General features: G+C 38.3%; 1 protein-coding gene across 2 annotated transcripts; it reads right to left on the minus strand.

The window, feature by feature from the left end:
• Positions 1 to 16,622: 16,622 nt before the first annotated feature.
• On the minus strand, positions 16,623 to 100,400 carry FAM83B (family with sequence similarity 83 member B). 2 transcript variants are annotated; one of them, XM_084966903.1, is made up of 5 exons: positions 100,211 to 100,400; positions 80,752 to 81,255; positions 27,657 to 27,821; positions 26,818 to 26,942; positions 16,623 to 23,035 (listed from the first exon to the last, which is right to left on the minus strand). In XM_084966903.1, the coding sequence occupies exons 2-5, from the start codon at positions 81,193 to 81,195 to the stop codon at positions 20,734 to 20,736; spliced, it is 3,036 nt and encodes a 1,011-aa protein (XP_084823029.1). In that variant the 5' UTR covers positions 81,196 to 81,255; positions 100,211 to 100,400; the 3' UTR covers positions 16,623 to 20,733. The 2 variants fall into 2 exon arrangements, with proteins under 2 accessions (XP_084823029.1, XP_001927596.3); XM_001927561.6 differs by lacking the exon at positions 100,211 to 100,400 and adding an exon at positions 99,828 to 99,907.
• Positions 100,401 to 144,179: the final 43,779 nt, after the last annotated feature.

The raw sequence follows: 144,179 nt of genomic DNA on the forward strand, positions 1-144,179 counted from the left end.
AATCTAAGATGTGATCTGGGTCTGATTGAGCCAAGAGGTCATACCTTAAGAACTCTACACTGTTGGAGTTGTGATTGCTGCAGAATTCAGTGAATCTCACACATAGAAAGGAAATCACGTTTTAATGACTCTGTAGTCATATTTTTTATCTTGACCATTGCAGATAGGCTTGGCAGGTGATTGCTACCACTTCTGTAAAATGATGTGCAGCTGAATTTTAAGGTGAGCATTTTGCCTTGTTGACATCTGCATGGCACAGTGAAGTTCTGGTCCTACTTCAAGTGGAATGATTGCCAATCCCCATATTATAAACACTTCTACTTCTAACCTAACTTCAAAAGCACAGCACATATGCTAGGCTTTTGGAATTGGATGAAAGGTATGGGACCATGCCCAAGAAATAATTACAAATGATTATTCAAAATTATACATTCAGTTAATTGCCAGTAAAGAGAAAAAATACTCCCTTCCTGGTTTCTGAAGCCAGAAATAGTGACAAAAGACTCAATCCATTAAACAAATGGAAAAAAAAAATCATCAGAATCATTTCTCAGAGCAACATTTTATCAATACCCAACATTTATTTTAAGATCAACTTTATAATTTTATCTTATTTACATGTTAACCATTGTTAAATTTTAGATATCATGATTTAAAAATAATTGTACCATCTGTTTTTGTTTTTTTCACCGTAGTGGCAGATAATACTAATTTCCAAGAATGCCATTTTGTATATGTTAGAATGTACAATGAAGGGCATGAGGAATGATTAAAGGGGCACTGCTTTTATATCTTTGCAGAGATGCATAGACTATATTGCTCCATAGATTGGGGCATAGTAGCAAACTGATATTTAGTATTGTGATGATGCAGAGTTATGAATGAACACATTCATAATCAGCATCACATACTATTATCATTGTCAATGGTATTAAGAACTTGGGACAGAAACATTTAATCTGTATTTGTATGGATTCCTATTCTAGAAGACTTCATCCTCCAATGATTGTGCTGGATCTTCGGATATCAATTTTTGTGACTTGGCTGTAAAAGTAAATGGCACATCTGGAAGAGCACAGCTTTTAAGAGACTAGGGTTTACCTTAATTGGGGAAGTGAAAAAGACAAGGCTTTTGGTTTGGTTTGGTTTGGTTTGGTTTGGTTTGGTAAGAAGAAAAGATATATGTATTACAAATTATGAAGGGTAGTGTAACTTGGTAATAATTAGAGCTGTGCATCAAGTTTCACTTGCAAGGAGCTTAAAAGTTGCCTCTCCCTTCTCATAAAGAGGTAAATCGGTAAAAAGTTTTATCGTCTGAAAAATCACAAACCCTCTTTAATCCATAAGAGGGGGGAAGACACTGGAAAAACCACGGCCCCTGAGGTTGGAGGTACATGCAGGTGAGCACAGGAAGTCATGCCTTACTGGAACAAAGACTCAGGAGCAGAAGTCCTCATGGGAACCAGGGCCTGAACAGGACAACCTGAATTGGAAGTGAAGGCTTGCTGGAGGTCAGTGTGAACATTTGCAAATGTTGAAAACTCCAGGGGGACCCAGTCACAGGGGAAACTCAACAGTCCTGGGAGGTTTACCTAAAGGAACTGAGCCAGATTCCCACAGAGTGAGTGGAAAAGGAACCATTTCCAAATAACTCAAGCCCTCTGTTCTTGTTAACAAGGATGCCCTCGGGGCAAAGGAGGACCCCAGAGCCTAGTCTGCTGGGGTATTATCAGAGCCTAAAAATCTTGGGTAAGGGGTTTACCCAAATCCAGCCCTCTTTGTCACCTTAGGGGGAGAAAACAACTGAGAATCCCTTGCAAAGTTCACAGTCTGGAGGCACAGGCTCACCCAAACAGTCAAACCTGATCACGGGACTGCAGGACGCTTCCCCTCCCCCACACCTTAACACCATGTCACAAAAGGCCTATTTACAGCAGTTCCTTTTACCACTACCTCATGTCCCTCATCAAGAAAAAAAATTCAAGGCACATGAAAGACAAAAAACACAGTTTGAAAAAATTGAGCAAGTATCATCAGCAGACATGACAGAGATATTAGAACTATCAGATTGAGCAATTAAAACAGCTCTGATTAATATGCTAAGAGCTCCAACTGATAAAGTACACAGCATGCAGGAACCGACGGGCCACGTAAACTGGGAGATAGAAATCCTAAAAATGAATCAAAAAGAAATGCTAGCGGTAAATAATAATAATAATAACAACAACAACCACCACCACAACAACAACATTGTAACAGAAGTGAAGAATGCCTCTGATGGACTTATTAGCAAACTGGACCCTCTGAGCTAGAGGGTCTATCAACAGAATCCTAGAAAACTGAAAAGCCAAGGAAAATAAAGACCATAAACAATGAAACAGAATATCCAAGGATTTTAGGGGAACTACAAAATGTATAATGTATGCATAAGGAGACTACCAGAAGAATAATGAAAGAACAGCAGAAATATTTGAAACAATAATTACTGAGAATTTGCCAAAATTAATGTCAGAAGCCCAACCATAGGTCCAGGAATCTCAGAAATCACCACGCAAGAGAAACGCCAATAAAACTACACCTCAGCCTATAATTTTTAAATTAGAGAAAGTCAAAGTTGCAGAAAAGATCCTGGAAAAAATAAAAAGCCAGAGGAATAGAAATAAGAATTATATCCAGTCTCTCTACAGAGGGCTAGAAATAAGAATTATATCCAGTTTCTCCTCAGAAACAAGCAAGGAAAGTGGACTGAAATTAAGTGCTGAGGGGATAAACCTCACGAACCCAGAACTCCATTCTCTGTGAAAGTATTCTTCCAAAGTGAAAAGGAAATAAAGACTTCTTCAGACAAACAAACTTGAGAGAATTTGTTACCAGTAGTTCTGCCCCTGCCTTGCAAATGTGGAAAGAAGTTCTTCAGAGAGAGGAAAAATTTAAGTCAGAAACTTCAGTCTACATAAAAAAGGCAGAGTATCAAAGAAGGAATAAGTAAATGTGCAATAAAACTTTTGTTTTTCTTAGCCTTAATTGATCCAACAGACAATAGTTTGTTCAAAATAATAATAGCAATAATGTATTCAGGAGTTCCCATTGTGGTGCAGCAGAAACAAATCCAACTAGGAACCATGAGGATGTAGGTTCGATCCCTGGCCTCACTCAGTGGGTTAAGGATCCGGTGTTGCCATGAGCTGTGGTATAGGTCACAGACATGCCTCAGATCTTAAGTTGCTGTGGCTATGGTGTAGGCTGGCAGCTGTAGCTCCAATTCGACCCCTAACCTGGGAACCTCCATATGCCGTGGGTACGGCCCTAAAAAGCCAAATAATAATAATAATAATAATAATTTATTCAGTTACTGATGCACATGTTTATAATATGGTGTGTGAAATGAATGACAGCAATGGTACGAAGGAGAAGAGGAAGGAATTAGAATTATTTTGTTATTATAAGGGATTTGCACTATATGTGAAGTGATATAATGTTATTTGAAAGTGAATTTGGACAAGTCGTAAATACATTTTGTAAACTATGGGGCAACCACCGGAAAAAAGGGGAAAGAAGTATAATTGATATGCTAAGAAATAAGATAAAATGGAATAATATAAAATGCTAAATTAAGACCACAGGAAGGAAAATGGAGTGAAAGACAAAAATAGGAACAAATAATAAGGGCAATAAGAAAATAGAAGCAAATATGGTGGATATTAATCCAACTATCTCAATAACCACTTTGAATATAAATGGTCTAAGTGAATCAATTAAGAGAGAGATTTTCAGAGTGAATCGAAAAACATGACCCCATCGCTTCTAGGCCTTTTGGCTAAGATCATGTGTAAAAAACATGACCCAACTATATGTTATCTACCAGAAGTTCCCTTTAAGTATAAAGAAACAAATAGATTATACATGCACAGAGAGAAATATACCATGTCAACACTAATAAAAGAAAGTAGGAGTAGCTATATTAATTTTAAGACAGGACAGACTTCAAAGTAAGGGAAGTGATCATTGATCAAGAAAGGCATTACACGATGCTAAATAATTTGGTTCTCAAAGAAAACAGTAATTCTTAATACGTAATAATAATATGTACCTTATAATAGAGACTCAAAATACATGAAGCAGAAACTGAAAAAAGAAAAAAATGCAAGGAGAAATAGATGAATCCACTACCATAATCTGAGACTTCAACACCTCTCCATCAGAAACAGACAAAGCCTTCAGGCAGAAAGTCAGTAAGGACATAGGTGAACTCAACAACTCCCTTGATTAACTGTATATAATTGACATAGATTCCTTCACCCAGCAGCAGGATACACATTTTTATCATGCTCACATGGAACATTCACCAAAGTAGACCACATTCTGGGCTGTAAAGAACACCTTAAATTTAAAAGAAGAGAAATTATATAATGTCTATTCTCAGATCACAGTGGGACTAAACTAGAAATCATTAGCAGAAAGATAATTGGAAAAGTCCCCAAATATTTCAAGATTAAATAATACACTTCTAAATAACACATGCATCAGAGGAGAAATTTTAAAATACTTAAACTAAGATAAAATGAACACAGAACTTATCAAAATTAGTAGGATGCAGCAAAAACAGTGCTTAGAGGGAAATTTGTAGCATTGAACTCATATATTATTAGAAAAGAATAAAGATCAAAAGTCAATCATCTAGTTTCCACCATTGGAAAAATTAAATGCAAAGTAAGCAGAAGATAAGACATCATAAGAATCAGAGCAGAAATCAATAAATTGAAAACATGGGAGTTCCCATCGTGGCACAGTGGAAACGAATCCAACTAGGAACCATGAGGTTGTGGGTTCGATCCCTGGCCTCACTCAGTGGGTAAGGATCCAGTGTTGCTGTGAGCTGTGGTATATGTCACAGACATGGCTTGGATATGGTGTTGCTGTGGTTCTGGCATGGGCCAGGAGCAACAGCTCTGATTAGACCCCTAGCCTGGGAAACTCCATATGTCATGGGTGTGGCCCTAAAAAGACAAAAGACGAAAACGTAAAATAAAATAAATAACAATAAAATTGAAAACAGGAAATCAATAAAAACAAAGCCAAAGCTGGTTCTGATAGGCTAATTAAAACAAAATGCTGTATCACTACTCTCCTATTAGAATGGCCAAAATCCAGATCACTGGCAAAACCAAATATTGGTGAGGATGTAGAGCAATAAATGAGAATGCAAGATGGGCCCATCTCTTTGGAAGACTGTTAGGCATTTTCTTACAAAACTAAACATACTTTTTCCATACAATACAACCTTGCACTCTTTGGTATTTATCCAAAAGAGTTGAAAACTTATGTCCACACAGACACTTGCACATGAATGTTTATAGGAGCTTGATTCATAGTTGCCAAGACTTGGAGGCTACTCAGATGTCCTTCAATAGGTGAATGGTTAAATAAAATACCATACATCCAAGCACTGGAATTTTACTTAGCACTAAAATGAAATGAACTATGAAGCCATGAAAAGACATGGCAGAAGCTTAAATGCATATTATTAAGTGAAAGAAGCCAATCTGAAAATGCTACACACTGTACAATTCCAACCGCATGTCATTCTGAGAAAGACAAGACTATGGAGACAGTAAAAAAGATGAGTGGTTGCAGGGGTGAGGATGAGACAGTAGAGGTGAATAGGCAGAGGATAGAGGATATTTAGGGCAATACATACTCTGATGATATTACAGTGATTGATACATATCACTGTATTTTTATAGCATCCCATAAAGTGTGCAACATCGAGTGAACCCTATTGTGAACTATGGACTTTGGATGGATTGTGACCTGTCAGTGTAGGTTCATCCTTGGTAGAAAGACAGACAGACAGACAGACGGAAACTGTATTATCCTGGTGAGTGCTGGTGATACTGGAGTATGGGGGGGAGGATATGCACTGTGCAGGGAGGGAGTATGTGAGAAAACTGCACTTTTCAATTTTGTTGTAAACCTGAAGCTACTCTAAAAATAGTGTTTAGATAAGAAATATTAAAACAGATATTCCTCTAGTGTCTGTCTGTCTGTTTACTTTTAGTGTCTCATTTTCTGGACAAATCTTTTTCAAAAGTCAGCTATTTTCACACAGTCAGAAAAGCATGTGAATCGCCACATCTTTATACCCCACCCCCATCCCCACCCCCCGCCACCTAGTCTCTTAGGGCTTTGCTTGCTTCTTGTTGCACTTTGGGTTTTCTTAGTAATGCCTGCGGTTCATTCATTTGAGTCATTCTGCTGGTTCCATATACTCTTTGAAGTCAAGAACTGAATCTTAAAAATGTATTTTCATTTTCTGCGATGAGAGATGAATGAAAAAATCACGGACTTAAATTGAAGAAAACATTTACTTGTGGAGATGTAGCTTATAAGGAAAGATGCATGCTTTTGTTTGACAGGCATAGAGGGACTTCGGTGTGCTACATGGTCTCTTGTGTTAAACTAATGAAAACCCATTCACTTTTCATTTCTGATTTGCTTTCACCATTTGCAAAGACAAAGATTAGATAAATATGCAGTGGAGAGAATTTGCTTTTTTTCAGAGAGGGTAGATTAAGGAGAAGGGGAACTTCAGAGAGAAGAAGATTAGACCTGACAAGAACTTGCAATTCCCAGGGCAAAGAAGGTACGAGATATTAGGAGCAATGGAGCGAGAGTTCAATCTGAACAGAATTTTCAATAGTATCCTCTAGGTCCAATCACAGCACCCAAGCATGCTCCTCTCTTTCTGTCCTCTCTATAATACTTACTAAGCATTTAGGATAGGCAGAACACTGTTCTAGAAGCCATAATGCTTTGTATACTAAGCGCCTCAAATTAATTTTGCTCAAGCAGATAGAGATGTATGATTCTTTATTCTAATTTATGACACTAAATCTGGCCTGAACAGACTTTGTGGTTAAGATATGAATGGGCATGCAATGAGTTTTGAACCATAATCAATTAATCTAATGATAGATGAATAAGTCCCAAAACACAGTATTTTTTTTCTTCAGAGGCTATGAAAACTAATGGTTTCAGTTCAAATTCTGATTCCACCACTTACTAGCTTCTTGTCCTTTAAGACCATTAAGAAAGTTCTATAAGCTTCAGTTCCTTGTTGTTGCTATATAGGGATGATAGTAGAATTTAGCCACTAAAATTTCTGTGAGAGTCAGTGGAAATAATGCACCTAAAATCCCTGCATATTACAAGGATTCAATACATATTCCTCACAAAAAAGGAGAAATTTGACATATGTGCCAAGAATTTTGGAGCAAACACATGTCATTAGCTCAGGTAGAATGTTTGCCATTGATGCCTTTTCTAGACGCCTTCAGGTCCTGTCTAGTTATGTTACTCTTTTCACTAAATTAGAGAAGAGTTTATACACTGCCAGATCTGATCCATGTTCTCTCTTTAACAAGGTCAAGCTCAGCTTCATTTTGGTTTTCGATCCTAGACAAGGATACTCAAGTAACTCCAGGTCAACCTCTTGAGGTCTGTGGACAAGACACATGTTGACAACCTGACTCACCATGTTGGCTAGTTCTACTTTATCTAGTTATCAAATCAAGTCCCTATTTCTGGCAAACAGGTAAACATTTATGCTCCCCTTCTTATAGTTCCACCTCTTATCACAGAGGACAGAAGGTCCACCAAAGCCTGTGCTTCTGACCACCCTCCTTACTCACTGCTCTGCAAGTCTGTATTGATTAGTAAGAAGATTAGTTGGCGATGAAGCCCATAAAGAGACCACTTTTCACAGCATGAAAAAAATCTGTGCATTTGTAAGAAGATGAAACATGGTGGGGCAGGAAAGGGGGGCACATAGACACAGGAATACGTAGAAAGCATCCATCATCCCCCAGGTGTAAGCACTAGCACTACTTTATGACCAAGCCCTGAGCTTGGTACCGAAAGATGTCAGCATCACAGGTGCTTCCTTATCACAGAAGCCTAGAAGGCACAAGGAATAAAATGTAGAATTCAAATGCTAAAATCTCACTCCCTCAAAACTTAATTTCTCAGGTCCAGTCTCTGTATTCTTGCTTTGTTCTCTGAGTCCAGATTTTTGTCTGGATACCCATCAAAGAGTTCCAGTTTTAGAGAAACTTAGTTGCTTTAATAAGTCCCAACGTTAATTGGAATTTGTACCTGAAACCTTGTCAGGAGTGGGCGCCTTAGCCAGCCTAACTCGCTATGCCAACTACTCTCGGATAAATTAGCAGTTTATATGTTTCACATACCAACCTTTGGGGCCCTCTTCATCTTTCTTGTTAGTACTTTGAAACATTGGATTCTGTGTTGGACTATCTCCTGTGGTCCTTTGTTTTACTTCGATTAGTCTAAGTTCTAGTTTCCCCTCATCTTTCCAGGTGGAGTAGTTGCATTCCCCCCATGCCTCATTAGAACTGATTCTGGTTTCTAGCTCTAGGTCTTAAATCTTTCTTTACAATTCTACCATAGTTACTCTGTCCTAGTCTGGTCTTATTTTGAAATCTAATGATTTTACTTGGAAAATACTATCAGGACAGAAGAAATTCTTTGTGAAAATACTTTACCACTGAATGTGTGTTTCCATCATGGAAAACCATCTGGTTAAAGAGAAGTTTAAGAGATGACATACTTGGGAAGTTATCGAAAACATCCTTGGTTGTTGTATTTAGCCTAAGGTAGTTTTCTGGTTGCTACCATCTTGAAATTTGGGTGTATATTATTCAAATTTATATCACATCATAAATGTTGAAGAAGTATTTAAGATGACATACGTAGGAAGTTATCAAAAGTTTCTTTGGTTATTGCTTTAGCCTAAGGTAGTTTTCTGGTTGCTACCATCTTGAGAAATTTGGGTATATATTATACAGTTTATATAGCCATTACAAATGTGGAGGAAAAATTTAGGATACACAGCCAGCATCTTGGATTTAAATCAGGGGTTTCCAGGAAAGTTCTCAAGAAAATTTTCATCAACTATTCTTTGTCATTATTTTTTGGTTGCTCCGGCAGGGCAGCATGTGGAAATTTCTGGGCCAGGGATTGAACCCATGCCACAGCAATGACAATGCCCAATCCTTAACCCACTGCGCCATCCAGGGAACTCCTCTTATTGACTATTTAAAATATGCAATAAACAGCAAAATAAACATATTTTCAGCAAGGGAGATTCATTTATTTTGTGGTCACTGGTGAAAATAATAAGGCTAAAATCACTGCCATTTGGCTCTTCTTTCTCTTCTCTCCTCATTTCTTTTCTCTCCTCTTTCTATCTCTCCCTGGACAATCTTACTCAGTGTAATTATCCACTGCAATTATCCACTTCAATGCAGATTACTTCCACATCTATTTCACTCTTCTCCCCTGAGCCCCAGATACACACCATTAATGACTGCCTACAACCGAATGTCTCACAGGCATCTGAAACATAACACAACTACAAATGACTCAACGTCATTCTCCTCCCACACACAAATGTGCACCAAGCCAGCCTTTTCTTCTAAACACGTTCTCTCAGATGAAGAGACTATGCAGTCTTCAAAGTTAAAAAACTTACATTATCAAAACTCATCCCTTTACTTTAAGAAAAAAACATGTATTTGGTTTTCAATTTTTACTCGAATTCCAAAATATTTATCAATTTTATTTCTTCTCCTTCATCCCCTAATGCCTCTGCCTTTGTTAAACAGCCATTGAAAATTTCTTAAATTATTACCATAGCTTCCTAGTTGAACTCATGTTTTCTGCCAATCAGTTTTTAGTTTTGCTTCTTAAGATTAATTTTTACAAAAAAATCTTTAAAGGTCACTCAAAACTGAAGAGCCTTCAAAGATTTCTCATTGCCTCCAAGAAACCATCTAAACTTTAGCTTGGCACAAGGAAAGCCTTACAGTTTGACTCTAAAGCATCTTTCCTAACTTTTACTGCTCTTTGCACCCCCATAAACACTAAGATCAAACCGAAACAATCTTTCCAGTTTTAGAAATGCACCATACCTTTCTATACGTTTATTTCCTAGTATATATGTTTCCTCTGCCTAGAGTAGACTCAGATTGTTCATTTGTGGCTCTTGGCTCACCAAATTGTGCTCCTGGAGGGAGAGGATTATGTGCACACTGTTGGTATCTAGCAAATAGTAGACATTTCAGTGAATAAACACGTAAATGAATCCAAGGCAACATGCATAGTAGTCGTATTGATATAAAAGGATCTCATTGATGGTAGGCTAAGGTTGACAAAGCATGAGTATTAAATTCTTCAAAAGGTACACATTTGAGGAGGTAAGAAAAATCTGGAAAGATACCATGTTCTCTTCTCCTTGCAGAATGAAGGAAAATTTGGCTCGGCATTTAAAGCAGCCCATAGAGTTCTTCTTTACATCCCCATTGAACATGAATTCAGAAATGATGTCATAAATTTCCCACATTTAATATTGACTCAATTCCCCATGTGGAGTGTCAGGAACATTACTTCTTCTGAACGACATGTAGATGGTGACCATAAATGACGCAACGAGACACACTCCAGATCTTTGATGATATTAAGGAATAATTGATTTAATTGATAATGATATTGTAGTTCCTCTAGAAAAGCATTCTTAGATTTTAGGGGTACATAATGAAAACACAGATGTGACATCTTGTATGGCTTCGAAATAACATGAAAGGGGGAAATAGTTAAAGGTATGTATGAGGCACATTTATCTATGTGTTGATGGGCATTCAGGACAGGTGATGAATTATGGGCATTCATTAAAATATCTAAGTGTGTGTTATGTTTGAAATTCTCTCAGGAAGTTAAGAATACATTTTCAGTTGTGATCAATGCCTCCACAATTGTCAACAATTAAAGTAACATCAAATATTTGTTCTTACTCTTTGGGAGGCACTCTGGTATTACTAAATTTATTTGCTTTAATAGTATGTAATGGCAAACACTGTTCTACACAATGGAAAAATTTTTGTGTTGTTCTTCCCCTGTCTGATGCTCCCTCTGAGTTTTCTATATTCTCTTTTAGATACAAACATTCTCATAAGGCTCTCAGCCTCTTAAATGTCTTATCTTCCTGTTGTTGCTCTAATTTTGACACATGGCCCTTGCCACAAAGTCTGCTGTAGAAAAATATCCAGAATTGGTTTAAACAGATGATTAAGGCCAGCCATGGACAAGCTACAGCAACCTAGGAAGGACAATACATGACATCATAAAATCATTTTCCTGACTCAGAACAGGCTCACCTCATTTTACTGTTCTTCTCTTTATTGCTCTTTGATGATACTGCCCTTTTTTAAACTAATTGATGTTTTGTGGCAACCCTGCCTTGTGCAAGTCTATCAGCGCCATTTTTCTAACAGCATTTGTTCACTTCATGTCTCTGTGTAACATTCTAGTAGTTCTTCCCATATTTCAACTTTTTTCATTATTATTATATTTATTGTGGTTATCTGTGATCATCGATCTTCAGTGATTTTTTAAATTTTATTTATTTATTTTGCTTTTTAGGGCCGACTGTGCAGCAAATGGAAGATCCCAGGCTAGGGGTTGAATAAGAGCTACAGCGGCTGGCCTACGCTACAGCCACAGCAAAGCCGGATCCAAGGTGCATGTGTGACCTACACCACAGCTCACAGCAATGCCAAATCCTCAACCCACTGAGCGGGGCCAGGAATTGAACCCACATCCTCATGGACACTAGTCGGGTTCATAACTCACTAAGCCACAAAAGGGAACTCCCAGGATTAGTGATTTTGATGATATCATTATAATTGTCTGGAGGTGCCAAGAATGACATACATATAAGGTGGTGAACTTAAAACAATAAATGTGTGTGTGTTCTGACTGATTCATCTACTGGCTGTTCCCATCTCTCTCCCTCTCCTCAGGCCTCCCTGTTCCCTGAGACACAATGTTGAAATTATGCCAGATAATAACCCTACAATGGCCTCTAAGTTTTCAAGTGAAAGGAAAGGTCAAATGATGTAGCAAACTTCATTGTTGCTTTATTTTAGGAAATTTCCACCCCAACCTTCAGCAAGCACCAGCCTCATCAGTCAGCAGCTATTAATACTGAGATAAGACCACCAGCCAGCAAAAAGATTATGACTCACTGAAGGCTCAGACGACAATTAGAATTTTTTAGCAATAAAGTATGTTTTAATTAAGACAGGCACATTGTCTTTTGGACAAAATGCTATTGCACTTGTAATAAACCATGGTAGAGTATAAACATAACTGATATGCACTGGGAAACAAAAAACATCTCGTGAGTCACTTTACTGCATTTTTGCTTTATTGTGGTGATCTGAACCCTCAACATCTCTGAAACGTGCTTATATATTTGAACAGAAACCTTACTTTGAATAAAGCATTGTTGTTCCAGGTGACTAAGACATATCCTTCATTCAAACTTGACTTCAGTGTAGAAAAAGAATCCTCCTGAATATACGCTCTTCCCTGTGCACCACTCTGAGCGTAACATCTGTGCTCTCCTTGTTTTATTGGTCTCTCTAGCATTACATTCTGATTATTCTTTAGCTTTGCAACCACAAAGAAATGCCCACTTCATAGGCATTCCAGGCCTCCAAAGTCACTCTTGGACTTGTATTTGTACAGCCTATTTTCTTATTTTTAGAAATCGAATGTCATTCTCTGTTTCAAAAAGCGTTTTCACTTGCCAGGGTCATGTTCAGTCTTATTTTCTATGACGCAAGATGCGCCTCATGGGGAGGTGTCATCTACAAAAATACTTTCTGTATTGCAATATTCAGCTTAATGATATTGTTCAATAGTATGGGTCCCACCATACCTCTTTTCTTACTGTCATTTCCAGTGTAGTGATACTTTATTTCAAGCCTTGAACCTGTTTTAATTCATCAAGTAATGTATTAAATAATGAACAGTTGATTGCCACTAAGTTTTTGATATTAACAAGCCATACAGACGTCTGAAAAGTGATAATGTAACAGTTTCAGGATAACTTAATAGATATTCATTTATGGCACAACATTTAAGAACCAAAAGGGCTGATACAGATGAATACATCAATTTATACATTCAGTTACAGTCTCTAACCTTTGGTAAGTGTTCTCGTGTGTTTACATAATTTCCATCAATGAGTCTATAATCCTTGAGGCTCGTACTTCATCATGTGGAAGACAGTGCTTGATGTATGTCAGGTAATTTAATATTATGCAGATTGAATTAAGGTCATAACTCATTCTATCTCTTTTTATTTCTCTGACTGAGGGAAATAGAAAGACAAATAATTTCCAGGTGTAGAAAAGAAAATGATTTATTAAGCACTTGGAAAAATGGACCCATAAATGGCTTTTGGTGATTACATATTGATTCATATTGTGGAGAAAAAAACTGGCATGAATTCAGGAAGTCAATATGGCACCCAATGTAGAAAAGTCTGTAACTAATCTAAAAATCTAAAATTTAGAGATTAATGAAAAGAAAGACAGGTCACCAACTTGAAACACAGGTTTTGCCATTGCCCAAAGTGAGATCTGTTGCTATGGTCGTAGGTGGTCTGCTGGAACCCCAATGTTCTCAGGATTCCCTGATATGAGGTAAAGATAAAACTAACTCCCCAGTTTCATCAAACATCTAGGAATCTTACAAACTTTTAAACATTTAGGATTCCAGTAAGAGTAAATGATATGCTGTCGTTTTGTCTGCTGGAACAGTTGTCTCTCCACGCACATCATAGAAAGGATGCGCCTGATTGGGAGAAAACAAGATGGCGCCAGGGCAGCCCCTCCTGCTGATCTGCTCTGCCTCCAAGTCCCTCTATCCTCAATCTTTGACCTCTGGTTTCATAATTTTTGGAACTCACACAACAAAATGTAATGCTAGATTTCTTTTCAAAGTATATTTTACTCTCACATACTTTGTTATAATTCTCAGTGTCTGGAAATCAACCTCTTTGTCAAACTTTGGGTTCACTGGAGAGAATGACTAAGATTTTCAAAGTTACTACAGACTTCAGCTAAGTAAAGAGTATTCGAAGCAAGGCAAGAGAAATGGTGATCCTACTCTGCTCTTTGTTCAAGGGGACTCAAATTACCAAGTGGATGTGTTTAATATTGACGTACTCCTATTAGATAAAAATTGAAGGAAGAGCAGAGAGCAAGTGGAAAGTTGAATGTTACTCCTATTTGGTGACAAATCATTTTTGGACACTGATATTCTTTGTGCTTGATTTCCTTCATATTAAATGCAAAGGTAACATTTTGTACTTCATGGAATGATGCAGAGAGGCTGCTGTCGAACACAGGAGACAGTGTGCAGGGGCCATGGGGAGGGTGCCCATGGCTGTAGCCCCTCATGCTTACTGTCTCCAGCACCATCCATGGAGACCTCACAGGAGCCATGCTTCCTTGTGGTCCCATGCAGCTAACCTCTGTGGGTTGAACATCTCACCGACTAACACAATCACCACTTCCTTCCCTTGGGTGCCAGTTATGTCTGAACTGAATTTCAGCAGCCCTACTCGCTTCCTTTAGCATTCATTCTTCATAGGGAGTTTTCTTTCCTTCAAAAACAAATGTCCTCAGAAGACAAGCTCTGCTGCATCTCTAAAGATGCTGATTCTAAGGTCAGTGTGGCTGAAATTGAAACTAGGACCCCTGCTGCATGAACCCATCCATGTCTTTTAACACAAATGGCTCTTCGGATAGTTATAAAATGCACATTTTAATGTATGGATTTAAGTGGAATACATATTTACCTACTACAGTTAAGGAAATGAGTGGATTCATACACAGAATATTTATGAGGCAGTCTTTCCTGAGCACTAGGAGTACATCAAGACAAATAGACTTCATATTGCAAAAAATTCTGCTGTTAGTTTGAGCAATTCTTTTTTTTTTTTTTTTTGGTCTTTTTAGGGCCGCACCCTCAGCATATGCAAGTTCCCAGGATATGGATGGAATCGGAGCTTCGGCTGCCAGCCTACACCACAGCCACAGCAACGTGGGATCCAAGCCTTGTCTGCAACCTATACCACAGCTCATGGCAATACCGGATACTTAATCCACTGAGTGAGGCCAGAGATTGAATCTGCATCCTCATGGATACCAGTCAGATTCGTTTCTGCTGAGCCATGGGGGGAACTCCTTAAAATGATTCTTAAAACACTTATGAAAAATGGTTGTAGCTTCTGATTATCCATTCTTTTTTCTTACATCCAGTAACCTACATACCTGGAACAAAGTAGGTTCCCTGTATGAGTGTTAAATAAGTGAATGAGCCAGATTGTTGAAAAAGAGTATTATGGGAGAAATGCCCAATTAGACCTGTTATACTTTTTTTTTCTTTTTTTTTGTTAACTCAAGAGTGTTCTATGTTTATCTTTTCTGTTTTTAATGTTTTCAGCTCAGGGAATTCTACCTCATGTAATTCTTTCCCCAGGCAGGATACTTACTCCTTTTAATGCCCTTCTATTTTTTTCTAGTTCACTTACCTCAGGATGATCTTTGACTCCTCAAATCAACTGAGCCTATTCATAAGTTTCCTTTAGGATAGCCACAAAAGTAAAACCTTATCTCTGTTGCATAGAATGAGAACATTCATAAAAATATTGACATTTATGATGAATGTAAAAAAAGTGAAAATTTGATCTTTATTTAGTATTATACTTATTTAAAAATCACATTTCCCTTAAAAGGTCACTATTTAGGAGTTCCCATTGTGGCTCAGTGGGTTAAGGACCTGATGTTGTTTCCATGAAGATGCAGGTTAAATCCCTGGCCTTGCTCAGAGCGTCAAGGATCCTGTGTTGCTGCAAGCTGCAGTGTAGTTCCCAGAGGCGTCTCAGATCTGGTGTTGCCATGAAAATGGCATAGGCCTGCACCTGCAGCTCTGATTCAACCCCTAGCTCAGAAACCCCCATATGCTGTGGATGTGGCAGAAAGAAAGAAAGGCAGAAAGAAAGAAGAAAAGAAAGAGTCATTATTTAATTTCCCATACACAATTTTTAACTTCATCTTAATCTCTAATATTAGGGACTTTTTTTTCCTAAGGAAAATGTATTTTGAGTTTTAAGTAAACTTCAGACTCTAGGTTGATTAATGTCATTAATTGATGTAGTACAAATGCATTTTTAGAATATTTTGCTCAAACTAAATGGTATAAAATTCTACCAAGGTCAGCTATCAATATTTTAACAAAACATTTTCTATTTTTCAAAGTCACTATTTATTTATTTAACATGTATTTGTTTACTGGCTGTGCCTGTGGCATGCAGAAGTTCCTGGGCCAGTGATCAAATCTGAGCCACAGAAGTGACAATGCCAGATCCTTAAACACTAGGCCACCAAGGGACTCCTCAAAGCCTCAAGTTATTTAAAATAACAACTATATTCTAGTAGAAATAGAAATAAAGAGAATGTGTAATGATATTGTAAAGAGAAGAGTTTTGTCATTGGATATCAAAATGGATAAATTATTATATGAAATAGAATTGTTAAAATAAAAGATTTTGTTTAAGAGATTTCAAAATTCTTTGAGAAATATTTTAAAATGTGTAAAAATCTAAATTCATGACATAATAAGTGAAAAACGGCTTCCGTAGAGAAATCCAGGGTATAAGGATAAAAAATAAACAACTTATGACATACTGATTTTGTACAAAATTATTTAATATCCATTTATCAGATTTAACAAAAGTTAATTTGGAAGTATATTTATTTGCTAGCATTGCTTATGTATAAAAAGTTGACTCTCTTTGGTGTATAATTTCATCTTTTTCTTTTTGAAATATTCTAGAACCAAAATGAACATTTTGATAAACTTTTTTTTTTTTTAACAGCATCACATGTATGTCACACATTACACGAGACAATGATTCTACTTTTACACCCTTCAACCTTAGGCACATTAAGAATCCACAGATATTCACAGAAGACAAACATCTGCGGAATAGTAATAGACAAGCACCAGTGGAATAACTGGATGGTCTTGAGGAAGGTTTTCGTTGAGGACAGCCATAGTTCAACTTTCCTCCTTGTCCTCTGGATCACACTAGACGCCCTCTTGATTAAATAATTTGCTTCCACAAATGTAGAGGGCCATCATATACTCAGACCTCAATACAAGTCGGGATTTTGGCTAATCCCAGTCCTTGAAACAGAAGGATACCAATGTATTCAGGATACAGCCACTTAAACTATTCTGAAATGATCTGCCAAGAGCTACTTTCATTTCAGATTGTACCTAATTTCTTGAGTTTCTGCTTACAAACCAATATGCTATGTAGAGGGAAAAAATGGCCTAACCAAACTTTAATACGAAAGTATCTCTAAGTGACATTATCTTTCCACTGATATTAACATGGGGAGTAAAAGAAAATATAGTGCTTGAAATTATTATATCCACGAAGTCTGGGAGTATTTTTGGAAAACTCAAAACTCCAAGTAGATTATCTGAAGCATTCAGTGCTTGCTCATGGGGTGCTTGCCTGGGGAGTTTTTCAGCCTCAGAAACTTTGGAAAGTTACTGCATATATGTACTGACATACGGATATTTTTTGAGAAAAAAACAGAAGGAAAATAATCAAAGAAAAAAGGCAGAGGGGACTAAATCTTCTGTGAAAAAGCCCAAGCTACCCATCACAGGTGGGTGAAATGAAGGCCTGTGCTTCCAACTCTACCAGGGAGAGGAGGAACTCAGGAACTACTTAAAAGCTATCTGTGTTTCCAGAAATGATGGCAGCTGTTGTACAAAAAGGGAACAGGCTTTTGCATATAATTAAACATGATTAAAACTCTAGTCTTTATGTAATTTCAGCTTTATGCAATTTCAGTTGCACTGCTGTAAATTTCAGAACTTCCAATTTCAGAGCTGTCTAATGACAATTAGCCCATTATCCCCTAAGCTCTGAAAGATGCCCCATCTAACAGTAACAAAGGATGGGTAATATTAAAGTCAGTCTGCTTTGGTTAACTCCAGGTTCTGCCTTAAACGGATAAAGGACTATGGCGCAGAATCACAGATATGACTTTTCCTAAGAGCAAAGTGAAAAATCTCTCTCACTTATTAGACCTCAATTCTAATGCTTTTGAATAATCTGGTACTAATCTATGAAGATCATACAATTTCCAGGTGACTCTAAAATTTAACACACTAACAATCAGAAACATTTTCTTAGTGCAACTGAATTCCTTATTTGATTATAAGGTAATATTCATTCCAAAGGACATTTTTTAAAAAATCAAGGTTTTTTGTACATCTTCTTGACTACCTTTCTCATGACAAATGACTTTTCCCTCTTATTTTGTATTTTTATGTTATCACAGTTTTAGGAAATTTGTAAATTTTCCAAACTGTTAACACTCAGTAATAGTTAATCCCATGCTGTAATACTTGGAAAATCCCAGGCTGTAGTACTTGGAAATTCCCTATGTTACAATGGGAGTTTACAACTCACTTTTATGAATTACATGACACTGAGTACTCTAGTCTGGATTTAGGTGTATAAAATGTTGTTGCTCTAGTTATTTATACATTTCTACAACTGTTAACAAGATAGCAAAAGAAAAAGATAACTACTTTCAAAGAAGATTCTTCAAGCATAGTGGAGTAGAAGGCAGCAAGGTATGGGGTGGTAAAGTATTAAAAATACAGGCTTTGTGTTTAAATCCCAGTTCTACCAATTAGGAGCCGTGTAGATCTTGGAAAGCAATATAACTTCTCTGAGGCTTAGTTATCTCATTTGCCAAAAGGAGGTACTAATGGCAGGGGTGATGATGAATATTTATTGAGACAATGAATTTAACATTTGGTTCCACTCCCTGCCTAGTTTCTGACCTAGCCGAAGACTTTCTCTACCCTGAAGGCAGGTTACAGGCAGGTTCACTTCCCGTTTCTTTCCCCTTCCTCTCATCATCAGTGGTCAACCGGAAGGAGATCAAAATAGCTGCCTAGGAATTAAAACTGGCCTCCCAGGTTACATTCAGAGAGTAAACTCACCTACTAAGATTATTTTAACCTCTGCCTGTCCTTTGTTGTCTGGTAGAATTCAACTAAACCTTTTGGGTTGATTGGTGTTGACTCAGGAAATATAAATATTCTCTCATTTAATTCTCAGCAGTGTGGGTGAGACAAGTGTTGAACACATTTTGGAGGTAATATGATGGAACAGTGTTACAGACACTTTAGTACCATTACTTATTGGTTGTGTGGATTGGAGCATTACCTCTCTGAGTCCCAGTTTCTCAATTATCACCTATAGATAAGGAAGACAATGGTACTTAAAATATTGTACTCAAAATATTGTTGTGGGGACTTCAGATTCTAGCTCCGAATGTTAGTTTTTCTTTTTTGCTGGCATGTTTCATCCTGTCACATTTCTTACTATGATTTTAAAATACTATGGGAAATTATTTTAATGATACAGATATTTTAATGTCATTATTTTAATTATTTCAGAATGACAAAGATAATATTTGACTGAATCCTGACTTTTTAAAACAACATGCTGCCCCATATGGCAACTTAGAAGGTGTTAAATAATATATTTAAAGTGCCATAGAAATACTTTCCACTTTGCAAATGATGCACTGTTTCTTGAATTTTGTTCTTTGCGGATGAAGCAAAGCCAAGTTAGTCTCTGTAATGGATTTGGAGTTTTTAATTTCATTACTCTAAGAAAGGCAGAAAGTATCTTATGAATTGTATATCATCATCAAATTCAGATACAGAAAGATGTAAAACTTTCAACCATGCCCAAGGTCATGGAAGAGCTAGGCCAGGTACCAGTTCTCTTCAGTTTTATCAAGGTACTCTCAAGAAAACACTAGGCAGTCACAGTATAAAAAAGAGCAAAGACTTTTGCAAGCAAAACACCTAAGCATTGTCATACTAATCCAAGATAAAAATTTACACAGAGATTTATGTTTCTAAAAGCTTCCTTATATTAGAAAAAGAAGAGAAATAATTCAGGTTTTCCGAATTCCTGTTGACTTGCCATAAGTTTGAAGGAAGGAATGACTATAAAAGATCAGCAGCTGATGGGTGAGTGGAGTACAGGTTCCCTTGGTCCAGAGTGAAAATAAGCACAACCTGAAAATAAATTTCTATGGTGTACTTGAACTACCCGAGGCTGGTATTAAGTACCTGAGGCTGATATTTTGTGTCTGCCTCTGGAAAAATAAAAAATGTGCTGAGCTATGTGGTTTAAATTGCACTGTTGTTGCCCAACCAGTTCCAAAGAAAAATTAATAAAACGTTAATAAAATACAAGTTATCCTGTAGAATTTTAATGTAATTAAAAACCACAAAGGCTTTGTCCTATTTTCTCATAATTGGAAGATATGAAAACCTCATAAAGACATAAAGGACCACTGAGAATGTTATGATCCTTTTTAATAAAGAAAGAGTGTGTGATGAATGGTTAAAATCCATATACCATCTCTCCACTAAAATTTCCATTTAAGACTTAAGAAGATCTTCAGTCTGAAGAAAACAATTTCATTACATCTGTATTACCACCACAATTTAAAAATCATGTACTTATAGATATTCCATCTACAGTGTAATTAAGCACAAATAACTTTATCACTCAGAATAATAACTTTACTGTACATCAGTAAGCTGGCATATACATCATACCCAAAATTCTGCCCTCATTGAAATCTATTAGCATTTTAAAAAAACCATCCACAAGGTTTTTGGACAAATATTTATAGTCACATTCATTTTGTACTTTAACATCTATTTCATAATTACAGTATTTCATTTATTTTTGTGTATGAAGTTTCCAAACTTTTGCATAAATCCTCGAAACTTGTTTTCATTTGGCTGATATGAGTGGTAAACACCAGTGTTGTAATTAAGCATCGGGCTGGACCTCCCATAACTATTGCCCACAGTTGTGGATTTTATTTCTGGGCGGTGTGTACTGGTATTTGGCTTACTGCTGGTTGGCTGAATAGAACTTTCAATCTTACAAAATGGCTCAAAACGACTATAAACGCGCCGATCAATTGAATGAGTTCTTAGAAGCTCATCATTGGGCTTTCGTCTTGGAGAAGCTGGTTTTCTTTCAGGGACGACGGCTTGAATTTCCTTTGAATCTTGGTATTGGATCTGCTCGGTGTTGAATCTTGGTGCAGAAGCATCTCCTGCTCTTTCTAAGAATTTGCTTTCAACTGGACTGGAAGAAGGCATGACTTGGCTATTTTCATCAGATGGCGATTGCACCCCCTGAGATGAAGGAACTGCTACATCTTCCTTACTCTTGTGGATGCTGCCTTGAGAGTTGGATGAAGAAGAACACTTTCTTCTAGGAGATGAATCAATTTTAGGTTCTGATTTCTTTTGTTTTTGATTCTCTTCGGCCTCAGAGACTAAAGTGTCAGAACTACTACACATTCTATAGAAGGCAGGTGCTTTATTTTTGGACAGATTTTCTTTCTTTTCTGGGGCAAGGCTAAGTAATGACCTTAACTTCTGAGATCCCTTTTTCAAAAAGCTTGGGGAACCCTTCACTTCCTTCTTGGGAGTGAGTTCCCTGTTGGGTTCTTCTTTATTCACATCAAGCAAAGCAGCAATGGAAATGGACTTAGTAGTAGTTGCACTTGGAGGTTCTCTCTTAACAACGTCCTCTTCTTCCTCTTCCACACCACGGGTCACATTGTGCATACTTTTAGAACTTTTTAGCAAGTCCTCTTTGGGTTTTTCTGGTTGTCTACCTCGATTCCTGGTAAGTGTACTGTACACATAATGTTTACTATTTCCATGATCTAAATTGGCTTTTGAGTGGTCAAAGAACGGGAAACTTCGCCTTTTCAGCAGATTTTCATTTTGTTGATTCTTTAGGTTTTCTGTCTGCTTATTTACACATAAGGTTGTATATAAATAGTTGTTTGACTCTGTAGGACCATTTGTATTTGGGTGCAAGGCTGCTGGGTGGCTTTCTGGAATCTGCAAGGTATGCATTTTTGGTGCCTCTGACTGCAACGGCACTCTGGGAGTCAACTCCTGCGAGGGTTTGTCTGTCTGATGCTGCGCCCCTGTTGGGGCATCTATGACCTTTTTAGGCGTGTCGCTTCCCTGGGAACCAATGACAGTTGAGTTTGAGGAATCAGTTGTACAACTATTTACTTCCTGCTGCTCAGGTAAAGTCGGTTTAAACACAAGAGAGGAACGAAGCCGAGAGTGATTATAAAGAGCACTGGCTTTCACATTCTCAGGCCCATCGTAGCCCTCGAACCGGTCACCCAGGGCTGATCCGTTCGAATCAGGTGCAGCTTCTGAATGATCATTTAAGTAGGATTCAATTCTCCAGTTACGCAAGAACGACTTTGTGGTGTGTTCAAGGGTTGGCATGCGTTGTTGCAAAAAGCGGATGTGATTATCTGTCCCGTTAAAAGACCTCCGCACGTTGGAATTCCTTTCTGCAAGATTCGTTGTTTTCCTCTGGGCAAGTCGGTCGGCAAAACTCTGGGCAGGTGTGTTCTGGCGGCCCGCGTAGCCTCCCCGTGACGAGGACGTCACACTGAGACTATCCGAAGGCCTTTTCCAATGACCAGGAGCATTGACGGTTCGATTCAGGGCTCGGTTGAGCAGCAGGTACGGTGCTGTTTCTGGCTGTTCCCCAGCATAGCTGTGCCTCTTCCAGTTTGCATTCATCTGGCTGGGGTGAAGCGGACGGACTGGATTCGGCCCGTTAAAGTTGGGAACAAAATGAGGCTTGTAGCCAAGATTTCTTATGTTATACTTGTCGTGTTCGTTGAGAGGATACATCCCTCTGTTTTTGAAGTAACTAGACTCTAGGTGATGAATTTTGTCTTGTCTACCGAAAAGGTTTCTTTGGCTGGAAACGGAAGCGAAGGAAGACACGGAACGCTGGTACGTGCCGTTCTCCCAGAAGGCTTTGCCGCGCTTCACCCGCGCTGCCTCCTCCTGAGCGAAGGAGCTGGGGACACAGGACCTGGCATAGAGCGTCCTAAATTCTTCATCAAAGGACTCGACAAGTTGTCCTGTGATTAGCTGGACCATGCTGAGGTGAGCTTTTTCAAATGACCACATGTAGCTGGAAAGAAAGAAATCAAAATTGGCAAACTGCAATTTTGCTGACCACACATAGCTCGACTAAGGAAAAAAAAAAAGTGCTGTTTAATGTTGATAAGAGAGTATTTGTGGTTTTTTCCTTAGCTACCATCATTTAGAACGTCTTCAATCATGGTATGCTTGCAATGCATGTCCCTTTGCCATATTCCTATTTTAAATAATAAAGCAACTCAAGTCCTAGCTGTGAATCCAGCCATAATTTCCAGAAGTACAAAGAAAAGCCTGGTATGCATTTTGCATCTCTGTCTACTAAGAGATTGTGGAGTAAAATATGACATTGTATTTCATATACAGCACCCTGGCAGGGTGCAGTCATGCTGGTGCCAGAGGAAAAGTTGAGAGGCCTGGCCTCCACTGAGCTGTCTACTCCACAGGAGCTTGGACTTCCGTTTCCTCCCGGCCAGAGTGAGGAGACAGATGCACACTCACTACCATTCCTTATGGTCCTAATATGTCATGATGCAAGTTTGTGCTACCGCAGGTATTTCATCTCTGTGGCTTACAGGTGAATGAAGTTTAGGGTGCCAGGGGCTGTAAACAGAGACAGAATTTTGGGGCAGCAGTCTCCAGCCCCTAAAAGGCATCCGAAACTTAACTCAGTGTACACAGTAAATTCCTCCAATCCGTGCCAGTCAGATTGCCAATTAAGATCTTTTCACAGAGAATACAACTACTAGGAAACTGAAGTTTGTAACTACTTTATCGTAATTTATGGAACTTCGAATCTCTAGTTTAGAGGTGACAGTTATCTTGAGGTTTCAAATATCATTTAAAATTTTCTTTTAGAAAATGTTATATACAAAGTTACTAGGTTGAAAACGCCACTGCTAAATTGCTATGTCTCAAAAATTGCCCATGATATAATGCGGGCTAATACAAAAGAAAAGGGAGACAAAGACATTCTCCAGGGCAAAGGAGCTTACTGTTTACACAGGGAAGACAATAATAAAAGCAAACGGAACTCATAAAAGAATGTGCAGAGCAATAATCTAACTACATAAAATGTTTTAAACAGGGTAGGACTTAACCTTTTTATTCTGATTAATGTTATCTGGTATGCTGCCTCAATGCACAGTATGAGAAATTCCTAAGTTCTCTTCATGTACAGATGTGTGGGCCACCAGGACAACTTAAAAGAAATGGTACAAGCATGAATCATTAGGGGAATTTTCTATCCAACCGAAGACAGGAATATAAAACTTGTTAGAAACAGCAAGTAAGGAATGAATAATCAGCTGTCAAATGTGAGAAAATCCTCAGTGACAGTAAGAATTAAGCAGTATTTTGACAGAGATTAGATGCCCAGAAGTTCAGACTTGAAAAGTGTGGGAGAACAATTTGTGTGGGAGAAGAAACTTATGTAAAAAGGAAGGAAGCAATAATGGCCATGCTTCGGCTGAGCAGAGAAAACAAATTATATTAAGTTGATGTCAGAAACTATATAACAGATTGATGAACTAGTGGAAATCTTGCAGACAAAGCAGCGATCACAAGATCAAAAAAACCCATAAAATTCTCTCTTAGTCCAATGCGTGGATGATACTTTACTAAATATCTTCCTGGTTTTCATATGACAATTTCAAAGGAGGGTATCCAATTCAAAATGTGATTTACACACATTGATCAGAAAAAGTATATATGTTTTTTTATCTCCTCATTGTCAGTTACCATGATGTGGCAAAACACCTGTTGGTGTTTCCTGATAAAACTGCCCTCATGATGTAAGTACATATGCCAGATCTCTCTAGAAATGCTGGGACTTTAGAATGCAAAGACATTTTATGGCAAAGAAATTTGAATTAAAGAAGGTGGCATTCTGGATTTGCCTAACAAGGAACCCAATGGCAATACCAGGATATGAGAGACAAAGGCTGTTTTTAATCAAAAGGAAGTAACATTTTAACCAGTTTCTACAAATACTGGTTCATAACTGTTCTACCAGATCCTATTATGATATTTGTTAACAATAAAAAGGTCCATGATGATTAGTCAGAAAAAAACAAAAATGACAAGAGCTGATGCTCATCAATTATTTTAAAGAAGTATATTTAAAATTAATATGAAATAATAGTCATTAAATAATAATTTTGATGAATCTTAATAATCTGTGGTCCTAGGCATTCCATAGTCACCTCCAGAAATAGTAACTTAAATTTTGCCTCTGGCTTATGATATAGATAGAAAGATAAAATTTCTGTTACATGTATAGATGTGTGGGCTGTTTGTTTTTCCCAACATCAGTTAAAGTAGCTCAGCTATAGTCATCTCAACAGATAGCACTTATTAATACCTAGTAAGACAAAGCTGACATTAATTTATTGTTGAAGGTAATTTCAAAGCTGAGTTAAATAATAAAAATAGAAAGCACTCATTATGATGAGACTAAACACCATTCTTTAAGCCAAGTGAACTCACATTTTAATTAAAATTTCAATTAAAATCCCTCTAAAATCAAGTGGGTCTGAACAAATAGATACCCATATAATGACTCTTTAAAAGAATTCATTAATTTTAAGCATTAGCTGTAATTTCTGCTCTTAACAAGTTTTCCTTTAAAGTTCCAAAGAGGATTTTCAAAAAAAGGGTCCCTGAGCCTTAAAAAAGGAAAAGTTAGTAGATATTCACAGTTATAACAGGCCTAAAATAATAGTTCACATTAGGGGCTTTGGATGCATTAACTCATTGAATTGTCACAACAGCACAAGGTAGGTTCTATGATTATCATCCTTTTATGCAGGAAGAAACTAAAGTGCAACCAAGTTCAGTAGCTTGTCCATGTCCATCCCTTCAACATGCTGCCTCCTTTTCTTGGACCTTTTAAGTTCTTAAGAGGAAAGGCAAAATTTCCCTTCACATTGTCTTGTTGAGATGCACAGCTCTTCTGGCTTCTTCTCGAGGTCTTTAATTGTGAGACATATGCTCTGGTGACCTAGCACTTCGCATGTGTGTGGGTGTTTTTATCTGCCTGCTGATACAGCCTTACTATGGACTCCATTCAGGACTTATGCCCCGAAATGATGAAAGTTTTAGAGCAGCACTTATATTCTGGACGTTGCCGGTCCTGAATCGCCTTTTAGCCCTTAGCTCTGAAGTTTTAGACAAGCTACTGAACCTTCTGGAACTTCAGTTTCATCATTTATAAAATGTAGATAAGAACAACTGCCTTGCAGATAAGTTGTAAGGCCCAGGAATGCAACTTAAAAGCCAAGCTAGAACAGAGTAGATGCGTTCCACCAGTGAAAGCCTAGAAAGACGCCAGATAGCACATCTGGGGCTGAATAGCCTTGTTTACTGTCTACCATGGCATTTTTAGTAGCCAGACTCAAATGATTTTTTTCAGTAGTCTTATGATGACATTATGATATTCATCAAATTCTTAATAGTACTAAAATAAGAGCAATCCTTTAGACAGATTCTCCGAGGTGTCAACAGTTTCTATTTTTTATGAGCAATTAAGATGGTTCATACTGTTTTTGTAAGGAACAAAAATGCTTTTAGCCTTATAGAGCTGTAGGAAATCTGAGATATTAGTCAGCTCCCTCATTTTGAAGCCCGTGGATGCTAGGTGATTTGCCCAACGACTTCTTTAGAGGCACAACCAGAACTGAAACTCAAGTCTCCAAGCTTCCATGCAAGGGTTCTTCTTTTATTTTTAAGAAATGACCAAGCAGATTGCGTTAAAATTTGAAACTAATAAATTATATAAATGATTGATAATGCTGAAGGTAAATACAATGATCTTACCTGTAGGAACCATACATAACTTTCTGGCAGTCAATTAACAGAAATTTCTGTTCCAATTTTCCATGAAATTTTGCTCCTGTTTTGGAAAGATAATCTTGGCCTTTTACTGTCCGCACTCGAATATTCTAGAATCATATGTAAATAATAAAGTAAAAATTACGGCTAGAAGGGGAATATTTTGCAAAGTAAAATATATGACTACATAAAAGCTTAGTAACCGAAAAAGTATACGTGAAATTATTTTTAAAAAAAGCGCATAACAACAACCAAAACAGTGAAAAGTATATATCAAAACACCACCCAAAGGAGAAATACTCAAAGAAAATAGCCTCTTAAAATACATATTTTAAGATAAACAGGTGATATTACTTACATTTACAGAGAGTGATTGCATAAATCACTTGGGGTCTTATTCTAAAAGACTCTTTCGGGTTATAGTAACATGATGCCAAAATAACTAAGATTAGAACCCACCCTTCTTGTAATAAACATGACTGAAAATACTATGCCAACAGATTGTGATACGCAACATCCACTGAATGAAGAAAATCACTCAAGCCAGGGCTTTCAAGGTTGCGCATGCACAACGAAAGCATTAATTATGACTGGCAGCAAAGTTAACTCAGAAGCTTAAGTGCCTCAGCATCAAGAAAAGCATCATATAAAACTATCATGAAGATGGTTGTGGAGTCACATTTGGAAAAGTATAAGGGGACCCTTCTGTGATTACCGCCTTCAATACATGGTATATATTTGGAGCAATATAGCTTACTATGCCTGAAATTTGACTGAAATAAAATACTTGGGAAAAAAAAGATAACAAAACATAGAATTCTTACTCTAAGACGTTGAACTTGACAGCCCTGTTTCTCAGTCATAGTTAGGAAATGATTAAAGTTGGATTCATCAAGCAGAATGTATACAGATATCCCTCGAGTTGATGCCTCCACTATTTCTTTGAAAATGTCCACATCTGTAAATATATCCATCACTAAAGCGATGACCTGTTAAAGATAAGAATATGAAACAATTAGATACTCAATAGAGAAAAACCTAGTAATTGCTTACTTTTAGTAAAAATAGGATACAACAGAAAATAGTGAAATACATCATATATAAATGTATACACAAATATTTATGCATTTTTCTAAAATAGAAGATATAAAAGTATATTGAAAATAAACAGGAGTTCCACTCGTGGCTCAGTGGTTAACAAATCTGACTATGAACCATGAGGTTGCGGGTTCGATCCCTGGCCTCACTCAGTGGGTTAAGGATCCGGTGTTGCTGCGAGCTGTGGTGTAGGTCACAGACACAGCTCGGATCCGGCGTTGCTGTGACTGTGGTGTAGGCTGGCAGCTACAACTCCGATTAGACCCCAACCTGGGAACCTCCATATGCTGTGGGTGTGGCCCTAGAAAAGACAAAATAAATAAATAGATAAATAAATAAATAAAATAAACAAATGACTATACACAGATTTGTAGCACTAAGTAATTTAGAGCATTTCAGCAGACCATTGAGTGCAGGGCAAATCTAAATCACAGTGCTCAAGGTTCCCTGAAGGATGGATGGAGGTGACAGGTAGACGGAGGGTAGAAATCAGTGCTCCAGATTTTTTGTGGGAAACATTTCCAGGGAAAAGCAAGACTTCTGGAACTTGTGAAGAATAAAGTCTCGGAAAACTAGGACAGAAAAAAAAATTTTCTAGAAATAGAAATACAGCTCAGAAAGGACCAAAGATAAGAAAGGGTATGAGAAGACTTGAAGACCAGAAAATTAAATATATCTGCCTAAAATTAGCCTAGCAGACAGAACAGGTAAAAGAAAAAAAAAAAAGGACAAAAAAGGAGATATGATTATAAAGGTAAATGCCGAGAGACAAATTCTAACAAACAGGCTCCTAAGACGGCAAGAGTCCAAGTTAACTGTTGGAAACAGAATCATTACTGACTCTGAGAAGCAATGGGAGTGAAACGATGCTGAAAGAAGGGAAAATCATTCAATTGACCACCTACTATGTGCCAGACAAGAAGGACAGAATCCCTGCCCTTTGTGAAGCTTCCATGCTAATGGGGGAAGAAACCACAAACAATACATAGAAGAGGTAAATTATGCGATAAGCTAAAAGATGATGTTTATTGGAGGGAAATTCGAGCAGGATAAGGAGGAGCACAGGTCCCTGGAAATTGAGAAATGGGGGTTTGGGGCTTGCAGGGTAGGTGTCTTTGAGAAAATGTCATTTGAACAATGCCTTAAAAGTAGTTGAGGAGATCAAGATATTGAGGAAGTCATAAAAATGGCTATCCTGAAGAAGTGCATCCCGAGCAGAGGAAACCAGCCAAGCAAAGGCCCTACATCAGATTCAAGAAACAGCAGGGATAGGAGTTCCCATTGTGGCTCAGCAGTAAGGAACCCAACTAGTATCCATGAGGAGATAGGTTCCATTCCTGGCCACTCAGTGGGCTAAGGATCCAGCATGGCCATGAGCTGTGGTGTAGGATCCTGTGCTGCTGTGGCTGTGCAGCTGCAACTCTGATTCAATCCCTAGCCTGGGAACCTCCATATCCCACAGGTGCAGCCCTTTTTTTTAAAAAAAAAAAAAAAAGAACAGACTTTAAGGCTCAGAGGCAGGGTTGAAACAGAGAGGCCAGTCAGAACTATTGGAACAATTCTAGTGGGAGGTGAAGTGAGGGTAGCTAGGACCAGAATGGCCCTGGTACCAGTCACCATCAATGTTGAAGAAAAATGGTCAGCACTGGATATTATGAACCAAAAGGACTTCTGGATGGGCTGAATGTGGGATGTGAGAGAAAGAGGGGGAAAAAGGGTGACTCTGAAGGACCAAGTTTTCACCAAGAGATAGGAGAGGGTGCAGCTGCATAGAGTTTTAGGTAGAAGATTAAAAAGGCAAGTTAAGTTTGAGGGGCTGAGATATCCAAGTGGAATTAGTAGGGAGGTCTAGGCCAGAGGTGTCAACTGGGTTACCATGGTGTAGAGATGACAACAAAATCCAAGTCATCCAGGGACCCTGGATGAATAGGAGGTGTGATACAAGAGGGGGTGCCAGCAAGGGAAGACTAAAAGAAGGTGACATCCGGAGAGCCAAGTTAAGACAAGGTATCAAGAAGAAAGATGTCCTCAAGAATGTCATATCCTACTGGAAAGCCAGTAACACGAGGATTAAGCATTCATCAGATTTAATGATAGGTTATTGATGACTTCACGTTGTCATTTTAGCAGAGTGATGAGAGCAAAAGCTCTATTGGGAGGAGTTTAAGAGGAACTGAAAGGGCAAGCACTAAAATAGCAGGTGTATGTAACTCTTTTTTTTAAATTTTATTATGAAAGTATCGTTGATTTACGATGCATTGCTCCAGTAAAGAGTGAAAGTTAGGTCCACAAGGGAGGGTGGGAGGTGGGATGGGGATATAGGGAATTTCTGAGAGAAGGTCTTTGAATGGGCCGTAAAAGATAGGATCTGCAAAAATAAAGTAATTAGAGCACAGGGAACAAAGACCATAAAAGATCCTTGTACTGCCAAGCCAGAAGGCCAGGTCTAAGTGCTCGTGGGAAGACAGATGTGGTGGTAGGGCTATGGAAGTTATTCTCCTAGAAATGCTTCCATTTTCTCAGTGAAACAGCAGGCAAGGTGTTCAAAGGAGAAGACCTGGGATTATGGAAGGCCTGTGAGAGGTACGAGCAAAGGGGCATCGAGCAGTCATCGAGGATGGTAGAGGAGGGAACAGACTAAAGCACATGACTGCGGGGCAGCATCAAGGATGCACTGGGTCATCAGTTTAAAATGAGGGTAGTCATTGTGGTTGTGAGCTAGTCTCCATGCCTGCAGGGGTGAGAGAAGGAAGTAGAATTGAGGGTGTATATAAGGTGGAGTGGCTATAAGGACTGACCCTGGGGTTTAAACTAATGAGAGGGGAGGGGATGCCATGGACGTGAGGAACGCGAGGTCTTGCTGGGACTAAGGGACAGTCAAATATTAAGGAACTGCTAATTTTTCACATTGACTGATATTATAATAAAAAAGATAACATATATCCTATCTTTTAAATATATGTATATATTAATATAATTTTAGATGAAATTATATTTGGCTTGTATTTCCTTCAAATCATAAAAGATGAACCAAAACACTGGGCAGTGAATTGATAACTGAAACCAGTTGATGGTACTTGAGTGTTCTATAGACTATTCTCCCTCCTTTTGCAAACTTTCACAGCACAAAGTTAAAAATAAGTAAATAAATAAAGGGACACTGAATACCAGCAGGGGCCAGACATATAAGTAGAGTGGTGGTCAGATGAGAATGCATGAATTAGGTTCTCCATGATTTGACGTTACAGACTGTGATGCTATCGAGGATATGATTGGGACTCAGTGGCTGAGAAATGTGTAGGGCAAAATCATAGGAGGAGAGAAGGGAAAGGCATTAGTCTTTAGAAGGATCTCTTATTTGTATGTTGAAATTGCCAGGAGTAGTGTTGGAAAGAGTGACAGACACCAAAGAACATGAGAAGGAATGGAATGCCTGGGAATAGACACATGGCAGCAAGAGCTAGGATAATGTACTGGATGCACTGCACATATGTGAGAAGATGAAAAAAAAAAAAAAAAACGATGTAAAGAAAATACTGAGCCATGCTGAAATTATATAAGATGGTGACATTTTTTATACTACCAGTGAAACATAAGTCAATCAAATTTTCTTTGGGAAGAACAATTTCTTTTTTTTTGTTTTTGTCTTTTTAGGTGCACACCCATGACATATGGAGGTTCCCAGGCTAGGTAGGGGTTGAATTGGAGCTGTAGCTGCCTGCCTATACCACAGCCACAGCAACACAGGATCCAAGCCATGTCTGCGACCTACACCACAGCTCACGGCAACATCGGATCCCTACCCTGCTGAACAAGGTCAGGGATTGAACCCAAGTCCTCATGGGTACTAATCAGGTTCGTTAACCACTGAGCCACAACAGGAACTCCAGGAAAAACAATTTCCATCATTCTAATGACCTCCTGTGATCCTTTCCTTACTTGTAAATGGCATGAGGTGCCAGGAGAAGGGAGAAGCTAGTGATAACAGCCTCACCTATGTCTTGTACATATTCTTTATAAAATCAAACACATAGAAAATCTTCAGTCACATCCATAATTATTAAATAATGCATTTACTATGCAATAATGAGCAGTGTGATGATGTTTGGACATTGAGATAAAGAAATGAAAATGTCCACTTTATAAACTTATTTTGCAAAATAACTTAAAAAAATATAGGTCTGGAGCAGTATGACATTGTTTTTCTAACAAGAAAGGAATTTAAAAAAAAAACAGTATTATACTACATGGTATTCTTTACAAAATTCATCAGCATATCTTAAGAATTTATTTCTGATTTGCAAGGTAGCTTCATGTAACAAATTACTTGAGTTTGGAAATGAACAAAATGCATTACCAGAATAGCTAAAGGTTTTTGTTTATAAAAAGTAATTGAAGTCACTCAGCCAATGGATGATTCTAGCACATCAAAGGTAGAAAGAACGACAGTCTCTCTTGCATGACTGATAATACAGTGGCCCAGGATCCAAGGGACCAGATTACACAATTTCAACAAGCTTATCTGATGTCAACCAAGTCAGGTAACTTATCAGGATTTCTGGTTCTCAGCACCCTGAGTAGATATCTTGAAAAGTATTATATAAAGTCTATAGAAAATTTCAGCTGTGCAAAGAAAGGGAAAACAAAATGTAGTTTAAAAAAAATGGTGGGTTACATTCCTGAAAAGAATGATAACTAAAAATGAAGTATAACCAAACCTGATCTGAAGGGAGGACACTCCCCAGCTGGTTAACTCAATCACACTGTGATGTAGTAATAACCACAATGACTATATATAGAGAAACAAAGATGATATACCTGATTGGTATAAGACTTTTCAGAAGGTACATTAATTGATTATGTAGGTCACTACGAAAACCCAGTTACATTAAATGGTAATCCTTAAACTACCACGTTACCTACTTTTAACATTCTTCTCTTGCATTTTCATTAATTACCTTTTTATTCTGATTTGATGAGTTGAAAAAGTAAACAAATAAATGTATGCATCAGCAACACAGCAAACTTTTAGAGTCAATTTTAAGATGTGAGTGAAACGCAGCTCTTAGTATTTCCAGAGAAACGGATTCAAGGCTGTGGGTTTCCACTTATTTTTCTCACAGTAGTAAATTTTCCTGAAGTGACCCAGACACACTGAATTAAAATAATGTAAGTACTGACAGTAAACTTATGATAACGTCATAGCCTTTCAGGCCATTGGGGAGAGTAAATAATGAGTTAAGCAGTACACTGTAAGAGTAACTCAGAGAAAGAAAAACGCCTCTGTATGTTCACGACTACGAGGGTGGGTCCACAGTAGGATGAAACTGACTAACAGGGCTTCATGAATAAGCCTTAAAAAAGGAATAAAGATTATTTTTAGCCGTCCAAGCTGAAAGACCGGCACTGCAGACACAGAGGCAAAGATGATAAAGTAACATGTTAATACATGTTTTTAACCTAAAGTTAAACACAAAGATTATCACACTTATGAATAGGAAACAGATTTACTTAGGACTAATCTGTGTAACTCCTACAAAGGATCTTGAAAATCTGACACGTTTAGATTTGATCTTGAGAGCAATACAAATCCTGAAAAAGAGAGGATCTGGGTAAAATAGTATCTTGGGAAAATGTATCTGATAGCAATGCTTATGTTGAAAATATCTAAATGCTCCTAAATCACATTGACTAGAGAGGATTATGACTAAAAGGAAGCCTCCTTTTAATTGTAATGTGGTAAGTGCTGAGAAATAGTTGTTAAATGTGAGGTAGAAACCAATGATAAGAAAAATGAAAAGTATGATAGATTTGATAGAAAACCTTCATCCCAGTGTTGACACTGAATTCCTTAAATTTCCTTAGAAACAAGCCTCACCATCTTCAGAACTGTAATTTTGAAACCTATATTGTTTTTTTCCACTGTAATCCATTAGAGTAGAACGTTAGCAATGAACTTTCACATGATCTGGATACTTAATGAAATGTAAGTATACCTTGGGTTAATGTTCTGTAGTCACTGAACTGTCATTATCTCCCCCCAAACTGAAAAAAGCGATTATTACAGCTTTCATGCTTTAAAATACTAAGCACCATTTGAAAGAATTCAGACTTCCTTGGTGATTGCCTACATATATACAGAAGGATTTACTTTTTCACAACAGAAGGAAAGCTAATAAGGAGTTCAAATTTTTTAAAAAAGAAAGCTCTTTTTTTTTTTTTTTTTTTTTGGCTTTTTAGGGCGGTACCCACGGCATATGGACGTTCCCAGGCTAGGGGTCTAATTGGAGCTGTGGCCACCAGCCTACTCCACAGCCACAGCAACACTAGATCTGAGCCATGTCTGTGATCTACACCTCAGCTAACGGAAATGCAGGATCCTTAACCCACTGAGTGAAGCCATGGATCGAACCTGCAACCTCATGGTTCTTAGTTGGATTTGTTTCTCCTGCGCCATGATGGTAACTCCAAGAAAGCTCTTTGATAACTGTATTTATAATAAAATTCAAAACAATTAGAAAATCTTCAGAATTGAGTAATAGACATCAAGGAAAACAATCACTTAGGAATTATCTGAGTTTATAATGCCTGTTAAAAGCGATGTGCTCAATGGAAAAAAAGAGAGCCCCAGATATTAAGAATAAGTGCTTTGGGCCCTATTCCTACTGCAGCCTAAGTAGAAGTATCCACTTTGCATGAAATTTTATATATAGTGTATGCACTGTAATATTGTCTACTTTCAGCTTTATATTATGAATATCATAATTTTTGCACATATTTAAGTATTGATGCTAGTAGCTAAATTAATAGATCAACTGGTTTAGTCTGCCATAAATTACGTAAACTTTGGAAAGTCACTGAGATGATTTTGAGTCTCAGCGATGTCCATTATACATTACATAAACCAAAGAAGATCACACATGTACCAAGTTCTAAACTTTTATGTTTCAGTAACTATTCATTCACTCCCAATTAGCCCACAATTGGATTAAAACATACATTATACTTAGGTTGTAAAAATCTCACCAGCCATGACATGTTGAAAGTGAAAAACAAACAAACAAACAAACCACCACCTCCACCACCACCAACAACAAAACCTGGGTATTGTTCTACAAGTCAATAGAAGGAGTGGAGAGGAATGTTTGGGCTCTGTTATGGCTAATAACATAAATTTGCACAACTAGTACATATGTTTGACAACTCAGAAGAGAAATCACACAAATTATTTCCCTCCCTTGGGGATTCCCATTGTGGCACAGTGGGAATGAATCCAACTAGTATCCATGGGGATGTGGTTAGATCCCCGGCCTTGCTCAGTGGATCAGGAATCCAGCACTGCTGTGAGCCGTGGTGTAGGTCACAGATGCGGCTCAGATCCAGTGTTGCTGTGAGCTGTGGTGTAGGCTGGCAGCTGTAGCTCCAATTTGACCCCTAGCCTGGGAACTTCCATATGCTTCAGGTGAGGCCCTAAAAACAAAACAAAACTATATATATATATATACATATATGCATATTTCTCTCCCTTTCTGCATTGTGCTTCATGACTGAAAGTACTTCATACAGCAGTGTTGTGGAGTGAATGTTTATGTCTTCCCAAAATTCATAATTTGAAACCCTGACCCCCAAGGTAATGGTATTGGAGGTGGGGACTTTGGGATGTGATTAGGTCATTAGGGTGGAGCTTTCATGAACAGGATTAGTGAACTTATAGAACAGTCTGGAGAGCCCTTTCACACCCTTCCAACCGTGTCAGGACAGAGTGAGAAGACAGTTGTCTATGAACCTGGAAGGGGCTCCTCACCAGACTCTGCCAGTGTCTTTGATCTTGGACTCCAGACCTGTGAGAAATAACTGTTTTCTGTTTAAATCAACCAGTTGGTGGTATTTTTATTACAATAGGCTGAACGGACTAAGATAACCACAAACATGAAAGTTTGTTTTGTTTTTGTTTTATTTTTTGCCATATTTAAACAAAACCTTATATCAGTTCTGTGCAAGGAGGCATCTATCTTTGCTTTTTAAAATGGTTTTTACTCTAATACTTCAAGGAATTGGGAGGAAAGAAAGAATGAGTAGCAGTCCTAAAAGAAACAGCAAGAAGAGCCTTTTTACTGATGCTCTTACTTTTAAGAGTCTTTTTACCGAGTTCACAATTCAGCCCTCTTACAAGTTTTCACTTCTCCAGCACTTCCTAGAAAGTGACTTCTCCTGAAACTCGACCTGGCCAGAGTCCACAGCACGGGCCCCCAAACCAAGGCATCAGAATCTAGATCTTGGTAAACCAAAATAACTTTTTTTTTTTCCTGAGGCTCTCAAGAGATCTTGTTTAGTCTGTAACATAATCATTCATGGGCATGGGGAAGCCATTATTTAAATTTTTTCACTAGGAAGGGGTATCTGTCAGGAAGAAAGGGGTCAAGGGCACTGCAGGCAGAAAGACAGAGGGAAGAAAGGAATAAGAATCGAGTCATGTTAGGAAAATTGCGGAGTAGGGCATGAAAGGAAGGAAGGTTGTGGTTAATAGGACTGAAGCCCTAGGAAGACTCAGCAGGAATAGCTTGGGAACCCACCTGCTGGGACATAGAATCTGGCCAGGAGGAGTGAGCCATAGGCTACAAAGATGGGAGTGGTCACTTGGCAAGACTGTGGAGGGCAGCCCTTGAATGCCAGGCTAACTACAGATTCCACAAGGCACAATAGGGAAGCATTCAAAGATTTATAGGCAAAGAATCATGTGATAAGAACAATACTTAAAAAGACTAATATGTTAGTATATATGGGACGAGTGAGAAATTGGGACATCTATCAGCAGGTAGCAGAGTTAGGGGCTTTCAGTCCTAACACAGCATAGAAATGTGTAAGATCCCTATGTGAAGGATGGCAACAGGAATAAAAGGAAAGCATGGAGGTAAACTTACAAAGGATGATTTGATCAGAATCAATGGCTGGGTGCTCGTGAAAGACAACAGGGAGAAGCCAGTCAGGGATCATTAGGTACAAGAGACCTAAATTACCTGGAGGATTACTGTAACATTAGGAAAAATTTTAAAGTTCAAAAGTAGTATTTTGTACATAAGGAAAGCCAAAACAGTGTGCTAAAAAGTTGCGCTCTTTGTTTTTTCTGTCTTCTTATTCATTTATTTGCCCATCCCTCTCATCATGCATCCTTTTTAACCACTGAAGCTGAAAGCATGTATAGGCATACAGGAAAAGCTGGGTGGGCATAAAAAGAAGAAAACAGGGAAGAGATAACACAGGACAGGTGTTGGCACACACGATCTCAGTGGTGTCAGAATGGGATGGGATGAGCAGAGGAGGGTTTGCCTTAGAATTAGGTCCTATAGAATTAAGACCATAGGGAAGAAGAGAATAGGTGATGACCAAAAGAAATGTTTTGTTGATATGTAGGGTATCATGAAAAGAGGAAAGGGAAATAGATCAGGTGACTGTCACTGGATGCCCTTAGCATCTATTTCATGGTTGGAGGTAAAGCTTTCCTCTGGGACTATGGTTGGCAAGTGCTCAGGATCTGGGCTTGCATGGGAATGAAAAAGACTCAGAATAGCTGCTCTAAGCAATACAGTATGGAGTTAACAGGGAATTAAAAAGAGTTATTCAGTGTAACAGTGAGAACTCAACTGAAAAATTTTTTAATGTAAATAGAATTTGACTTTTTTAGCAAGCTTTTGAGAAATCTTCCAGCAATGTACAACAACTGTCAAAAGACACTGAGGTAACTGTTAGGGGGATTTCAATACTGACCAGATATTTAATATTAATGACTTTTTTAGGTTTGCTAATTTTTTTAAGACTTTATTTTTTAGAAAATTATGTTGAAAAAATTACGGGTGAAGTGAAATAATCTGTCATGTGATTTTCTTTAACTTAATTCAGTAGCAGTGAGGGATATAGAGAAAATAAAACTGAGCACAAGTCGATAATTATTGAAACAGAGTGATGGATACACGAGGAATCCTTACATTATTCTCTCTTCTTTTATATATTTTGAAAGCTTCCAGAGCAAAATGATAAATAATCAAGAAACTAGATAAACTTTCACTTCATCCATCTTATTCCTTCTTCTCATTCTTGCCTATTCACAAGTTTTTAATTCAGATGTCGTCCTTGCTAAATCTTCCCTTTATTTTTGGACTCATTCTTCCTAATCATTTTCCAGTGTTTCCTTTTCTTCCACAAACATCTGCCCTATGTATCTCTTTGAATCTTGGATCAACCATTTTCTAGCTCGGTGAACTAAGAGAAGAAAATTAACCTCTTTGAGCCTTACATTTCTCATCTCTAAAATCAAGTAAATAATTCCTATCCTGTAGGATCGCTGGGAAAATGGAGATGCTGTACAGCAAGTGCTTAGTAAGTGGTCCAGAAAAAGGATGCTACACATTATAATCACAGGCAAAAGATCATTAAACAATTGTTATTATTAATAAAAATATGCATGATGGCATAGCTTGAAGAACAGATATTTTTGTTATGTTTCAGTAAAATTTTATAGACCCCAATTTAAAGAGATAAGTAAAGCGTTCCACATTTTTCGAGCCATTCTTAATTTATAATCTTGGCCTTAACCAAATATTACCCAATAATTAAAGCAACTATAACAAAACAGAACAAAACTTTCTATCCTTATTTCAAAGGCTGCATTCTTTACTTGTGCAATAATTGTTTCACTTTAATGTCAACTCTAAACAATTAATAACCTGGCATAAAAATCAAACATAGTGCACAGCAAAAATACCACCAGTCCTGTGTATGCAATAGTAATTTCTATTTGAATAAGAAACTTGAATATCAAAGAGTTACATAAAAGTCATAAAATATTACAGTAGCAATTTGTACTGAATATAGCTCATTCCTATGTCTTTACCCTATAGTCAGGTTATATGCACTCAATCCCTTATTTATTTAATTCTACTACTCTCTTTTCTTTCTTGGATAATTTTTTTTTTTTACAACTAGCTTCTAAGAGTTGTGTGTTATTTTTTTTACTGTGATGACTGAGAGTTCCAAGGCAGCAACCCCTCCTCTGTATAAATCTGGAGAAAACTATATAATTTGAAAAGGTACATGCATGTCAATGTTCACTGCAGCACTATTTTTAATACCTAAGACATAAAAGCAATCTGAATGTCCATCAACAGAGGAATTGATAAAGATGATGTAATACACACACACACACACACACATATACACAAAATGGAATATTAGTCAGCCATAAAAATAATAAAATAGTGCTGTTTGCAGCAACATGGATGGATCTAGAGATTCTCACACTGAGTGATGTCAGATAAAGACAAATATCATATGATATTGCTTACATATGGAATCTAAAAAAATTATAAAAATGAACTTATTTATAGAACAGAAATAGACTCACAGATATAGAAAACAAACTAATGGTTCCAAAGGGGAAAAGGAAAAGGATAAAGTAGGAGTTTTGGATTAACAAATACATACCACTATATATAAAACAACAAGGAACTACTATACAACACAGAGAACTATACCCAATATCTTCTAATAATTTATAAGGCAAAAGAATCTGGAAAATAATGCATATATACATATATGTATGTATGTATATATGTGTATACATATAGCTGTGCATGTGTGTGTATATATATATATACACACATACACCTGAATCACTTTGTTGTACACTTGAAAGTAATACAACATTGTATATCAGTTATACCTCCATAAAAATAAAAAACTATCTTGGAATAATACATTGGCTATTATGCCAAATTTACAAATTTTGAAAGTCATTTAAACTCCAAGTATTTCCAAAGGCCAAATAATTTCATTTTTTTATATAAGAGCACAAATATTTTTAATGTAAGTATAAAAGGTACTTCCATTCTTACAAAATTCAAGTTAGAGTTTCAATCTGGACAGGTAAAATACTTTTGAAACAATTTATATATGCCAGTAATTTGGGTTTCTTGAGACTTCATTTTTTGGAAATCAAATAATGAGAGAAAAGTATGCCTGATAAGCATTAAAACATTCAAGTAATCATAGAAAAAGAAAAAAGTATCCAAATCATTAAAATTCAAGAAGAAATCTAAACTTAAGCTTTTATAATTGAGCTGACCAAAGGCAACAAAAAAACCTGCCCACTGATGAGAGGTTCATAGGAATCTGTTCTCTGAGAGGAGTAGAGAAAAGGGGTATTGCAAAATGCTTTTGTGAATTTAAATATCTGATAGGAGGATACATTGTCAATGACATATTTAGTTGCAAATTAAATTATAATTCATGAGCATCTAAAAAGATTCCCAGCCCCACTTTTTCACACAGGCTAATTATTCCTTTAAAAGATCCTCTTACTTTTTTTTTAAGACAATGCTATATTTCCCTGTTTTAACTGAACTCAAATTTCCTAAGTAAAATTTAGGAGTATTTCTCTCAATTCTAGCATCTGGATGAGAAAGTAAACAAATAAGTGGTTAGCAACATTCTTATGACATGACAAAATTTATAGTGTTTTTTGTAATTACATATGTGCGTGCGTGCACACACCACACACACACACACACACACACACACACACAACGAGAGAGAGATAGAGAGGGAGAGAGAGGGAGAGATTGGCATGGTTCTCTCTACCTTCAAGGGAAAAACTACAAAAACGACTTAAGAAAGGAAAAACTGCAGTAATTTCACAATTATGCCAGGGACAATGGTATATTCCTTTCATCTTGGTATACACATATTTCTACAAAACTGACACATCATTTATGTAATGTTTATGCCATATGTTTGTCATTATAGAATATTCTATTAAACAAATTGTCATAACATCACATGTTCGGAAGAGATAATTCTCCAAAGCGGCATGAAGAAGGTAGTCTGCGTACAGAAGGAATCAACCAGAAATCTGCAGCAGACATCCAGAACCTGATTGGCAAAGGAGTCGAGAAAACAAATTTCCCTAAGAGTTTTCAATGTTGCAAAATTTGTGAAAAGACTACAGAAGCGTGGGCACGATTCAGGGAACTGACCCTAGGGACAGAAGGGTATCACTAAAGTAGGGAAAGAGCAAAGGAAAAAAACTAACAGAATATAAACTTCTCTCCTTCTGGTGTGCACGCTCCTGCTGGCACCTCCCACTGGGCATCCTCTCCTGATCTCCAAGCCTGGTGGCAGAAAGACCCAGGTGATATAGTCAATGGCATCAGCCTTTGAGAAGTAAAAGGTAGAGAAAGGTGGAGAACAGATCTGGGACGGGTGGGGAAGGAAGATAACATGCTCAGAAACAAGAACAGAGGCCAGATTCCAGAAGTATTTAGGAAGGAGAGGGCAAAAATAAGATATGACCCTCAGCTGGGGTCATGAGAAAAAGAGAGTTGCAGATAACTTCCAGATTTCTGCACTGAACAACCAAGTGGCTGCTCTTGTCAAGACAGACACAGGGAGATGGGAGGTTGGAAAGGAGGAGGTTGGCTGTGGGTCTGTTGAGGGTCAGCTGTCTCTGACTCAGCTAGGGGGTACCTCTCACAGGCTGCTGGTTGTCATGGTCTGGGATTCAAGAGAAAGCTTCCGGCCTCCAATTTTACAAATTTCCATTCTATCCTTCAGACTATTTAAAATTACGTAGTTTATAGAATCAAATGTAAACTATTTACAATGGTATTCAAGATCTATCACAATTGGAATGACTTTTCCTCTTCACTGCATGCCTCACTGCATATTCCATGCATCCCGCCCTCCTGGCCGTGTTCCTTTGCCATCTTGAATGTGATGCATGTACAGCTCCTTTTGTCTAAAATGCCCACCTTCTCTTTCTTTATGAAAACCCAGCTCTCCTCTCAAGGCCCAGCTTCCCTGCAGGCCTCTTCCACAAAGCCTTTGCCAATTCCCTGAGTCCAAATAAACTGCATCCTAATTGATGCTCCATCCACAGTGTTCAGGACATTTAGTATAGTATTTACTTCATCAGCCTTGCTGCTTACTTATTACCTTCAAAGAAGTAATAAACCATGGGAGGGTGGGGACTATACTTCAGTCTTTTTGTATCCCAATCAACCTAACAATACAACTCCAATACAATTTGTTAAACTATTCATGCCGTTTCTCTAAAGCATGATATATAGTTATTTTCAAATAGTAAACATGCAAATATATTTAAATGAATATTTACATTTCTTATTTTGAATTCCTAAAAATGCCTGTGATTTTCTAAAGAAAGCAGTGTCTCAGCAATCTCTCGTGATACTTATTTAAAAATTTACAGAGTTCTGGGTCAGGGCACATGGACGGTTGTTATTACTGTGTTTATTGGTCTTCTGTTTCTAGGCAATATTTTATGTATGTACACCAGTAGGAAGTATCTAGAAGACCCTTGAAGGTCATCTGTCTCCTCTTCAAAGGGAGTATGTCCTGAAATATGTCCTAAATGGCACAGATGATAAAGGCAGAAAACCTGAGCCCTAGTAAGTGAGGCATAATAACACTTGCACTGTGGAAAGTGCTAAGAATCATCTTTCTCAAAACACCCATTTGAGTTGGGCCAGACAAGTAGTATTTCACAGTCGTAACATCAGCAACGAAGTTAGCTAAAGATCATGGAAACTAGAGGACTTACTGAAGCCCACACAGTAAGTGAGGGAGTTCTGACGAGAACAGATTTTCTCCTCGTTCAGTGCTCTATCACCGTGCCATACGCCCCCAACTCCCTGCCTTGGAATCGGGGAAATGTGTAAACCCAAAGAGGTTCAAGAACATGGCAGCCATGGCGTTTGGTAGAATCCAGTTTGATCCCATACGTGTGGCTAATGCTTCGTTGATAGTGAGAGGCAAAGAAAAGTCTGATGCAAAGTTCCATTCTTGAAATACAGCTGTACCCTCTGTTCTGAATCTTGTCTAAAAGTGCTGACAATCTCCACAATATTATCATCAGGTTAAGCAAGTATGAAATTCTACTTTGTCTCTACAGTCTGTCTAGAGCTATGTCTGAGCCGCTACAGAACAGAATATTAATCGGAGAGACTCTATTCCAAATGTATATAAAACCCACCTCACACCTGTCAGAATGGCTATTATAAAAAAGATAACAAGTATTGGAGAGGATGCAGAGAAAAGTAAACCTTCATGCACCATTGTGGGAATGTAAATTGGTGCAACCACTATGGAAAACAGTATGCAGATGCCTCAAAAAATTAAAAATAGAACTGCCAGAAGATGTTGCAATTCCACTCCTGGGTATTTATGCAGAGAAAATGACTAATTCAGAAAGTTCTATGCATCCTTATGCTCACTTCAGTATTATTTACAATAGACAAGACATGGAAGCAAAACAGATGTCCCTCAGCAGATAAACAGATAAAGAAGACGTGATACACAGGAATATTACTCAGTCATAAAAATGAAAGAAATCTTGCCATTGGTGATAACACAGATGGACTACAGGGCATTATGCTAAGTGAAATAAGTCAGACAGAACACTGCGTGACTTCACTTATATATGGACTCTAAAAAAACAAAACAAACGAGCAAACATAACCAAACAGAAAAAGAGTCATAGAAACAGAACAAACAGGTGGTTGCCAGAGGGGAGAGGGTTGGAGGGAGGAGAGACACAAGATGAGGGAGATTAAGAGGTATAAACTTTAAGCTCCAAAATAAATGAGTCACAGTTACGAAATGGACAGTGTAGAGAATATAGTCAATAACTGTGTCATATCTTTGTATGGTGACAGATGGTAACTAGACTTATCGTGGTGAGCATTTTTAAATATTAAAAAATATTTGAATCACAATGTTGTGTATCAGGCACTAACATAGTGTTGCAGGTCAATTATGCCTCAAAAATAACCTCACTGGGAAAAAAAGATCAGATTTGTGGCTTCCAGAGGCTGGGGGTGGCAACAGGGGAAATTGGATGAAGGTGGTCAAAAGATACAAACTTTCAGTTGTAAGTACTGGGGATGCCACCTGCAACATGATACATATAATTAACACTGTTGTACCCAATGTATGAAAGTTGTCAAGAGAGTAAATCTGAACAGTTCTTATCACAAGGAAAAATTTTTTAATTTAATTTTGTATCTCTATGAGATGATGGATGTTCACTCAACTCATGTGGTAATCATTTCATGATGTATGTAAGTCAAATCATGATGCTGTCTGTGTACGTTAAGCTTATCCAGTTCTGTATCTGTATGTCAATTCTATCTCAGTAAAACTGGAAGTAAAAAATATGTAAACCCACTATGAATGATTTCTAATATATGCATAAATTATAGGAAATATTACAATTATGGCTAGATTTTTTTTCTAAAAAAGTATAGCTGAAGTGTGATTATTTGAAAATACCATCATATGTTCCTCCCTACTAAAATACACAGAATATTTAAATAAGACGGGTTTCAGAGTATTTAAAGGAGGTCTTCTTGGTGGCAGAACTATATGTTAGGGATATTCCTCAACACGGAAGAACCTTGCCAGGTAAGGAACCAAACCACAGAACTGTATGTAGAATGGCTCATGAAAGAAATTGCTTAGTTTCTAATAAAGAAATGGAGGAAAAAAATAAAGTGCGATGAGAAGATAAGGACTTTGAAGGTGAATAAAATCACTGACTGCAATTTCTATTAGTAGAGTATCTTTTACCAGCATATTTACCAGCATTCACGAGCTGCCTTGTATTCTACAAGTGTCAAGTCTACTTAATTTTTTCTTCTTCCAAATTTTGGTAAAAGAGAGCATTAAATAAGTAATGGTAATTCTCTTGGTGTCCCTCGAGTGGATTTTCTTTCATGATAGGTCACATCTGTTGCATCTGTTCAATGCCATTCCTTTGATAAAAAAAAATCACATGGAGGAGTTCCTATTATGGATCAGCACTAACGAGCCCTACTAGTATCCATGAGGACGTGGGTTTGGTCCCTGGCCCCTCTCAGTGGGTTAAGGATCCGATGTTGCACTGAGCTGTGGTGTAAATCACAGATGTGGCTCAGAACCAGTGTTGTTGTGTCTGTGGCATAGGTCAGGGGAGCTGCAGCTCTGATTCAACCCCTAGCCTGGGAAGTTCTACATGCTGCAGGTGCATTCCTAAAAAGACCAAAAAAAAAAAAAAAAAATCACATGATGACTCAAGCTAAATATGTCATCATAGCATTTATGCCATTAGGTCTTTTTCTCTGAGATTCCTTCAAATCTTAATACATTCTCTGAAATTTGGGTCCCAGTGTTTAACTGGAATCCCTGCATAGAAAAGAGAAAATTCATTTGTTGAGCAAAGACCTGAATTAGATCAAAGCTGACCTCTTAAGTGCTTTCAAACTCTGAGATTCTATGATTCTTAACATAAAAACACTTCATACAACATTTCCTATGAAAATATCCCGAAGATTCCCTTCTACTTCCTGTTTCATGTCATTGGTTCCTTATGCTGCAAGATAACGACACATTCGACAAAGAAGTCAAAGGTCAAAATCAAATGGGTAGTTCCTGTCGTGGCTCAGCAGTAACGAACCCAACTAGTATCCATAAGGGTGTGCGTTTTGATCCCTGGCCCTGCTCAAACCCACCACAGCGTTGCCATGAGCTGTGGTGCAGGTCACAGACGATACTCGGATCCCGTGTTCCTGTGGCTGTGACATAGGCTGGCAGCTGCAGCTCTGATTCGACCCCTAGCCTGGGTACTTCCATATGCCATACCCGTGGAGCAAAAAACGAAAAACAAAACAAAACAAAACAAATCAAATGGGAGTAAAGAGAAGAAGGAACTGCTGAAGAGAGCAGCACTTGGCTATGATGTTACTCAGAAATGTCAGCCACACTGGCATCTTCTACTTGTGTATTTCAGCAGCACTGAACAATGCCTTGCCTTCATTTGGTTGTTTTCCATGGTAACATTTCCAAAGACTTAAAGCAGTAAATAAAATTATACCATCTGAGAAAAATACCACATTCTTAAATAGCATTTGATTGAATAAAACAATGATGGGAATAGTCTACTTTAGTTTAATTAAAAATATAATAAGACCAATCTAGATAATGGCTTTACTACACTGAAGAAACAACAACAAAGGCTGGAATATGTTTCCAACATTTGTTTTATGCCATTAACCAGCATTCAAGAAAAGGCACTGTCTGGAGAGGGATGCACAGCACGTATTAAAAAGTAGACTCTCCACAGAACTGTAATGAGCTTTATATTTGATGGTCCTGTTTACCCTAAACACATTACTATGATAGAATAAAATGGAAATGGGCACATTCATAAAACAGGATGAATTTTAATGTAACCCAAAAAGAATGTCTAATCAAAAGGGTTCAAGCATATACACTGAATCAAAGAGGTTGCAAGATGCTTGCCATACCTGTGAATGGATATTTCAGTATGTTATATTTAGTCATACTATTTCACCAGACCCTAAATATAATTCTTAGCAACATACCAAATCACCATATTTTAAAAATCGCCTATTAACTGTGGAAATAATAACTTATTTTGCTTTGCCCACATGCTAGACTGAGTTCTATGTTTAGAAAAATGTTGATTTTTTTCCCTTAATTTAAATTTAGACAATAGAATCAGATAAAATAGATGAGGAACAAAGTTTTCCTGCAGTGCAGTGGGTTAAGGATTGGTGTCGTCACTGTGGCAGCTCAGGTTGATCCTGTGGTGTTTGATCATCCCTGGCTTAGGAATTTCTGCATGCTGAAGGTACAGCCAAATAGATCAGGAAAAGGAAGCAGCTTTTGGCTACAAAGAGCTCTTTATAGGGGAGCCTCCTTTTGCTACTAACCTTCAACCAGGCACCCCCATGCTCTACTCATCTTTGGCCTAGAAAACCTTTCAAATATTTTTTTCTTTTTTTAATATCTATCTTTAAAATTTTTGTTAAAATATAGTTGATTTACAATGTGCCAATTTCTGATGTAGAGTAAAATGACTCAGTTTCATATATATATATATATATATACACACACACACATATATATATATTCTTTTTTTATATTCTTTTCCATTATGGTCTATCCCAGGAGATTGGATATGGTTCCCTGTGATATACAGTAGGATCTTGTTTATCCATTCTATCTGTAATAGTTTGCATCTACTAACCCCAAACTCCCAGTCCATCCTACTCTCTCCCTGCCCCCTACCTTGGCAACCACAGTCTGTTCTTCATGTCTGTTGAGTCTATTTCTGTTTCATAGATAGGTTCATTTGTGCCAAATATTAGCTTCCACATATAAGTGATATCATATGGTATTTGTCTTTCTCTTTCTGCCTGTCTTCACTTAGTATGAGAATCTCTAGTTGCATCCATGTTGCTACAGATGACATTATTTCATTCTTTTTATGGTGAGTAGTAGTCCACTGTACATATGTACCACATTTTCTAAACCATTCATCTGTCATTGGACATTTAGGTTGTTTTCATGTCTTGGCTATTGTGAATAGTGCTGCTATGAACAAATAGGTACATGCATCTTCTTGAATTACGTTTTTCCCCAGATAGATGCCCAGGAGTGGGATTGCTGGATCATATGGTAGTTCTATATTCAGTTTTCTAAGGAACCTCCATACTGTTTTCCATACTGGTTATACCAATTTACATTCCCACCAACAGTGTAGGAAGGTTCCCTTTTTTTCATACCCCCTCCAGCATTTGTTTTTTATAGACTTTGATGACATAAGACCTTACCTCATCTGTTGGTTCTTTCTAAGATCAAAGAAGCAGAAATACAGAATAAGTAATTAACAGATGACTAGTTCTCTTCCCTAGCTTCCCCTTCTGTATCCCCCTGAAGAAACTGTGAACAAGAGAGCATCTAGAGAAAGATGACAAGAAGTTGACAAGCCTGCATGCAGTGGGGGATGAGGGCAACTCTGATCCCATATCCCAACGATTAACCCAGATTACTTCTGTTTTTCCCTTTAAAACTTTCATGGCAGAGTAGAATCTTTGGAGGCAGTTTCTGAGGGACACTGAGTCCACTATCTCCCCAGATTGTAGGCATTCTGATTAAAAGCAACTTTCCTTCCTACCAACGTTTCTCCCTCCCTCTCTCTCTCTCATTGATTTTGGAGTGGCAAGCAGCCAGACCTGATTTGGTAACAGAAGTATGAGCTTAGTTCAGCCCATGTATGTTACTTATATGGGATTCTTGTCACAGGTTCTGGTACTTTTATCTGCTCCTCATAGTATAAATTACCTAGTTTATTTCTAAACTGAACCAGACGTTCTATAATTTGGGGTCTTTTGAAAATTCCATTTAAATGGCATTTTGGTTCTCCACAGAGCTAAAACAGGAAGGTCAGCTGAAACAAAATTTTGGATTCTTAATTTAGTCCTTGTAGCATAATGGCACACAACCTGATAGCTTCATCTTGGTACAAGGAAGGGAAGCTACTTTCTGAAGGAAGGTTCCCTGGCACCTGGCCATCATGGATGCAGCTGTGAGAGGCACAGCTGGAACCAACAGTGATTTCAAACTACCCCACAGCCTTATATGTTCCTTTGCCAGACTCGAGAGGCATTAAATTGAGGCTGGAGGAGGGAGAGAGAAGGATTGTTTATCTTCTCTTTGAAAGTAGTGGGGAGGCAATAATCTAGGTTAAAACAATACATAATCTTTGGACAACAGGACTTCTAGGCAGAAATGGTAATATCTGTAAGTTCACTCAACAAGGCCCCTTATGACTTTTGGAAGGTATGCTACCCACTGCTTTTGGACAAGTCTTGTTTGCTCAGGTGGACTTGCTGATCCCTGCCTGCTTATCAGGATATGTACTGACCACCACCCCCTAACACCATGAAATCTCTGGGAAGACCAGCTAATTTGTAGACATTGTCGAAGAGAGAAATAGCCTTTCACTTATGATTTTTTAAGAATATGGATTCATCATTTAACAACTGACTACTGAAAAATAGATCAACAAAGACTTTAAACTATTTGCGATTACTCATACGAGCCTTAAAATAAGAAGCAATCATCTGGGCCAAATGGGGTGAGACAATAACCATCTAGGGTGCCCAGGACAGTTTCAGCCTCACCACTCTTCCCCACTCATACCGGATAAGGGATGACACTAATTCCTCAGTGAGGAGGAGCTGAACTATTAGAACTTACCCTGTACATGCGTGATCCATAAGCATCTAGAACAATGACTGCAAATGAAATGTGAGTCACAAAAACATTCAGAAAAAAGAGTAATTGAAAGCACAATATTATGCTAGACCAAATACTATGCTACTGGCATATTAAAAAATAGAGCAGTAGAAAGGAACAGAGAAAAAACAGAGAAGGATGCATAACAAAACATAGTTAAGAGTTTGTTAAAGATGATTATAAAGCAATTAAGAAATAAAAGGGAGTTCCCATCATGGCTCAGCAGAAATGCATCTGACTAGTATCCATGAGGATGCAGGTTCAATCTCTGGCCTCACTCAGTGGGTTAAAGGATCCAGAGTTGCCGTGAGCTGTGATGTAGGTCACAAATGCAGCTCGGATCTGGCTTTGCTGTGGCTGTGGCTTGGGCTGGCGGCTACAGCTCTGGTTTGACCCCTTAGCTTGGGAGCTTCCATATGCCATGAGTGCTGCCCTAAAATAAAAAAGAAATAAAATGTTATTAAATTAATAAAGCAAGGAAATTAGAAAATAAAGATTAATACCCCAATAGAAAAGTGATTAAAATGAATACACATGGCCAAAAAATATGTGGGGCGCAGCACAAAAACTTGGGAACAGACAGTATTGCAAATTAGATTGTCATGTTTTACCTATCATCCTGTCAAAAAACTGAAGTGACTGACAATATTCAACGTCGGCAGGTGGCGAGCAAAAATCTCAGAGGTAGTGTGAATTGAGACAGTTTTCCTAAGTGACAACCCGGTAATGTTCTTTACCGTTAATAGGTACCAAATTACATCCTTTTACCCACTAGACCAATTCTCTGGACTCATCCTGGGAGATGGTGCTCAAATGTAGAGATGTACACTTGCATGTTCGACTCTGTGATGACACACACCCGTAAGCAACTTATGCACCCACCCAATAAATAATCTATTGCATTTATGGTACATCCATATAGTGGAAAAAGTGGTGAAGAGAAGCCAGGTTCAAAGCAGCACATATAGGATATAAACGCATTTACTGAAATATAGAGAAATATACACAGGAAAAAAATCTACAATTAGAATCACCAAATATATTTCAGTTTATTTTTTATTGTCTTCTAACTACCTCTTATTCTTGTGCTATATTATATAAGTGAGATGAGTTCTATTTTTATTATCAAAATATATTTGTTTTAAATATCTATGAAATCCAATGATATACCCTTCACCTTACATACAGCTCTTGTCATTCTGAACAAATCATTTTGTTTTATCCGAAAAGCTGAAGTTAAAGACCCCACAAGATTCCTGTGCATAGAGAGAGCAAATATAGTAGCCAGTGGTCCTTGAACAATGCTGTATTAAGGACATTTATTTCTGCCTGAGTTACAAGCTATATGTACATACAATTTTGGATATTTCCTGTAGAAAACCAGAAATAAAATGAAGAGGACAGTCTGACTCTTAGACAAAATAAAGGAGGTTCACTTGGAATTTCAGAGTGAGTTCTTTTATCTTAGAACAAATTCCAAAGTTTTAGCAATTGTCAAAAACAAGATAACTATAATGGTTCAGAAGGGTATGTAGCCTCTGCAATAATCATGATAAATCGATTAGATTCTCAGGAGACTAGGATCATAAGACAGCTACAATTACTAATGAATTTCAGAGAAGAAGTTCCATGTAGTAGATATTGGACTGAAGGAATGTCAACCTCTGGAATTTGGTAGAATCAAAACTATGCAAATATGATCCAGAATTACTAAACGTGAATTCATGATTTATAGACTCATAACTTTGAAGTAGAACATGGGGGCACTTGGGGACATGGTTTTCTGTTTGGGGGGTCAAGCCTGCAGAACACTCTATCTCACCGCATGCGGTTGGATGTCAACGTCAGAAACGCAACATAGAGACACACACAGGACACAATGTTTGACTCCAAAAGTCAACCCCTTTGCTTGGAGTCAGATGAGATAAGAAACAACTGTGCTGAAAGTGATTCAGGTAAATGGTGACAAGTTCACAAACCAAGAATGAACACACAAAGACAAAGTCAGTCTTACCCTCCCTGAATAGACAGACCCAGGGTGAAAAGCCAAGGGACTGTTAAAGACTTGAAAAAGAGGCAGAGGAGGGACTCCTGGATAGAAATACAGCCTGTCAAATTAGCTACTTGCCAGACCAGTGACACACCTGTCACCGAAGAAAATCGACCTGTCAGAGTTAAAGTGCTTAATTGCCTCATATTACTTCTTAATAAATCTGGTTAATAAAAATGATCTGCATGTAAAATACTGACTGCTCTTCAAATTCATTCCAAAGTAGAACTTAGTGCCTTACAGCCTAACTTCAGCCAGCAACTGTTGTTTTTTTTTCTTTATGCTCACTATTAAAGGACTGAAGAAAGGAAGCAATGCAATGCCATTTTTCTAAGAACCTACACAAATTATTTTGTTAACTTTCTATATCACGGCAATGCTGTTTCACCACATTGTTAAAAAAATTATTGGAGTGTAGTTGACTTATAATGTATTAGTTCCAGGTGTATAGCAAAGTGAATCATGAATGCGTATATATATATATATATATATATATATATATATATATATATGGAGATATATATATCTCCGTTCTTTTTTTCCCACATAGGTTATTACAAACTATTGAGTGGATTCCCTCATTCTATATAGTAAGTTCCTGTTAACCATTTCTTTTATATACCCGCTACTGTGTCACCATGTTTTTAAAAACTTCTTCCATGAGTATATAGCATGTTATTTTTTTTTTCTTATGACAGGAAATTCTTTAACATAATGGTCTCAAGGGATAAGACAATCATCTCCTTGCTTGATTGTAACAGGCTTTCACCTTATTTGTTTCAAAGGATAACAATACACATTGTTTTAATAAGGGTGTGTGACCTTGTAAACCTGATACAATATTACTCACGGAGATGCTACACTGAGAGAAATGGTTACCCAATTCCCCAGTCCCGGTGTTGTTTCCAGTCTAGGAAAATGTGGTAAACGTATTAAAAGGCAGACAACAGAACTGAAGGAGAGCAGGATCAATATAAATTGAATTCTGAGACATTTGTCATCTTTAACCTTCAGCCTTCTAGTTTTCAGGCTATTCAAGAATACTGACTTGGTGAGATATGTAAGCAGATTCCTAGTTCTTTCCACATGTGTCAACAATAGCTTCTGTTGCCAGCAGCTCAGCAGAGTTGACAAGTGTCAAAGAAGAGTCAGGATCTATTGAAAAAATTTAAATTTTGCCCTTTGATCACCCTTTAATATCCTAACACACCGTTAGAGTTGCTTTGAATACTGAATACACCGGTATGGTTACACACGTGGTGGGTACCCACCTTTCCCCACCATTCTTACTAGTCAGTGGGATGGTCCATCATGCCCCTCAGTTTGGGCATCTCTCAGTTTCTTGCTAAAATAATTTATGTGAGACATGCCACCATTTAGCTGCAAGCACACGCTCTGCTAGCCAGTCATTTTATTTGCTATGTAAATTTGTTACTTCTATATAAATATTTATATGCCTATATTGTCATTGACATGTGACTTTTTCTCCCCTCTGTCATCAACCTTTCCTTTATTAACAGCAAAGGCAGAATCTATGGCACCAAAACTATTACTTTATATTATTTATTTATTTATTTAGGCCTGCACTTGGGGCATATGGAAGTTCCCAGGCTAGGGGTCTAATCGGAGCTGCAGCTGCCGGCCTACACCACAGCCACAGCAACACCAGATCCAAGCTGCATCTGTGACCTACACCTCTCACAGCAAGGCAAGGTCCTTGACGCACTGACTGGGGGTCAGGGATGGAACCCACATCTTCATGGATACTAGTCAGGTTCATTACCACTGAGCCACAGCTGGAATTCCCCAAACTATTATTTTATACATGCTTCATTTACATTTGCAAAAATATAAAAAAGTGCTTTACTTTGGTGTTTTTGAAATATGAAACAGAGAGCACACCAACTGCTGATGATGACTGGCTTTGTTCTTCAATAGTACTGGCATTTTTTTCTGCCTCACTCCCACCAAGTGAAAGACTATCACACTCCCATCAAGGGAAAGCTTTCTTTATACATGGAGACTCCTCCCAAGGCCTTGAGTGAGCAGTCTGAAAAGCTCCCCCCCCAATCTGTTGCCACAGGGGTGAGGTGAGGCTGGGGGTACCTGACTCTCTTCCCATCATTCCATCCAAAGAAAGGCAATGATCTAAAGAGGGTTATGTTCTTCAGTCCTGCTTCCAAGTTGTGCCCTGTATTTGCATGAAGATGCTAAAAGCAGGGAGCCCCACCACTAATCTGAAGTGTGCTATAACTTCAATTACATGAATAACTTTGTGCACCCATTTATAGTTTATATATTAAATGTGCTTTTTCACAAAATCTTTGCTGATTTTAAAGTGAAACTCTGTTTTGTAAACATTTATACACAATCATGGGATAACCTCTTTTAATCTATTATGCCTATCAGGTCTGATTTCTGTTTGTTTTGACTCGAATCATTTCATTTCTTTATGATTAAAAAGGATGCTCTGGGTCATTTGGCCCCTGGAGCTCAATTTGCCTTCAGTCACCAATATCTGAGAATGAACAGCAAGCATTCAGTTGGGCAATTTCCAAGAGCTTCTGAACAGAACACTGACAGACCCAAGTAAAGAGGGCACTGGCATTATTGGGTATCACAAAAGACAAAATTTGTATTTTGAAAATACATAATTGACCACTACATTCTAAAACCTGCATTTACCACTACATTCTAAAACCTCGGTGCAAGGTATCCTTGCAGGTGATTTCTAAAATGCTTAAGAGAGAAATGTTTGTAAAGACCTTGAATCTCTTCTCCCATTCACACAAATGCTTTATGTAATGTCCATTTAAAATATAATGAGACTTCCCTAACTTACGCTTTATCAATTTATACCACTGACTTAAGATGTCATGACAAGTCAGAATCTACCTTTCTCTTTCTCATTTTAATTTAAGAAATAGGCTATGCATTTACAATGTGCTAAGAATTTCAAAGCGGGCAAGATAAAATTCCTTTCGCAGGGACTTTATAGTCTGGTTGGAGAAGCAGAGGCATAATCAAGATCTGAATCACAGCAGGCTTTCAGGCTACAAAGATGTGCCTGGGAGCATGGAAGGTAATCCTGAAAGAATCTGGGAAGTTTCAGAAATGCTTAGCAGAGAAGACCTGCTAATTAAAACATGAAAGTTAAGAGGAAATCAATGGGACAGATGACTGCAAAAGAACAGGAGAGAGCTTCCCAAATCAGTCCAGAAAGAGACCACACAAGCCTAAAGTTGACCAGAAGGCACTGGGGACATGGCACTTGGCCTATGTTGATTAAAGAACTAATAAGTCTTGATAAAAATTTGGATGGGGGCAAGGACAGGTATGTGGGCAAGGAAGGAGTTAAAAAACAATGTCGAGGTTATTATTTTGAATGCATGATACAGTCAGAAAATATAAATGCAACATGCGATTTGCAAGTGGGGTGGAGAGAGGAGTTCAGCTGGGAGAGTACTAGGTTTGGATGTGTGGGACATTCAGGTGGTGATGTCTGGAGACTGATTGTGAACTGGGGGTGGGTAACCCTTCATTTTTTTTGGACTTTGTCCCCAGTTCTCCAGGTCATTTGTTACCTACACCGACCAGCCACCTCTGTGCCTGAGTCTCTGCAAAGCATCCTGGAGCCTGTCACACCTGAACAGAGCTGGGGATGCATCTCCTGAGGACTCCTGTTCTTCCTGCACTGCTGCGAGGCTGGTAGAGAACTCTGCTCTGAGCTGGGCCCAGCTTGGGAGGAAAAAGCATCACCCAGAAGCAGCAGACAGGTGCAACTATGCCAAAGCTTCTGGTTCATTGCAGGTTGAATTCCCAGGGGATCTATAGGGGAAGCCAGATGGGATCCTCGGAAACCCGGTATAAGACAAAGAATCATAGCTGAATTGCCAAAGGGGGGGATGAAAATAAGATCAGCCACTCTAAGAAAGGCCAACCTGATTAGAGGATGGAAGGATATTTTCCTTCTTCAGGTCTTCTCTTGGGCCCACGTAATTATTTCCTTTGCGTATGCTGTAATTATAACACTGAAGTTTCTTAAATTTAAAGATTTCTAATTAGGAAAACAGTACAGGTACTATTTCTATATAACACCAAAATTCCTTAAATTTTAAAGTTGCTAATTAGGAAAATAGTACAGGTACTAATCCCTACCTACTTGTCAAAGTCACTGCTGGCTGTGAACTGGCTGGCGTGTGATTTGCCTAAGTCTTCTCTAGATGCCTTAATGTTCCTTATGTCTTTTTTACTGTCATGTTATTGTACTTGTCCAGAAAAAAAAAGAGAGTGAATATTCCAGAATATTCACCAACCCAAAGCTCAAACACTTCGACCTGGATTTGACAGCTCGCTCAAAGCTAGGTTTCTGTGTTCCTTTGTCTCGTTGCAGACACCCGCAGAATTTTTCACATGGAAATTGTTATTAGAATGTCTGTCAAAAGCTATAAGAAAATTTTCTGAGGCCTCTGTCCCTGTATTCTATTTGAAGAGAATATAATAATATATAAGCACATGTCAGAAATTTTAACCTCATTTAAGGCCTTTCCTATTTATAACATTTAAACTACTCAGAACACACAACAATGCAACCAGGGCTTTCATGATCAGCAAGAAGACTACAGAGATCATTTCAGATTAAGCGCGGTACCCAGAGCTACTTCCCATCCATGGTGTCCCTACTTTCCAGATGTCACTGTTGTTCTCTATTACAAGGTCACATGGGGGGTTACTCCATACTAGTGCAGTAGCAGGATTGGCTGGGCTGCTGTCCCAGGCCCGCTGGAAGGTACAAAGGAGCCTAATGGGGCTCTGAGAGAGGACAGGTGAAGGAATACAGTGGTGGTGAGCAGGAAAACTGTAACAACCAAGAAGGATATACAGTGACACCATCTAAATACTAACATGGTGTCAAATGTATTTTTAGACAATTTTGCATTCCTACTGTTTTCATATGACCTCTAAGAATCTACACCTAACTATAACATTTAATTGTTTCATTCTGACCAAATACAATCGATTTTTATTAAAGAAGATCCTTCCAAGGAACCTGGGTAACGTGAAAATTCAGACCAGGTAAATTTTCCTGATAGCTGTTGAAACGTGACTAAACGCCAAAATATTTTTGTTGGTTTTAATTCTATCAATTTCAAATTGATAACATTCTTAAGGACAGAATTATCTTCCTGATATACACACTACTATATGTAAAATAGATAAACAACAAGCACGTACTATATAGCATGGGGAACTATATTCAATATCTCGTAATAACCTACAATGGAAGAGAATCTGTGTGTATATATACACACACACAAAAACTGAATCACTTTGTCGTACACCTGAAAAATAACACAATAACTGTAAATTAACCATACTTCAATGAAAAATAACACAATACCATAAATTAACTATACTTCAATGAAAAAAAGTTTTAAAAAAGAATAATCTTCCCTGACTTCTCAAGGATAGTATACTAAATATAATTTAAATCTGATATTATTTAAATATACTCTAGGACAATGACCATTTTAGAGGTGGTTGGCCAAGGCAGGGCCCTCATCTATATGCTTCTTACTGTTTTTTCTCTTGCTGTCGGGATGTCAAGCTAACGCTTTTTTTTCTTGTCAGTGTGGCTCTTTGTATTCTAATTTAATATCTGTAATCTAATATGGGTTTGGAAAGAAGATCTAAGAGCTAATTTGAATTGTGTATAATACAAAGGTAAGTGGGCTCTGCCGTCGGAAGAGGATGCCTGTTCCATCAAAAAGCTGTAGTTTTTATCACGTCTCTTTTGACTATTCTAGAGCTGATTTTTATTGCTTGGTTCTCTACATCATTGTAGACAATGCTCTCAATAGGCAGCCACCTCTGGAAAGGTAGCGCGTGGGTGTATAGTTTTGGTTTAAGCAATGAATGATGTATGAGCTATTTTAACCAACGATTTTTTTTTTAGCCTACGTCCTGTTAATGGTTATTGGCTTCAGAACCCATTTTTTCCTAATTTAGATGAAACATCTCTCAATAGAAACAACCATTATGCACAACGCTTACAACATGCACAAGTAAAAACTATGAACATGAACTTCACTTGTTTATTTTCAGAACATATGGTTTAACATGAACATACTGCCTGAGAAAGTCAAAGCCAGAACCACAAACTGGTATGTCTACCCAAGGACAGAAAAAAAAACACATGTACATTATAAAAAAGATACAGGCAAGTGTCAAGGAAGTACAACAAATTATAATAGCGTTTTAGGCAAGGCTGAAAGGACAAAGACTAAAGGGACCTTGATGTGGTATCAAATCTATCCCTTTACCTTCCCAAGAACATACCTGGCCCCCATGCCTACCAAGGCTAGTCCTGTTCAGGTTCAACAGCAACCATCTCTTCCATATCCCTCTGTAATGCTCATTCTCACTCATCCAAATTTTGGATGTCACCATTGTTGTTTTCCCACAGTCTTTCTGAGTTACAAAGTCCATAGCAATAAAGAATTTGTAAATGCCCTGGCAGCAATTAGGTCCAGTCTTGGAACTACCGTGCTGACCTTGATCAAATTATTTAACTTCTTGAAATGTGTTTCTTTACCTGGAAAATGGGGAAATAAAGCATACCCCAACAGGATTTTCAAGGATGGAATGAAGTAGTCTTTTTGGCATGTACATAACACGTAGGGAAGGCTAAGCAGTGGGGCTGAGATTCAAAGCCTGGCAGTTGGGATTCAGAGTTCATGTTCAAGGCCACAACCCGTGCCCTAAGCTGCCAAATACTTCTGCATATTCTGAAGGTTTTTTTTTCTGAAAAGTCTAACATCAGATGTGTCCCTGTTTATTTCTACTACTTTTCTGGACAAATACAGCTATCCTTCATTAGCATCCAAATTCCAAGGATGTCCTCTTGGAATTTCTAATATGTTATCTACTGAAAACTTAAGAAACAGGTTTTGTATTCTATTCCAATAACAAACAAAAATGTTAATTCAAATACCAGATGGCTGAGGCAAATCCCTGTAGAGTTCTGTTTCTTAGGTTCCCTAAGATGACACATATTCTTAATTAAAATCTCTTCAAGTATGTTCTCTCTTCAAGCATAAGACACCTGCATAAACTATATTGTATTTGTACCTTTTTGGGGCGTATGCATTTTTTTTTTTTTATTGGCAGTCTCCACACACATATGGTAAGTCACAGCAAGTAGATTATATTTCCTCAGTTTAATCTATGACTATCATCCCAAATAAAGTCAAGAGACACATCAGTATCCAAAGAGACTACATGGACCATCTGACCACTATTTAGGAAAAGAAAAAAAAAAAAGTTTCAAGAACTTGGTGTTTGTAAATTCTGGGCAGATCCCTTGCTTCCTGAATTTAGGTAGGAAACATTGAGAGAGCCACTTAAATCAACAGACACCACAGTCACTGAAGGCCACTGGCTCCATATACCACAGCACTTAATGCGATTCACACACAAAAGACACGCTCTTAAACATGAGCCTGGAAAGAACTCTTTGCTCTCACCCTAAATTAACCCCTAAATTAACAGACAGATATAAATGTCCAAATGGAAAAGAACACTTTCCTTTGGGGAATAATTCAAGAGCACGGTTCTCCGACCACCATAAAACATACCAGCTCAGGTTAAAGTAAGGTGACAAGAAACCAATTATCTTTTAGCACTTGTAACACTTACAGTAATTAGAATGTCAAATCACTTCCAGAATGGAGAGAAGTAGGATGGCTATACAGGAATAAATATTGAGGCCTCACATATATTTGCCTATGCACTAGAAAGTTCTCCTTGGAAATGCCTTTTCTATTTCTCTTCATATAAATATTATCAAAGGAAAATCCTGGGTGCTCAACTTTAAAAGGTCCTTCTAAAAGAATTACTTTCCATCTACATCACTTTTTTTCAGATAGGTGACCTTGGATTTAATTTAGAAATTGTCTCTGTATGTAATTTGGTTTAGTAGAATGATACTATTTTAATTGGTCCAGAGATGTTGGACATATATCACGGCCAAAAATGTGAAATGTTCATATATATATATTTTATATATATATATATATATATATATATATATACTTTTCATATATATATATGAAAAGTAAGAATGTCTTTTAAGAACAACTAGGTGTTAGTAAATATCATTTCTAGAACTCCCCCAAGGTATAAAGTATTAAGTTACTGAATTGATACCAGAAAGAAAGTTGGTTTGTATGTTAAGCTCTGATGTATTGACACAGTCTATTAAACAGTTTAGACTTGTAAAAATTTGCCCTAATACACCAACTATAAAATGGATTAACAAGAACTATAATATAAATAGACTGTGGCTGGGAACACGTCAGTGGTATAAATCAAAAGACTTCTCAGGAGTTATCTCACTAGTAGCGAGCAGGCTTCCTCTAATAGTTATCTATCCCCATAGAGTAGATTACCCCTAACATTTAGTGGCTTAACACAACAAGCATTTATTATCTCACAGTTTATGTGGGTGAAGAATTTGAGTGAAGCTTAGCGGGGTGGTTCTGATTCAGAGCCGAGGCTGTAATCATCGGATGCTGATTGGGAAAGAGTGTCTGGTCCCAAGGCTGTTCACTCACCCATCTGTTGTCAGAGGTCTTGGGTCCTGGCCCCATGAACCTCTATAGAAACTGCTGAGGCACTTCACGACACAAAAGGTGGCTTCCTCCCAAAGCAAGAAGTCAGAATAGAGCAAGGAGCAAGAAAGATATCTTTTATAACCTGGTCTCACTTCTGCCGTATTCTCTGTTCATTAGAGGGGCTCACTAACGCTAGTTCTCACTCAAGAAGCAGGGAATCTGACTCCACTTTTGAAGGGAGGACAGTTGAAGTGCTGCAGATATTTTAAAATTAGCACATATAAAAATAAGATGTGGTGCCCAAAATATGTACAACATTATCAGGTAGAGATAGAGTACTTGAAAAAAGAGAAAAGGGCAAAAACAAATATTTAAAGGTAAAAAATGGCAGATGTCAAATCCAGAAGGGCAGAGTCTGGACAGTGCTTCCACTTGTGGCATTTATAGAATGCAAAGGTACAAAGGTTTTTTATCAGAAAAGGATGACATGGATCCTTCTGGAAAGTGACTATAGGAATATTAGAGAAAGCAGAATTGTTCTGGAGCAAAAGGAGTTAAAGGGACGGTTGCCATTAACCATGAGAAGTGGTGAGCAGAACTTGGGTGGTAGCAGTGGAGAGAATTAGCTGGAAGAAGACGTGGCAGAAATCCAAAACTCAATACCCAATGACAAACTGGAGGTACGAGATGAGAGAAGGATAAATCATGTGTGATTCCAAGGTGCTGTGGCCTTGGCATCTAGGAAAGTGATTTTTTTCACAGAGAGTGAAGACAGGAGAGCTTTATAAACTTCTGGCTACTCTTTTGGAAGTCCAATGAGCCATGTAGGTAAAGATGCCAGACAGTCAGCTAGAACTGAAGGGTAATGTTCAGAAGCCAGGACACAACAAAACTGTGAAGAGCAGTAGAGGTGGAAGAGGAAAGGAATGCCAAGAAATAAAATGCAGAGAGAACAGACACAAGGATTAAAATCTTGTAAACATTCATTTGCAGGAGATGGAAAAAGAGCTACAAAAGGACATGAAGAAACAATAGTAAGACAAGAAAAGAATGATGAGAGAGAGGCATATCATAGAAACCAATGGTAAGAGATGAAAGGTGACTGGTGCTTACAGAGACATGGAGGAGGCTGAGGGTTATTTTTTTTTTTTATTTTTTTTTTTTTTATTATTTTCCCACTGTACAGCAAGGGGGTCAGGTCATCCTTAGGTGTATACATTGCAGTTACAGTTTTTTCCCCCACCCTTTCTTCTGTTGCGACATGAGTATCTAGACATAGTTCTCAATGCTATTCAGCAGGATCTCCTTATAAATCTATTCTAGGTTGTGTCTGATAAGCCCAAGCTCCCGATCCCTCCCACTCCCTCCCCCTCCCATCAGGCAACCACAAGTCTCTTCTCCAAGTCCATGATTTTCTTTTCTGAGGAGATGTTCATTTGTGCTGGATATTAGATTCCAGTTATAAGTGATATCATATGGTATTTGTCTTTGTCTTTCTGGCTCATTTCACTCAGTATGAGATTCTCTAGTTCCATCCATGTTGCTGCAAATGGCATTATGTGATCCTTTTTTATGGCTGAGTAGTATTCCATTGTGTATATATACCACATCTTCCGAATCCAATCATCTGTCGATGGACATTTGGATTGTTTCCATGTCCTAGCTATTGTGAATAGGGCTGCAATGAACATGCGGGTGCATGTGTCTCTTTTAAGTAGAGCTTTGTCCGGATAGATGCCCAAGAGTGGGATTGCAGGGTCATATGGAAGTTCTATGTATAGATTTCTAAGGTATCTCCAAACTGTTCTCCATAGTGGCTGTACCAGTTGACATTCCCACCAGCAGTGCAGGAGGGTTCCCTTTTCTCCACAGCCCCTCCAGCACTTGTTATTTGTGGATTTATTAATGATGGCCATTCTGACTGGTGTGAGGTGGTATCTCATGGTAGTTTTGATTTGCATTTCTCTTATAATCAGCGATGTTGAGCATTTTTTCATGTGTTTGTTGGCCATCTGTATATCTTCCTTGGAGAAATGTCTATTCAGGTCTTTTGCCCATTTTTCCATTGATTGATTGGCTTTTTTGCTGTTGAGTTGTATAAGTTGCTTGTATATTCTAGAGATTAAGCCCTTGTCAGTTGCATCATTTGAAACTATTTTCTCCCACTCTGTAAGTTGTCTTTTTGTTTTCTTTTGGGTTTCCTTTGCTGTGCAAAAGCTTTTCAGTTTGATGAGGTCCCATGGGTTTATTTTTGCTCTAATTTCTATTGCTTTGGGAGACTGACCTGAGAAAATATTCATGATGTTGATGTCAGAGAGTGTTTTGCCTATGTTTTCTTCTAGGAATTTGATGGTGTCCTGTCGTATATTTAAGTCTTTCAGCCATTTTGAGTTTATTTTTGTGCATGGTGTGAGGGTATGTTCTGAGGGTTATTAAAAAGTTGTGATGGTAGCAGTGGACACCACCAAGACAACAGTGGCCTCTGAGGCACCAGGTTAGAGAGGAATGAAAGAAAGACCCACACTGTAGGGTTAGTAGGAAAGAGAAATATGAAAGCAGAGACATTTGGAGGAAACTACTTCCTAAGGAAGCATAATGATTAAAAAGTAAGACAGATCCATCCATGTTGCTGCAAATGGCATTATTTTGTTCTTTTTTATGGCTGAGTAGTATTCCATTGTGTATACATATGCCACATCTTCCTAATCCATTCATCTGTTGATGGACATTTGGGTTGTTTCCACGTCTTGGCTATTGTGAAGAGTGCTGCAATGAACACATGGGTGCATGTGTCTTTTTCAAGGAAAGTTTTGTCCGGATATATGCCCAAGAGTGGGATTGCTAGGTCATATGGTAGTTCTACGTATAGTTTTCTAAGGTACCTCCATACTGATTTCCATAGTGGTTGTACCAGCTTACATTCCCACCAGCAGTGCAGAAGGGTTCCCTTTTCTTCACACCCCTTCCAGCATTTGTTATTTGTGGACTTATTAATAATGGCCGTTCTGACTGGATAAACAATGAGATCCTGCTTTGTAGCACTGGGAACTGTATCTAGTCACTTATGATGGAGCATGATAATGCGAGAAAAAAGAATCTATACGTGTGTGTACCTGGGTCACCATGCTGTACAGCAGAAAATTGACAGGGCACTCTAAACCAGCTATAATGAAAAAAAAAAATCATAACATATTAAAAAAAAAAAGTAAGAGAGGAAGAATGGAAATGAGATAGTACAGGATGGAGGCAAGCAACTCTCTCAATGTCATCCTGGAAAGCAGAGCTAGATAATCATAAATACAAAATAAAGGTATAAAAATCAAAGTAATAGAATTGCAGGGGTGGGGTAGGGGTTTAGAGCACAGATTTTTTTTTTCCTCTCTTGAAGAAAATAGATTGGAAGAGAGGACAGTGGAAATTAGGTTTTTAAAGAGGAAGAACCTGAGGTTGAAAGGAATTCACTTGGAAAATTGTCAGACAGGAGGGAAGCATCAGGGATTTATCCAGGGAAGCAGCACTTGGTGTTTGAGGAGTAAAGATGTTAAATGCAGTTTTAAATGTTAAGCCCCATAATAAACACGTGTAATTTAAAAAATTCTCTTGTCACGGTTTCTTCTTCTTATGTGATGACATGAGTTGAATATAATGTGACAGAGGTTATAGCATTCCGTAATCAGTTTCTTCAGCAGTAAACAGGAAATTAAAAACAAAAAACAAACAAACAAACAAAAACAGGACTTTTTCTACTTCTGGGATTGAGGGGAGAATTTACATGTGTAATCAATTCTTTGGGTCACAAATTTCTGAAGAGTTATTTTTAAATAATTGGGCTCTCAAGTTCTTCGATCTTATCCTTAAAAAATAAAACAGTGTGGTCATACAAGTTAAGCGTGAACTAAGCTCTGGGAAATCTGTGACTCTGAGCTCCAGGGATTTTGCTCCTGTGAAACTATGTAAATAACTCCTAAAAGCTCCACTGATTGAATCAGGATAGGTCTACTTTTACAAACACATAAAAAGGCAGCTGACATGACAACCTTTTATTTTAGAAACCCGCTGCGTGGTTTCCCAAACTGGATTGTTAACTGACATAAACTATTTGAAATGTAACTTAGAAAGCAAAAAAGGCCAGTGTGCTTGCCCTATAAACACATGTATTGTTTGAATGTGACAGATGCTTTTTGAAAAAAGGTGAAATGATCATACTTTTGAAAAACTTAAAGCTACATTTTCCCAAACTTTATGTTTCCTAGAGTATAACTTTGATGACTATAATGCTGTAAAATTCCTGTATTTGATTTCATTCGGGACTGCTCATTTTCATCGTGATGTTTTGAACGGATTATGGCATTATATACTTTTGTTTAAAAAAGAAAGTTTAACAGAAAAAGGTAAAATATAAAAATTTTATATATAAATATATATATTAAAGTTTATATGTAGACTTCACTACTAAATAATATATGGTTATAGATGATATTTATAATATTTATAGTGTCACTTTAAAAAGACATGCAAAGTTTTTTTTTTTAAGGCTTTCAACCTAGAAGCACTTAAACCCTATTAAATTTTCCACAGAGTTAGACATTTATAAGTATGTTTTAAGAAGTTGGAGATCTTAAACATGAAACACTGAAAAGTATGTACATATAAAACATATCTAAACATGAACATCTGTCCTTACACAGAGAGAACGTCTATATATAAAACATATTCTTACATGTGCACTATTTTAAGTAGTATTTTAAACACAAGACTTTATCATTTATAGCTTATATAGACAAAACTTCATGAGGATAATTGTTGAAATAATGAGCTTGATGATGTGTACTACATGAAGAAATGTTTGAAAAGCAAGGCATGAGGAAAAAAAAAAATACAGGATGGTGTCCATCAAAAAAAAAAAAAAGGTTGGAAATCCTCAAAATAAGAGTAAAATAAAAACAGACTTTAACTGATTCAGTGAATGAGTAATATCTATATTTCAGTACTAGACATCAATTTTAAACATTTTCCAAACATCAAAATAGTGATAGCTTATCCTTTTAAAGTTTTAGCTCCATTAATATATATCTAATACATGTGTAATTTTTTTCTTAAACTTACGTGTAGATTTTGTGATTTTTAGTCATACTAATTATTCAAAGCTAAATGAAAGGGACTCAGTACAAGACTATGGTAGCTTGCGTTACACCAGCTTTCTTAATGGAAATAATAAAGGCTGGAAAACAAAAATAAAGGCAGCCAGGATTTGTGGAACCAAGATCACAGATAAAGGAGAAAAAGCGAGGTAAGCCAAATGTCTCCTGCACTTTTTACCTAACATTTTTTTCACATTTGCCAATTCACAGGGCAAGGCCCTGAGGCCAGACCAGTAAGATGTGGTGAAGAGCTTTTAGCAATTTCAAAGGGATGAAGAAAACAAAAACTGGAGTCCAGTACCACCAAGGCAAAGAGGACTATAAGATCCCTAATCCCAGAGAACAGAGAATCACAATAAAGTGAACTCAAGAGTCTGCGTGGTTATTGTCCTGAAGATATCTGCCCAATCTTAAATTGCTCGCTGAGTAAAAGGATGAGAAACCAAAGAGAAGAAAGTTGATAAGTGTGGAAAGAGCTTAAGAAAGCTTTTGACATTACTAAGATAAAAACTGGAGTTCAGATTCTTCCAAAAAAAAAAGGGGGGGGGGAGAGACTCCTCTAAACACTTCCAGTGAAGCCCCCCTGAAGTAAATGGAAATTTAAGACCACTATTCTATTCATTCTCATATCTCAAACCCCATATGGAATAGGTTATCTACCCTTCCTTTTACTGCCAACCTAAAGAAAACGAAATTCTTTCTAATAGATGGAGATTACCTCTGCAACTTTTTTACTAAATATTCAGTATTCAATCAAAAAATTCTAAGAACCAAATGACCAAACACCATGGGGGGGAAAAAAAGAAAAAAAAGGGCAATTGAAATAGATTTATAGGTGATCCAGATATTGGTGTTATCAAAAACTGACTTGAAAATAACTATTATTGAAACATTCAAGAATTATGCAGCTAAGAAATACCAATACCAAAATTAAGAATTCAATAGTTGAGTTTAATCATAATACTCAAAGTGACTTAAAAATACCTATGTAGAAAATATCCAGAAAGCCATACAGAAAGAAAATTATAGAAAATACAAAATTGAATATGAAATATACATGGGATGTGTTTAAAAAAACAAACAAACAAAGATGTGTAGACCCCTAATTAGAATTCTAGGAGAGGAACAGAAATAGAATAGGTAGAATCAACATTTGAAGAGATGGTAGTTGAGACGTTTCCAAAACAGCAGCAAGACACAGATTCAAGAAGCTCTACTATGTCAGGGAGAAAAAAAAAAAAAAAAAATGTGTGCGTGTGTGTGTGTGTGTGTAAAACAAATGCTCACCCAGTTATATCTTACTGCTACTGAAAATGAAAGATGAAAGTCTTAAAAGCAGATATAGAAAGAAGATACATAATCTCTAAAGAAGCAACAGTAAAAGCCAGCTGACTTTACACCTGCAATGATACTATTAAAAAAAAAAAAATCCCACAGGAATTACCACTTAAATTTCAGGTATATTCAACATTGTAATGGAAGACCTAGCAATGTATTAAGATAATCAGAAATATAAATGTTATAAGGATTGAAGAAGAGAAAATAAAACTGGTATTAGTTACAGATATGATGATATAGCTAGAAAATTCCAAATAATCTACATGTAAAAAAGAAAGGAATTAATAAATGAATTTATCAAGCTATTGGATCCAAGGTCAAAATATAAAACAAACAAACAAACAAACAAACAAAAACCTGTATTTCATATGCTAGCAAAGAAGAAGAACGTAGAACAAAAAATTTTTAAAGTATCTTTTAACAGGATCAAAACTAACAAATAATCATTAATAAATCAAGCAAACAATATGTAAGACCTACAGACAGAAAACACAAAATCTCATTGAAAGAAAGTTATCATAACTAAATAAATAGAGGAATATACCTTGTTCATGGTTTGAAAGATTCAGTATTGTGAAGTTTTGTTCTGTTCAAATGGTCTATAGTTGCAGTATAATCCCAATCAAAAGTTCAAGAAGAACAAAACTAGAGGACATATACTACCAAAGGGAGAGATTTACTCTAAAGCTATAAAAACCCGGTGGGAGTTCCCCTTGTGGCGTGGAGGAAATGAATCCAACTAGTGTCCATGAGGATATGGGTTCGATCCCTGGCCTCACTCGGTGGGTTAAGGATCCTCTGTTGCCGTGAGCTGTGGTGTAGGTGGCAGACGTGGCTTAGATCTGGCATTGCTGTGGCTGTGGTGTAGGCCAGCAGCTGTAGCTCTGATTCGATCCCTAGCCTGGGAACTTCCATATGCCATGGGTGCGGCCCTAAAAAGAAAAAGAAAAACAAAAACAAAACAAAACAAAACAAAAATGAAACACTGTGGTTCTGAAACAAGGTTAGGAAATAGATCAACAGAATACAGTGAGAAATATACTAACATATAAGTGGTCAACTATGACAGTAGTGCCACTTCAGTAAAGAATGGGAGGGATGACCTTTTCAATAAAGGGTAAATATAGTATTTCCACAAAAATTAAAATGAACCCTGACCTCATTATCACACATATAAATCAATACCAGAAGGATGTGTAAATCCAAACATGAAATATAAAACTTCTAAAAGCTAATAAAGGAGAACATCTTGATATTAGGGTAGGCATATTTCTTCCATGAGACCCCAATATAACTTTAAAATAAAAGATACAAAAAATTGGGCTACATTAAAATTAAGGTTTTTCCATTTATCAATCAGTCAATCAATCAGGGTGAAAAATTAAACCACTGCAGATCTTTGCAAAACATGTATCTGACAAAGAATTCATATACAACATAAAAACTCTTAGAAATCAATTTTAAACAAGCAACTAACCTACTTTTAAAAAAAGAATGGGCAACGAACCCTGGGCTCTACGACAGAATGAAGAACACATCTCACCCAAAATCAAAGGACAAGCATAAAGGGGACAGTATCATAGAGGCAACTAATCAACATCTGCCAAGGGAATAGATCAGAGCTAACAAGTAAAACTGAACATGGATTTTAAAAGATGAATGACTATGGAAAAGGATGCTCCAAGGAGGGGAATAATCAGGTAGAAAATTAGGAAGCAACAAGCTGCCACGGAAGGCCCAGTGGATGGCCGTTCAGTAACACGGGAGGATCAGGGGACAGGAGGGAGGTGGAAGAAGATAAAGGACAGAGGTGAGAATGCAAGGGGAGCTGCCTTCAACAGGAGGAGCCCCATATAGGCCATGCTTGTCAACCTGGACTCCATCAGGACCCAAATGTAATAGGACTGTGCAAAGGTGTCCTGAGAATTCGGTGGTTGGCCAGGTACCCACACAGAAGCTCTATCAGAGACAATATCCATGGTTAAGTGCTCTGGGCCCACTGCCTGGGTCAAGTATCACATTGCCTTTCCTACTTCAAATCCTTCTATCAAGTATTTACCTTCTTTGTTCTTCACCTATGAAGGAAGGCATCAGAGGTACCTCTTAGAGAGCTGTTCTGAATATAAATGTTGATACATATAAAGAGCTTAGGACACCGCCTGGCACATATCAGTCAATAAATGCTAGTTAATATTAATGTCATCAGCAAATTCAGGTCTCCTTCCCAGTAAAGAACCAATGAGATGTAAGAGTCTGGGGATGGACATCAGGAGGAGCCTGAACACCATCTGTCCTGAGAGCTACTAATCAGCTGGGTGACTTTGAACTTTTGGACTTTCTCAATTTCCAACTGCCCATTTGTAAAAAGAGGACATGGTCACAAACCCCAGATTCCTTCTTTTTTTTAAAATAAATTGTTCCACAATTTCAGCAGGCTCGATTATGACCTTGTACTATGACTCAGATACTGATTTTTTTTTCCACGATTATGGATTTTCCAGTAGCACATATTGGATTGATATTTAGCCAAATGGCAGTGTTTTTGCATTTTCACATTTATTTACTTGTTTGAAATATTTGTTTGACTTCTTAGGGGGAAAAATGATGGGTGATGATTAATAAGACATTAATACAGCCCAAAGGAAAGTTTTGGCTTATGAAGGAAAACGTACTCCTACTGATTTTTCTGTTTTTAAAGTTTCAAGAGAGAGTAATTACTGAGTAGCTAATAATTAAGCAAAAACAGTTATAAGGCTTTCTTCATTTCTAAAGGAATATTACTGTGAGATGCTTATCATATCAGCACTGGGTGCCATAGTGGGGAACAGGCGGAGGCAGCAGGGATTGGCCCTGTCTGAAACAGGGGCTGCCCTGGTGAGAAAGAACATATTATCACTGATACTATTTACAAGGGCCAGCACTCGATGTCATAAAAAGCCGACTGCATTTTAGTCAGTCTCATTATTGTTTTCAAATTCCCAAGAGACAATGAACTTCCCTATTACCTGCACCCAGGGCAGGTGGCTCCCACTGCCCCTGTTCTATGCCATTGCTTATCAGCACGGGAAATTAAGAATTTTTTATGGGAAAAATCCTGAGTGGGAAAAGCAGGAGGCAAACTTTTACACATAATATCTAGTATGATCTCAAGTATTGTACATTTAAACATTCTATTTCATTGGACTATACACACTCCCATATATAAAATAGATACTCAGCAAAGACCTGCTGTAGCGCACATGGAACTATATTCAATATCTTGTAATAACCTGTAATGGAAAAGAATCTCAAAAGGAATATATAGATAAAATATACATGTATGTACAACTGGATCAATTTGCTGTACACTTAAAACTAACATAACATTGTACACCAACTAATTCAATATTTTTAAAAAATTCTATTTCTGTGATCTAAGATCAGGTGTTCAGATACACACACACACACACACACACACACACACACACTTGTGTATGTACATGCACTTCTCTATCCATCTATTTATCTTACAGGAAAGAAATTTTCTGAATTTTATTTCCTTAACCCTTCACTTTCCCTGATATTTTCTATAAGGAATATATGTACTCTGATAATAAGAAAAAAGAAGCCTTTATTATAGGCATTTGCTGAACCAGTAATCTGTGTTTTGCCAGCAAATATTCTGAAGGCATTGTATCTACAGCAAAATTTTTTTCCTACTTTGAAACTTGAGGAAGTGTCTTGATAACACTCTGAAACAAAGAGTAAAAAAGGTGGGAAAACATCAACACCCTTTGTAATACACAGGTCACACTCTCAATGTCCTCTCTATTCATCTCGCAGGAATCTTTCAGCGCATCCCCGAATGTTAGATTCTAAACTACTTGAAGTATTTCTTTTCTCACTCACACGACCCAACAGAGCGTCCTGAACATAGCAAGGACTCAATAAGTACAAACAAAGTGAAACTATGTATAACATAGTATACAGTTGAAACCTTTTGTACAGAAATAAATTTTATTGACTTAAAAAGAACTTTAAGACCCCCCCCCAATAAATCACCTTCCTTAAGACACAGAATTAAGTATAGTCTTCTATTCCGGCAGGAAATTGAAGAATATTCTCACTTCTGGAGGACTTGGTCAGCTCCAGGCTATTATTAGCCTGTTGGTGAGCATTTTCCCAACATTTGTTACAATGTGTTTTATATTTTCCTCTAGGTTCTAACTAACCAACAAAATGTTCATATGTGCAAGATCAGATGTGATGGGATCATTGACTTAGAAACATGGCATGATTCCCACTGTCCATATTCATATAGCTGGACTGAAGGACCCTCACCATTTGACCTCAACACTCCTCCTTCCTTTTTGCAGCTCCACTCTACTCTCCCCACAATCCCTGTGGTCTGAAATGCCAAGCTCTCCATCATACAGCTCTTAGTCTTCAAAGTGACCCAAAGTGACCTCTGCAGAAAGTGAGATCCCAAAGGACACCCTTCCAGTTCTTGTCTTTCCCTCACCTGATCAGCACATGGGGATTAGTTAGTTATTGCCTTTGGGAGGTTCTGCTGCTCAACAGGTTATATAACCTCCTGCTTTATCAGGTCCTGGGTCATCTCCCAGCCAGCCTTCTTCTTATCTCACACTCTCTATTTACCTTCTCTTTGCATCTAAATCTCATTCAGGTACTTCCACAGCCATCCCTCACCTATGCCCTCAGGACCAGGACTATCTCCACGTCCAGCCATTCTGGGTGTAGATTCCAATCTGAACCAGAATCTCTACTTAGACACCTCTGTAGGTCTTGGGGATTGGGGTCACCCATCAACCATATCTCAGTGCTACAGTGAAAATGATAACTTGAAGGCCTCTGTGCCTTGGTCTCTTCCTGCTTCCTGATTCCAACTCTTTGATGACTCTGAGGCCAACTTCAGAAGACAGTGCCATCATCCCAATTGCTCAGGCCAAAAATGTTGGAATTCTTCAACTTATTTCATTCCCCATAATTTACCGCCTTCGAAGTATATCCAAAATCTGGCCATCACTGCTACCATCCTGGAGATCTAAGGCAATATAATCTCATATCTGAATTATTTTAGTAGCCTCTGCTATGCTTATTATTGAGCCTCGATAGTCAATGTTCAATACTACAGCGAGATGTAACTTTTTAAAATGCAGCATACGCTATATTTTAAAATATGCTACCATTGCAGCTCCTGTCGTGACTCAGTGGTTAACAAATCCGACTAGGAATCATGAGGTTGCGGGTTTGATCTCTGGCCTTGCTCAGTGGGTTAAGGATCTGGCGTTGCCGTGAGCTGTGGTGTAGGTTGCAGACACAGCTCGGATCCCACGTTGCTGTGGCTCTGGCATAGGCTGGCGGCTAGAGCTCTGATTAGACCCTAGCCTGGGAACCTCCATGTGCCACGGGAGGGGCCCTAGAAATGGCAAAAAGACAAAAAAATAAAAATTAAAATGAAATAATAATTAAAAAAATAAAAAATAAAGTAAAATATGCTACCATCTCCAGGATGGTAGCAGTGATGGTCAGATTTTGGAAGATACTATGAGAAAATAATGTATCGATATACGTATGACTGGATCACTATGCTGCACAGCAGAAATTGACACAACACTGTAAATCAACTGCATTCTAATTAAAAAGAGAAAAAAAGAAAAAGTTAAAACAAATCAACATGTGTACACTTTAACTTACACAATGTTGTAGGTCAATTCTATCTTGTAAAAATAAATTTTAAATAAATAAATATACAGCATGTTTCAAATTGATTGGGTCTTTTTTATACCAAATTCTCCAGCGGCTCCCAATTTTGCACAGAGCCTAAGCCACATCCTTACAATGGTCCGTGAAGATCTTCATGGCACCTCTCTGATTCACCTACTCATCTCCCCTATGCTTTCTGGGATCCAGCAACTGGCATCCATACTGTTCCTCTAACAAACAGGAAGGCATGTTCCTGCCCTAAAACTTACCCTAAGCCTAGTCTGCTCTGCCTGTAATTTAGGTGCAGGGCTCATAGCTTCTTTCTCCAAATCTTGATTCCAATGTCCCTTTCTTGATAAGCCTTCCTCTGAGCTCCCGATTTAAAGTCACAAACGAACCCCCACCACCACTCTCAATCCTCCTTACCGGACCATATCTGTGTTTCTGTTTTTCTTACTAGCACTCCACATTTATTTCACACATTATCTAAATCTCCCTATGTTTATGTAAGCTCCATTCAGAGCTCTTTGGTACTTTGTTCCCTTATGTATCCTCAGAATTTATAACTATACTTAGCATGCAGTATGCATTAAACAAATATTTGCTGAATAAATGAGTAGCTTGCCATACTTCTCAGCTGTCGAGCCTGGCCAAAGGCTGGCTGACCTGGTCATAGTTGAACCCAGCAAGGTCAAAGGACAATCTCATTGACTCCCTTTCTCTTACTTCTTCATATTTCTCCTTTCTTTGAACTCAGAGAACCCGTTTCCTTTCAGTGCCTCTAATTCGTCTGCATTCCAGGTACTACATCTCATCCAGGTATCGTAGCCTTCTGTCAGCTCTGGGTGTGTTACCTCTGACTTCCAACAGAAACCCCGTGATGGCCTTGTACTTGGCCCGTTTAGAAACCAGTGCTTCCACATCTCCACCAACTGGTCTCCGTCCCAGACCCTTTCAATCAGGGCTTCTAAATCCTCCATTTGGAAATACACAGCCATAAATACTTTTCAGTTATGATCCTTTGGATCCGTATCACTCAGTCATACCTATTATAAGAAAGCAGAGTATTCCTCAGTAATATGGATAATAAAGGTACCTATTCCACAGCAGGGTTGCAAAGACCAATTTAAGGTAGAGCATGTAAAATGCTGAACACTGCATGACATGTAAGTGCTCAATAAAGGTTCCAGGTTCCTAGATTACTAGATTATATAACATAAATCCACCGCTCCAAATCAAATGCTAGTTCCAGTCCTGGTGGTAAAATGCCAACCAATTTTTTTTTTCAAGATAATTTGAAGAGTGTCTAGTTAAAAGACATGAATAATTGACATAAAAGTATGTGCCACATGATGAATCTGTGGCAACTACAGAAGAGGGCAGAATCCTTTAAATATGAAATGTCAGTCTGGTGTGAGAGCCCCCGTCATCTCAAAAAGGCTCCCCCAGAAACTCCCCATTCCATTTTACATCGCGGGAGGACAGATAAGCAAAGGAAAGTTATGTCCATTTATTCTTACGGAAATTCACCTTTGTTAAGATGTCTCAGTGTATACCTAAGGTCCTCAGCTGATCATTTCGTTCTGCTGCAAACTACATTTTATTTCTAACATTTTCAGCAAGGATGCATACAGAGTCAAGATGAAGTTCTCTTCATCCATGTTCCTTTAGCTCCCTATTGGAATACCATTTGTCCCTTCTCCTCCGCAGTTATTTCTCCAGCTTGGCCATAAAGGCACCTGAGTTTGCAAGATTGCTAGATTTTATCCCTATTCGTGTTAGGTATTATTTAGACATTAGGAAAACAAAATGTTTTATGATCATGTTTTCTGATAACAATGATGCCATTCCAACCATCTACTGAAGGTGTGTTATCAGAAAAATAAGTAACTAAATAAGTTATATATAAGTTTTATATTTTAATCCTATGACAGGAAGGAAAATGAGTAAACAGAAGAAATCATAAAAAAGAAGCATCTATTTCAGAGGTCCCAGAAATACAGAACTAAATTTTGTCCCGTGATCCAAACCAGCTTCTATTGAAAAAATTGGACACACCATATGCAATCCCTACAGGAATTGCTTCTCACCACTTATTTTGGAAAAAAAAGGATTAATGAGTACCAAAGAGTAATAACTGAGGACAGAACATGATCTTAAAAACATTGCCCTGAATCAGATAAATCATGGGCACTATGAAATAATTCAAATTTTATGTTATTTCTTTCTAACTGTTAATAGAGGTTTAAGTTAATATCACCAAGGTAGAGTTTCTGGTGAGTTCATTGTCTGCCATAAATAATTCTAATTTTTCTTTTTAAACCTAGACTCTTCCAAATTACCAAACTTTCAAATGAAATGTTGAAAATAAAAATCACAGATGATCTTTAGGTTTTACTTGATAATACATCAAGTATTTGCTTGGTAAAACATCTGAAATTCATAAATTACACATGACTTCAGTGTGTGACCAAGCTAGAGATCTTATATAACAACATTATTTTTGTTTTTTATATACTTCAGATTTTTGCTTCAACAAAGCGAAAAAAAAGCACTATTATCAAGAAAGCAGTTTTATTAAGCTAAGAAGACTAATTATGTAGACCTTAAATAATATACCTTATCACTTTCTGAATTATATCAGAAATATTTAATAAGTAATAATAGTTCATAAACTCAGAGTTACTTAAACACATTTTTGACACCAAATAGCAGGCCTATAATAAATATGAACTTAAAAAATTTGTAGAAATTTGCTCTTTTTTATAAATGTGGAGCCTCATATAACATCTTTATTTAAAAGTCTAATAAAATCATCACGTTTAAAAATCAAGATGAAACTGGAATGACTATTTTTTCTCTTGGTCTAGAGAATCTCCCCCTACCTCCTACTTTACTTTTCACCAGAGTTCTCTATCTTTTTAAATCTTTGAATCTTTAGGTAAGAAAGTATGATTTAGGATTTTTTTCTAAAAATTCTTATTGAAGTGTGTAAATTCTATCCATAAAAAGGATGTCTTTTCTGCACTTCTTGAGAATAAAATTCATCTATCCAAGCTGTCTTCATGGTAGGTCTTATTTTCAAACATACATACTTACATTGAATCAATATTTCACCATTTTAAATTTTCTAAGCAATAACACTGGGAAATGCTGTGTACATAATTATCACCATCCTTCAGAAATGTGCTTTGGTCTTTCCAGGAATAGTCATTTCACCAACAGCTAATAGCCATGGCTGGCATTCCTGGTAAGATGCTGTCTTGTGAGCTACTGGGCTTGGTCAGTCACTGCTCTCACTTTTAAAGAAGAAATATCAAATTGCAGTGATGTGGATGCAGGCTGATTGATTTTTGACAGACTAAAGGTCTGGCATAAAGGAGTAAGAGGGGAAAAGCAGAAGGAGGAGGAGACGCAGTCATCATCATCTCAGCATCACATGTAGGGTACTGAATGTGTGGAGGTGTCATGGTAGGTATGTCAGCCACCTCATTCCACTCGCACAAAGCTCCTAAGGAATACCAGCAACTCCGTGTCACAGATGGGAAAACCAAAGCTCAGCGCAGTTGTAGCATCACGTCTAACTCTTTGAGTTGGGATTCAACCCAGCTCTAGCTGCCTCCAAGATTCAGAGTCTTCATGTCATTCCACTAAGTCTTTGAAAAGGAGCTTTATTTGAACTTGGGCAATTAAAAGAGGCTGCAGCTTTTTGCCTGTAAAAGTTATCAAGTCAATCAAGGAAATCCAAAGCTATTTTGCAACAAGGTTAAAGAATACCTCCTTTCCTCTCCCTTAAGTAACTGTGTTAAAAAAATTATATACTTAACATCATCAGGGTTATTGGTCATAATGGAGGATAGAATTAGGTAAAAAGATGGAGGAGAATGTGGAATGTGTTAAGTCTCTGGATAGCACCAGGAATTTGGCGTAGAAAGAATATTCCCGTACGGACATAGTGATAGGCAACATGGTGAAGTCAGGGCAATTTTAACAAGATTTTTTAACAAGATTCTCTTTCTCTCTCTCTCTCTCACATAATGCATTTTACTCAAAGAAAAGGTGTCCAAATTAATGTCACAGGATACTAATGTCATTAAATCTAAGCAAAAGCTATTTCCCAGAAGAAACTAGTTTTGACTCAGATTTAAAGGATGAAATATTCACAGTGACTGTGGGAATAGGGAGGGTTCAGAAAGGAAATTTTTAATACAAATTGGGAACATCGCAAGAGCGCTAACCCTAGTGTAATAAAGGCACCAATAAACACATCAATATCACTTAGCTGGGCAGGATATGGTTGCAAAGTTATGGCAACGAAAGTGACACACTATGACACAGTAAATACTATTGATATAATGAGCTAATTCAGCAAGGAGTATAACATATTAAAATAATCTAGAGTCAGTGAGCACTATCAGAGATTTAGATAGGAACATTTGATATAACACACACTAAAAAGCTCTGCTTCATATTTTCATTAAGTAACCGAAAATATCTGGGGAGGTATGATGACTTTTTCCTCCCAGAACCAGTTAGCCATCAAGCCTCTAGTTTAGTACTACTTTTATAAGCCAGTCAAGGCTGAGGAAAGTCCCCATTATCAGTCTACCTTCCCTTTTGCGGCCATGGGGCCAAACAGTAGTTAATGTTTCTCTGTATTACCGAGAACTCCCTAGGCCATAACAGACACACCTAGGAACCATGACTCAGGGAGCAACCAAGACCTGAACTCAGGAGATGCAGGGCAGAGCACCTCAAGACTCACTCTGCCCTAATTCTCACTAGGCTTTTGCTTATGTGTCTTCCCAACTCCATATTTCACAATCAGAAGAGCCACATCTCAGGGAAGAAGCTAGCTGAGAATTAGGAAACCCAGAGGCAAACATCATTCTAGTTAAACATTTACATATTCAAGACTTTCAGAAATTTTTACTTTATGGATACCTACCACCGAGCGGCCAGAAGAAAAAAGGACTTTAATGAAAGATGACTTTTTAAAGTAATTAGAGAGGATACTTTCATAAGAAGCATTCACAGTAATTAGGAATAAATGCATATATCATCTTGGGAACACCTCTTGAGAGACAAATAATTACCTGGGAAAAGTCTTGCTAGACGCTATCAGACTTTATAAAGTTGAACCAAATGTAATTATGTCAATCACATGGTGAAAAATAGACATTAGAAAAGAGCCAGTAAATAAAAATAAGACCAATTTAGGGCAGAAGGTATTACCTGTAATTGGATTTTCCCAAAAGGAAAAATCTCAAATGTCCAAATAAGCAAATATACAAAAGGAAAAGGAAACAAACAAACAAAAAAAGCCCCTCTCTAATCAAATTGTGACAACTGACAAAAATAAAATGAATAAATACAAAGTCTATGTATTTTTGAAATACCATGAAGATTATATTCTATTTATGAAAGCAGAATGATCCAGAAATTCTATTACATAAAATAGAAAAAAAATACACATTAGTGAGATTCAAAACCAAAATATTTCCAGTCAAGAGAGATGAGATATAGTATCATTTTTGTTTCCTTTCTCAAGGGACTGGCACGTTGGTTTGGTAGTTATGATCAGACTTCAACTGTGCGGACCTCCAAGAACACTGCTTTTGGATTCCTTTCATTATTTTAAGATTTTTCCATTACATGACATTTATTTACATAAGCACCTTATCTCAGTTGCAAACAAAACAGTGAAAACTAATTTAAATTCTTCACTGAGATCCTTTCCTGGGTTCTGCTTTGCTCATTTCTAGACCTCCTTGTTATGGCCTCATACCGCCATAGAATTTTATAATGTTGATTACAAAGGAATTTCTCTAAGAAATGGAGAGGCAAGGAGCTTTATTCTATCCACCAAAATAAATACCGTTCAAGCATTTTATGAAAAATAAAGATCACCTTCTTTATAATGCCATGCGATTCATTGAGAGTTACCAATAAAGAGAATTCATTCTCTGAACATAGTTTAAAAACAGGAAATTTATTGTGATAGCTAATAGGCTTCCATCAATTCTGAAGGTTTATAAAAGCCTGACTTATCTGCTCAGTAAATGATAGTCATGAAAAGCACGTAGAATCTTTAAGACGCAATATGTTCCAAAAAGCTGGCATTTCATAATAATATTTGCTCTTATTTTAACATTTTTCACTTGTTTGGTTATGAGCTAAATAGTCTAAAAATGTTTTGTAAAAATGCGGTCAACAATTTTTTCTTCTCTGGAGTACTAGATCCTTCCAACATACTAGAGAAATACTAGAGAAATATACATCCCATGCTTTTATAGCCCATTTGACCTTGCTGTTTACTGCATCTGCTTAGAAATTAACTAGTTCTTGAATACTTTTGTCCAACCACAAAAGAAAATCACTGTTATCTGCTATGACTTATATTAAATTTCCAAAACACTCAAGTTATCAAGTCCAAATAATTCTTTCTTTGAATTCAGCTTGGATATGCATACAGAAGGTGATATACATACCCTGGGTCTGTATAAAGATAAAATTATTTCTTATTTTGTGCCACTTGAATTTGGTGAAAGAGAAGCAAAACATTACATTATTGTTTTACAGTTTGGACTTTGAGTTCCTCAGCTTGCTAATTCAAGTGGGAGTTCCCAGGAGACAATGACCAGACAGAGGATATTACTTTTAGAGGCTCACTAAATAAATAGCTGCCACATTAGAAAGAAAAAAATACATCAAAAGGTCATGACTAATGTTCAGTTTCCAGTGAGTGCTAGCCCAAGAACTCAAGCTAGCTCATTTCATTTTGTGTCACAGAAATGCAGCACCCCAGAGGGAAACTAGCTGTGGTACAGGATGATGAACTCATAGCTACAGCATTTACTGTAATAAAAATATTGTTTCACTGATGCACTTTTCAATTTTCAGTTAACACTGGTTCAAAAACATCCTGTGTCCCCAAACAGAAATTCGTGAATGTTAGTGCTTGATATTTGTTATTTTACCATTACAAGGACTTGTATATATTCTTGACTTGTATATATTCTTGACTTTTGTCCTGTTGTTTGTCAAAATACAACTGTATAATTTATTCCCGGAGCCTAGGATGGTCGACTTTTAAAAATTCTCATTGTTTAATTCAGAAAATTGAACTGACACTTCAATTCACTCAATAAAAGTTTGGACCCCTACCACATGCCTGATTTTACAGCTAATTGTTTTTTTTTTTTTTGTTTTTTTTTTTTTTTGGCCACACCTGTGGCACATGGAAGTTCCCGGGCCAGGGCTTGAACCCACACCATAGCAGAGACCCAAGCCACTGCAATGACAATGCTGGATCTTAACTCACTGTGCCGCAAGAGAACTCCTGCGTGGATAAATTTTAACTACTGGAATAGATGAGTACTTCCCTTAAGTAACCCTGCTGGAGGAGTTAACACAGCTGAAAAAGCCCCATTATTTGAGCTTAAAAGGTCTAGGGGGAAAAATCACCTTACTTTTGCGAAGCCTGCATTTGACATTAGCCTTGGAACATTGTGTCTCCCTAACTTGAATGAGAGGCTCTTAGTTGCCTGTCTTGCAAAGTATCTTGTCCCTGTGGATTTCAAGGGTCTAATATGTCTGTGCTTCATAAAAGCATGCTTTCTCAAGTATCTCTGCATCTTGTTGACATGAAAGAAAGCAATGCCTGCTAAATGTGCAACCTGGGCCCCTTTTAGATCTAAATTTCTATACTATATAGTATCTTCGACTTAGAAACAGACAATCATACAATCATCATTTTTTGTGCGTACACTTAAAAACTCAATAAACAGCCTGGGGAATTTTGTTGTAGTTGCCAAAACACCTCTCATGGGCTTGAGTACATAGAAAACTCTCAGTCAGGCTGATTAGACTGATGAAAAGAACAGGTCTACAGTTTATCTGAGCTCCAAAACAGGATTTCTGAGATTTATAAACCAATATAAATATTTAATGAAAAGTACTGAAGCCCTAAAACGCTAAAGCACTTCAGGATCTCACTTCAGAATTTTACATGATCATGTCTGATTTCACAGTTTCCACACAACTCGGGAAATAAATAAGAAAATCCATGGTGTATTTAATAGGATAAACTTCATCCAGAGCAAGAATTAGGGCTCCATCCTGTTGAGAACAGAGGAAATGTACCAGATTTACCAAGAACCTATTTCTTTTCAGGGACTAAAGAAGATGCGAATGATTGAGACAGTGAATGCATCATTCCCCATCCACACACCTCAGTCTTTGCGGATGAAGACCTCCCAGGTGTAGGTACATGATAAAGAGAAGGAAACCTCCACCTGCAGCAGGACTCAACACCCCTCCAAGATATTCGCAAGCCATGGCAAACCTTCCAATGTATCTACATGTATATTTCCTGAAAGGTAACAGGCACGTGCTGTACACACAGAGACTCTACAGATGTACCTATAGATGATATAGATATACAGATACAGGTATAACTGTTATACTACTCTGGTGATTATCCCCACTTCCAATTTTTCATTTAGAAATAGAAATATTGGAGTTCCCGTCGTGGCCCAGTGGTTAACGAATCCGACTAGGAACTATGAGGCTGCGGGTTCGATCCCTGGCCTTGCTCAGTGGGTTAAGGATCTGGCGTTGCCGTGAGCTGTGGTGTAGGTTGCAGACGCGGCTCGGATCCTGCATTGCTGTGGCTCTGGTGTAGGCCAGTGGCTACAGCTCTGATTCAACCCCTAGCCTGAGAACCTCCATATGCCGAGGGAGTGGCCCAAGAAATGGCAAAAAGACAAAAAAAAAAAGAAAAAAAGAGAGAGAAAGAAAGACATTGAAATATTACCTTTCTTGCTTCTTTTATCATCTTCCGAATAGTTTCCTTAATCGTAAGTAGTTGCGCTCTTGGCGGATGAAAGAGGAGGTCTATGTGGGTGCCTCCTAAGAGTCCGGGCATCACGTAGGGCCAGCCTAAGTCAAGGTTTGGAGCTTCCACATCAGACTCCACAGGCCAGTAAGTCCCAGAAGATGAAGTATCATCATAGGAATTGTCATTACCATGTGCTGTGCTTTGTGCAACTTTCTGAACATTTTTCAAAATATAAGCGATTTCTTCCTCAGCTAGAAAGTCCGACACTCGTTCCGTGGCAAGAAATTCTTGGTATGCATCTAACCCATGTTCAATCAGCGTGTCCACGGCTACTCGATACCACTCCTTATAGTGAGGTTCAATGTAATTGTCTGATTTACACTCATCATTCAAGGAGGAAAGCATTGAAGAGGTCTCCATGCTTGCAAACCTCTGACAACAACACTTTCAAATGTCCATTCGTGCAGCGCCTCAAGGGATCTGGGTGTTTAAAAGGAAAAACGGAGAATCAGTTAGAGTTCTACTTTCAAGTGTTTTATAATGCACGTCAACTATCATTTTTACATTTATTTATTTCTACTACCAATAGCTCAATATACCATACATTTCATTTCCAAAGTGGCATTAATAATACCATAATTCACCTATTTATCGCAAATAAGCTAAACAGATTTCCTTTTACAGACCGCTAGTTGATATTCCTTTTTTCCCAGGTACCGCTACAATTTAGTTTCTCATCTAAGGAAATGTACCTTCCTTCTCTGAGATCTGGGAAGTCCCTCCTTCCTAACTTTAATCTGGGATTTACACATGGCGTAAATCAGTTTCTATAAACCTTTTTTGTTTTAGTTTAAAATATTTTAAAAGAGAATTAGGATAAACTCAATGCCTAGACAGCCATTAATAGAAATCTTTACTGAGTACTTGCTATGCATGGATACTGGTCAAATATAAAAAGCACGAAATACTTGCCTTCCAGGAATGTATTAAGTAGATGAAGAGGCAAAATGTATATACAGAACTGTGTGGTACCACTCTGAACAAAGACATATATTGCTAAGGGCCAAAATGAGTAATGCCTATAGTCAATGCTTTCAGAATAAAAGCCAGTAGAGCTCAATATGGAACAAAAGAGTTAAGGCTAGACCTGTGCAGGAGGTGGGCTTCAGGTGTACATGGGGCAATGAGGGAAAAACAATCAGGTGGCAAGAGGAGTATTTCATCTTACACAAGAATGAAAGAATATAAAACATAAGCAAAACACCAGAACAGGTAAGAACGTGGTACATCCAGGAATGAATTTAAAACAGAAATGAAAACAGGAGTTCCCCCTGTGGCACAACAGGATCAGGGGATTGGTAGCTTCTCTGGAGCACTGGGACTCAGGTTCGATCCCTGATCCAGCAAGGGGGCTTAAGGATCCAGCATCGCCACAGCTGCCGTGTAAGTCAAAACTGTGGCTCAGATCTGATCCCTGGCCCGGGAGCTCCATATGCCATGGGGTATCCAAGAAAGAAAAGAAGAGGAAAAATAAAAAGAAAAACTTGGTGTGCTGGATATCAGGATTCTTATTAAAGATAGGAGATAAAGCTGACTAGACAAAATGGAACCAGAGGAGGAGGGACACTGCAGATTTTTGTGATTCAGCAAAACTTGTGTTTAAAACAATTAGTTGTGCAGTATCAGCAGACAGGAGTAGCTAGGAGAGTCTTTCGGTGCTCAAACGCCCAGTGAGGACGTGACAAGAAAATTCAAGTGATGGTTCAAAGCAAGAACTCGAGTTTGATGGCCTGATAGCATATAGGTGATAAAGATACTCAGGACATCAAAGACAATTCAGACTTCTCTTAGGGATCAAAATATACCTATCCCAGCTCCTGCCCCATCCCTCACAATACCCACAAAGTGATACTCACTCAATCATTCACTGTGTGAGATACTGGACTGGACCTTATCTCAATCAAAACAAGGGCTTCCCGGGCTTTTGCGGTCATGATCGCCATTGTGTGGATTCAAAGTCTAACTCTGTGATGTGCTACAAGAACTGTGGAGCCAATCTGACCACGAACATCTTTGTCCGTGGCCCTGCCCTCATTTACAATTTTCCTCTAAACTCTGTCTTTTCGGTCTCAGGCTTCCCACAAATCAAATCTGATTTGGGAAGGGTAACCCAGAAAGCCATGATCACTTATTATTCCCTTATCTGAAAACATGTAACACGAGTCACTAATCATAGAGTGAGGTCCTGAAGGAGTGGGTATTAAATGGTAAGTTTTGCTGGGGGGACAAAAGATAGAAGAGGTTCAGCCTACAGGAAGGCAGAGCTGAGGACTGAGGAAGGCACCGGGTAGCCTCGCGTTACGATTTTAGTGCAGACGAGCTTGACCCCTTCCCTAGGCTCAGAGTTTTTACAGAGAAAAGCTTACAGAACTGAAAGCCCGAAGATGAAATCTGATAGAAGAATAAAAACAGAACAAGTTCTTCCGGTCCCCTGGAGGGTCCTCAGATTGAGCCATAACTTGAATGAAACTTAGGCAGCTGGAATTATCCCTGGGTCCAGGGCCATCAGTGTGCAATGCGACATGGGAATTCTGGGCCACACAGTCTTTTTTCTCCCACATAGCATTACGGTGGAGCTTTGGGGTAACACGCTCCCACGCTTTGGGGGAACATGCTCCCACACTTTGGGCAGAGGAGGAATAAACACCAAGATGTCTGCTAGGGTGAGAGGTATGGTATGAAAAAGTAAAATGTGTTACTTTTATCACCTAATTACATTTAACGTGATCTGTTGACATGTACCAGGGATCCAATGAGGAAGCTTTCCTAAATGTCTCAATCATTGCAAATGGTGCCATCTTTTTTTCTAATGACATTTTATGCAAGTTCAGTGGTTCTCCGCAGGGGAGATCTGACTCCACCCACACTCCAAAGAGGAACAATATCTGGAGATGGTTTTAATTATAAGGATTTGTGGGGAGCTATGCTACTGATAGGTAGTGTGGTAGAAGCTAGGGACGCTGCTAAATATTCATGAATGCATAGGATAGCTGCCCACAGGAGGGAATTACCTGTCCAAAATGTAAATAGTGCCAAGGCTCAGAAATCTTTATCAGGTTATTCACTTTCTTCTGCATGAAATCATATTACTCATTCATGACTTCTTAGGTATTCATTAAAGTTCTCTTTTACACATAACACTTTTTTACCAAAGAAATACGGTTTTTATTTGCTTGACAAAATCAATGCATTTGATGAGAACACAGTTCCCTGAGGTTCAGTGTGGTGTGGTTTTCATTTGGTAATTCCAGTCCACGAAGGGACAAATACCCAGTGATCACATGAAACTCACACACTGTATTTGTAATTATTCAAAACATTCAGTAACTGCTGACTGTTCATAAAAATCCCAGCTTTCCTGAGCACTCATTTGAAAACGTTTAAAATTTAACTTTTGAGGGAGTTCCCATCATGGCTCAACAGTAACGAACCCAACTAGTATCCGGGAAGACACTGGTTCAGTCCTTGGCCTCACTCAGTGGGTTAAGGATTTGGCGTTGCTGTGAGCTGCGATGTAGGTTGCAGACACAGCTCAGATCCTGCATTGTTGTGGCTGTGGTGGAGGTCGGCTCCTGCAACTCTGATTTGACCCCTAGCCTGGGAACATCCATATGCCACAGGTTCAGCCCTAAAAAGCAAAGAAAAAAAATTTAACTTTTGAGTTTCTATAATATGTGATGTTAAGTGCCCATGACATATGTGGAAATTAAAACGCATAAAATGCTTTAAAAAAAAACTATATTAATTTCCGAGCTTTACTTATGCAAGTGTATACTCTGCCACTATAAAAAACTCATTCTTGAACTATGTGCTAGCTGAGAAATCATAGCGATCAGAGGGATTATGAAAGCATAATCAAACTGAGAAGACACAGGTGAAAAGGTAATTATGAGGAAAAAAATAGAAGATGAGAAAGAAAAGTGAAACACTACAGGGCTAATCAAACAGCAAAGCCAGATGTGATGCAGAAAAAACATTTCATAGGAAAAATGCAACAGCCATAAGCACTGACATGGAGAAATGATGTACAAGAGTTAAGATAAGAAATAAATACAGGAGTTCCCATCGAGGTTCAGTGGTCATGAACCCAACTAGGATCTGGCATTGTTGTGAGCTGCGGTGTAGGTCACAGGCGAAGCTTGGATCCTGTGTTGCTGTGGCTGTGGCTGTGGCCGGCAGCTACAGGTCCAATTAGACCCCTAGCCTGGGAACCTCCATATGCCAGGGGTGCGGCCCTAAAAAGAAAGAAAGAAAAAAAAACAAAAACAGAAAGAAATACACTTGACTGTTCTGCTGGAGAGGCCATTCTTTAACAGCTGCCTAAAGATACTAACTTATCACAAGAGATGTTTACAAGGGATACTTTCGAAGGAACCACCAACAAAGAAATTTTAATGGAGGAGAACAAGGTAATGGCACCTGCAGGAATGGTTACTGCAATAAAATAGCTCCTGTATTTAGTTACATATTTAACATAAGACTTTCAAGAGTTCAATCATGAAATCTTTGAAGGGCTATACTTGAGGACAAAATTACAGAGGTGTGCCTTTAAACACATAAAAAGTATCATTCAATTAATAATAATTAACAACCCTAGAAAACATATTCTTTTAACATATAGAATAAACTTAATGAGTAGAGAAAAATAAAATCTTGCCATAATACAAAAACTGAGTAGACCGCTAGGCTCACCTACTAGTTAAGTGATTCATTCCAGAAAAAGAGCCTTGTAAAATACATGATTCAGACCCAGGCCTCAAAACCACTACACAATGCCTTTGATTATCAGCTCTTTAGGGTCATTTGCAGGAAGTATAAATTCCAAATGTTAAATGTGTAAATACAAAAAATATAAACAAGGTATTAAAAAAAAAAAGAAATTTCAATTCATGGGCCACTCTGAAAAATAGTCTGCCCATTTCATTTACAAAACTAAATATGTAACTAACACAAAAGGCATCACTTGTACGCCTAGGATTGATCCAAGAGAAGTGAAAACTTCACACAAAAACTTGTAGATGAATGTTCATAGCAGCTTTATTCATAATAGCCCCAAACTGGAAACAACTCAATCGTCCTTTGTGGGTGAATATTATACAAAGTGTGGTATGCTCATACCATTAGTCAGCAACACAAAACTAACTTCCGATGCTGGCAGAAACCTGGATGAACCCCCAGAGAACTGTGCTGAGTGAAAAAAGCCAACGCCTGGAGTTCCTGCTGTGGTGCAGTGGGTTAAAAATCTGACTGCAGTGGAGATGTGGGTTCAATCCCAGACCCGGCACAGTGGATTAAAGGATCTGGCATTGCCACAGCTGCAGTGTAGATTGCAGCTGCAGCTCAGATTCAATCTCTGGCCTAGGAACTTCCATATACCACAAGTGCGGCCATAAAATAATAATAATAATAATGAGGAAAAAGGAAAAGAAAAAAGCCAACCCCCTCCCCCAAATTACACACTGCATGATTTCATTTACGTAACAGTCTTGAAATGACAAAGTTATAAAAGCGATCAGATTAGTGAATGCCAGGGCATAAAGAAGGGGTGGATGTGGCTATAAAAGGGCAACAAGAGGAATTTTCGGGGTGATGGAAACATTCCGGACTTTGGCAATATCCGGAGTGTGATACAGAATTACAGTTTTGCAAGATGTTACCGTTGAGGGAAGCTGGGTAAAGGATACAATGATTTCCTCTGTATTACTTATCTCGACTGCCTGTGAATCATCAATTATCTCAAAACAAATTATACTGATGAGCAATTTCACTTGCCTTGAGTAGTAACCAAAACAAAAACAACATATATATATATATATAGCTGGGAGGGTTAGAGCTTGTGTGTAAGGTCCCAACTCCAGGTTCAAAGCCTGCTTTCCCAATTGCTATAGAGCTCTTGGGCCAGTGACCTGCGTCCACAAGCCTCCGTCTGGTCACGTGTAGAAAGAAGGCTGACAGCAGTGTGTGTCACTGAATGCAAGTTCCTGTGCCCAGTGCACAGGGAGGCCACACTGAAACATTGGAGCATTGGCGTTTGGAGCTGAGAAAGGTTTATTGCAGGGCCAAGCAAGCAAGGAGAATGGGTGGCTCATGCTCAATAAATAAGTAAGTAAATAAATAAATAAATAAGTAAGCAAACTCTGAACTCCCCAAAGGGTTTCAACAAAGTATTTTAAAGGCCAGGTGAACCTGTGATGGAACATGATGGAGGAAAATGAGAAAAAGAATGAATGTATATATGTGTGACTGGGTCACTTTGCTGTACAGTAGAAAATTGGCAGAACACTGTAAACCAACTATAATGGAAAAAATAAAAGTCATTAAAAAATTAACAAATAAAGGCCAAGTGAGGGAGAGGCACCCCAGGCTATGTGATCAGCTCGTGCACAATTCTCTGGTTGACGGTGATCAATTCTTAGGAGCCCGCAGGTCTGGGGACTGTGTGCTATGCGTTAAAGTCTTCCACTTGGTGGTGGTTTTCAGCATCTTAATAACTCAGGAACTAGGCATGAGATACTATTATCTGGGTATTTCAGAGGATATGAGGGAGGGGTCTCTCCCCTGGGAAGGCAGTATGGGGTCCTGCTCAGTTACATGTTCATAGCATTAGGTCATTCGAAGGAATAAATGAGGTGACGCCCTTCAAGTATTTCGCTTTTACTACAATTATTATTATACTATTATTGCTATTGCACATTTTAACATTACATTGTGTATCTTTTACTATAAAGATACAAAAACATTTGGTCCTAAGCGTCTTTGAGGATTCAAGAGAAGGTCATGTTTCCTGTTATCCCATTAGCAGTGTCATTCATTGCTTTGTCAGTTGCAATATTAAGCAAACAGCTAAACCTAGTCTCGATTTGTTTATGGTTTCTGATCTAAGCAGGTTCACTGAAGAAACTTCTGAAATAAGAACTCAGTGGAAAAATGCTCCAAGGAGAAATTACAACTTTCTTACATGGCACATAGTCAGAGGTTACAACTACTTAATATGTAAGCAGATGGCCCCCCAATCAGGGCTTTGACTGAAAGAAATACCAAAAAGACCAGAGTTGCCATAGTCTTCTGAGGTCTTATTCCCAACTTGTCTTAGGATGTTTCTATTTAAGGACTAAATGCTGCTAAGTGTCCCTCCAACAGATATCTTCAAATCCTAACCTTCAGCACCAGTGAATGTGATCTTACTTGAAAAGAGGGCCTTCTTTGCACACGTAATCAACTTAAGATGAGGTCATATTCTGTTAGCGTCATATTCTATTCCTAACCCATGACTATTCTTAAAAAGGACAGACAAGACACAGACAAATACACAGGGAGAACTCCAAGTGACTACAGAGGCAGAGACTGGACATTAAGGATTACTAGTAACACCAGATCTGAGAGAAAGTCATGGACAGGCTACCCCTAGAGCTTCTAGGAAAATGGGGTCCTGAGGACAACTTGACTTCAGAATATTAGCCTCTAGACCTGTGAGAGAATACATTCTTTATGCCACAAAGTGTGGTAGTTAGTTATAGCAGCTGCAGGAAGCCAAGATAAACGTACAAAAGTTAGTCTTTATTTTTAAATGTTCAACAGTATAAAATAAAAGAACTTCATAAAAAATAATTTACCATCCACAAATAATTTCAAATGTTTTTTTTCTAGTTTATGTCATATTATTAAATCAGTCCTCTGACCCAACTTTGATGTTAAGCAAATTTTTTTTTTTTTGTCTTTTTGTCTTTTTAGGGCCATACCCGGAGGTTCCCAGGCTAGGGGTTTAATTGGAGCTGCAGCTGCCAAGCCTACGCCAGAGCCACAGCAACGCCAGATCCGAGCCACGTCTGCAACCTACACCACAGCCCATGGCAACACTGGATCCCCAACCCACTGAGCAAGGCCAGGGATCGAACCTGCAGCCTCATGGTTCCCAGTCAGATTCGTTAACCACTGAGCCACAATGGGAACTCCAGATGTTAAGCAAATTTATTAAGGAATATTGTATAGTCTTTCAAATATTGGAAAAACAAATACCTTAAATCACCCTTTTTTGAGGTGGGGGGAATGACTCTGTGATGTGTATCAAAAAGTCTATTTAGAGAAGATGAGAATATAGTTTCTAAAGGATCATTTCAGAACATCTCTGTTGTATAAAACCATAATCTATGGTGGACAACAGTCAAAACAGATATACCTCTTCTTTCTTCAGATTTTTAGATGCCAAGATTATGTTTGACTTTTTGACTATAGAAATTAAAGATGACAATTAAAACATTAAAATATTAAGTTAAAAACTCACTGTAATATTCAAGCTGCCCAGGGCAATCCAATATGCAGTTTTGACATCAAAACTTATCATAAGGTTCTAAGCTGGCTTCATAATGGCATAACAAAATGGCCCGATATCACAGGTCACAGGCTTCCACAGAGCAGACCAAGGAATACACACACACACACGGTACCCTCAGTCACAGAGTGTGGGTGCAGACGGCCCCACACATTTAACAGAATCACCCATTTTATCATGAAAAGGACAAAACTAAACAGCTCCAATTCATTCTATAAATCCCAGAGAAAAATGCCATTTGCTCAATATCTAATCATTGCTTAGTTTCATTCATGTCTTTTAATTAGGGGATGGGGTGATGATCACTTTCATACCAAAATAATTCAGTGTTTGTGTGTTTTTGTGTTTGTGCAGTGGCTGTTTAATATATTTTCATCCCCAGTCTAAACTATATCAAATGTAAGAATATAAAGGCCACCAATTTATGTTCATGACATTAAAACATAATCATTCACTACCATTTGCTGGACAGTAGGACTTCATTGGTTAATCTGTTTTAAATGTATATCAATGACTATGCAGTGTTTGCATTGAGGAAAAAGAAAGCTGGTAAAAGAAGTATCCCAACCATTAGTTTGTACCTTAGAACAGCCTCCTCTTTTTTCATTCACATGGTAAGATAACTATTGACTATTGGCGGTCACAGGCAATTCAAAACCCTGCCTATAAAACAGTCTAACACTTCGTATAGAGCAACATGTGAACAAGTACAAAAAATCCAGAAACTAAAGCTATCTGGTTACAGGGACCACAAAAGAAAGGAAAAAAAAAAAAAAAAAAAAAAAAAAAAAAAAAAAAAAAAAAAAACAGAAATAACCTCATGTGGTTAATGAGGTCTTTGCAAGTAGCTCAGGGGCACTCAGTCTCATCTTCAATTCTCAGGGGCCAGAACCAGAAGCAGGGCAAGGAGTGCCCACAGCACTTCTGGCACAAGGTATCCTGTCTGATGCATCCGTGAAAGGCCCTATTCTCTACCTCTTCACTAGACCAGGAGTCCTTTGAGGGAGACACTGTCTCTGGCACAGTCATTAACGCTCAGGATGTAGAGAAACGTTACATGATAAGCTAATCTTGTACTGCCTAATTACTCAGTGGAACAGAATGAGCGCTGATTAAAGTGTGATATGCCAAACAATGCTGAAGTATAAAGTGTTTTTTTTTTAAATAACACCCATGCAGAACATTGTTAAGGTTGAAGCACATATTTACGTTAAGCAGATGATAGTTTTTTGACAATACAAAATATTGCCCATTGGTAAAGTGCTTTAAAAAGGACAGAAACCCACTGCAAGCTGTAAAGGTAATTAGGTAAATCTACAGATCTCTTTCAAAAATCATAAACGCTAATTTCAAAGAAGCACCCTGTCAGAAGAATGGAGATGTTATCAAGTGTCACTTGGGGAGTTGCCCTAAAATTTTTTATCTTTTGAAATATTTAATTATTATAAAGTCTTTCTGAAAATAGTCTCCATGCATTTAATCTTAATGAAAAAAAGTTTCAAGTCTTGAGTTTGTCAATGAAAAAGTGATACAAATTAGTGTAAACATGACTCCTTTCCCTTGTGTTTTTGATGTCAGTACTATTATTATATGTTTTTACTTCAGCAGGAAGAAAGGATTCTTTGGGTGTTTAAATGAATTGTGATTGTGGCTGTTCAGTTTATCATTAAGGCGAAATTGGAGTCAACTATATATTCCATTACAGCCCTGAGAAGTTTAAAAGTCCATATATATGTATATAGATTTAGATTTTAGGGCCGTACCTGGGGCATATGGACGTTCCCAGGTTAGGGGTCAAATTAGAGCTACAGCTGCCAGCCTACACCACAGCCACAGTAACATGGGATCAGAGCTGCAGACATGGGCCCAAGTCACAGCCACAGCAAGACCAGATCCGAGCCGTGTCTGCGACCTACACCACAGGTCACGGCCATGCCAGAGCCTTAACCCAGTGAGCGAGGCCAGGGATCAACCCGCATCCTCATGTATACTAGTCAGGTTCGTTTCCACAGAGCCACAACAGGAACTTCCATAAAAGTCTGTATCTATTTTTTTACAGCTTGATGAAACACAGCAACGTAAGCTCTCAATTTACCCAATACCTATCCTGACACAAACCCGGAATCTGGTTTCAAGAAGCAGGTCTATTTCTCTACTCGAAAGTAGGCAAAACTTGCAAGAGGATCAGGATCTACTTTGGTCTTGAGAATGCTGGAGCATTAGGGGAAATGATTTTTAATAGTGATGGCTATTAATGCCAATGAGATCTGAAAATCATGGCTGAGACACCCTCAATGCTGGGCTCTAGGGCAGTGACCAAGAATTTTTTTCAAATGCCATCAAAGCATCCTTTCCCGAGGTCCAGGCTTGAATTTGGGAGCTTCACTCACCTCCATCCACAACCTTCCCTATTAATACCTCCCCCAGGAAGATCCCCCAAGGCTATGGCAGGAAACCTCCTGTGACCACAGCAGGCAGGCCCACCTCCAGGCCTGGCTGCGCCCCTGGGCTCGTATAGTCAATTGGTTGCCAGACACCTTTCCTGGATAATTAGCAGATTTTCTTTCATTTAACAAATCTGGGTTTACGCCCATCTTAGGATCTTGGCACCAGCTGTACCGTCTGCCCAGAACACTCCTTCTTTTCACTCCTGGCTTATCATACATCACCTCCTTTTGTTTTTTGGGTTTTTTTTGGGGGGGGGGTCTTTTTAGGACTGCACCCTCAGCATATGGAGGTTTCCAGGCTAGGGGAGGAATTGGAACTGTAGTTGCCAGCGTACACCACAGCCACAGCAACGTGGCATCCAAGCCGCATCTGGGACCTACACCACATATCATGGCAACGCTGGATCCTTAACCCACTGAGTGACGCCAGGGATGGAACCTGCATCCTCACGGATGCTATTCAGATTCTTTTCTACTGAGCCACGACGGGAATTCCATACATCACCTCCTTAGATGTTTTCTTAACTTCTTTAAACTTTTTTTTTCCTGCCCATTTTAAAAAGAACCCGCCCTCTCTGCCATTCTTAATTCTTTCATCTGGCTTTATTTAACTTCTCGTACTTATCATTATGTAAAATAACCAAGGTATTTACTTTCTTGCTACTGCTTGTATCCCCCTCACAGGAATGGAGGATCCTCGAAGGCTACCAAAGCAGGTAAGTTCTCGTTTACGTGTCCCTGCCATAGTGTGTAGTCATATCCACCTTCAATAAGGTCTATTGTCTTACAGTCCTCTTATGTTGGGATCCTGGTTCCATTCTACCCTCCCTGTGTAATCACAAAGGAGAAGCAACCAGGGATCCATCTCTATCGAGCCATCCATCCATCCCCTCACCTGTGTCCCTTGCCTCTCCCCCCACTTCACAAGACCCACCCACAATTCCCTGATTCCAACAGAAAGTGGGATTCAGGTTCTTTCAACCTTGTTTTCTGAACCTTAGGATAATTTAAAGCAAAAACTTGATATATTTAGACAGAGGCATCACAAGCAACCAGGGACACCTGGAGAGAAATGTTAAACATATGTCGTATGCATTCCTGTCCCACCTTTTGAGTCTATTTAAGGAAATAAAAAGTCAATCATGGTCCATGGTGACATTTACAGAGAGACAGGTGCTGTAGGAAAACATTAAGTATGTGCTCAATGTGAACTATAAAAGTGGTTTTTCAAATACACTAACAAAAAACAGTGTCTCTAGGAAAAAGTGAAAACTTGCAAAAAATGTATTTGTGTGGGTATGTTGGGAACAGCTATCAAATGCCAAGGTGTTAGTAGTTTATTTAGAGGCCAAATAAAAGCAGTCTTGGACTGTTAAAAAGTAGAGGTTTGCAAATAGTAATGAGGTTGTGGAAATCGTGCAAGTGAATACAAGTGTATTTAATTAAACCACCAAAAGTTTAAATGGTAAACATACATCTAGCTTGGAAAAAAAACATTGGTTTCAACTTGCGTAAAGAGTCATACAAAAAGATCAGGACATCTGAAACAACCTGTGTCTAGCAGTCCTTCAATTTGTCCTTTCCCTGGGAAGTCACTTTTACTCAAGGCTGCTTAGATGGCTATATCACAATTGAAATAAGGGATCCTCTTTTATTTTCTTCTAGAAATCCAACCCCCACCCCCGAAAAATGTAACTGGAAAGCTAGCCCATGCTAGTTCAGATATTCGTATTGTTTTCTCAATAAGCTGCTTACAGAACACTTGCACAGGTGGAAATGAGTCAGTGAGGTATAAATAAGGATGCACATTTTTAAATGTGTAAAATGCTGCTGGATTTGTATAACGGACGCTTCTGGATTACACAGAACAGCAACCTGAGCTCCCTGTGATCTCTCCTCATTACTGTGCTTTAATTTCTGACCTTGGTTCTACCTGGGAGGCTGTAATGACAAAGCTGTGAGGCTCTGCTCACAGTTTCTTAAACCAGACCTGAACGGGCAGCTCTCTGTTTCATGTTCATTTGTCCTTAAAGCCCCTGTCAGTGTCACGGTGAAGAAGGGGATGGCATGACCACGGGGTATCATGACCACCATTGGTGACTTTCTCTTCTGCACGATTTAGTTGTGTGTGTGTATACAAGTGCAGGTGTGTAAATCTTGCTCCTTCCTCTCCTTGACTGCTCAGAGTTCTAAAGGATTTCAAAGCTGAGGCTCCTCTCTTAGTCTTGCAACTTAGCTTTTCCCCAAAACATGTAGTTGGTATTTAGCAATCCCTGCAACAATGTACATTGGGAAGTGGAAAGATCTGGGCACTCTTTCCCAAAAGATGTCATCACAAAGCTATCTTCTCTTCCCTCAGTTGGAATCATTCTCTAAACAAATCAAGAAAGTCATTCACATGAAACGTATACCAAATAAACAACTATTTGGGTTCTCCCCCAATTAATGGTATCACTATGTTGTGATAAGAAAAGTAAAGATAGCAATTTGCTTCTTTATCTCAAAAAATTAATAATTTTATCAAGTCACCTATTCCATGCTGCACACACCTACTTAGGATGGACAAGGGGAATTGCATTTGGGATCCAATGGTCTTGAAGATATTTCTTGCTCTTTTCTTTTTAGGTTTCTTGTCCTATCTCTTCAGGTATCAGAAATGGGAGTAAATCTACTCTATAAACAAAACACAGGATCTAAAATAGTTTGAAGACACTATCTTAGTAAGAGGGCTCTGAATCAAGGCTTCAAGAATGTATCAGATCTGACTGACTTCTCAGAGAATACCTTTAGCTATGAGCTAATAGCTAAAGAATTAGGATAAGAATTCCTATACTAAAGAAATTTTATACTATAAGAATTTCTTATACTAAAGAAATAGTATAAGAATTGGCCTAATATTGCACAAATAAATGCTTTTGTAATAAAGCACTTTTCATATTACTTTCAATGTATAGAGGTTGATGGCTTTGCCTGACCTAAAAGACACAGAAATTGTAGACACAGGCTGTAATTTTAATTTTCCTTAGTTAGTTAACACTAGTCCTTAACTAGTGTTTCTAGTTAGGTTTTTTTTTTTTCTTAAGAAAAGATTCAATTATATGTGCAAGTGGGCTCCTACTTAAGTTCTTTTGACTTTCGAACTTCTCTGCATTCGACACTGATACTTAAGTAACTTTTCTGTGATAACTCCAATCTCTAATCCATTAATTAACAAATATTTCAACTTACTGCCCAGGAAGGCTGTCAGCATGTCAATATGTGGTTTTAATAATACCATTATCCTCTTTTTACTGTCTTATTTGCTCTCTTATTTGAATATTTTATTCCAACTTGAAATCAGTGTATAAGTTTTTGAAAAATAGATAAGTCTCCATGATAGTGATGAAATGCTTACCTAATAAATAAATGGGATATAACTGAGGCAAAGATAGAACTTATTGGACATACCAAATGAGACAAATCTTTAGTTTTAACCAAATGATCCATTGGGAAAGAAAAGCGTTGGTGGTATAGTGGTGAGCATAGCTGCCTTCCACTGGGAAAAAAAAGAATAATTTTTTAAATGCATAAACAGTTAGAAATGCATTGTTAAATGTTGTATTTAACATTAAAGTGTAACTAGCAATTTTATTTGTAATATTTACAATGTATTTTGGTTATTACATATTATATATGTTATATAATATATCATTATTATAGAATTTCCCTTGGAATACATGTTATTCATAGAACTTGATTTTACAGATATTTAGAACATATAATATGCTAGAGTAGAGACCTGTACTGATGAAGAGTAATGACAGAAATGAAGAAACATAAATAAATATTAAGAGATGAAGAGATAGAGAAAGAGGCAAACAAATAGAAGCAGGAAATGGGAAGGTAGGACAGAGAAAAGAAGAAAGGTAAGGTAGAAAAACAAGATAAGAAAAAGGATGAGAGGCAGGAGCAAAGAAAGACAAGACTAGAGTTCCCATCGTGGCTCAGTGGAAATAAATCTGACTAGCACCCATGAGGACACAGGTTCGATCCCTGGCCTTGCTCAGTGGGTTAAGGATCCGGTGTTGCCCTGAGCTGTGGTGTAGCTCACAGATGCTTCTCCGATCTGGTGTTGCTGTGGCTGTGGTGTAGGCTGGCAGCTGCAGCTCCGATTAGACCCCTAGCCTGGGAACCTCTATATACAGCAAGTGTGGCCCTAAAAAAAAAAAAAAAAAAGAAAGGGAAGAGAAGAAACAAGAAGGGACAAAGAGAGGCCAAAAAGGCTACGACTGGATGAAAAGGTTAAAGGTACAGTAAGAGACTCAAAGTAAAGGAAGGATGGAGAAGGAAGAAACAAAATCATCACAAGGGAACCCTGTCAACAGTTCCCTACACTAAAGGCAACGTAGCTTTATTTCACTTTTCTCAAATAATTCAGAAGCTACATTTATTTGCAAAACATACATTTTTAAAAAAAACATCAGGAAACAGCTGTTGAATGAGTCAGATGAGACTTCGTATTTGGAGCAAAGCAAAGTGCTGTTTAGAAGTAAAGCCATCACTGCCTCGCATGTGTATAAATGACAGCCCAGAGAGACACCCCATGGTGAGCAATTCTATTAGAGCCATTGAGGTGGAAGATACCACTTTTTAGTGCTTTGAAAACTGCCTTTTCCTCCCCAAGTGAATAATGCTTATACAATCTGAGAAGCAATGTGATAATACATAGAGAACTAAAAAACTTTGAAATGAAAATAGGACCACAGAAGTGGAAATAACAAGATGCCAGTAATACTTGGGGGAGACCTTAGTTAACGTTATTTTTATGGTACCCTCCATAAGAAGTGATCACAGAGAATTTCAGAGCAGAATGGGACACACTAGTGATCATGTACGCAAACCCTTCAAAGCACCGGTGATAAACCTGAGAGGCCAAGAGAACTGAAATACTCTGCCCCACACCACTGCTGACTCCAGCTGGCTAATGCTCAATGTCACAAATGATTAATGAACATGTACAGTACCTGCTGGGATCTTCAGAGAGTGTGAAGGAAATACTAAGCAAAGGGACCTGATCCATTAATAACTGTTTGTACTTATAATTCTTATTAGGTCCCTAGCCATGAGCTTCCTGAGACCCAAGGACAGTATCTTGTTAGCCTCATATTCCCACAGTAGAAAACACTGCTCAGTGGATAACACTCAATATGTGTGTGTGTGTGTGTGTGTGTTTAATGAACGGATAGGGCACAAGAGCACAAGGTCATGACCTTTACGCACTCACGACTGCATTGTTTTTTGGATAAATCTTTAAAATAGGCCATTTCCAGTAACACAGTGGTTACACTGGACGGTCTGCCTGTGTAAAGGGGCTAATTATCACTACCTTACCTTTCCCAAGAATGAGTAAAGTCTACAAATTATTTGACACATAGTTCAAAAGTGAAATGGCATGTACCTCTAGGGGACATCTGGCCTTACTCAGAAGGATGGAGTGAACATAAAATACAAACCGGGTAGTAATTAGACATCCCAGAGGAAAAGGTTGCTCCTACCAGCCGTGATCACGTGAAGCGCCCAACCGGTACATATTGCTTATATTTGTATCATCTCTCCAACCCAGGCTCAGCTTCCTCACAGCATCACAGCTGCTGAAAACGTCTTTTGCCTCCATGACCCTCTGTCCCTCCTACATACACTGGCCTCCTGACCCCTTTAAAAAACCCTCCTTCCCAACCGTGGAGCCAGCTTGGTCCTATTCAAGTTCATCTCCACACATATCCTTTCTTCTGGAACCCACCGGCCCCCATCTCCTACGTCAGCAGCCTACTGTACTCATCTCCCATGATGCGCAATGCCAGTCCCTGTGGGAGACAGACTACCTACCTGGTGGACTGGGATAGGTACCTCAAAACAGTGCCAGAATCCCACTGGCCCACCTTGGTAGGCAGGGATAGTCATCTGAAGGTTCCAGCACATTCTCTCAAAGAAATGTTGGTGGATTTAATTCTTGATGGGTCTTAGGTGATATTTGTAATAAAATTTAACCCACTGTATCTATAAAATCCCTCAATTAGAATTTTTTGCATGGTGGGGGGGTACATTCTAATTTTCAAATGATAAATTCATCAACAAATTTCTAAAACACATCCTACTTCCAAATTGGAAATAATTAAGTGCACAAAAGTACATTTTAAACATTGTGTTTGACAGACTCTGGGAAATTGTGAAACATCCCTCAAACCCTCATATGCTCATATTCTGCAAGTTACAGAGGGAGAGGCATGCAAACTTATCAAACTAGCTAAACAAGGACAACGTGTAATTTTACAAAGAATTAGTTAAATTAAGCTAAGTGGGGCCTTTTCAAATGGTCTCCTTCAACCAGATTTACATTACAGAAGAGGCCTGATTTACTGGAATCACATTTGCACCACGAGATTCTCCAAACTTGAAGGACTCTGTTACATCATGGAAAGTCACAGCCCTATAATGGGAAGCAGGCAGGTGAGTTGCTGCAGGGTGAGTAAGTCGTGGTCAGGAACACCTCCACCACAAACTGTAAGGGGCTTGGTAGCAGGAAGGGATAGAGCAGATGGAATAATAAATTAATTAACCCTCCCCAAAGAGTTTAGTCAGTTAAAGTAATAGTCTCCAGAGAGCAATCACACAAGACATCACTGAGTCAGCACCAGAGGTGTGGTCCGTCCCCATCTACTCAATCCCTTTCAGCAATTGTTCAATTGGTGATGCTTCCCACAATACACTGTGAGCATCTGGGGTCTAGAATGTGCCAGCTTTAAAGGCCGGATCCACCCAGCCCCCAGGCAGGCTCTGCCGGGTGCAGCCAGCACCCTTCCTAGGTGTGTACACCACGTAAACCCAAAGCCAGGGGTGGAATTAGGACTGGAAGGCGTGGGAACAGCTATCATTCTGGGAACTGCAGGGAGACAGGGAGAAATCAAACAAAACTAAGACCTGCCCCACCCCCACCCCATCCGGTTTCACACTACTCTGATTCTTTAGTTACTATGGAAAACCCAAAAGACCAGCTTTCTCTTCTAAGTGGCTTGCATCACTGTCTGCTTTCCCATATCTTGTCAGGTCTGATTCATCCTCAGTCATGGCTTTCCCTGGGGCCCTTGCATGTGTCGGGGATGAGAAGGGGAAAGAGGGGAGGTGCCTGCCGGGAACCAGGGCAGGTCTATCAAGTGGGAATCTGGAAAAGAGCTGCTGGACATCAGAGTCTAGCCTTGACTGCCTGCCACCAGCACAGCTCTTTCTCAGTGTTCTGGCCTCCTTAGCGCTTATCTCCACTTCTGGGTCAGAGACAGTGTAATTTACAAGCACAGCCCTCCACGCACGGTCCCTATGCAGTCCTGTGTCCCAGACCTCGGTCTCCTTCTCCCGATAAAGCAGCATTGTCTCCTCACATACCCATGATTCCTACAACTAACATACACACATTCTGCCCCCCACCCCCCTATAAAGGTGATGATTCTCCCAACACGACACAAAGAACAGATCTAAAATCTCCATGTGACTTTCCAGAAGCAATCTCCTCTCCTTTTAAGGCCACCACCACCCGGAGCAGTGATTCTCAAAATCTGATAGGAACGAGAATGACCTGACCAGCTAATCAAGGTCACAGGCTCAGGGACACTAATGTTTGAAAAGCACATACCCGGACTAAATCTGGGAGAAGCGGGATCGGACACATAGTGTGTCGAGGTAAACTTTTATTTTCCTTTTTGAGTTCTGTTCCCCAGGGGGGATCTAAAGCGCATCCACGCCCTCTGCAGCCGCGACTCCCGCCCTTTTCCCGAGCTTTCCCCCCCGCCCCCCGCCAAGTCCCCCCATTCCCAGAGCTGAGGAGCCGCACTTTCTAAAAGCCGCGACCCTCCCCGCCGCCGACCCCAAAGCAAAGAGGCAACTGATCCAAAGTCCACCACTGGCGGCTGGCTCCGGTCGCTTGGGCACCTGAACGCAGCCAGCCTGAGGCTGAACTTTCCAAACTTCCCGTCTTACTCTCCCCCCCCGCCACGCTAATGAAAGAAAAGTGCATAAAACGGAGGGACCCAACTTCGCGACTCTCCGATCCTGCGCGCGCACGCCCCAGGGTTAGTTCGCGCCCCCAGCTTCGCAGCCCGCCCCGGGTGGCCGCGGTCCCGGCCACGGCCACCCTCCGCTTGCCCTCCGCGCGCGAGGGAGGAGAGGGGAGCTGGGACCCCACTTACCGCTGGGAGGGCCCGGGAGCCGCGCGCAGCCGCGCCCGCGCCAAAGGTTCGCCTGCCAGGAAGCGGAGGGCGCGGGAGGTGGGGAGTCACCTGCGCGTCAGACGGCGGAGGGTAGCTCGGTCCCGCCCGGGCCGCGCCTCCCGGGCCCCAGGTGCCGAGCCTGCGAGGGCGGGGTGGGACGGGCTGCAACAGGTCTCGAATCCTGTCGCACCAAAGCCCGCGCAGCCGGCCAGCGCCCCGGAACCTGTCTGAACTCAGAAACCCAAGCTTCTGCCAGCAAAGTAAAAAGCCTTTCTTTCCTGTCCGCCCTCCGGGCTCCCCCGCAACGGCAAGTCCTGACTTCCCGGCCCGGCGAGCAGAACCCGGAGGACCGCGGCGCTCACCTGGGCAGAAAGTGGGTTCGGCGGAACGGCATCCAGCTCCCATCCCCCGTGCGTCCGGAATGCAACAGGGGTTGGCGGGGGGCGGCGGGGTGAGAGCCAGGGAGGTACCACCCCCAGGGAGCGGGCGGACTCAGCCCCCGGGAGATAATTCCCACCCGCCGCCAGCGATGCCGACCCTACCCCACTGCCCGAGTGTGCCCAGTGGAAGAGAGGAGGAGGTGGAAAGGTGGAAGAAAAAAGTGCCTGTGAATTCATCTTTTTATAAGAAAGAAAAATTCTAAATATCATCAAAGATATGGGACCGATTTAGGAGTGTCCTGGTTACTGACTTGAGATGAAAAGGTGCTGCTTAAAATGGGAATACATGCTGGAAAAGCAGGCCACTCGAAGTAGGGTGCTATAGACCATTGTTATGGAAATGAGACATTATCATTTGGTTTTAATATAAAGTAATGAGAGCAATTAACAAAATTCGTTTTATATTTCCTTATCTACATCTCAGTAAGTCTGTTTCAGGTGTTCTAATAATTGTATAATCACCTCGTCTTCAAGACATAGCCATTTGAAGTAAATGTTTAAAATGCAGCCTAGTAGGAGGAGAATGGCACTTAGGGTAATAATGGGCATATTTTCAACTTCCGGCTTGATACGTAAATTATCATAACCTGGAAATGCTTTTTAAAATGAATTCTGTCTATTTCGCTCTGAATAAAATACGGGGAAAATGCTGAACTGCTGCTATTTGAGTTAGATCCTGACCTATGGGTAGACTTCTGAGAATGAAATGTGCATGTTCTAGGTGCTAAAACAGGGCAAAGGCCAGGTAGGAAGTAAAAGTAAGTTCCAGCATGGCACAAAACTAAGCTTCCAGATAGTGGTATCTGTGAACTGTAGTTTCTTTTCTTCAACAACATGTGGAGAATTGTTTGGTTTAATAGATTTAACTTTTTTTTCCCTCTTCTCTTTCTGCTAATTTCCTTGTCTCACCTTTTAATATTTTTGCAACTCTGGACTTCATTTTTGGCATGCAGTCCTCTGACTCACTCAATTCATGTTCACTCTGTGGATCTTAATTTGATGGAGTTCAAAAATAATGCTGGATTAAAAGAGAACTACTTATGAACATTTTTGAAACTGCTTGTAAATATACACTTATCCTAGTTGAAAAAAAAAAAAAACAAAAGAATATTTAGACTAAACAAATTAAAAGGGGCCTGTGGGAAGCTGAATTTTATTAAGATACGTAGGAGTTCCCTGGTGGCTTAGTGGGTTAAGGATCCGGGGTTGTCCCTGCTGTGGCTCTGGTTCCTGCTGTAGCAGGTTTTGGATCCCTGGCCCAGGAATTTCTGTGTACAGAGTGCATAGGCCCCCCCAAAAAAGAAAAAAGAAAAAAGAAAAAAAAGTTATGCATTCAATCAAAAAACAAGTGAAATTACGCAAAAGGAAATCCAACATGTTAATTATTCAAAGCAAATAAAAGAGTGGAAAATATAAGTAGAGAGGAAGAATAGATTAAAGGTGCTATGCTAAGTGCTTTCCATCCTTAGTGGGATGAGAGCGTGTATAAAATTGACCTGACATCTTAAGGAGCCGACAAGTTAGGTGAAAAGCGAGGACACATGCACCAAAAAGGCAGCTACTAGTACAAGCCAGTGTGAGGAACTTTAAGTGGAAAGGCTCTATGTGCTTTACTAGGTAAGGGGAGGACAGGATGAACTGCTTAGATCTCCGGAGAAAGCTGACAGAACTTCACAGAACTCTCGGAATTTGAATTGGATCCTGACCCATAAGCAGACTTGGCAGGAGATGGAAGCTCATATATAACTCGACGGTGTCATTGCAAAGGAAAGGCTGGTGAGAAAGCAAAAGCAAGTTCTGGGACGGTACACAGCAGTTGCCACATGTGGCCGTGGGCATGGCAGGGCTGCATTGGAAGGTAAGCTTAGGAATAAAGTTTAGAGGTATTTCCTCACCTACGGAATGAGGTCATTGTTATTTACTGCCTAGGATTGTTGTGAGAATTATGAATTGGAAACAGTAAAACCCTTGTCAGAGCACAGATATGGGGTAAGACTACTAAGTGGCCACTATTATGTCACTGTGAAGAGCCCTGATTGCAAAGCTGAAAAGCACAGACTTGTGTCTACTGATGGTGGAATCATGACCAGTCTAACAGTTGGTGCCCTTTGATAAAAATTCTAGAGTCTGGAGGAGCAGCTAGGGCCAGCTGTGGTGTTAAAAGGGTAACAAGGGTGGGAGCAATGAAAACGGAAAGGGGACCAGTTTGGCAGCCACCGGGACTGCAGGTCAGCGTAGTTTAGGGTCAGATTGGATGCGGAAGGTAGAGGGAATGACATAAGAAGTAACTGGAGTTTCAAGTCACTAAAAGTTATCAGTGGAGGGAAGGAAGGAAATAAAATTGCCATGTATGTGAAAAGGAGGAAGAGGCAGGGACAGGGTCACGTGAAATTTATTTTGGGGATGTTGTGGGTCTCTGTAAGTGGACAGGCACTCAGAGAAAGATTGGGGAAAGAAAACTGCACAGGAAAGAGTAGGGATAAGGGGCAAGGTCCAGACAGTGTGGGCAACGAACCTCAGCCTTCCCATATGAAAACTGCGCCCCGTAAATTCTCAACTTAGGATTTTTTTTTAAACATACAGCGGAGGTTCAAAACAGGAACTAAAAGAATTTTACAATTACTACCTAAAAAGGTAACTTAAAAAAAGGCGTGAGAAGTTTGCACTCTTGATTAAGAGGCTCCCAAACAGCAAGTCAATCATCATTACTTCTCTACTCCATTCTATAAAATTTAGGCCGAAGTCCAAGGATAAAATAGTGGAAATGTTGCTGAGTTTCATTCAACAGACCTTGACTTACACCCCATCTTGAGTTGCGTGCACAAGGAGATTTAAAAGCAGCATTAGGCTTTGGTTTGGGGGTTCCTTTTTTCTTTTTCTTTTCTTTTCTTTTTCTTTTTTTTTTTTTTTTGTCCTCAGAATACTTAAATAGTTTAATTGAGAAGACAAACTACATATGACAGAAAATAACACATGTAATATACAGATGCACAAGATATGCATAAAAATAAAATATACAGACATCATAGAAGAGAAAAAGCAACTAAAGTTTATTGGAAAAGGAAAAGATTATATTCTTGGTGACTTTTTTCTGTTTTATTTTGCTTTTAACAAACATGCGTTCCTTCAGAATTTCTTAGAAAAATAAGAAGCTATTTCAATGGGTTACCAGGTCTCCATCATTATTTGTAAACCAAAGGAGCACTATGCGTCTGGTCCCTTCAAGAGCTTCAAAATAGGCTTTTTAATGCACTTCAAGGCAATGGCTTCCAGGCAGATAAGGCCCCTGATACAGAAAGAATGTCACTTCTAACAATAAAAAACTAGTTGTGCTTAGCAATAACAGTTTTTTCCAAGTATTTCAGAGAAAGTTAAGAAGCGGAACCTACTGCTGGATGAATCCTCACATTAGTTTAATTGTCTTATGATATTTCATGCATGACTATTGTGGAAATTATTGAAACGGACTTCATAATCCATTTATCTACCTGCCACATTTAAAGTGTTGCATAAAGTATTATGTCAGTGGCATGAATTCAACACATTTATTGAGAGTTTTCTGTAGGAAAGATATCATGTCAGGCATTGGTTAGGGCAGAGGGCAGAAAGTGAATAAAGCATGGTCGATATGCCTAGTAGTCATCCGTGTTTATCTGAATCTTTGACTCCTGTGTCTGTGTGTGTGTGTGCACATGTGTGTTCATACGTATGGAAAGATGGAACAGCTTAAATACAGTTTAAAGTCCAAAAAGATGGTGCGAATCTTTGTGAAAAGAGGTGTGGAAACAAATGTAATTAAATATAATTAGGTACATATGTAGAATAATAATTGTTTTTCTGGTTTTTTTTCTACCACTAAATTCCTTCAGAAGAATGGAAAAGACATTATTATACTTTCTGCCTCCTCTATTCTTCAAAATAATGGTGTGTCACTGTGTAATTGTTTGTTTAATCTAAAAGTACCTATAGGAGTTCCCACCCTGGGGCGACTAGCATCCATGAGGACACAGGTTCGATCCGTAGTCTTGCTCAGTGGGTTAAGGATCTGGTGTTGCCATGAGCTGTGGTGTAGGTCAAAGATGCAGCTTGGATCCCACATTGGTGTGGCTGTGGTGTAGGCTGGCAGTCACAGCTCCCATTCGACCCCTCACCTAGCCTAGGAACTTCCATATGCCATGGGTATGGCCCTAAAAAGAAAAAAAAAAAAGTATCTATAAAAGTTTAGAAAACTGTAAGAAATTATTTTAGGAAATGAGATAAAGAGAAATAAAATGGTAATAAATCAGAAAGCCGTCATTTTTAGCTATACTCATTAAATCCTACCATCTCATGACAGCATCTTTTCTTCCACCTGGGCAGATCAAACACATGGAAATATTAGGTTACTTACATTTTCCACAACACACACAAATAACTTTAAAAATTGTGCTAGTATTTACGGGTAAAGTGCATGATCATGCAATGAAGTGGAGGGACAGGACATGCAGTGATGTTGTTAGAACATATTTGACATAATGTCCTGATTATTATAGTTACAAATTTTCAAAATTGCCATTAGTGTGTTGTTACCAGCATTTGCTAAGAGATGAAAATTGTCCAGTTTAAATATCTTTTCACATGCTTCACTTGACTCCTGAAAAGTCATTAGCTATTTGTCATAGTGATGGATGATGATGAATGTCCATTTTCATGCCAATACATACATATCTATAGACATACATATGTGTACATGTAAACCTATACCGTTTCGAGTGGCAAAATGTAACAGCCATTATCACCAATGTTATTAACATAATTGTGGACATCCCTGGCTATCCTATGTTATATAAATGATTTAGCGATACATCACTATCAATCATTCTAGGTGTTCTCAGAGTCACTCATTAGCTGGACCGGGTTTCACAGAGGTCAGCTGAGGTAGAACTTGAACTTTTGCAATTAAAACAATGAAAGACTGAAAGAGAGAGAGAGAATGGCAAAGAGAGAAAGACAGAAGCAGCCAATTCCAACTGCCTTATCTGGAAGGTCTAATTTGGGGACGTCTATAATCCTATATCACTGTCCCCAGACATATCATGTTTATTTGCACTTCATGCGTTTGTCTGCCTCTGCTCAGTGGATCTCCAGCCAGTGATAGCCTCCTTATTTCTTTCTGCCTCTCTGCAGGATAGCCATTGCTCGAAACCCATCTCTTTTCCTACATTGTCTAATTTTAGCTTTGACTAGTGTGGGCTCTTTAAAATGCAAAAGCCTTTATCCCATTACCACTTCTCCGCCCAACATCCTTGGAGTTCCCTGGTGGCTCAGAGGGTTAAGGACCTAGTGGTGCCATTGCTGTGGTTCAGGTTTGATCCCTGGCCCTGGCAATTCTGCGGGCTGAAACTTCTGGGTGCCATAGGTGAAGCCAAAAAAGAAAATATGCTGCCTTCTAATACCCTTTTTATTGTTTTTTCAGGGCTGTTATTAAAGTCTTCTGATATAATATAACCTTTCCAGTGCCTTGTCTTCCAATCAGATCAGTGGTTCTCAGTGGAAGGAATACCAATTCATAGAGGACGTTTAGAAAATGTTACAAGGATTGAGGGCTCTCCTGGCATTTGGAGGGCAAGGATCTGGGATGGCAGATGTCCTGTAATGTGACCTGCACAATGGAAAATTACCCCCTGTCTTGTGCAAGTAACAGCAGTCCTGCCAGACATAATAAGGGTAAAAAAATCCATTAATAATTACCTAAGACTAGAGTTTCTCTCTTTTGCATACAAATGCAAGAATTATTTGCAACTAAGTAATTTTTTGCAAGTAAGGAATTCTTTTTTAGCTTGTAATTTCTTTGCAAGTAAAATGAGTTTTAATATATATTGACTTCTAGGAATCTACTTACAACATATTCTGCTTAATTTAGACATACGCTAAGAATTTTCCTTTATTCAGTAAATCATAACTAGCAGAACTGCCTCAGAGTTACCAAGAAATGTATGTCAAGCATCTGCTGGCTTCTTCATGTTTTCAGGTAGAGTGGCATGTGAATATATGCATACTAAAACAAATTGTATTTGCTTTTACAAATTGCTTGTATTTATATTACAAATTAGGGCGTGATATTACTTTAAAAAAATATGTGCGTAGGTTATTTTATCAATAATTTTTAATTAGTTTTAGTATAATGAGGTGATATTGATCTCATTAAACTTATTTCTTCAAAAACAGAAAGGGACAGGAGTTCCCACTGTGGCTCAGCGGTAATGAACCCAACTAGTATCCATGAGGATGCAGGTTCCACCTCTGGCCTTGCTCAGTGGGTCGGGGATCCAGTGTTGCCGTGAGCTGTGGTATAGACGTGGCTTGGATACTGAGTTGCTAAGAGCAGCTGCAGCTCCGATTCAACCCCTAGTCTGGGAACTTCCATATGCCACAGGAGTAGCCTTAAAAAAAAAAAAAAAAAAAAAAAAGTCAAAGCTCTACTTGATTCTTTTAATGAGGGTACGATATCCCTTTGTAAGGATATCCTATATTATATACATGATATTTTCCTATTGATTAGAATTTTGTACCCAGGTTACTATATTTCTAACTCTTCACAATGTTGCAATAAACATCCACATCCATTTAAGAAAAAAAGTCTGCTCTGAATTCCTCCTTCTGAGTTAAACATTAGACTTCCTTCCCCTGGAAAAACCTTCCTGGCTTCTTAGACCAGTCAGTTCTAGGTTTATAAATTTTCATGTGGCTTTTCTTCCTAAAAACTATGATAATTAGAATTTTAAGTTTAGTTATGCAAGTATTGAACTCCTTTTGTTCCCAGAGAGCAAGCATCCATTTCTGTCCACCACTTTACCCCTCGTGGAGAGACTCCAAATATAAGTGAAGAATGAATGAAGGAGAGTGAATGAAGTATTACAGCAGAGAGCACGCTCTCTCCCACTCGTCCAAGTGGTGCCTGCATGCGCAAGTTTTTGTCTCTTAGCAACTCTGGTGGCTGACGTTTCCTCTTCTCCTTCTGAAAATTGAGTTGATACAGTGTTGAAAAGGACAAAGGGAAGAGACTGGGGGCTTCAAAGACCTGATTTCTGGATCCCTCAATATCGAACTTAAAACATCAAAATGTATCTCAATTCCTGATCTAATCATTAGAGCAGAATTATTAGTATTTGAACACAAACAGACGTACTTTTGAACTGTGCCATGTTCTGCCTAAGTCACCTACCTGGTTCCAACCGAAAGTATTTTTCCCCAGTGGGGACTAAATGGGGAATGTATTTTAAATACACTAGACTTCATTTAGGCAGATGTTCCCTAAGGCACCAGTTCTGCTTACAAGCGTAAGCAAAATACATGATGATTCCACCATCATTGTAATAATTAGCTGGGGAAAAAAGAGTTAAGGGAGAATGTTTAACAAATGAAACAATTTACAAAAATGGATAGGATACTACTGATACAGATAGAGTACATTGCTATTGTTACCATCATAAAAGAACACAGTTGTTTTTATTTAAAAATCTATTATGAAAATCAGGACAGTAAAGCATCTGGACTGAGTATTACTGAAAAGAAAACAGAAATCTGGATAGAACAGAGATTGAAATCCAATATCATTACCAAAGTTTACGAGTCCAAGTTATAGAGCCAGCTCATTTTCATTCAAATCCTAGATTTGTCATGCCCCTTAACATGGCATTTTAAATTCCTGTCTCCAAATACATACCCCTACATCTGGCATAATTATAATAATACTGACCAACCTCAAAGAGACGTTTTTAAGTAGCTTAGAAAAGCTGCAATTATCATACAAAAGTCCAATAGGACTATAGTTATCATTACTGCAGATGTTCCACACCTATTTCAAACATCAAAGCCGAAACAAGCTCTAAGACGAACTAGAACAGAAACAGCATCTCATTCACTCCATGGCAAAATTCCATTCTGATGGTTCACCTTGTGTGATCATGTCCTAAAAAGATGATGACCCGATGTTTCAAAATAACACCCACCCTCTGCATTAGGTTTTCAGTTAGCACAGCCTTTGGACCAGGGGGAGGCATCTGTCTCAAATGAAAGCAATCATAGTGTTTCTTGAAAATTAGAAACTACTTCAGCATGTGCTGGAACCATAAAATCTCTCTGTGAGTAGCCATACTTAGTCATGTAGACAGAGAAGCAAAGAGAACTGGTCTGCAAAGACGATGAGCCCACAAAGCCTAGGGCAGAGCAGAGGCAAAAGATAAAACCGAGTCTTAATTGCTTTCATTTCCTAGTTCTGGATTCTGTTGACGGCTTGAATGCAATCCTGAGAGAGATGCACCCATGCTCATCACATATCTCCCCCTCCTATGTTTCTAAGTACAAGCTGGTTTCTGTTACGGGCAATCTAAAGAATTCTAACTAATGACCTGTTTTGGGATCAGGTGAAGGGCTAAGAATAATAGACCCTCAGATAACGTGGAACTGGCTGTCAGGAGAGGGTCAGGTCCAGGGAGGGTTTTCCCACCCAAAAGGGAGAAATTGACAGCCTGTGCCATGTACAATGCTGCATTTGATTAAGCTTTCATCTCTTGGCTCAAGTTTTAGGCTGAGGGCTTACCAAGAATGGAACATTAGTAGAAAGAGTATCAAATAACAGTGCATGTGGAAGTGTGTTGTTTGCATCACGGGATGTTTAGTTTCAGCCCAGGATATGCTCCAGTCCTGCAGTCACCTCTAAGCATATTAAAAAACAAAAACAAACAAACAAAAAAAAAACAAACACCAAAAAAAACCTGGGTCAATGTTTTAAAAATAGTTGAGATCTAGACCAAAAAAATGTTAATCATGTTAATCATAAATCCCATGAACTGCTGTCAGTGGATACACCAGGTGGTGTGGTTAAGATTGATGGAATGATTTAAAAAGTATAGAATCCCTATATTGAATATGTATATATCAAATCTGACCACCTTCCTCCTTCCACAAGTATTTTAAAGCAGACTTCTAATGTTTGTTCCTAGAGTAATAACCTTTGCCTTTCATTGTAAGGCTCATTCCATCACTACATTGTCATGAGGAAGGAGCAGGACCAGGTAAGAAAGTCTCCTTCCTTATCTGCTGTTACCCATGCATGGCCTGTGTCTGGGGTCAATCAGAAGAGAAGAGGGGCGTTGGGGTTGGTGACTAATGGTTATAACTCTTAATCACAGGAAGGGAGGGAGCTTTCATGTAAAACAGGGTTTGGAGAGTGTCTTGATAGACAGTGTCTTGTAGAAATTTTTTTTAGCAATTTGAGTCCCCCCAAATAAAGTCAAAATACAGCCTAGGAAGTTTCAGGGCAGTGGCAAAGTAAAATCTGAGAAAAAGTGACCCACGATAATAAATAGGATGGGAAGTATTACCCATTTGGGTCACTCTCAGATGCAAATTCAAACATCACTAGAAGAGAAGTGTGGTTACCTAGCTAGGTGTGTGTGCATATACACACACCCTCACAGAGGAGCCCATGATCCTCTCAGGAGAGAGCTTGACAAGCACTGCACCAGGAAAAGATCAAGACTTATTGCATTAAATATTGATTCTGGTTTCCCCACATCATTGATTATCAGGTATGTTGGCCATGGTTCAAACTATAATTTCAGGTAGCGGTATGTAAGAACAGTCAAGAAAGAATGAGTTGCACTTAGAAAAAACTAACCCATTAAAATGCCCCTCAGATGTTTTTGTCCAACCCATAGCCACTTTTTGGGAAAATCACATTTCCCTGTTCTTTTTATATCTAATGCAGCTGAGAACCCCAGTACCTCCTTTTTGCCACAGTGGTAAGTGAATGACCTAGCTGTCCATGTTTCCAGGAGAGAAAGAAAGAAAGAAAGAAAGAAAGAAAGAAAGAAAGAAAGAAAGAAAGAAAGAAAGAGAGAGAGAGAGAGAGAGAGAGAGAGAGAGAGAGGGAGGGAGGGAGGGAGGGAGGGAGGGAGGGAGGGAGGAAGGGAGGAAGGAAGGAAGGGAAGAAAGAGGAAAGGAAAGAAAAAAGAAAAGAGAAGAAAGAAAGAAAGAGAAATAAGGGCCAGGTTGCTTAAATCACTTGCATAGGGCCAACCAGAAGCTGTCTCTAGACTCAAAATCCCAATAATTAATAGCATTTAAAATTTTCATCACAGAATAGCTTGGCCATAATGAAATGTATAAAGGATAATATAACCAGGATCCATGTAACCAATACAACCCCTATGTACCCCATCAGAGGCCATTCCCCTGGGATCTTAGAAAGGTAATTATTCTTCCTTAATTTTTATTCCCATGTCTGTCCTGATACTTGATTCCCTACTTATGCGTAACCCCCCCAAATGATAGATAGGATTATTTTGTAAAGTTTAAAATGATATCCACATATCATAATGCAGTTAGAGAAGTTAGAAACTGTCTTTTGACTGAGATTGTTAATCTGAGGTGGGGAAGCATGGCTTCTTCCTTTCCTAACTGCAGGGAGGAATGCCGAATAAGAAGTAGATTTGGTCAACTTATGAAGGAAAATAAGCTGTAAATAGTTGGGAGGTGGAGAGAGAAGATATTCTAATAATATGATTGAATCCTGGATATAGCTAAGTATCCAACCATCAAGCCAGTTCCTATTTTAAACATAATCTGAGTTAGGTTTTGTCCTTTGCAACCCAAAGAGTCCTCATTTATAAATTGGTTTCTTAAGGAGTTCCCTTGTGGTGCAGCGGGATAAGGATCTGACATTGTCACAGCAGCGCTTTGGTCCACTACTGTGATAAGGGTTTGAGCCCTGGTCTGGGAACTTCTATATGCTGTGGGTGCAGCCAAGAAAAAGCTTTTTTTTTTTTTTTTTTTTTTTTCTTTAAACTAAATTGGCTTCTTAAAAAGGAATTCTGCAGGGAGTTCCTGTCGTGGCTCAGTGGTTTAAGAATCCTATAGGAACCATGAGGTTGCGGGTTCAATCCCTGGCCTGCTCAGTGGGTCAAGGATCCAGCATTGCTGTGAGCTGTGGTCGAGGTTGCAGATGCAGCTTGGATCCCGTGTTGCTGTGGCTGTGGCATAGGCCGGCGGCTACAGCTCCAATTTGACCCCTAGCTGGGAAACCTCCATATGCCGAGGAAGCGGCCCAAGAAATGGCAAAAAGACAAAAAAAATAAATAAATAAAAATAAAGGAATTCTGCAGTTAATGAAACACATGACGCAAATAGACTGAATTCCATTTTTCTTAAATAGACCACTTGATCCTATGACCAGAACAAGATCATTTACGAGTCCTCCATTGGATTTATATATTTGGGAGAAAAAAAACTGGGATAGCACAATGAATCCAAAAGTGACTCATCTTCCCCAGACACACAGAGAAAGTCCCTTTGTACTAGAAAATATGAAGGTTACATATAGAGAGAAGCCATGGAGATAGAAATACACATATTAGAAAACTGAATTCTGAAATCTAGTTGAGCTTGAATTTAGAGTCGAGAACTTCCAAATTAAATGCTCTAATAAATTTCCCTTTTAGTTTTAAATTAGTTTGAGCTGTTTCTGTCCCCAAAAGTCCTGAACAGTTCCCATTATGGCTCAGTGGTAACAAAAGCAACTAGTATCCATGAGGATGTGGGTTTGATCCCTGGCCTCGGTCAGTGAGTTAAGGATTTGGTGCTGCTGTGAGCTGTGGTGCAGGAAAGCAGCTACAGCTCTGATTCGACCCCTGGACTGGAAACTTCCATATGCTGTGGGTGTGGTCCTAAAAAAAAAAAAAAAAAAAAGCCCTGAGCTGTTCCTTATAGTATGCTTCTGGAGTTCTCCATTTATGGAGTATTTAAGTGTTGCTATGCGTCAGTTAGTTGAATCAGGTAGGATTTTGGGATACAGGGAAACAGACATATCTGAGCTGAGAAATCAAGAGCAGGACCTAGCATACCTCTTTTGCAGTGTTAACAATGACTGTCCCTCCTCTGGACACTTCCCAAGCATCATGAGGGTGAGAGGGCAGCCATCGTTAGACCGTGTCAACTCCTGGATCCTAACGGGGTCAGAAAGAGATTACCGAACCAAGTCAGACTGATCACATTTCCCCTCCTGTCTAGAAATGGTCTTGAAAGTCAACTAGCTAGTTAGTCATGGTGTATGACTAGAACCCCAATGTGTAAACTCAGAGGCTGCGACAATGCCATTTCATCTTAAAGATGAGAAGCAGAAAAAGCCATGATGCAGAAATAGAAAGGCTGAGGTTAGATGTGCAGAGAAAAACAAGAGAAATGGAAAGAGACTTTTGATGGCTCTCCTGGGGCTAATCCCATTGTCTTTCTGAGGCTCAGCACCATCCCAGCCCTTCTGTTGGTTCCCTGGTCTCTGCAAATTCCATTAAGCTTCATTGTGCGTTTAACCATCTACTAGTTGGGCTCTGTTCACTTACAACCGTGTGTTTCAAAACATAACAGCTGTGTCGCTGTTAAAATAATTTTGATGGCAATGGTAATAACATTAGCTAATGTTAATCAAGCATTTTCATAGCTTTATATGACATATCATTTAATCTTCAGTATAACTTCACGAGACAGATGTCATTATTACCCCTAATTTAAATGCAATAAATGAATATTAATATATATTTTACATTCTTAGTTGAGTAATTATTCAGGCAAGTTATTATCATATATTAAAGAATTAATAAAGTTTGGATTCCTTTAAATACGTTGTGATATTTTGTTAAACTTCCAACAGAAAAGGTGAGGAATAACTTCAGGAAGAAAGTAAGTTCTTTTCTTATTTTTTGTTCTTTTTTTTGATATTGGTTATTGACCAGCATGGTATGATAGTTATTAAGAAGGTGGCACTATGAGTCTTTTTGACAGGTACTATTATTTGATCCAAAAAGTCCTTCCAAACAAACAAAAAAATGATATCCCACTGATGTAGAGCTTGTTTAAAGTTCTCATAGAAAAATCTGGTGATTATATTCACAGATATACCACTTATTGCATTGCGTCTTCAGTATCTGGTTTTGTTTTCCCCTGATATTTTTCTCAGTTGAAGCTCTGGTTTTAAAGTTTAAACAAATGCTTACATGACTCAGGCAATTTGATGTAACATGAAAGAACAACTTTGCCCCTAGCTAAACAGAACTTCTGTGGCTGCCTAAATAAAATGTCTGGCAAAAAAATAAGCATGGAAAGTCTCACCTATGACACAACCTGCCATAATATAATTCAATATAAAGAATTATATTATTCATATAATTCAATCTAATATAGCATTGTATCTTCTACCATACTGTGTACATTTTTATGCAGTACTCACCAGATATTTTTGAGAAAAATCAATGAGTTGGATCCAATTTTGAACTGTATCCAGGGATGACTTGTATATGGTCCAGAGTGATTTCATTTCAAAAACTCACCACTATCATAATTTCCTGTTGTTAATATTCCATGGATGGTTGGAATGGATTTTCACTGCTTTACCATTTGTTTTCATGTCTGGCTCCCCTATTAGGTGGATTTCCTTACTATCAGAGACTGTGCTATCCTTATTCACCTTTCTTTCTTCTGTGCCGAGTGCATTACGAGCACTTAATAAATATGAGTAAAATACACCAATATTATGTCCAACATAGGCTTAACCCAAGGTTCCAGGGCACTCAGGTAGCTAAGGAGGCTCAACTGATGGAGTATGTGAGTAGTTTAGCCACCTGTTATCTGTCTTTGTTGCTGTCACCTTAGACTTCTTAGACACCTTCTCTGATTCCTTGGAGATACCAGGACCTGGTTAGCTTTCTGATTCCTAGTGCACGAAATATCCGTATAGGTCATCTTTCCAACACACTCTGGTCACTGGTTACTTTTAAAAATCTCTCCTCCAATAATCTTAGCAATTGCCTACCTCAGGAAGCATGCTCATGGTCATACCCTAGACTTTGCCATTCCGATGACGATACCCTCTCCATGATACTTCCACATATCCCTCATCCACTAATCACTAATTCCACATATCATTCTCTGACCACCACCTTCATTCTTCTCAGTTTGTCCCCACTAGACTTTTAATATCTAAACCCTTAACTCCATGGACCTTCAATCTATCATCTCTAACATCTTTTTGCTCCTCTTTGCCTCCCTCATCCCTCACCTCTTTCCTATCTGACTTGGATTCAGGGTTCATCTCTACCATCAATCCCTTATCTATACTCTTGATTCCCTTGACGCTCTTTTCCTCTGTTGTATCCTCTTAGCCAAGTGCCTGGTCTTGGGCAAATATAGTCCTCTCTCTATACTCACTTCTGCACCCACACCCCAGGAGAGAAGACAGCTGATGAAAAACTCAGCACCCTGCTTCCCGGTCCCAGCTTACATCGGTGATCCTTAACTTCCAACAGCCCCTCTACTGCACTTCCCTTGTTCAAGACCCTCTTCCCACTGTTCCTCCTAACTATTTCCCATCTTCGCCCCTGTCCGCAAACCTTTAATGTCTTCTCCACCCTCCCACTTGTAGCTAATGACTTCGTCACTTATTTTACTGAGAAAAAAATATGGAAGAAATCAGAAGAACATGTCCTGACATTCAGGCAACCAAATATAACAACCAAAAAATCAAGTCTTGCTCTAACCTTTGGGTGAACCATCCTTACTCCTGGGAAAGACCTAACCCTCCAACAGTGCACAGGATTCCCTTCCCTGTCACCCACTGGAAGACAGGATATGGCTTTCCTCTCTCTTGGTTCATCCTTTCCTCTAGTTCTCTCTATTGGATCTTTTCCAGAAACAAATGAGCATGTTATAGCATTTTTCATCAAAAAGAAAATGAAAGAAAATTAAAGACTACTTCCTCATTTCTTGGCTCCCCTTTATGGCAAAGGTGCTACAAAGAGTTGTTTGTACCAGGAATCTCTAATGCCAGTCTTCCTCTTCCTCAAGTCTATTCCAGTGAGGCCTTCTTTATTCCCCATTCACTTGATATGAAGAGCTCTTTTCAAACACATGCATGTCCTTCATGTTACCTAATCCAATAGTCAGTTCTTGATTTGCATTGAATGGGATCCATCACCAGCTTATGTTACCGTTGATCTCTCTGTTCTTGAAACACCACTCCCTGTCCCATTCCCTTTGGCCTCCAAGACACCTCACTGGCTGCTCCTTCTGAGTTTCCTTTGCTTATTCCCCTTTTCTTGGATTTATAAGCACTAGTGTTTATCAGCTCCTTCTCTGATCTCATTTTTATCTATATCTACTCCTCAGGTGATCTCTGAGGAGTCCATAATGTTATCTGCAACCCAGTCCTCACCACCGATCTGAAGAATCACTCATCGGATGCACGTACCATATGTCATTTGGAAATAAAACAGCATCTAAAATGAACATACCCAAAATTAAGCCTGGTTAGGCTTGCCTCCAAAAACACAACAAAACAAAACAAGACAATTCTGCCTTCTTGCCATCTTCCCCAAATCAGTAAATAGCAATTCCATTCCTTTTTATTTCAGCTAAAACTCTGGATGCATGCTTGAATTCTCCTTTTATACTATAATCTGCATTCAATCCACCAACAAATCCTGTTGTGTTGTCCATTAAATTACATCTTGAATCTCACCATTCATTATTATTCCTGTTTAATCCTGGTCATTTTTACCTTGGACTGTTGCAGAAGCTTCCTCCAAACTTGTTAACCTGCTTTCACCTTTGTTCTTATGTTTGCTAGATCCTGCTTTATTTAATAGGAATTCACAAACAGCAGCATGAACCAGATAGAAATTTCCAGGAAGTTCTGCAGTCATCAGGGACCTAGTGTCCTTCTATCTTCCTGTTCCACTGCACAAATCTAAGAGGTCTGCTCTGGACCAGGCAGCAGTTTGCATTCTGAGGAGCTAGGACTGTGGAAAGCACAAAGAAGAGGTCACTCTCATCCTTTCAGGAGTCTCACTGGGAGTCTTCTATTTATTTGTTATTAGCCAGAACTTTGTCTCTTGGCCACACCTAACTATGAGAAGTGGGGAAGCTTGCGGGTCTTCTCATGGAAGCATTGAGCTAATCATCAGAGCTCTGTTACCAGAGAATAAGAAGAAAGTAAATATCGGGAGGATCTAGCTGTTTCTGCCACACTTTCCCATTGCGTATTCTACAGCACCTGCGGTTGTTTTCTGCAAGAACAACCATCTGGGCCCCTAGCTGCTGTGTGACCTGAAAGAGATTATCAACTCAATTCTTAGAAAAGCCTCTTAGCTGTTCTCCTGACATATGCTGCCATAATATCTATTCATCAGATGAGCCAGAGTGAAATTTCAAAAATATATCTAAAAAAAAAGACAAGTTCCCTGGTGGTTCAGTGGGCTAAGGATCTAATGTTATCACTGCTGTGACTCTGGTTACATCTGTGGTGCAGGTTTGATGCCTGGTCTGGGAACTTCCACATGCCTGGGTGCATCCGATAGATAGATAGATAGATAGATAGATAGATAGATAGATAGATAGATAGATAATGTTGATATCTATCTATATCTGACAGTATTACTCTTCATTATAAAACTATCCAATGGCATCTCATCCCATTCATTCCTTACAATAGCCTGAAAAGTCCTGTATAAATTTTCCTCAGGCTACCTCCCTGATTTCATTGCCATCGAATTTCCCCCCATGCTCATTGTTCTACACACACCCATGTGCTATTACTCACATATTTCATACAAAGTCCTACCGCAGGACCTTTGCACTCACCATTCCTTCTGGTTCCAGTATCATTTCCTCAGCATTCATGTGGTTCCCCAGATATGACTTCATTAGTAAGATCTTCCCCAACGGCTCTACACAAGAGAAATTCCCCTGGTCATTTTCTTGTCCTTTTCACCCTTTTAACTTTTTCTTATCTGCTTCCAGTTACATTTTAGTTTGTTTATTTTCATGATTTTTGTGGTCCTTTCCTATCCCCATTTTGAGAGCAGGGATTTCATCACATTTGTTATGATTTTATCCAAAAATACCAAGAATAGTATTTGGCATACAGAGGGCATTCAATATAAAATAGGGAGTAAATTGTGTTTATTAACAGGAGTTGGGAAAAGTTAATATCTAGTGTAGAAAAGAATTTTTGAGTTTATTAATTTGGTTTTTTTTTGTATCCCTTTATAGGAATATGAATTACTCATTTAATAATGGCTTTATGAGGGAGCAAATGTTGCCTCCCCAAAATGTCTCTTTTTGGCATTAAGGATGAATTTAGGCTATTTTAAGAAACAAGACCCAGAAGTTTTTCTCCCTCTTAACTGCCTAAAATAATTTAGATGAAGGGCCTGTTCCCAGAATAGAGCTATTACCAGAGATACAGGAGAAGAATATGGGTTATGGGTGTTGGAGGAGACTTGGAAGCCCAAAGATCAGAGTCCAGTCTGAACCCCCTTAGCTCTGCATGGCCCAGCAAACATTTGTTTGGGAACCACTTGCCTTCTGTCTCCATGTGAATTGCCTTCCTCCCCTTTGTGGTCCCAAAGCCTTACCCTCAACATCCTCTTTGTCTTTAGTTGAAGAGGGTATTTAAAGTGAAGGTTTTAGTTCATTTTGGAGAGTTACTCAGTTTTCCTGAGTCTCGTCCATGTATACATGCTATTGAAACTTTATTTGATTTTCTGCTGCTAATCTGTCTCATGTCCATTTAATTCTTAGGTCAGCCAGAAGTTAGAAGGGTAGAGGAAACTTTCTTCCTCCCTGGCAGTAGGATTAGAAGTACTGCTACACAAATGCTCTTGATTATTTCAGTATCCTGGTGTGTAACATGGCAATTAAATACCTCCCGTATAAAATGCTCATGAAATTTAAATAGATTTTCCTTTCCAAGGAGTTTTGCTCAAGGAAGGGTCATTCTCAAAGTTAATGAGGCATCTTAGAATAAAACTTAAATAGTTACAAGACCATTAAAGTCATATTTTTTTACAATGAGCGAAGACTTTTAGAGATCTTCATGTATATGAATAATGTGATTAGCTATTTCAAGCTCTGATGTGAATGGTTTTGAAAGAGATCCTCTGACAATTTTCTAGTATCCACAAGGTTCCAAGATTTCTCCACAGAAATAGATGTTTGGTTGAAAATTTTCCCTATATTCTTTTTGGAGTATCTATTCTGTTAGTTACCATTGCAATGAACTAACTTGACAATTTTATTCAATAGCTTATCTTATTCTTTTTCTTATATATAATGATTTTTATTTTTCTACAATGTTCTGGACTTCCCATGTGGCTCGCAGCATAACTGCTTGGGGTTGCTTCTTAGCCTATTCATTAATGGTTCAGCTTGGTTGCTTCTGAAGAAATTAAGTTGTTAGCTGAATTTAAGGTTAGGAACTTTTTTTTTTTTTTTTGTCCCATTCCTAAGGGAATTTTGGTGATATACTTCTTAGAGCTTCTGGATCATTAATTAAAATATAAAAAATTTATTCATTGAATATTTACATTAACCTAATGCAATAGATATCATAGCCCATTTTGAAGATGGAAAACCAAAGACTCATGCTACCTTTTCATATATTTAAGACTTATTTGCATTTTCTTCTTCTGATTATTTTTAATTATATCCTTTGTCTACTTTTCATTGTGGATTATTGATGATTTTTTTTTAATTATTTGAAGGAGTTTTTTCTAAATTGGGGCAATTAACTCTGAAAGTTGCAATTGTTTTCTAGCTTGCCTTTATACTGATTTTTCTTTTTCTTTTTGTTGCACTCTCAGCATATGGATTGAATACCAGCCACAGCTGGACCTACAACACCACAGCTGCAGCAATGCCAGATCCTTAACCCACAGCACCATAGTGGGAACTCCAATACTGATTTTCCTGAAAGTGATTTCAACCAAAACTTTAATTTTTTAAAAAATTTTTGAGGAGTTAAATTCATCAATATATTATTTCACAGCTTCACTTTTTACTTTGTTTTGTTTTTGTATCACATTTGGAAAAGTCTTCTTCATGCCAAGATTAAAAAAGAATTATCCCCATATCAATTAGGATGACTATTAAAAAAACCCAGAAAATAGCAAATGTTAGAGAGGATCTGAAGAAAGCATAATTGCTAATGGGAAAATAAAATGATGCAGCTGCTGTTCAAAACAGTATGGTGGTTCCTCAAAGAAGTTAAACAGAATTTTCATAAGATCCAGCAATCTCCCTACTGGATGTATACACATAGAAACCGAAAGCAGGAATTTGAACAAAAGTGTTAGTCAAAATAACCAAAAAGTGGAGGAAAATTTAAATGTCTTTCGAAAGATGAATGGATAAACAAAATGAGGTATATACATAACGATGGACTATTATTCAGGATAAAAATGGAACAAAATTCTGATATATGATAAAACATGGATGAATCTTGAAAATGTGCTAAGTGAAATAAGCCAAGCACAAAAGGACAAATATTAGATAATTCTACTTGTTTATGTTACCTAGAATAGCCAAATTCATAGAGACAGAAAGTAGAATAGTGGTTACCAGGAGCTGGAGGAGAGGGGTTAGGGAATTACTGTTTAGTGGGTACAGAGTTTTGGTTTGGGATGAAAAAGAATTCTGGAAATGGATATTAGTGTTGGTTTCACAATAATGTGAATGCACTTAATTCCAATTGTAGACTTAACAATGGTTAAAATGGTAACATTTTTCTTATGAAAATTGTACAATAATTTTAAAACAAGAATTATCCCATTATATCATTTAATACTTTTGTGGTTTCATTTTTAATTGGATTCTGACTGCAAGAACCAGGCCAATTTTCAATAAGCATTTTTCTATAGGAAAACATTTGTTTATTCAGTTGTATGCTAGCTTTTTAATCATTAAAGTGGGATTCATTTATTTATTTATTTTTGCTTTTTTTTTTTTTTTTTTTAGGGCCACAGCTACGGGTTGAATCAGAGCTACAGCTGCTGGCCTACACCACAGCCACAGCAACACCAGATCTGAGCCACGTCTGTGACCTACACCACAGCTCACAGCAACGCCAGATCCCCAGCCCACTGAGCAAGGCCAGGATTGATCCCACATCCTCATGGATACTAGTCGGATTAGTTTTTGCTGTGCCACAACGGGAACTCCTGGAATTTATTTTTAACTCATATAACACATTATGGAGACTTTCTTGAAATGCATACTTAAATAGAAGTAAAGTAAAATCTGCTTTTATTTGTTGTAGCAGTGATTTTTCTTCAAAAAAGGAAATGAAGGAGTTACTTCACAGGTACATTTTTTGCTCAATATTATCAAAATTGAAATTGGATAACCATACTAAAGGATAAGTCAGAGTCAGATTTTTTTTTTTTTTTTTGCTTTTTTTTCAGGGCCTCGCCTGCAACACATGGAGGTTCCCAGGCTAGGGGGTCCAGCTGCTGGCTCACAACACAGCCACAGCAATGTGGGATCCGAGCCACGTCTTCGAACTACACCACAGCTCACCAGCAACACCAGATCCTTAACTCACTGAGCGAGGCCAGGGATTGAACCCACAACCTCATGGTTCCTAGTCATATTCGTTTCTGCTGCACCACGCAGGAACTCTAGGGTCAGATTTTTATTTTCATAAGTTCTCTCCCTTTAGGAAAGGTCAGTTTAGTAACATCTCTGGTATTACAATTTTATTAGTGGTACATTATATGTAGTTAAAATGAATGTTTTTCAAACACATAACACAATTTAAGGATGACCTTTAATCCCTGGGTGTTTTTTTTGTTTTTTTGTTTTTTTTCAAATAGAGAGGTGTACTTTGTTTTTACCCTCCAGGAATTTCAACAAATATTTTTATACAAAATGCAAGGTTTCTATATTAATGTTCCAGAGAGTAATCCTACATTTTTAGAAACTACTTTAAATATATATCTGCCAACAATATAATACATAGTCATGTCCCACGTGGCTAACGCAAAGTGATCCCGTGTGAGAGTGGAAAAAGATAAAGCCAGAGAGATTTCTGGAGCCAGATTATGCAAGGCCTTGCACATTCTTGGAAAGCCTTTGGGTGTTTATCCAGTGTGATATAGGGGGTATTAGAAGGATTTTAGCACAGGAATAACTTATGCTAAAGCGATGTTTGGACGGCAGTGTTTGGAAAATTCTGCAGAAAGGTAAGGGTGGAAGCAGCTGGACCAGTTAGGCAGCTGTTAATGGTTCAAAAAAGGCACGCTAATTATGCTGTCTAGGGAGGAGGCAGGGAAGGGGTTGAGAAATGGTTGGATTTGGGGGTATGTTTTGTAGTTAGTGAATTTGCTCAGAGATGGGCTACAGGATGTTAGAAGAAGAGGAGAGTCAAAGATGTGTCTGTGATTTTGGAAATTAGGAAATCTATATATTTGGAAGAAGTGGGAGATAAGATACAAACAATGACACCAAGTAAGAAGCTTCAGTGCCAGAGGGAGTCCTTTGGGCTTGCTTCTGTAAGCATTACAGTCACTTTCGGCTCTTGGGAAGGAGAAGAGCAGGATGTAAGAGGTGCTGCTGGAACACCTGGCAGCCTTGTCTACTGAGACAGAGAGGATGACGAGGCAGGACTCGGGACACAGGACTCTGGTAGTTTCTCTCTGAGAGTGGCAGGACTTGTTTCTCCTCTTCTCTCCTTTGGGTATGGAGGCCCTTGTCTATCAAATATGCCCTCCGGTGCCCGATGGAACCTGTGAGAGGGAGAACACATTAGCATTAGTATGATGGGTCACACGAGGCCCCCAGGCACAAAGGGATCTCATGTGTCTCTCATAAAATGTGCCAGACACCAGAGTGAGCAGGGCCGTGGGAACAGCCCAGGCTAGTGGCTATTTGGAATTCTGGCTCTCCTACTTACATTTGCCCAACCTTGGGCAAATTGTTTAACTTCCCCACATCTCAGTTTTCTCACTTGTGAAACGAGGTTAAATAGTACCCAGCTCATAGGGTCAAGATGGGAACAAAATGAAATTTAACTTTTAAAGCAATTAGAAAGTAAATAAATGTGAGCTGATTTTTTTCCCTTAGAGATCAAAAAAAAAAAAAAAAGTGAACTAATTCTTAAAATATATCCTTATCTTATCTTGGTATAGATTGATTAGGATTTTGAGTAGGCAAAAGGAGAGTATTATTTTGAAAGAAGAACAGCAGAATTTGATGTCTGGATAAAGGGAATAAAAATATAAAGGATATAAAAATATAAAGGATAAGCATTCCTGCCGTGGCACAGTGGGTAAAGAATATGACATAGAAATGATAATGCTAAGTTAGGGAAGAATTGTATCCTCAGAAAACAATGAAGATAGAACCCTTATTTCAAAAGAGGAAACTGGCAAATTCCTTTGGCAAAGTATTTATTTAAATCAATAGTTTGGATAACCATATGATACAGATTATATTTACAACTAGAAATGATACTATAATTGCTGTCACAAAGTTTCTCTTGAGCAAAATGAATACATTATTTATTTGGCTTTTTATGGCCGTATCTGTGGCATATGGAAGTTCTGAGGCTAGGGGGTCGAATTGGAGCTGCAGCTGCCACCCAATGCCACAGCCACAGCAACTTCTGAGCCATGTCTGTGACCTACACTGCAGCTCATGGCAGTGCCAGATCCGTTAACCTACTGAGCAAGGCCAGGGATCAAGCCCACATCCTCATGGATACTAGTCAGGTTCCTTACTGCTGAGCCACGATGGGAACTCCAGAAATTTATTGATTAAAAAACAAAATCCTAAGGACCATAAAGTATGTGTGATCACTTTCAAAGATAAATTTATGAGAAAGAAACTATTTACCATTTTTATAAAACTGTATTTTCTGGTTTTTTTTTTTTTTTTTTTTCTAGCCCCCTCCTTCTTTTTCTTTTTCAGGCACACTTAAGGCATATGGAATCCTAGCTGAAGCAGCAACCCATGCCACAGCTGTAGCAATGCTGGATCCTTAACCTACTGCTCCACAGCAGAAGCTCCTTTTGTTTTAAAATGACCAGAGGCATTTCTCCTGGACTGAGTGTCTCTTCTTATTACCATACAAATCTACAAATTCTCTGTGTTTACGCTGACTGGCTGATGTTGTTGCTGGGCGCATGTGATTACATGATTTAACGTATTGTCTGTTTTCAAATAATTATCAGTCAGGAGTATTTCCATTTTCATTAGTGATAAGACAAAAATATTTAAGATACAAAAGCTTTGATTTTCAAAAAATAAAACATTATCTAGGTAATTAAGATGACATTTAGGCACACTGAAAAAAGGTTGGAGCTTTTGAGACTAATATGTTTATTTATGGCAACTATCCCTATACCCACTGCTCATTTGGGGGCCTTTAATTCTTAGCATCGATGGTAGACAGAATAATAACCTTCCAAAGATGTCCATGTTCTCAGCCCCAAAACTTAGAAATATATTATATTACATGACAAAAAAGCATTAAGGTTGCAGACGGGGTCAAGATTTATCAGGGGAAGGTTATCCTAGGTTGTCGTGTGTGTGGGGAGTGGGGGGCATGCAATCACAAGGGTTTTTTCTTTTCTTTTCTTTTCTTTCTTTCTTTTTTTTTTTTTTTTTTTTTTTTTTTTTTTGCTTTTTTAGGGCCACACTTGCGGCTGTGGAAGTTCCCAGGCTAGGGGTCAAATCAGAGCTACAGCTGCCAGCCTATACCACAGCCACAGCAATGCAGGGTCTGAGCCCCGTCTGTGACCTACACCACAGCTCATGGCAATGCCAGATCCTTAACCCACTGAGGAAGGCCAGGGATCAAACCTGCATCCTCATGGATGCTAGTCAGATTTGTTAACCGCTAAGCCATGACGGAAACTCCCACAGGGTTATGCCAGATGTTAAGAAGGAGACAAAAGAGAGAGCCCAAGAGGTGGCAATAAGAGAAAGGTAGACTGGCCACTGCTGTACTTGAAGATGAGAGTCGTCCACAGACCAAGGCAAGTGGGCAGCTTCTAGAAGCTGGAAAAGGCCAGAAATGAGGACTCTTTCCCTAGGATCTCCAGAGGGAATGCAGCTCTGCTGACACCTTGATTTTAGGCCAAGGAGACCCATTTGGGGCCTCCTGAGTTCCAGAACTGTAAGACAGGAGAGCTGTTCCAGCCACTTGAGTTTGTGATCATTTGTTACAAGAACAATAGAAAACAAATATAGCACTTCAAAGAGGTGTCATGAAACATGCTCAGAATAAAGTCTGAGAAAAACCTTTGGACTCTCAGGAAGTTCAGGAGATGGTAATAACGGAGAACAAATATTTTAATTCAGGATTTATAAAGATCACATCTTCCACTGAAGGAATTGAAGTTAGATGTTATACTCACAGCTCGAATTAGCACCTCTAGCATTTTCATTTTAACTTCATTCTCTGGTCCCTGTCTCATTCTATCTATAGAATTTTCACAGATTTTGGCACACCTGTAATAGCAGTGAATATCAATACAAGAACCTTAGAATAAAAACATGCTTTATAATACTCTTATTTAATACATAAGTGGTGTTCTTTTCAAAATTTACCAAACCCATTATCCAACTCTATATAAAACAAATCGTCAGGGGATTTCTCTGATTTGAATTTGATTCTATTCAGCTTTACTAGTTAGACTGATAATCATTAGTCTGTATTTCTAGCACTGCCCCTAATTTACAATATGACTTTCATCACATCACTAACTCTCATCACATCTTAGATTCCACATTCACAAAGAATCATTGGAGACACTTAACCCAAGAAGTGAAGTGATGGTTAATGAAATTACATCTGTAAAATATTCATCTAATAACATCTTTCATCTGATACCCCAAAGCACAGTATCAATGAGTATTATTAATGAGTATCATTATCTCAGGTTTACAAGGAGAAAAAAGGCAGAGGGGATTAACTGGATTAGAGAAAACCATAAGTTACCCACTGGTGGTAACTTTCAGGGCTGTACCTGCTATACCTCTGTTTACCAGCATTTTAATCTCCATTTTAGAGGTAATAGATACATAATGAATCAATTATAGCATCATATGTAGAAGGTAATATATAATTTATTACCAATAAAATCAATACTATCCCAAGTCCTAAAACATATAGAAAACACACAAGAGAGCCTAGCCTATATTTAATACAATGTGGAAAGGCTTACTCATCTGCCCTGAGTATATCATAAAGAGAAAGGAGCTTTTAATATTTGTGTCATTAGTCACATTAGCTTGGCTAAAATTGTGGAGGGCTCACAATAGACAATGCATGGATTATATACAGCAATTGAAACTCCTTGTAAATACCATAATTAATTTAAGAGACTTTTTGGCTATTGCATAAATGCTGTCCCTGAGCCAAATTGCCAATGAAGTTAGTGAAGTCTTATCTCAAAAAGACATGTGGTGCAAACATTTAATAGCAAAGAAACTTATGGCTAATATATACATTTAATTGAGAATCTTTTGCAATATCTTTGGTGGAAGCAAAGGAACAAATACAATTATATTGCAACATCAGAACTAAGAAGTTAGAGAATCTAATAAAAATTTTCAGAGTAAAAAAACTTGGTAAAAAATTATTAAACAATTTACACAATGAGGCAACTATATTTTCTATCCATCATTGTATTGCCAACTACATCAAAATATTTCCATATAAAGAAATTCTAAGTTCACTGCCATAAGAATGTTTTTGATACAGTCTACAAACAATTCTGGGGAGTTCAATTGTGGCGCAGCTGCAGTGAATCCAACTGGTATCTATGAGGGTGCGGGTTTGATCTCTGGCCTTGCTCAGTGGGTGGGGGATCTGGTTTTGGGATCCCACATTGCAGTGGCTGTGGCCTAGGCCAGCAGCTGTAACTCTGATTCAACCCCTACCCTGGGAACTTCCATATGCTGTAGGCATGGCCCTAAAAAGCAAAAAATAAAAAAGTTTAAAAAATTCTGAAATTTATATGGAACTTCAAATGACTTGAATAACCAAAACACTCTTGAGAGAAAAGAGCAAAACTGGAGGTCTCACTTCTCCTCATTTCAAAGTATATGACAGTGAGATCCCTTCATGGCTCACCAGTTAACGAACCCAACTAGGATTCATGAGGATGCAGGTTCAATCCCTGGCCTCACTCAGTGGGTTAAGGATTCAGCATTGCTGTGAGCTCTGGTATAGGTTACAGACACGGCCTGGATATGGCGTTGCTGTGGCTGTGGTGTAGGCCAGCAGCCATAGCTCTGATTCAACCCCTAGCCTGGAAACCTCCATATGCTGCAAGTGCAGCCCTAAAAAAAAAAAAAAAAAGAAAAGAAAAGAAAAGAAAAGAAAAGAAAAAAAACAAAGCTGCAGTAATTAAAACAGTATAATACTAATTTAAAGACAGTCATATAGACGGATGGAATAGAGAATCCAGAAATAAAGCCATGCAATAGGGTTAACTGACCTTTGACAAAAAAGAAAAGAATACACAATGGAGAAAGGAATGGCCTCTCCCAAAAGAGTATTGGGAAAAATGAATATCCACATGCAAAAGAACTAATTGAAACTTTATCTTACACAATACACAAAAATCAACTCAAAATAGATTAAGGACTTAACCATAATACCTAAAACTGTAAGATTTCTGGGGGAAACATAGAAAATCTTCATAACATTGGTCTTGCTGATGATTTATTGAACATAATGCCAAAAGCACAGGAAACAATAGCAAAACTAGAGAAATAAGATTACATTAAATGAAAAGGTTTCTGTAGAGCAAAGGAAACTATTACAGAATGGAATTATAATCTACAGAAGTGGAGAAAACATTTGCAAACAATGTATCTGGTATATATGGTATGTTATCTGCCATTTTAAACATATAAGAAGTTAATATCCAAAATATATAAGCAACTCCCTCAACTCAATAGCAAAAAAAAAAAAAAAAAAAAGGAGTTGCTGTTGTGGTCAGCAGTAACCAACCAGACCAGGATCCATGAGGACGTAGGTTCAATCCCTGGCCTTGCTCAGTGGGTTAAGGATCTGGCATTGCTGTGAGCTGTGGTGTAGGCTGCAGATGTGGCACAGATCTTGCATGGCTGTCGCTATGGCTGTGGCGCAGGTCAGCAGCTGTAACTCCAGTTTGACACCTAGCCTGGGAACTTCTATATGCCACGGGAGCGGCTCTAAGAAGCAACAACTAACTAACTAACTAACTAAATAACAAAAATAAATAAAAAAGGGTAAAGGATCTGAATAAATATTTTTTCCAATGAAGACATACAAACGTCCAGCAGATATATGAAAAGAGATTCAACGTCAATAAATATGAGGGAAATACAAATCAAAACACAGTGAAATATCACCTCACATTTATTAGGTTGGCTATTCTTAAAAAAAAAAGATAAGTATTGGTAAGGATATAGAGAAACTGGAACTCCTATACACTGTTGGTGGGAATATAAAATGGTATAGCTAACATGGAAAATAGAAGTTTCTCCTCTAATTAAAAATATGATCCAGTAATTCCATTTGGGGGTATTTATCCAAAAGAACTAAATCAAGATCCTGAAAGGATATTGCATTCCCATATTCTTTGCAGCATTGTGAGTAATCACAATAGCCAAGATGTGGAAATAATCTAAATATCCAACCAACAAATGAAAGTTTAAAGAAAAGGTGGTTAAACATACAGTGGAACATTACTTAGCCTTAAAAAGGGAGGAAATCTTTCCATATGTGACAACATGGATAAACAGTGAGTATGTTATGCTAAATGAGATAAGCCAGTCACAGAAGGACAACTACTGCATGATTACACATACGTGAGATATATAAACCAGTCAAAGGTATAGAACCCAAGAGTAGAACAGTGGTAACCAGGGGCTCAGGAGGGGAGAAAATGGGGTGTTGTTAGTTAATGGGTATATATTTTCAGTCATGTAAAATGATTAAATTTAAGAGATTTTTAAAATATATTATTATTAAAAATAAACACAAAATTTCAATAGCAATCTCATCAAAAATATGGGATTAGGCATAATCCCATACAACTAGGCAAATTTCAAAGACTGACAGCAAATATGTAAATAGGGTCCAAAATATAAAATCTGAATAAAGTATTTTTTGCAACTGTAAATCCTTCTTTATCAATATTTACTTTAAATATTAGTAGATTAAACATTCCAATAAAAAGAGAGATTGGAAGAATAGCTTGCAAAAAAAGCCCCATCTCTCATAGTTAATCTTTAAACTGATTCCATGAGACTTGCTTTAGACACAAAGACACAGGCAGTGAAAGTGACAGAGTGAGAAAAAGGCACCCCATGGAAACAGTGACTATGGAATTGTCATTAGAATACTATGATTTTTGTACAGCCCTTTGCACTGTGCCTGGTATATGTTTAGATAAAATTGAATTTTATAGATGTAAAAGAACACTCTGTGATTGTTGACATTGATTTGCTCAGAATCACTGTCATGTTGTTACTATCTCATCTAGCATTAGTAACCTAAACTAATGTATTGGTAATAATGACAACTCAAAGAATGTGGTGTGTGAAATTGACACTTAGAATCATATTTGGGTTAAATCAGTGAGGATCCTGAGCAATGCGACCCTCTTGTACTCAGCTCCTGTTTGATTTATAAAAAAACAGATCAATGGCAGAGTGACCGGTTTAATTCAATGAATGCAAAATCAGTGTCAATCTGGTTTCACTTCTATGAATATAAATTTAGTTCAACGGAAAAATGTCAGGAAAATAACAAAGTGATATCATAAGAGCATTGCATGAAATTAGAGGGAGCTGATATGCCGGACAGGTCTCATCACATTTCTAAGACACTTGGTGGTTGTGGGCCTGGGAGAAGGTGAGTTCTTGGAATCCACCTTTCTCACACACTAATTTTCTATCAAGGAACCATTTAGGTGAGGAATTCCTGTTTCTGAGGTTTGAAAGTACTGATGGGAGAGGTACAGAGCAGACTGAGAGAAGAGGGCCCCAGTTAGGATTACTCTGATAGCTCCAGGTCCGTGATCCAGGACAAAGGATTATGTTTTTTAAAAAATCCCTTTTAACAAAAGCGTGTAATAATACAAATTTCTCTTCACCTTTAACAATCATGAACATAAATATTTATTATTCTCAACAAGCTGATGGATGAAAAATGTTATTTCATTTTCAATCATTTTATTAAACTAAAAACACTAAAGAAGTACTTAAATAAAGCTCTCTAGATGTAAAAAAAAAATCTCTAGATGTTCTGCACAACACTTTGTCCATTGTTAATAATACTGTATAGTACACCTAAGAATTAAGAAGTTAGATCCCATGTTAAGCACTTTTACCACAAATAACAATACTGATAATAGGAATTCCTGTCATGGATCAGTGGTTAACGAATCTGACTAGGAACCATGAGGTTTTGGGTTCGATCCCTGGCCTCGAACCCGAAAAGACAAATAATAATACTAATAATAGTAATAATACTAGCAATAAAATATAGTAGTAATAGTATTAGTAAAAGTGGTGTTCATATGTTTTTTTGTTTTTGTTTTTTTGTCTTTTTTTGCCTTTTCTAGGGCTGCACCCGAGGCATATGGAGGTTCCCAGGCTAGGGGTCAAAATGGAACTGTAGCTGCCAAGCCTACGCCAGAGCCACAGCAACATGGGATCCGAGCCGTGTCTGCAACCTACACCACAGCTCACAGCAACGCCGGATCCTTAACCCATGGAGCAAGGCCAGGGATCGAACCCACAATCTCATGGTTCCTAGTCGGATTCGTTAACCACTGCACCACGACAGGAACTCCGGTGTTCATATGTTTTTGGATTGCCCGAGTCAACTTTAATGCAGCTATAGCTACCTCTATTAATATTTTTCCTTCTCCATCCCTAAGTTTATGCAAACAGCTATGCATGCTCATGTGCTTATTTGGTTCAGGAAAAAAAAAAATCCCAGTTTCCATAGCAACCTCAGATCTGAATGGAAGCAGAATATCACAGCAGGTTCTGGTCTGTTGTCTGTGTTTAATGCTGAAGTACCATCCAATATTGGGTTTTTCCCAGCTTCCTTCGTGAACCAGTGGACCCCATTCAGTTGGACAGCTTCACTTGTGACTCTTTAATGTGGGTCCAAGTTCTGTCACCAGGGGCTCCTTGCTTGGGCTCTCAGGCTGTGCTGCTTACTTAGTGGCCTCCCTTCCCCCTTCCCCACTACATCCTTGGTGCTCACAGGTACCCAGGAAGCTGTGCTTTTTCTCTTTTGAGCATTACTTCTAAGAAAGAGACTTCAAGTAAGTTTCTTAGGACCTGGTACCTCTCACAAAAACTTCAGTCCTCAAACTCTTACCTGTCTCTGGTCAGGTGTCCCTTCTTCTTGTGCCCTTCTTCTCATACACACTTCAATTCTACATACAAAACTACTCTAACTTTCACCATCTGAGTTGCTTTATTTTCTCCAAAGGTCATAAAGAGTTACCATCAGCATTTCATCCTACACTTGCAGTTTCTTCCCAGTCACAAAATACAAAAGTCTCCTTTTTCTTGACATCTTCATGTGAAGAAGGAGAATCTATACTTTACAAATAAAAACTGTTGGCTCTCTTGAGAAGGTAGAGGAAAGAAAGCTGTCTTTCCTTCTCGAAGGGCTCGTAGCAATAAAAAGTAAAGCCAAGCTAACTTTTCAGTGGTCCATGACATAAACTTGCTATTTTAAACAGTCAATAAATCGCTACGTTCTGATAGTCATATACAGTGTCTGTGACGTCTTGGTCTTGCATAGTGACACATTCGTTTTTAAGTATCACTTCTGTCATTGAACTCTGGTTAGGGGGTTCACTGCACAAGAATCTAATACTGAGAGACAAGTGTTGGATAAAATGAGAAATAGCTTTGTCAAGGGAGCCAGAATCCTGCAGAGAAGGTGGACTGCATGTCCCAAAGGACCAACACCCCACTGTTGATCAGGCACCAAGAGCTTTTCAGGGAGAGTTTTAGGGGTGTATAGGCGGAAGGAAGGGGCTATGTGCACATCAGCCCAGTCAGCTCTGACAGTCGTCTTGAAATTGGCCATGTGGTGGTCTGTTGTGGTCATCTTGATTGTTTTAAGTACAGTTAATCTTTGTTCCAGAGTCGGTTTATTCTCATATCTTTGTGGCCAGTCCTTGGAATCGTGGCAGCTTTTGTCGTGGCTACAGTCTGGTTATCATGTACTTAACTTCTTTCACCTGGTGGGGGTTTCAAGTTTCTACAAAACAGCTCAAAGGATATGGCTCAGAATACCATCTATAGCCCTTGAGGGGAAACTAAAAGTACTTGGTTTTGATTAATAACTCAACTATTATTATTTGGTCTTGTTTCACTGCTTTCTTTTGTTTCTGCATTTTCTCACATCTCCAATTAAATGTATTCTTTGACTAAATTTTGTCTACATTCAAGAGGCTGGTGGAGGACATGGGGGTCCTATCGTGGCAAGATGGTTTCATTCCATATCTGGCAGGAAATGAACCCCCCGGCCAAGGCAGGGTTAAGCTTTCTTTTGTGCTGTATCCCCCTTATTCTCTATGGGAGAATACAACTCAAAAGCCTCTTCTCAGATACAGAGAACTGTGGCACCTACAGTCACATGAAGCATCTGTCGGATCCCTTCGGAGCGATGGAAAGGCTTCTGAAGAAACCTGCTAATGAGCACTGATGCGATGAATAAGTCTATTTTAAAAATGTAGACGTAAAGGTCTGAAAAGAAAGAACTGGCATACCTTGAAGAGCCCAAGTGGCATAGAACAAGAATTACATGAGACATCTGGAGAAGGGAATTGTGTTGGATGTAACTATTACTTTATGAGACTTCTCTTAAGGCTTACTGTAAGGAAGCACTAGAGATTGATTATGTATCCATCATTTTTTCAGTAAAATTTACTGCATACACACACACACACACACACACACACACACAAACACACAAAAAAATACATGCCATGGGTGAGGCCCTAAAAAGCAAATATGTATTATATATAATACATATGTAAGCTTCTCCTTACCAATCAATGGAAATGAATAATGACACATTATTAATACTTTCAAAATGGTGTAGCCGCTACCTGTGTAAGAGGAGCAAGGGTCTACATCCCACCTCTTCTCTCTCTCTCTCTTTCTTTTCTTTTGCTTTTGATGGCCATACCTGTGGCATATGGAAGTTCCTGGGCTAGGGGTCAAATCAGAGCTGCAGCTGCAGGCCTACACCACACACAGCAACATCAGATCTGAGCTGCATTGGTGACCTATGCTGAGTCACAATGAGAACGCCCTAGATCCCACCTTTTAGATCTCTCCAAATTATTCCTGGGAGCTCCTGGAGTGGTCCGGGAGAACAGCTCGCATTCTGTTCATTTTCAGTGAATCTTACTGTGATGTTTGTAAGGTCCTAAGTTAAAGTATTAGCTATCAAAAATGCATGGACCTTATCTGTCTACAAGAGTCAAGATCGAGGTCATCAGAGTGTGCAAATCAGGTCAACAGTATCTCTCAGGGAGCCTGTCCCAGTGAATTACTATTTCTGTAGAAGTTTCATACATTTTATATATGATCTGTCAACATCTGTTTTGTATAAATATTTTTTTATAGAAGTGTCATATGTTTTTAATTGGGTTATATTTCACCAACTCATTTGAGAAATATTTCTTGAATACCTTCTACATGTAAAACTTGGGCTAAGTAGATATGTTTCTGAACGAAGTATAATCTCTGGTCTGTGATCTAACAGGAAATGAGTTCAGACAATGATAATTAAAATAAAAAGCTACAGGAGAAATTCCACACAAGAGACATAAGTAAGTGATTTGTAGTTTAGAGGAAGAAAGTACTAGTGCTTGTTGGGCTCTTCAAGAAGGACTTAAAGAGAAAGTGGCCTTGAGACTAGACTTGAAGCATAAGCATGTTTTAAAAATAAATTTTGTGAATTTCTTTTCTTTTCTTTTTTTTTCCCTTTTTAGGGCCTCTCCCACGGCACATGGATGTTCCCAAGCCAGTAGTCTAATCAGAGCTACAGCTGCTGGCCTGCACCACAGTCACAGCAATGCAGGATCTGAGCCGTGTCTGTGACCTACAGCTCAGGGCAATGCAGGATCCCAGACCTGAGCAAGGCCAAGGATGGAACTCACATCCTCATGGATACCAGTTGGATTCATTTCTGCTGCACCACAATGGGAACTCCTTTGTGAAATTCTTTTATACTAAAACTGTTTATTTTGAATGTATTTTATACTAAAACAGTTTATTTCCTATCAATTAGACATTTGATTCAGATAGAAATAAAATTACCCATAAGCTAGTCAATCAAAAGTAATTTTGCAATTGAGGACTAAATTACTGGCCATAATTTTGTATTCCCTTCACATAGCCACAACCTTCTCCATATGACTTGCATTTCCTCCCCCTAAAGGCTATGTGTACTTCCCTGTGTCTTGGCTGTGGGCCTGGCCACATGACTTGCTTGGCCAGTAGGATATTAGCAGATGTGACACAAGCAACAGCTTGAAATGTGACTGTCCTCATATTGCTCTCATTGATATGAAAAAAAAAAAATAATAAGCTAGTCTGCTGGATCGAGGAGAATAAGAACTGGTAGAGACGACCTGGACCAACCAACCACTTGGAGCCAAGTCTAGATTAGATTAGCTAACTCCTGAACAACCAATAGACATGTGCCTCAGAATAAATAATAATTTTTTTAAAGCCACTGAATTGTGGGGGGTAGTTTGCTGTACAGGAAATTGGTCAATAGTTAACACAGCACTTGCTATGCTTTCAGATCATACTAGGAGTGCTGTTTTGTCATCTGATTTTTATCACAATATATTGTGATTAACTTTCTGTTTGCTTATATCATTTTAATGTCTGAATCGTTTTTTTAAAAATCAGTTCTCCTAAGTAAAAATCTATATTTTTTAGTTTTAGATTCGGCTGCAATTGAGAGAAAACCAAGCCTACGAGTGGATTAAACATGGCAGAATATTTTTCTTACATGCGTGAAAGAATTTCTGGGTTGATATGATGCCACATGATGTAGAATCCCAGACCCTATCTGTTCCTCAAGTTTCAGGACAATGGAGTAAAGTTAAGCAGAGGGGAAGAACTTTTCCACAAGTTGCACATGCCATTCTTATTTAATCCAAGGGTTAGAGCTTAGTCACATGTTCCCATTTAGCTGTGAGAGAATCGGAGAAAAGTAGCCTTCAATTCAGACAACTGAGACACAGCTAAAAGCTAGGGGTTTCATGATCAAGAAGTGGAGAAAAAAATAGTGGACTATAATTGATATTCTCTGAGATTGACACTCATTTTGTTTTCAATCTTTTAATATCATAAATAACATTGTGACTAAATTTATAGGTTTTTTTTATTTGACAGGGACAATTGGAGAGGATATTAGGTAGAGAATGAAGTGCATGTAGGAAAACCTAAGGACTGGTTCATGAAATGAACAGGCAATACCATTTTGTAATAGTGCAGAAAATGGATGGGGGGATAGAGACAAATAATTTTTTTTTCCAAAAGTATATTTAATCTTGTGTGTCCAGAAAGACAACAAAATCCTCAGTTCTAAGATCCATGCTACAAGGCCCTTATTTTCAGATGGTTGTCTATTCCGTATATGAAGGATTTGCATTTACTAAGTGGACAGGTTAAGCCAATGAATGAAGCCGTCTTGGAGAGTTTAATCCCCTCTAGGCTTTTATTAGCGGACATTTTTTTTTTTTGGTTTTTCACATTAAAATAGAAAATCTCTCTGGAATAAGTAGTTAGTTTAAAATATGTATGAAAAATATCCTGTATTTTAATATGTAGTTTATACTACTTGTTATGATAATATAAATAACTTACATTTCTTGCGCTTGCTATAGTTGACACAACATTTTTGCATAAGTTATTAGCAAAAAGAGCAAAAAAGATATCCTTTTTTATACATGAAGGAACAAAATCTCAAGAGATATTAAATACTTTGCCAAAGATCACACAGTTAATTAGAGTAAAAGCTTGGAATTGGGGCTAAAATCTGGGACTTTTCATTCATATTACATCATATTACATTGCTCTCTGGACAGAAACCATAAATGCTTAATTCGGATGTTACTGGATTTAATAGGATTCATTTAATGAGAAATAAATAGCGGATGCTTAGTTAGAAATGATTAATGTTTTAAAATTATTATCCCAGATAGTATTAATGTTTTAATAAATACAACTCCATTTATTATTAGTATTTTTGTTAGATGATCTTAAATCAAAACGCTGGATAATCCATATCTCTTGATAAAAACTATTATCTCCTTACTATTTCCTTAATATATATGGCCAAATCATGCAGTGCATTGGTTAAAAAACAAAAACCAAAACAAAACAGTAAAAAAATCCTTAGGTGACCAAACACTCCGATGGAGTCCAGAAAGCTGTGCTAAAACCTACTTTATCTCAAGTCCAAAACCTTTATGATGATCTATGGAGAGTCTACCCAAAGAGGGAAGCAGGAGTGACTGTTATGAACCAGTGGGCTCATTAAATGCCACTAACAGCTTTTGTTATGATACTTGCAGCAGTAGTTTGCTTGAATGTCCTTTTTCAGGTCTTTTGGGAGGAATTTTTGTAGTGACACTTCCTCTCCTCCCACATAAGTGACCTCATTGACCTCCACACACATGCTATTCTCTGGACCCAATTCAGACCTTTTCCTTGGAATGTCAACTATTCAGTTCCTTTAAACTTTACCCCATGGAGGTGGAAGGGTCTGTGAATATATCTGATGAATGCCAGATACAAAAGAAAGGCACTCTTAGGGTGAAGCTTCAATACAGCCAGGCCTTTTATCTCAGCAAGAGTGCAACTTCTCATCCAGTGACTTGATCCTAAAGTAATCAGCCTATCTTTCTGGATTTTATTTGAATTATAAAAGTCTATCCATTACCCTAAATTGTGGGTATGGCCCTTACCTGAGTTGAATAGGAGAAAAATGAAAACAAAATGAGATGACCGCAGAATAATGAAAGAAATTGAGCATTACATAAAAATCAGAAATAATTTACATTAATTGTTATTACTTTGAAAATACTATAAGTAGAGTTGGTCAAAAAATCTCATTTAAAAATATTACTAACATTTTCTAATTATGTTGCTTTCAGAGAAGCGTATTGACTTCTATACTAAAGATATTTTTCAAACGTATTTCTTATTTGTAGACCTATGTTCTCAAAGATGATCTGAAATTCACTTGGATACTGACTATAATCCTATTGATTTGTGCTTTTTGAAATTTACGTGCCTAGGTATCATTCCCAGATCATTTATATCAATCAGAATGTCAAAAAATCTGCAGGTTTAAAATTTCCACTTGGTGTTTATACTGACATTAGAGAATCTCTTCTGAAAAATAAAATAGGTGCTTCTAGCTCATGTAAATGTAATAAATATTAATAAGGAAAGATTGTGTTTATTCATATAATAAATGATAGGACATCTAGACTCTCTCAACATAAGCTTATAGAAATTCATCTATCTTTCTATTTTAATAAATTTAAATAGATTTATTTTTAAAAGACTTTTTAAAAATCAACTTTAGGGGAGTTCCTGATGTGGCACAGCAGAAACAAATCTGACTAGTATCCATGAAGATGTGGGTGGGATCCCTGGCCTTGTTCAGTGGGTCAGGGATCCAGTAGTGTAGGTGGCAGGTGTGGCTTGAATCCCGCATTGCTGTGGCTATGGTGTAAGCCGGCAGCCATAGTTCCAATTCAACTCCTAGCCTGGGAACTTCCAAATGCCTCTGGTGTGGCCCTAAAAAGCAAAAACAAGAAAGACCCAAAGCAACAGAAATAAAAGCAAAAATAAACCAATAGGACCTAATCAAACCGACAAGCTTTTGCACAGCAAAGGAAATCAAAAGAAAACAAAAAGACAACTTGCAGAATGGGAAAAAAATAGTTTCAAAATGATGCAACTGTCAAGGGCTTAATCTCTAAAATATACGAACAACTTAAACAACCCAATAGCAAAAAAGCCAGCAACCCAATTGAAAAATGGGCAAAAGGCCTGAATAGACACTTCTCCAAGGATGATATACAGATGGTCAACAAGCACATGAAAAAAATGCTCAACATCACTGATTGTTAGAGAAATGCAAACCAAAACTACCACAAGATACCACCTCACACCAGTCAGAATGGCCATCATTAATAAGTCCACAGATAACAAATGCTGGAGAGGGTGTGAAGAAAAGGGAACCCTCCTGCACTGTTGGTGGGAATGTAAGCTGGTATAACCCCTATGGAGAACAGTATGGAGGTACCTTAGAAAGCTGTACTTAGAACTACCACATGACCCAGCAATCCCACTCTTGGGCATATATCTGGACAAAACTTTCCTTGAAAAAGACACATCCACCTGCATGTTTGTTGCAGTACTATTCACAATAGCCAAGACATGGAAACAACCCAAATGTCCATCAACAGATGATTGGATTAGGAAGATGTGGTATATATACACAGTGGAATACTGTTCAGCCATAAAAAAGAATGACATAATGCCATTTGCAGCAACATGGATGGAACTAGAGACTCTCATACTGAGTGAAGTAAGTCAGAAAGAAAAAGACAAATATCGTATGATATCACATATCTGGAGTCTAATGTATGGCATGAATGAACCTTTCCACAGAAAAGAAAATCATGAACCTGGAGAATAGACTTGTGGTTGTGGAGTGGGGAGGGGAAAGAGTGGGAGGGATGGAGTGCTGGGGGTTGATAGATGCAGACTGTTGCCTTTGGAGTGGATTGGCAATGAGATCCTGCTGTGTAGCACTGGGAACTATGTCTGGTCACTTATGATGGAACATGATAATGTGAGAAAAAAGAATGTATACATGTATGTGTAACTGGGTCATCATGCTGTATAGTAGAAAATTGACAGAACACTATAATCCAGCTATAAAGGAAAAAAATAATTATATAAAAAAGAAAGAAAAGGAAAAAGGAAAAAGAAAAAAATCAACTTTAGATTGACAGTAAAATTGACAGGAGGGTACAGAGTTTTCTCATATACTCCCAGCTCTCATAAGGCACAGATTCCCCAATTATCAACATCACTCATTGGAATAGTAAGTTTTTCATCAAGGATGAACCTGTACCGACACAACAAAATCACCCAAAGTCCACAGTTTACTCAAGGGTTAACTTGGTGTTGTGCATTAAATGCGTTTGTACATATATCCATCATTATAATATCATATGAATATTTTCACTTCCCTGAAATTCCTTTCTGTTCTGCCAATTCATCTTTTTCTTCCTTCCTCCATGCTCCTAGATCTTGATCTTTTTTTATTGTATCCATAATTTACCTTTTCCAGAAATTCCATATTGTTGGTAAAATATACTACATAGGCTTCTCAAATTGATACTTTCATTTAGCAATATGGTTTTAAGTTTCATCCATTTCTTTTCATGACTTGATAGCTCATTTGTTTTTAGTGCTGAATAATCCATTGTCTGGATGTATCATTTTATTTATTCATTCATCTGCTTAAGGACATCTTGGTTTCTTCCAAGTTTTAGGGATTATGATTGAAACTTTCTTTCAAAGTAGCTGCATCATTTTGCATTCTCACCAGCAATATATGAGAGTTCCTGTTGGTCCACATTCTTCATAGCCTTTTAGTGTTGTCAATGTTCCATATTTTGGCCATAATGGTAGGTGCGTATTGGTACCTTATTGTTGTTTTGATTTGTGTTTCCCTGATAACATATGATATAATGTAGCATATATGTTTCTTTGCCATCTGTATATTTTATTTTGTGATTTCTGTTTTTGTTGTTGGGTTTTTTTTGTTTGTTTGTTTTGTTTTGTTTTACTTTGCTTTGGTTTTATCATATGTGTCTTTTACAAGTATTTTCTCCCAGTCAGATATGTCTTCTAATTCTCTTGATACTGTCTTTTACAAAGCAGAACTTTTTAAATTTAATGAAGACCGGTTTATTAATTATTTCTTTCATGATCATTTCTTTGGTGTGTATCTGAAACGGCATCACCAAATGCAGGTCATTTAGGATTTCTCTTATTATTTTTCTAGGGATTTTATAGTTTTGTGTTTCACAGTCAGGGCATGATACATTTTAGCTAACTTTTGTGAAGAGGGTGAGGTCTGTGACCAGATTTATTTATTTATTTTTGCATGTGGATGTCCAGTTTTTCTAGCATCATTTGTCGAAGAGACTATTTTGGTTACATTGTATTGCCTTTGTTCCTCTGTCAAAAAACTATTGACTATATATGTAGTGGCCTCTTTGGGGGAGATTCAATTCTGTTCCATTTATCTATTTGTCTATTCTTTGGCCAATACTACACTGTGTTGGTTACTATAGTTTTATAGTAATACTTGAAGCCAGGTAGTGTCAGTCCTTCAACTTTGTTCTTCTCTTTCGATGTTATGTTGGCTATTCTGGGTTGTTTGCCTTTTTATATGAACTTTAGGATAAGATTACCAAAATCCATAAAGTAACTTCCTGGTATTTTGATTGGAATTGCACTGAATCCATAAATCAAGTTGGGAGGAATCGACATTATGACCATATTGGGCCTTCCTATCCATGATCATGGACTATCTCTCCATTTATTTAGCTCTTGATTTTACTCATCAGAGTTTTGTAGCTTTTCTAACATAGATCTTTGATACGTTTCAGTGGTTTATTTGGCTGTGCCCACATCATGCAGAAGTTCCTGAGCCAGGGATCAAGCCCATGCCATAGCAGTGACCCTAGCCATAACAGTGACGATGACAGATCCTTACTTAACCTATTGAGCCACCAGGGAAGTTCCTTTTATACATTGAAATCTCTAAATATTTCACTTTGAGGTGATAATTTAAATGATATTGCATTTTTAATTTCAGATTTCTCTTGTTTATTGTTGGTATATAGGAGAGATTTAATCTTAGAGTTGAAGGGTTGCAACAATTTACCTCCTCGATCATACGATTCTTTAGTAAAGAAAGTAACAAATCCTGTGTATTGCTACCTATGGCAGAAATCTGCCTGATGAATGAAGTTTTTTGTTTTTGTTTTTTTTTTGTCTTTTTAGGGCCACACTTGCGGCATATGGAATTTCCCAGGCTCGGGGGCCAATCAGAGCTTTAGCCACCGGCCTGCGCCACAACCACAGAAATGCGGGATCCAAGCTGTGTCTGTGACCTACACCACAGCTCAGGACAACGCCAGATCCTTAATGCACTGAGAGAGGCCAGGGGTTGAACCCATGTCTTCACGGGATGCTAGTCGGATTCGTTAACTGCTAAGCCATGACAGGAATGCCTGAAGATTCTTATTCAGTGAATATCTGTTGTAAATGAGAAAATATGGATAACTTCTTAGTACTTGGCTGGAATTGAGTCAAATAAAAGGAAAGCTCCATTAAAAAGTTAATGATTTGTACCAGTCTTGTTGGGACAAGAAGATATATCATTTGGCCTAAATAACTTTTTTATTTGACAAAACACAAGAGCAAATGCTTTTTAGCTTTAGGTAATTCTACATGATAAAAGTAAAGTTGTCTTATTTGTTGTATTGTTGAATGCTTTTCTTTTAATTCCATAATATATTTGATATCCTATAGACTTCAATCTCCTAAAAAATAAAAAAATAAATATTTTGTTGAGTGAGTAATTATATAAAGGCATTTTTTTATGAGTTTATAATACCATTCAAATATCTAGGCTTCAAGTTAAAGATCTCCCCACCCGCCTTAAACCATATTGCTCAAGCAGATTTTCCTATTCTCTGAAATTCTGTTTTTGGCGAATGATTTTATAAAGTTTATCTGAAATTTTGTTGTAAGTACTTTTCTTAAATTGTAATTTGATCAATCAATAGCAGTATTGTCTATATACTTATATTAGGCAGGTAGTTAAATTAATAAATATTCATGGAATATTAGAGTCAGTAAGAAATTTAATATTACCAACAATATATAAAATTTCCAGGAAGTCTCTCTATTGTTTTATTAATTATTCAATTTGTTAATTATTACTTGTTTTTTCTAAAAACATACTGCTTACAAAAATATATATATAATGATGAGATAAAGTAAAAAAAATTAAAAAATGAAGATACTGGGAAGAAGGTAAAGTTAGTGTAAGAGAAAGAAGATAAAGTCAGGGATAGAGTTATCCAAATCTTATATATATACACACACATGTATATATCCCTGTAAGAAATGCGACATGATTTTTATCTAAGTTTCTAAGAAACCAATGCAAAGAAAAAGATGGTATCAGATGTCTTGTTTATGATGTCTTAAAGACAGAGACACAATGGTGAGGCATAGAGAAATGACATCTAAGAGCGTCTTCTTTAATGCTTTCCCTTAAGATAATGTGTTAGAATGAAAGGAACAATATTTTCAATAACAATCTTATAAAAACCACTGAATCAAATTTAAATCATAAATTATTCCATCAGGAGTTCCCATCTTGGTTCAGCAGAAATGAATCTGACTAGTATTCCTGAGGACACAGATTTGATCCCTGACATTGCTCAGTGGGTTAAGAATCCAGCTTGCTGTGAGCTGTGGTGTAGGTTGCAGACATGGCTGGGATCTGGCATTGCTGTGGCTGTGGTGTAGGCCAGCAGCTACAGCTCCCATTTGACCCTTAGTCTGGGAACCTCCAGATGCTGCGGGTGCATCCCTAAAAGGACACAAATAAATAAATAAATAATCACATCATAGGACAATATTCTGAAGAAAAATGTATTAAGCATACTTTACGAAGAGTCAAATAACCTGACCTTGGAATTAGCATTGGAAATTGTAGTATATAATATTAGAGGATTCCCAGTGAAAAATGAATTTCAAATTAAAAACAAATAAGTTTTAATAAAGTATCTCTCCAATATTACATGGGACAGAGTTATGCTAGAAAAAAAATTCCTTGTTTATCTGAAGTTCAGATTTAACTGGGCTTGCTGTATTTTAGCTAGCTACTTTACTTGACAGAGAGTTCTCCGTTGGCCAGGTTTAATGCAGAGAAATATGTGAGAGCATAGAGTGGTGGACTGGATGGCCCTCAAAATATCCTTCATAAAAATTATTGCTTTCACCCGAGATTTTGGAAAACATCTAGTCCAGGCAAGAGATCTGTACAGTCGTGCAAGTCACCATCTTGATTTCTAATCATTTCTGAGTAAGAGGTTCATCGTTTTCATTTTGCACTGGAATCCATAAATTATAGAGCCAGTCCTCCATCTGGCAGCAGCGAATTCGCTGCCTGTTCAGAAAAGTCCCAAATGCTTTCACCGTTAAAGCATCTGCAAGAAGAACTGAGATCCTTACAAGAAGCTGCAAAGCTTAAGAAGAACTGAGATCCTTACAAGAAGCTGCAAAGCTTAAGAAGGACCTTCTGAACAGGTGCAGAGCTTGGATCAGAGAATAAGCACAGGGCCAAAGTAAGAACAAAGAGAATTTGATATTCCCAATGAAGAGAAAAATGAAGAATTTGGAGGAAAGGATAAAGAGTAATCACATCGAAGGTACACAGATGCTTTCCCATTTGGGAAAACAGTTCTAACAATCTCTAAGGTAAAAGAACTTCTTTCAAATTATGGATTATCCTCCAATTATTCTGCACACCCTCCCATGACGGGCCACGCTAACAAGGCTTCTTCATGCCTCTCTCCTCATTAAATATTACAGACAGGGTGGCTGTGGTGAGACCATCCAGACTTACCTTAGCTGATGTAGCAGTTCCAAAGTCTGATGCGTCCTAAAAATATCAATGCCCATGAACCTCACCGCAGGAAGTTCTGGTGAATTGATCTCAGCTAGAGTTCTGGCATCAGTGTAGCTTAAAACAAACAAGCGAAACCTTCAAGCGATGCTAATGTGAAGACTGAAAGAAAATCTCTGAGTTAACTGATGTCTTCTGGCCTCACAAGCAACTGATCATCCATATTTCGCTGGAATATTTCCATCTTCATGAAGCAGGCTCAGCTGTTTTCCGCCCACTCTATAAAATATCTCTTTTTGTTAAACATGTATATATTGTAATTTTATTTCAATCAAACAAACGAAGTTAGCATGTAGGAAATTTAAATGGAACGGTACAGTGTAAACATCAGAAGATGAAAAAAAACCTAAAAAGGAAGTATACCTAGAGCATAAAATATCTCTTATGTTAAGCTAAAAGTGGCTTTTATTTATCTCTAACCCACAGAACTAGTTCTGCACTGTGAGACTATGAAGAATAAGCTTATCCTTTTCCACGTGACAGCCTGTTAATTATTTGAACATTTGCTAACATGGTCTTTCTGAGTAGTCTTTTTCCCCAAGCTAAACATGTAGAATTAAAAAAAAAAAAAAGTTAAACTGATGATTTGTTATTAGTTTAACCCATCCCTAGCTGGACATAGAGCTTGTCACATTCCCTGGATCAGAAAGATTTACATTTCTAAATGCCTTGCATTCCCGAAAGACACAGTTTACAAACAGACTCAGATAGCTCTGGATCATGCTGCAAGCCAGAAAATTCCTTTCTCTTGTTATCAAACACAGGAATGCCTGGCTTGTGTCAAAATGAATGAAACGTTATCCAACTGTTTTTTTGTTTTTTGTTTTTTGTTTTAACTTTAAATAATCCTTGAAGAATACAGAGCAGAATATTACAAGGTCCAGGAAGTATAAAATATAACATTTAAGCTAGGTAGGAGAGTAAAAAAATTCTTCAAATATTTCTCTTTTTTATCTTGAGACCCCAGTTACTCCGCAAGCTGCATTCCCTTGCACGTTGCCATATGATCACCATTATAAGAAGGAAAAAGCTTCAGTCAGCTCTCAAAACCCGCCTATGAGCTTTTTCTTTGACAATACCCAGGTCTTTCTACTGTTCCATGGCAAAGGTTTCTAGTTTCTTCGTTACTATGTTCACTCTTTTGAGGGCGTCCCCCCTCCTCAAGTGTGGTCTGCCTAGTGAGCAGTTAAACGGAACCCCTAACTCTCTTGC

This window comes from Sus scrofa, chromosome 7 (genome assembly GCF_054392235.1).
Source record: "Sus scrofa isolate SSC_HxYL_T2T_F1_AM1 chromosome 7, Sscrofa_HxYL_maternal_Yorkshire_Landrace_v2.0, whole genome shotgun sequence".
Classification (NCBI taxonomy): Eukaryota; Metazoa; Chordata; class Mammalia; order Artiodactyla; family Suidae; genus Sus; species Sus scrofa.

Bases quoted from the DNA above. Each gene is read 5' to 3' on its own strand.
- FAM83B (XM_084966903.1), bottom strand. From the start codon at position 81,195: ATGGAGACCTCTTCAATGCTTTCCTCCTTGAATGATGAGTGTAAATCA. The intron at 26,943-27,656 runs GTAAGAATTCTA...ATATGATTCTAG, and splicing joins GTCAAGTTCAACGTCTTAGA to AATATTCGAGTGCGGACAGT. The intron at 23,036-26,817 runs GTAAGATCATTG...CTTTCTTTCCAG, and splicing joins GTTATGTATGGTTCCTACAG to CTACATGTGGTCATTTGAAA.